This window comes from Hevea brasiliensis, chromosome 8 (genome assembly GCF_030052815.1).
Source record: "Hevea brasiliensis isolate MT/VB/25A 57/8 chromosome 8, ASM3005281v1, whole genome shotgun sequence".
Lineage (NCBI taxonomy): Eukaryota > Viridiplantae > Streptophyta > Magnoliopsida > Malpighiales > Euphorbiaceae > Hevea > Hevea brasiliensis.
The window spans coordinates 36,698,096-36,842,274 of record NC_079500.1 but is presented as its reverse complement, the minus strand read 5'-3'; positions in this window follow the sequence as shown (position 1 = coordinate 36,842,274).

The window sequence follows — 144,179 nt, the reverse complement described above, 5'->3', positions numbered from 1 at the left end:
ACAAAAGATAAGCACTTGAAAGAAAAAAAAAAAAGTTTCACTTTATGGCATTTTACTAATTACTTTGATGGTATTTTTGGGTCCATATCATAGCCTTCACGGGCTTCTTCTTGTTTACCTGTTCTCCATGATATTTTCCTATCGTCATTGCTTACTTTCTCGTTGCTTGTAATTTTGATGAACTGAGTTTTGTTATGGGATTAATAATACGAAAAAATATGAAACTTGAGTAGCTTGATGTAAACACTTATTTTGTAATGAGTATGTGCATTGAGGCTGTGGAAAATCTGATGATGAAAAATTATATGACTGTAAGATGTAATTGGAGGCATGGAGCTGAATTATTAATTCCGTATCATGATCTTGAAAAAAAAAATATTTTTTTTGAAGCGAATTTAATTAAATTTAAATAAAATTTTGTTTTGTTTAAATTTAATATGGGGAATTTTTAAATATACCTAATTAAATTTAATTGGGCCCATGGGCCTAAGAAACTTAGTTAGAAATTTTAAATATGACTCATTTAATTTATTTTTTGAAAATTAAAATAAGAAAATATTTTTTTTTCTATCACTCTCCCACACAAACTCTCTCTCCCCCTTTGGCCCCACTTTTTTCCTCACTCTTTATTGGTACCACCCCTTTTTCCTCTCTTCCTATTGGTTGGAACACCTCACCCATATTTCAGTCTCACCAAAATTTCTTAATCCCAATTGTTTAAGTTATCTAAACCTTATCATACTAGGACTTCAAACCCTACCACACCTCTTCCTCACTCCTTATTGATGCCTTCCCCTTTTCTTCTCTTCCCATTGGTTAAAACACCTCATCCATATTTCAATCTCACACAAATTCTGAAATCCTAGTTGTTTAAGTTATCTGAACTTTATCACGCTAGTACTCCAAACCCTATCACACCTCTCTCCCAAAACTCTATAAATACCGCACTGAAAAAAAAAAGAGGAAGGAGGAGAAGACAAAAAAATAAAAAAAAGGAAAAAAAATTTAAAGAGAGAAATAGTCAAAATTTCTTTGAGTTCTTCTTTCTTTCTTGCGATATTTCTTGAAGTTTAGTTCTTTTATTTTCCTTTCAAGATCTATGCCATATAATATTTAATTCTATGTTCCTTATTTCTAATTTATTTTGTATGTTCATATAGATCATGTAATCATATTTAATTAGAGGGGATACACAACTTTGCACATATTGAGTTTTCTGTCTCTCATATTTTTATTATTTTTCATTATTTTATGAATTTGCAAAAAATTTTAAAAAATTATATTCATATTCTAAACGAAATTCTATTAATTTTAGGCTCAAGAATTGCTAAAAAAGCTTTAATATTTTATAAGTTATAGCTGTTTGAAGTTAGGGTTCCTGTAAAATCTGATTTGTAGGATACCCGATTTGTGAAGCCCATATCTCCCTTGTTTCTTAATATTTTTGTGTAAATCTAGTGTCTAAAATTAAGTTTGGAATCTTGTGAATCTTTTCTAATTAGTTTCGCATTCATATCTGTTATAGTTGGTGAGTTATGAATTTTATAAAAAAATAGTGCGATTCTGTCATTAGGAAAATTTACGATTTGTGCAGATTATTTAGCTAGGGTTTTGTTTAATCTATGAATTTTATAATGTTTTCTAATGTTTTGGCTGTCTTTTGTAATTTTTTCAGGATTTTTAGGCTTGTTTAACTATTTTTCAAAAATCAAATTTCTCGCTACTGTCAATCTGCCAGAATTTGAAAATTGTATGTTTATACATGTTCTTGTATTTTCTTGAGTTTCAATTGATATTTGATCTATTTTTTATGCTTTTTTAATTTAAGAAGTGTTATGAAGTGTTTGGAATATGTTAGAAGATATGGACCCTTAGATAAGTACCAAAGAGGGCATGGGCATTTGCGTGGAGCTTACATGGAGCTGAACGGGAGTAAGCTAGGGATATCATTGCCATACTAGAAGAGAAGACCCTTTTTTAAGGGTAGCTTACCTCAATAACAAGTGCAATTACTAACAAGTAAGTAATATTAAATTCCTAGAATAAACATTGGCATGAAATTATAGTAATAATAGGATTTTTATTTGGTAAATTAAAATTAACTTTGTTTTTAATTTAACTGATGTTTGCATGTAATTAGTTTAAATAAATACTTTGTAAATTAAAATTAATCTTGTTTGTAAATTAAAATAAAATTGGCATGTAAAATAAATTTAATTTAATACTTGATAATTGCAAAATAAATTTACATGTTAGAAATCTTTATTAGGTTGTAATTGTTTGGGCCTTTTGTGATATTAGAATAAATTATGCATGTATATAATTAACTTAGTTCAATTATCTTTAGGCTAACTTGGTGAAAATTAATTAATTAGGTTAAATAGAAACGTAGGGTTATTTGAAATTGAATTTGTTTGTAAATTAAATTCTCAATAATAAATTAATTTTAGTCATCTGATAAATATCATTTAAATAATTAGCAACCCCATAGATATGAATTACTTGTGCATGAAAATTATTTGTAAATAACAACCATATTGTGAATTACTTGCGTGTGTAGAATTAGAATTGCATTTTTTAGGATAAAGTTTAATAAAAGAATAATAAACAAGACTTTTAGAAACATTAGTAGAGAACTGGCACTCGAATTAACGAGGTTAGACCAGGCATAAGGGATGCCTAACGCCTTCCCCTTACGTACCCACTATCCCGAACCTAGACATTGGGCTATGGTAATGACGGTTGTGAAAATTCTGCAAGGAGTAAATTGCCATTCATGACCCTTGAAAGAAACACTGAATATGTCCCGGTTATTACCCGGGTGGCGACTCCTGTTTATCTATGCCTTCATGGCAAAAATCCTTAGTACCGTAGTAGTGTTATGGGAAGATGGTACTTACCAGTGGTTTGATTCTATTAGGATTGTATGAAGTGCATGTCTAGGAAATGCTGTTTAAGGAGGTGGTACTTAAGTGAGACTATTGTGACTCCACCATCTTTCCTGGGCATTACCTGGTTCGTTTTATATAATTCTAATGGATGATATTTTGCCTCACGCCCCCCTCTCACAGTTTGGCGACTCCACTGGGGACTAAATGAATAGTTACTCCAACATATTTCTATTAGTATAATATTATTCCTCTGTTAAACTTTTTGCATTGCACTACACTATCACACGGATCACCCTTATCCTTTTTAGCCCTGTTAGTACTAGCCAAGGAGACCATAGTTCTACTCGAGCCATGACGAATTGGTGAATGCTAGCACCCTATGCCCATACTTTCGAGTATATAAAAGAGTCATAGCTCCGGCCGTTGTGCTTAATGGATAAGCTCTCGCATGGGCGACCCTTTTCCTACCCGATGAAACCCATGAGCTTCAGCCCTAGGTACCTCATAGATTTTTGTTGTGCTGGATATATAACCTTACTGTTCAAACCATAAGTTTTAGTGGTAGTTGAGATGAACCTAGGCCCATGCATAAACCCAATGTGTCTATAGGCTCGAGTCCATTTCAAAACCCGTGTTAAGCAAGAGGATGCTTACTTATGGTTAAACTTTAAGGATATAAATCCTTTGTTTGTGAGGGAAGGATTGTCTTGGACCACCCCCTGTTGGTGTGTCTAGTGTACCGTAGCCTAGGATAAAATTTTTTCCTACCCTACACATGAGAGTTGGAGGCATAAGGGGGCGAAGATTCAGTTATGGAGATGTTCTTTTCAATTTTGATTCAGTCTTTAGTTCGACTTTAGTTCAACTTATATGGTTTGGTTTTGGTTTAGTTTTGGTTCTATTAGTATAGTTTAGTTTTGGTTTAGTAAAGGCAAAGATAAAAAAAAAAAGTCCATTCATACATTGCATTCATGTACATAGCATGCTTAGGTTAACCCTTAAATCCTATTTTTTTTAAGCAAATCTAGCCTCAAAACACACCAAAGAGACTTCCAATCAAGTAACTTGGGTTAGGGAAGGGAAGAGACTAGTAAGGATTTCACCTGCACTACTTAAGATGGAAGAAACTGTGGCCGTGCTTGATGAGATATTGAACGCTAAGATGTTTGAGCTAGAAGAGAAAATTGTGGTCAACTTTAGAAAGAGGCCTTGAGGTAGGCCAGATAAGTGGCATTAAAGTTATTGAGGTTCAAATTGTGTCTCACACCCCAAGGAGATTTTTCCAATTCAGCCAACCCTTATCTGAAGTTTTGGAGCATCTCAAAGCTCAAGACCTCCTATAGCTCTTAGCACCCAGACCACTACTAAATCGACTCCCACTTAGCTATGATATCAACCAATATTGTTGGTTCTACTAAGCCCACAGTCATGACACCGACTGATGCTTTCAACTTAAGCATGATATCTAAGACCTGATTGATGCCAAAAGGATAATTAACCCAAAAAATCAACCAAAAAGCCCCATGCCTAACCAAAATTTTCACCTACACCAGGTCTCTATATGATCTCCATCACCCTAAATAACCCTAACAGAATTATTGACTTTATCCAACCCATCCAAAAGCCCAATGAACCTATCCAACCCATCCAAAAGCCCAATGAACCTCAATCTATAATGGTTGTTGACATTTATGATAATTCTAGCTATGATGAGGGTCCTTTGGATGTCTGAACTGATTTTGATGAGGAGATAGTTGCATTACAACTAGATGGTTCGGTTCCACTAGTATCTGATTTTCAAGTTGTTGGGATCTATGAAAACTAGATGGATCTAAAAGTGGCTACTATAAAGAAAGGGATGAATTTTTTTCTTAGCATTGGCCTAGGAGAAAGTATAGATGGTCTGGTGACTTTTCTTGAGATAAAGGGGCAGATCACGAGTCATGGTTTAGGCTATGAGCCAACAGAAGAGGAAGAAGAGCCAAAGCCTCCTAAGTTCTTGAAAGAGGGGGCAATTACCTTGACATATGATTAGGGGTTACCACATGTGAAAGAATTAGAGTAGAAAATCAGCACCATTGATCTAAAGACTGCATGAAAGCCAAACACCTATGATCTAAAGACTACATGAAAGCCAAACACCTAAAGCTACACCCCTAAGTTTGAGTCTGTCTTTTATAATGCTCATAGTAGTGATACTGATGTTTCCATTTTTGATACACTTGATGTTAATTTTAAGGTGAAGATCAACAACATGACCAGTCCTTCTGCTTGTTTGATGTTTATTCTAATGGACATATGCTTGGCACTCATAATCATTTAGAATCAGTTTCTATTAATGCATCAAAATCGATCTCTATTAATTTGGGTGCACCAAATAATCCTAAAGATATTAAGTTAGCTGAAGATTTAACCCAAGAAGAAAGAGATAAATTTATAGCCTTATTAACAAAGTACCAAGAAGCAAATACCTTAAGTGTAACACCCCTATGTTCGGTAGTGCGTTCTACTGTTCCGGTGACCAGTGTCTGTCCGGACAACTAGAATGCCTAGAACTATATTTAAATATTAGTGAGGAGACATAGAATAATGAAATACAAGAAAAGGAAAGACAAGAAAAACAAAGGAAAAATAATAGCAATGAAGTGTAACCAAGTTAAACGAGCCGAGAACCCTAGCGATGGGTGACTGCACTGGGAAGTTACGGCGTGGACCGTTGACTAGCCCTGGACCACAGGGAACCCTGAAAAATATTTTTAGGACTTAAATAAAGACCTATTGAAGTATAAATATCATTAGAAATATCAAAGAAAAATTAATTAATTAGTATAAAGAAAAGTGAGAAATTAAAAAACGGACAAAACTTATTGTTACCAAAAAATCGGGAATGCAACCTGAACAGGGGCATTGTGGTCATTTGATACCCTGAGTTGTCTTTTGACTTAAATGTCCATTAAAAATACATGATATTACACTTGAAAAATGTCATGAAAAATTAAATTGGTGGTATATAAATTAAATAGCAAAAATAATGAGTTAAATGTGAAAATTGAAAACTTGGATTATTATAATGTTAATGTTAATTAGTGGACATATAAAAGACAAGAGATCAGCCATTTCTCATCATCTTCTTCCCATTTCCTTCACTTTGCCGAATTGAACTCCTCCCTAAAATCACCATGGCCGCCCACCATGCATGAACTCCAATCCACCATTCCAAGCCATAATTTCTTCACTTGTTCTTCATTAAAGTTGCTCTACATAGCTTGGGCAGTAGATAGGCAGCAAGAAGATCAAGTTTTGGTGAAGTTTTGAAGAGTTTCTAAAGTGGTAAGTATGTGTTTTTTATTATTGCTTCATTAAAGTTTGTGAGGATGTTATGGGTACTTGAATTGTGGAAAGAATTTTGGAGTTTGATGTTTTAAGGGAGATGTTTATTTTTGGCAGCCATGGAAACTCCTTAAGGGCAGTTTATCCTTGCTTGTAAATGGTAAATTAAAGGGTTGATTATGTATTTATATGTGTAGAAATAAATTGGGTGATGTATACTAAGTATATGTGAATGTATACTTGAATTTGGAAGCTTGGAATTTTATTCAAAGTGAGGTACAAATCGGCAGCTTGAATTGTGAACCATAAAAATGTTGTTTCATGGTTTGGTTTATGGAATATTATTGTTGAATTGTGGTACTTGTTATGGCAGCTTGTGTATTTGTATGAGGGTTTGAGTTTGGACATGTAAATGAGCTTGGTTGTGTAGTTAAATTGTGTGTAAATTGAACTTGGTAAATTCTGGACTATAATGTGCATATTGAGTGTGGTTATAAGCTGCCAAAGTGACCAAAAATGTGTTGTGAAATATGTTCATGTTATGGTACAAAACAAAAATGGCATGAATGTGTAACTTGATAAGTGTTAAAAGTGTATTTGGTATGTGATGAAGAGTGTTGCAATAGGGCAGTGTGCATTTTGGCCTAGAACTTTAAGTGTGTGGCTCCAATTGGTATGAGACCAATTGGAGGTGAAACTAGGCACAAAATGTGCCAACTTTCATGAAGGAAGCTTACCAAAATTCTGCTTGTAAGGTAACTTTAAAAATGACCGAATCCGGATTAGTGCATTTAAGGCCTGAAAATTGACCATTTGGGCAGCAGTTAGTATTTTGTTCTATAACTCACTCAAAACAGGTCCAATTGACCTAAAAGTTTTATCATGAATAGTTGAGACATATATCTACAAGTCTTATGAAGACACCAAAGCCCAGAAATGACCATAAGCAAGTCAAATAGCTTGCACAAATTCGGATCCAAAAACTGGCCGAACCTAAAATGACCTAAAGTGGCCAATTTTGGTACATTCTGACCAGCAATAGTAAAATGACCATAACTTGGTCTACATAACTCAGAATGACCTAAAATTTTGCCCCGCGTGCAATAAGACATAGATCTACAAGTTTGTAGTTTTGACCAAAACCCGAAAACCAAGGAAACTAGGTCATCCGGTTAGGTCAAATTAGTATACCGGAATCCGATAAATTACAATAAAGTGCAATATACATGGAAATGAATTTGGTAACATGTACCAATACTAAAAGGCTACAAATGTGATATTTTGGTAACATTAAAACCTAATTCACCTAGATTGCATTGAGGGTCAACATCTTAGGTTGACTAAGGAAATAATAGTATTCAATAAATTAATTATTAAGCATTATCATTAGATATAGTTTAAATGAGTACTAAAACACTTCAAATTGTGTGTTTCAGTTAGCAAAGACCCAGGGAAGGGGAAGAAACCACTGAGTCAGAGCCAAGAGGCAAATATCAGAGGTTTGTGCACAATAGTTATTTCTTTTGAATTTTTCAATTGAAATAAATTATGATTATTTGTATGTTATTGTTTTAAATTGTGTTTGTGCACAATAGTTATTTCTTTTGAATTTTTCAATTGAAATAAATTATGATTATTTGTATGTTATTATTTTAAATTGTGTTTGTGCACAATAATTTTGATTCCTTATTTTCTACTTAAAAATTTATTTGAACATTATAATTTTAAATTGTGTCTGTGCATAATACTTTTTATATTCACTACTTTTACTAGAAAATTTATTTGGAGAAATGAGTTATGAATAATTTTTGATTGTTTTGGCTTTGAGAATCTTATTTGGAAATTATTGTGTTGCCTACTTTGCAAATGGAAATTTTGAGACAAAATGTGATTTGGGAATTGTATGAAATATTGTGATTTGGAATTGTTTTGATTCACAATTGGCATGACACTATTACTATATTCCTCCTCCATTTATGGGGTGAGTGTGATTATATTCCTCCCTCTTTGACTTATCAGTCTGGGGTGAGTGTGATTATGTTCCTCCCTCTTTGACTTGTCGGTCTGAGGTGAGTTTGGATGAGTACTCATTATTTAGCTAGCTTCCTCCCTCATTGATTTCGATTATTGGGGTGAGCGTGTCTTGTGGTGTACAACACGGCATGTGTGGAAAAATTGTGTCATGACCTAAATTGTGTTATTGATTGGCAACACTGTATTATTCAGTTATTTGATCAAATTGTGTTATTGATTTGCAAAACGGTATTATTTAGTTATTTGATCAAATTATGTTATTGATTGGCAAAACTGTATTATTCAGTTATTTGATCAAATGGTATTATTGATTGGAAAAACTGTATTATTCAGTTATTTGATCAAATTGTGTTATTGATTGGCAAAACTGTATTATTCAGTTATTTGATCAAATTTGTATTATATGAACTTTGTAAATTGTGAAATAAAATTGTGAACTATTTGATTTGTGAATTGTCAATAAAAGATTTATGTATCGCATTTCAAATTATTATTGTGCACCACTGAGTAAATTTTACTCAGCGATAGCTTTTCATTCTTTATCAGTAGACAGATCGACAGGCGTGCAGACTAGGCTGCTAGTACTACACTGAGAGATCATCGGGTATATTTAGTATACCACATTTTACATTTTATATTGTAATGTATGTTCACTGTATGTATATAGTGTTCTTGATTTTGAGTAGTTGTAAATTAAAGTTGTACATTAAAGTTGTAAAATAAATTGTGAATTATTTTGACTTGTAAAATTTGTACTATATTTCTTTTATCTCAGCCTTTGAAAATACTGAAAAATTACTGTGGATTTGAGTTGAGAAACATATTGAGTTGATCAAATATTGGAGTTGAGATTGAGAAACATATTTGAAGTGCTTTTCACAGGTTTTTGAAGAACTGTTTTATTCAAAATACAGATGGCGCTCAGCTAAAATTTTTACAGAAATTACTAATAATTCAAATGTGTTAGCTATTTCATTTAAGTTCAAAAAAGTTTTTAACACCTGTAAATAGTGCTCACCACTGTCAAAAGAAGTAAGAAAAGTTTTAAAATCCCTTGTAGTGTATTTAATGGGTTACCAGTAGATGAAGTTGGTAATTCATTAGGTATACTACGGGATCATGTTATGCCTTACAGAGGGGTAGGGTGTGACATTAAGCTTAGAATCAGATGGCTGATTCCCAAACCACATTGGTATCCCCATAGGAAAAGAGTGATCAAAAGTTAACTTAGCTAGTTATCCTAATGAGGACTAAAATTTCGTGCCATGAAGGATTAGTAATAGCACATGTGGATTTAGAGCGAGAAGGAAAATGGTATGAACATGAAGGATTAGTAATAGCACATGTGGATTTAGAGCGAGAAGGAAAATGGTATGAAGACGTAAGGAGGTCTCTGGAAGTGAGAGAATACTCAAAATAAGCCAACAAAAGAGATAGAGCAACAATTTATAAATTAGCCACTCAACTTACTTTAGCTGGGGGGTAATTCTATAAACTATTATGTGTGATAGAAAAATAGACTGAGCAAATAATGAAAGAAGTACATGCAGGAATGTGTGGTCCCCATATGAATGTAAATGTTCTAGTTAGGAAAAAAAAAATGTTCAAAACATATAAGGATTGGCCTGAAAAACTCCCTTATGTTCTTTAAGATTATCGTAGTACTGCAAGGACATCCATGGGGGAAACCCTATTCTCTTTAGTGTATGGGACTAAAGCAATGCTATCCATTAAGCATGAGGTCAGATCCTTAAGAGTGATGCTAAAAGCTAAGATCTTAAAAAATGAGTGGACCTAGAAGAGATATGAAGAACTATCTTTGATTAATGGAAAGAGAATGTGAGCCTTGTATCATATGCAGGCTTATCAGAGGAAGATAGCTAGGGACTTTAATAAGAAGGTGAATCCAAGAAAGATCAAAGAGGGAGACATGGTTTTGAAACAAGCTCGGCCCGTCCCTTTTGATTTAAGAGCAAAGTTTAACCCAAGTTAGGAAGGTCCAAAAGATCTTGATACTGTAAGAATATCAGACCTGGATGAGAATGAATTAAAAGAACCAGTCAATTTAGGTAGGCTTAAATGGTACTTTGTGTGAGACAGGCCCGCTAGGCTGAAAACCTGCAAAAGGCAGTTTAGGCAAAAGTAAGGGTCAAAGGAAAAAAAAAAGAAAAAAAAAATGCTAAATTGAAAACCTACAAAAGGTGATTTAGGAAAAAGGAGAGATGAGAGAAGATCTGGATGAAAAATCTGAAAAGGCCATTCAGTAGGTTATAAAACTTATTTCTAACTTTAGAATGTTGAAAATTTAGCAAAACTAAATGTAAGAGGGAGTAATGGTGTACCTGAATAAATAAAAAAGTTTTTATTATATTAACTAGGAATATGTTTTATTTAATTATGATTGTGAATGTTTGTGTCTTAAGGGATACATCAAATAATTAGGTAATTGAACGACATTTTTTTGATTTAATTTATGTCTTGTGAGCATGACAGAATGAGTGCTTGATATGAATGGCCTGGCAATTGTCCATTTTTTTTTTAAAAAAAAAAGAGAAAAAAAAGGAGCTCACTACGTGGAAAACCTAAAAGGGCCGCTTAGTCAAAAGTTAGAGCAAACCTGCTGAGATGAAAATCCAAAAGGATATTTTAGGCAAAAGTTAAGGCACAGAGAATGGAGTTCATAAAAGAGAAATAAGTCAAGGTAGAAACTACGGGAAGAGAGAAGAAAAAGAAAAATCAGAGGAAAATTATATTGTAACCCTAAGAAAGTCTTTTTGGTAAATAGTTCTTCTAAAAAATTTTGAGGTTATAAGAAAGTTTTTGCAAAAAGAGGTCCCTCAGAGGACTAAGTTTTTTTAGATTCTCTAGCAAAATCAGCATGCCCATGATAGGAAGTAGCATACAAGAAGCATAAAAATTACAAAAAGAGTTTTGAGACCCAGTCATCCCAACTTTTTTTTCAAATCATGAAATAGATATTTTTTGATAAGTCCTTAGACGTTGTTTAGGGCGCATGACATAGTTGTGTAAGGCGTAGAAGAACACGCATCAACATATCACCTGTAGATGTGTAAGGCGTAGAAGAACATGTATCACCACAGTTTCAAGTGTCGAACTATGAGGGGGTCTGATTCTTCCTCAGGATAGCGAGGGGGATACGTAGGTAATTTAGGACCACGGTCCTAAATACGAACCCACAACATTTCATGATAGATTTTTTTGGTAAGTTCTTAGATGTTGTTTAGGGAACACGAAATAGTTGTGTAAGGCGTAGAAGAACATGCATCAACATGTTACCTGTAGGTGTGTAAGGCATAGAAGAACATGCATCACCATAGTTTCAAGTGTCGAACTACTAGGAGGTCTGATTCTTCCTCAGGATAGCGAGGGGGATACGTAGGTAGTTTAGAATTGCGGTCCTAAATATGAAACCATAGCATTTCATGACAGATGTTTTTTGGTAAGTCCTTAGACGTTGTTTAGGGCACATGGCATAGTTGTGTAAGGCGTGGAAGAACACGCATCAACATGTCACCTGTAGGTGTGTAAGGCGTAGAAGAATATGCATCACCACAGTTTCAAGTGTCAAACTGCGAGTGGGTCTGATTCTTCCTCAAGATAGCGAGGAGGATACGTAGGTAGTTTAGGACTATGGCCCTAAATACGAATCCATAACATTTCAAATCACACAGTTGCCATTGTCATGATACTGTAGCTAGTCTTATGACACAGAGTGTATCGATAGAGCAAGATGCACTCAATTTTCACATGACACAGTTATCACTGCTATGAGACATAGCTAGTCTCATGACGCAGAGTGTATTGACAAAGGAAGATACACTCATTTTTCACATGACACAGTTATTACTGTTATGAGATCATAGCTAGTCTTATAACATAGAGTATGTCGATCGAGCAAGATATACTTGATCCTCATAGCCAATGTTTCATAGTTGTTAGAAATTTGAGTTTCACTTTGACGAAACTTGAGTTTCACTTTGACAAAACTTGAGCAATGCTTTCGCATTGATTTCAACTTTCGCCAAAGTGGGGGGCAAACTATAGACCCTTATTTTGTGATGAGTATGTGCATTGAGGCTGTGGGAAACCCGATAATAAAAAATTATATGACTGTAAGATGTAATTGGAGGCATAGAGCTGAATTATTAATTCTGTAGCATAATCTTGAAAAAAAAAATACTATGTTTTTTTTGGGAAGCGAATTTAATTAAATTTAAATAAAATTTATTTTTTTTAAAATTTAATATGGGTAATTTTTAAATGTACCTAATTAAGTTTAATTGGGCCCCATGGGTCTAAGAAAGCCTAGTTAGGAATTTTAAATAGGACCCATTTAATTTATTTTTTGAAAATTAAAATAAGAAATTATCTTTTTCTCTATCCCTCTCCCATACAAACTCTCTCTCCCCTATTGGCCCCACTTTTTTCCTCACTCTCTATTGGTACCATCCCTTTTCTCTCTCTTCCTATTGGTTGGAACACCTCACCCATATCCCAGTCTCACCCAAATTCCTCAATTTCAGTTATTTAAGTTATTTGAACCTTATCATACTAGGATTTCAAACCCTACCACACCTCTTTCTCACTCCCTATTGGTCCTTCCCCTTTCCTTCTCTTCTCATTGGTTGAAACACCTCATCCATATTTCAGTCTCACCCAAATTCTGCAATCCTAGTTGTTTAAGTTATCTGAACTTTATCACGTTAGGACTTTAAACCCTATCACACCTCTCTCCCAAAACCCTATAAATGCCCCACTAAAAAAATAAAAAAAAGAGGAAGGAGGAGAAGACAAAAAAATAAAAAAAAAGGAAAAAAAAATTTAAAGAGAGAAATAGTCAAAATTTCTTTGAGTTCTTCTTTCTTTCTTGCAATATTTCTTGAAGGTTAGTTCTTTTATTTTTCTTTCAAGATCTATGCCATGTAATGTTTAATTCTATATTCCTTGTTTCTAATTTATTTTATATGTTCATATAGATCATGTAATCATGTTTAATTTGACGGAATACACAACTTTGCACATGTTCAGTTTTTTGTCTCTCATATTTTTATTATTTTTCATTATTTTATGAATCTGTAAAAATTTTTAAAACATTATATTCATATTCTACACAAAATTCTATTAATTTTAGGCTCAAGAATTGCTAAAAAAGCTTTAATATTTTATAGGTTATAGCTGTTTGAATTTAGGCTCCCTGTAAAATCTGATTTGCAGGATACCCAACTTGTGAAGCTCATATCTCCCTTGTTTCTTAATATTTTTGTGAAAATCTGGTGTCTAAAATTAAGTTTGAAATCTTGTGAATCTTTTCCAATTAGTTTCGCATTCATATCTGTTATGGTTTGTGAGTTATGAATTTTACAAAAAAAAATAGTGCGATTCTGTCATCAGGAAAATTTACGATTTGTGTAGATTATTTGGCTAGGGCTTTGTTTAATCTATGAATTTTATAATATTTTCTAATGTTTTGGCTGTCTTCTGTAATTTGTTCATGATTTTTAGGCTTGTCTAACTATTTTTCAAAAATCAAATTTCTTGCTACTGTCAATCTGCCAGAATTTGGAAATTGTATGTTTATGCATGTTCTTGTATTTTCTTGGGTTCCAATTGATATTTGATCTATTATCTGTGCTTTTTTAATTTAAGAAGTGTTATGAAGTGTTTGGAATATGTTAGAAGATATGGACCCTTAGGTAGTTGTAACTAATTAGGAATCTTAACCTTTTAAGAGACTAGAGTTAGAATCCAATGTAAATTGTTATTAATATTTTCTTATTTTTTTTATTTCTTTTATTTTTCTTTAGTTTTTTTTTATTTTTTTATTACAAACAAAATTGGTAAGCAGCCCTAAAGTAAGTACCAAAGAGTGCATTTGCGTGGAGCTTACATGGAGCTAAACAGGAGTAAGCCAGGGATATCATTGCCATACTAGAAGAGAAGACCCTTTTTAAAGGGTAGCTTGCCTCAATGGCAACTGCAATTACTAACAAGTAAGTAATCCTAAATTTCTAGAATAACCATTGGCATGAAATTATACTAATAATAGGATTTTTATTTGATAAATTAAAATTAACTTTGTTTTTAATTTAACTGATGTTTGCATGTAATTAATTTAAATAAATACTTTGTAAATTACAATTAATCTTGTTTGTAAATTAAATTAATATTGGCATGTAAAATAAATTTAATTTAATACTTGGTAATTGTAAAATAAATTTACATGTTAGAAATCTTTATTAGGTTGTGATTGTTTGGGCCTTATGTGATATTAGAATAAATTATGCATGTATATAATTAACTTAGTTCAATTATCCTTAGGGTAACTTGGTAAACATTAATTAATTAGATTAAATAGAAACATATGGTTATTTGAAATTGAATTTATTTATAAATTAAATTCTCAATAATAAATTAATTTTAGTCATATGGTAAATATCATTTAAATAATTAGCAACCCCATAGATAGGAATTACTTGTGTATGAAAATTATTTATAAACAATAACCTTTTTGTGAATTACTTGCGTGTGTAGGATTAGAATTGCATTTTTTGGGATGAAATTTAATAAAGGAATAATAAACAAGACTTTTAGAAACATTAGTACAGGATTGACACTCGAATTAACGAGGTTAGACTAAACGTAAGGGGTGCCTAACACCTTCCCCTTACGTACCCACTATCCCAAACCTAAACATTAGGCTGGTAATGATGGTTGTGGTAACTCTGTAAGGAGTAAGTTGCCATCCATGACCCTCGAAAGAAACATTAATATGTCCCGGTTATTACCCGGGTGACGACTCCTATCTATCTATGTCTTTGTGGCATAAATCCTTAGTACCGTGGTAGTGTTATGGGAAGACGGTACTTACCAGTGGTTTGATTCTATTAGGATTGTATGAAGTGCATGTCTAGGAAATGCTGTCTAAGGAAATGGTACTTAAGTGAGACAATTGTGACTTCACCATCTTTCCTGGGCATTACCTGGTGTATTTTATATAATTCCAATGGACTAGACATATTAAGGGGCTCTCAAGAGTAGGCATATTAAGGGGCTCTCAAGAGGTTTATTGTACTTAGTGCCGAGCAGTTCACATTTTGGTTCAAGGATAGATTTGAGGGTGGAACACTTTTCTGATCTTTATCATGGATTTCAAACAAACATTATAAGGTTTCACTTTGTTGAACTTGCATTCCTCTTAGTAATTTATCCTTTATAATTGCTAATTAAATCTAGGGGCCATAGTCTGGATGTATTGTTAAAATTATTGTCTTGTTATCTAAGTGATGCAAATAACCTGGAGTTTTTGGGAAAAACAAGTTTATAAGAGGAGTAATCTAAAATAACAATATGCAATTCATACAAGGCTTATTTGGGATTTTTTTGATTAATTACTAGCCAGCAGCAAACAATATAGAAAGAACAATGAATCACAGTCATTTGAGTAAAATGAAATTACTTTCATATATATCTTAGAATAAGGTTTTCCACAATGGTATCTAGTGAAGGAGTGGAAGCGTGAATAAAGGGCATTAGAACCTTGAATTTCAAAATTATTTCTAAGGTTACATGCACCATACCAAGTGTCTTATGATCCTAATCAATTTCCAATGCCCAATTGCATACCAAAATATATTTTAACATATATTAAAATTTCATTTGCCATTAAAGATTGTGAATTAACATTTAATTCAATTAAACCCTAACTAAAAGAGGGATTTTTAGGTATTAACCTCTTGATGCACAACTGAAGCCTCTTAGGATGTACTTAGGACCCCAAATGTTGTCCCTCTAGTTTGTCCACCACAAGCACACACCAAAGTTGCAATGGCAGCCCCTAGATTGGCTTCTCAAGCCTTGTCAACCAATTTTGAGATGGGGTTTATGCTTTGTGAAGGTTGTATGAATGTATTGGGTGTTGTAAACACTTTCTAATAATTTAATTCAAGAGGAAATTTAAGTTTTTCCCTTTGAATCAATTGAGAAATTGAAGAGGAGAAGAAGAGACCAAGTTGCCATCCAACTTAGGAGAAAAGAGAGAGTGGTTGATTTTTCTTTATAACCTTTCTTTATATACTTAAGTCAAACCCTAACTCCCTTATCACATGTCATCACAAGATCCCATCTTGTTATTATTTGATTTAATCCTACGAAGCCAAGTGTCAAGCTCTGTTTAAATCATGACATGTGGTCTTCCATCATAGAAAGACAAGTGGCAAGATCATATGGTGCCATGTGTCACCATCTCATGGTGCCACATGTCACCATGTGAAAAGACCAATTTGCCCTTACTCTTTAAATTTGAGTTCTCAACCCAAAATTATAATTTCTCCTCTTTAAATCAATTTATATCAAATATAAATTAATTAATTAATTAATCTTCATTAATTAATTTCTCATAATTAAATTCATATTTAATAAAATTAAATATAAATTTGATTTATACTATACATCTAATAACCTAGATTTGGTTTTAAGTCATGCTAGGAACTTTGCAATCTTATTGCAAGCCAAACCTAATTAATTAATTAATTAAACTCTTTAATTAATCAATTAAATCACATTTTAAATGGTTATTAGCTTGTGTAGATGTGTGACTTACTAGGTTCATTACTTATTGGCAATAAGAAATGATATTAACTCTTTATATCATTAGAACTCTTTCTTACCGTAAATGATTTCTCTAAATCATTTCAGGCATCTCATAGACCATGATTGACAACTAACATAGTATGCCATGTCCACCCAATCAGTAATAAGGAATACCTTAAATGAACTTTTAATCATATGTTACCATGCACTAGAATCTCTCCGTTACAAAATCTCAATTCGAGCTGGAGTCATGGTTAATGTCAAACCCCATTTGCTATGAACATTATGTTCTCTTTTAATTCCAGTTCTTGATTAATTAGATTTTCTTGTCAGAAACTCTTTTCTGACAAAATTTGTCTGTCCTGGCCAGGAACTTGAAATATCAAGAACAATTAAATGAACATAGGATTTTATCCCTATTTACTTAGGGTAACGGATTTCATTTTGATCAACACCTATCTCCATATATAACTAGTAGGAGTCAACACATGCCCATATACCCATACACAGTACAAGTATAAAAGCAGCATCAAACTCAAACCACCTATATATAAGATAACTGTGTTATCTCAGGTCTAAAGATTATATGCACTAATATGATATATGACAAAGCATTGACAAGAGTAAACTCCATGTGCTTGTCATAAGCATTACTGGTTCTGCCTACTTATCATGTATAAGTACCTATCATGTTTGTTATGTGGCATAAGACTCACCACTCCATCCTAGTTATATCTCATATAAATACCTTGGGAACAAACATGATTACAATCTTTTTGGATAAGTCATGTTCTTTGTGAAGTATCCTATATTGTGAACCAATTTATGATATTTTGTGCTAGAAATACTGTCACACATATTCTTAACAACTTAAGAATAGAATTTCTAACAAAATATCAATAGACCTTTTCTATTACACATAAATATATTATGTAAACAGAAAAATAAAATTGCCTTTTATTAATAAAATATGTATAAGATATATATAAAATGATATGCTCTAGGGCATACTACTAACAATCTCCCACTAGCACTAGAGCCATTCATTACAATATCTTAGACCCATCTTCTCAAGATATTGGTCTAACTGAGTTTGTGACATAAGTTTCGTGAATGGATCAGCTGGATTTTCGGGTGATGCTATTTTCTGCAAGGCTACATCGCTTTGCCCAACTATCTCTCTGATAATATGGTAGCGCCTTTCTTCATGGCTACATCGCTACTTGAGTAATCCAGCCTAGTACACAACATTGCATACATTAAACTTCTAATAGCCAAAGCATATGGAATCCTGGCCATTTTATCTCTTTCTTCTGGTGTATTTGGAGACATCTCTTTAGAAAGGTGGATACCATATCTTATTGGTAATAATTCTCTCTTGGAATCAAGCATGTTAAACCTCTTTAATACCTTTTCCAAGTATAGACTTTGGGATAAACCAATTATTCTTTTTGCTCTATCTCTATAGATGCGAATTCCAAGAATATAGATTGCCTCCCCTAAGTCTTTCATGGAGAATGTATTTGACTACCATACCTTTACACTTGTCAACATACCTATGTCATTGCCTATCAATAAAATGTCATCTACATATAAAACAAGGAAAGTGATAGCACTCTCACTAACTTTCTTATATACACATGGCTCATCCATATTTTTAATAAAACCAATTGATTTAATGACTTCATCAAAGCGGATGTTCCAACTCCTTGAAGCTTATTTCAACTGATAAATGGATCGTTTTAGCTGGCATGCCTTGGAACCATCTTGGGATTCAAAACCCCTAGGTTGTTCCATGACCCATACACCTTCCTAAGTGAGAGAACTCCTCAAAATGAGACACTTCATGGAACAAAAGGAAAAACAAAAGAAAAAAATACAAGAAAAAAAAAGGAAAAAAAAAGAAAAAAAAAAAAAAGAAAAAAAAAAAAAAACAAGAAAAAAAAAAAATGAAAAAAAAGAAATGTGAGACCGAAACGACTGAAATCGCTGGATGAACCTCGAAGACATGGGAAATGGGGACCGCAGATCGGGGACAAATATAGAAGAAAATGAAACATAAAATAAAACAAAACAGAAAAAAAAATAAAAAAAAAAAAAAAAAAAAAAAAAAAAAAAAAAAAAAAAAAAAAAAAAAAAAAAAAAAAAAAAAAAAAAAAAAAAAAAAAAAAAAAAAATAACTTTTGGTCCTAAAATACTAAATTAATACTTAAAACTAAAAGTTAAAAAAAATAAAAAAAAAAAAAAAATGAAAAAAAAAATAAAAAAAAAAAAAAATAAAAAAAAAAAAAAAAATAAATAAATATAAAAAATAAAAAAATAAAAAAAATAATTATAAATTTATAAAAAAATAATTTAAGCACTAAATTGGGGTATATAAATATCTTCTTCTCAAGTCTTTCACCATTTTTTCTTCTTCATCTTTCTTTCTTTTTCGAATTCTACCACCTCCCAAATCCCATCATTCCACCTCCCCATCCCCTTCCAAGCCATCCACTTCCAACCCAAAACTTCCTTCTTTCCATCATCCTTCATCAAAGTTACATCACAAGGAAGATAGAAGATGATGATTTGAGAAGTTTAAGACAAAGTTTTTTTTTTTTTAGCAAAACATTCAAAGTTGTTTACATTTTTTTTTTGAATTTTTTTTGTTTTTGTTGTGTGTGGTTTTTGGAGTTATTGTTGTTTGAGTTTTTGAGTTATTGTTTGTTTTGTTTTTTTTTTTTTTGTTTGTTTCATTTGATGAATTATATAATTATTATAATGATGATTGATGAAATTGAATAATGATCATATTAATTTAGTGAATTATGGTGATTTATATATGGTGATGGATTGAATTATGGAATGGATTAAATGTATGTTGAGGTTGGTTGATTGATTTTTGGACACAAATTTACTTTTGGGACACTTAAAATGAATATATATCATGGAGGCATTGGGAGATTTGAATTGATGAAGGATAATATGTGTGTGTATTGAATTTGATGTGTGTGTGTATGTGTGAATGTGTGGTGTATGGTGTTGTAATGGTATTGAGATATTGTGTAATGTGAATTTTATATGGTTTGTTTGAAAAAAATGGTAATTGTAAAAAATAATGTTAATGTAAAGTAGATTATAATAATGTTAAATGTAAAAACCAAATTGCAAGGTATATGTGTGATTTGTGTATATGTGTGTGTGTGGGGTGGTAAGCATTATTGAAGTGGGTAAATACATTTTAGCCAATAACCTGAAATGTGTAACCTCAATTGGTATTGATTTGAGGTGAAGGTAGGTAAAAAAACAAAATGTGCCAACCAACATAAAAAAACCAAAAAATGGTGAAATGTGATGTGATGAAATTGAAAATGATGACCAGAACTGATACACTTACTGAGACCTAACCAACCATTTGGGCAGCAGTGAGTAATCACCACAACACTCACAAAAAACCTGAAATGAAATTTTGAAATTTTAAAGACCCAACCCATAAGACCAAGTATTATGAAGACACCAAAGCAAATAACCATAAATAAGAAAAAAAAAGTCACAAGTTCAAAAACAAACTGTCCAAAACCAAACTCTGACCAAAAAAGACCAAATTGACCAAAAAATGATGATTTGATGCCATTTGACCAGCAATAGTGTAAATACCATAACTTAACTTACTTAACTCGGAATTTTAATTTATTTTGCCATCCATAAGATCTAAGAGTTTAAGTCTGTAGTTGTAGAGACGAAAAAAGACCGAAACCTCCAGATCAGCCGCTAGTCAAACTAGTATCTAATATCCAGAATTTGCATTAAAGTGCACTAAAAGCAAAAGGAAATGACTTTGTAAAAAAACCCAAAAAAAAACCCCTATCGACATGACATATTTATAATAACTAAAACCTAATTTACCAAAAACGCATCGAGGGTCGTATATTAGGTGATTAAGTGAATAATTGAGTTCAAGGCATTATTTACCAAACACCATCGATACGCATAAACAATTTAATTTGGTATCAAACACTTGAATTGTGTTTCTCTTTTAACAAGGACTCAAGAAAAGGGAAAGAAATCGAAGTCGACCAGAGACAAATATCGAGGTTTGTGCACAACAAGCTGTTTCTTTTGAATTATTTTCAATTGAAATAAATATTGACTATTTGTATATTATTGTTTTAAATTGTGGAAATGTGTTTGATGGACACTTATTGATTGAAAAACATTGTGAATGGTTTGAAACTGTGAAAAATTGTTTGAATGATATTGATGGATACTTATTGATTGAAAAGCACTGTAAATGGTTTTTGTGGAAATTGAAGTGAGTTACGAATTGTGTTGCCATTTTGTGAATGAAATTATAACTTTGGAAATTTATTGGATTCTTACGGATCATTTGAATAAAATGTTTGGAATTGTTTTGACTCACAATTGGCATGACACTGATACTATGTTCCTCCTCCATTAATGGGGTGAGTGTGGTTATTCCTCCCTCTTTGACTTACCAGTCTGGGGTGAGTATGATTATGTTCCTCCCTCTTTGACTTATCAGTCAGAGGTGAGTGTGGATGAGTACTCATTATATAGCTAGCTTCCTCCCTCATTGATTTCGATTATTGGGGTGAGTATGTCTTGTCGTGGTGTACAACACAGCATATATGGAAAAATTTGTGTCATGACCTAAATTGTGTTATTGATTGGCAACATTATATTATTCAATTATTTGATCGAATTGTGTTATTGATTTGCAAAACGATATTATTCAATTATTTGATCGAATTGTGTTATTGATTTGCAAAACGATATTATTCAATTATTTGATCGAATTGTGTTATTGATTTGCAAAACGATATTATTCAGTTATTTGATCAATTGTGTTATCGATTTGCAAAAAGGTATTATTCAGTTATTTGATCAAATTGTGCATGAATTGACAATACGGTATTCTTAAACTATTTGACTAAATTGTGTTATTATGAATTTTGATCATTTGTGAATTGGAGTTTAAATTCCTTATGACATTCATTGTCTTGAATTTAACCATGGTTTTAAGTATCCACTATTGATATGATTTATGAATTGTGATTTAAAATTTGTATTTGGTTAATGTTGTGCACCACTGAGATATTGTCTCGTGATAGCTTTATTCTTTGTCGCAGTAGAGAGACAGACAGGCGTGAGACTAGGTCGCTAGTGAGAGATTTTGGGTATAGTGAGTATACCATATGTGGCATTTTGTCTTGTAATGTATATTCACTGTTTGTATATTTTGTTCTTGGTTTTGAGCATTTGTTAATTTAAGTTGTCTGAGAAAGTTGTAAAATAATTATGAGTTATTTGGCTTGTAAAAATTATGTTATATTTTTGTATCTTAGTCTTTGAAAATCACTGTGGATTTAACTTGAGAAATGTGTTGTGTTGATAAAAATGTTGGAGTTGAGATTTGAAAATATATTGAAGTGCTTTTTACAGGTTTTCTGAAGAACTGTTTTGTCCAAAATACAGATGGCACTCTGCCAAAATTTTTACAGATACTCCAAATAAATCAAATGAGTTAGTTGTTTCACTTCAGTTCACCAAAGTCTTTCACACCTGTAAATAGTGCTCACCACTATAAAAGAAGTAAGAAAAGTTTTTAAAATCCCTTGTAGTGTATTTAATGGATTATCAGTAGACGGAGTTGGTAATTCATTAGGTATACTACGGGATCATGTTATGCCTTACAGAGGGGTAGGGTGTGACAATGTTTCCATTGAGAAAAGCTGTTTTGACATCCATTTGACAAATCTCATAATCATAGTATGCAGTTATTGCTAATAAAATCCTAATTGATTTAAGCATGGCAACAGGCGGGAAAGTCACCTCATAATCAATTCCTTGCCTTTGGCGAAACCCTTTCATAACTAGCCTTGCTTTATAGGTCTTTACCTTTCCATCAGAACCAATTTTCTTCTTGAAAACCCATTTATTCCCTATAGGTGCAATACCTTCAGGTGGGTCAACAAGGTCTCAAACTTGGTTCTTATGCATTGAATCCATTTCGGATTTCATAGCTTTAATCCATTTTGAAGAGTCTATATTTGATATAGCTTCTTCATAGGTAAGAGATGTTAGTAGTATGCCCTAGAGTATATCATTTAGTATGTATCTTGTATATGTTTTATTAATAAAAAGACAATTTTATTTTTCCATTTACATAATATATTTATGTGTAATAGAAAAAGTCCATTGATATTTATTAGAAATTCTATTATTAAGTTGTTAAGAATATGAGTGACAGTATTTCTAGCACAAAATATCATAAATTGGTTCACAATCAAGGATACTTCACATAGGACATGACTTATCCAGAAAGATTGTATTCATGTTTGTTCCCAAGGTATTTATATGAGATATAAATAAGATAGAATGGTGAGTCTCATGCCATATAACAAATATGATAGGCACTTATACATGATAAGTAGGCTGAACCAGTGACACTTATGACAAGCTAGGGTTAGTGCACATATCCTTGTATCAATGTAGGGTTCTAATAAATTAATTTGTTAATTCTAAAATCTTAAATGGAAAATGTAGATCCTAATACATATTAAAAGTATTTTAATATGCAATTGAACATTGAAATCAATTAGGTACATAATGAATCTTGCATGATGCATGAGACCCTAGAAGAAAAATTTTGAATTCAATATTCTAATCTAATAATTTTTATACTTCCACTCCTTCAATTGGTATCAGAGCCACTATATTTGCCATTTAGATTGTTTAATATATGATTTAATTATGTGATTTGATCATAAGATGATTGATTCATTGCTGGTTGCAAAGAAGAGTGAGGCGGCATACTTGGTTGTGCACCTTGGTGTGCATGGTTTGAGCACTACTGTGGTGCGCATTGTATTGGACTTCAATTATGCAATTGTTGTATGCTTTGATGCCCATACTTATGCCTATGACTAATTAAATTGTTTGATTAGGAATTATAATCACACAATTAAATTTGTTTGAATGTAATTCAAATCTAAATTTTTAAATTTGTTTGAATGTGATTCAAATCTGAAATTTTTAAATTTGTTTGAATGTGATTCAAATCTGAATTTTTAAATTTGTTTGAATGTGATTCAAATCTGAATTTTTAAATTTGTTTGGATGTGATTCAAATCTGAATTTTTAAATTTGTTTGAATAAGACTCAAATCTGGATTTTTTAGTTGAATATGAGATATTCAGTTTAATTTTAGTATGTATGGTTTATTTAATTGTTAAATGGTAATATGCATGATGGATGATCATGGACAACAAAAGACCAATGTGATTGGATTTATTTCTTTTATTTTTCTTTGGGTTAATTAATTTATTTTGGTGGCATATATTATAAAGGTTACAATATTTTTGGGTTGTAATTTCATTTATTTGAGGACTTTAAAGTCCATGTTCTTGTAAATTCGCCTTAATATGCCAAGGATTACAATGTAATGGATTGCAAGAAGATCAAGGAGGTCAAGAGCATTGGTGGGACTAGTGAGAGGAATTCAAGATCAAGTGTTGATTATGTACTCCTTTAGTAACTCTTGTAAAATGAATGAATGAAATGCACCTAGGAATGCCCTAATTCAATTCTTTGTGGGTCAGAATTGAATCCCTTAGAAAGTGCATGGTCATACCATATTTATTGTTTATCCATGTATGCATGAGATGTATGAGAATGTATGCAAGTATATGATATATGCATGCTAATTGGATAACATGCAAAGTGAGACCATAATAGTAATTAAGCCGACCACAAAATCTTCCAAACAAATGATTAAGTTGGAAATGGTATAATTAAAGTAATTATATCATGGGCCCTCCATTGAGGCAATTATTTTAAGAAATTTTAAATACTTGCATAGGATGCAATTAATTTAAGAGATTTTCTTAAGAATAAGTGTTAAGCATGAGATGTTGTAAATATGTAAATGGTTTGGTGGCCAATAATGGATGTGCCTGAGGACATTAAAATTATTTGCATGCTTACTGGCTCAATGAGATCAACTTAACTAATGCAAGATAAGTCAATAATGGATGTGCCTGAGATTTTGAGCATTAGGGGCTAGGTAAATGATTGAACCTCACATGAGATGTGATGGGCAAGGAGTTGCTCACTTACAGTTTATTGTAATTCCAATAATGGATGTGCCTGAGGATGATCAAAAAGACTATAAGAATTCAATCACCCACTAGAAATCCATCCAACTAGGATTTCCATTTTCTAATTTGGAAGTGTAGGATTCACTAAGTTAGTGTGAGGACCAATTTGATTAAAAGACCATAATCATTTTGGTTAATTACATGATACATTTACTAATTAATCTAGTTATTTTCTGCAGTTATTCTTCTGATAATAATGAGCACACAACAACCACCACCATCTAATATCCTTGCGAGCATACTTGATCACAATAGGTTGATAGGACTTAATCTTTCTGATTGGCTTAGAAATTTGAAACTTGTCCTGAACCTTGAACATATAGGATATTTTCTAGACTCAAATGTTTCTAGTCCCTTACCTCCAGAGGCCACTCAATAGGAACATGATACTTTGGACAAGTAGAAGGAGCATGATATGAGAGCCAAGTGTTACATGCTTGCTTCTATGCGTAATGAGTTACAGAAGCAGTATGAGAACATGTAGAGTACAAGTGAGATCCTCCTTCACCTACAAGAGTTGTATGGTGAACATAGCAGGAATGCCAGGTATGAGATATCTAGGCAGCTATTTTGAATGAGGATGTCTGAGGGACAGAATGTTGGGGATCATGTCTACAAGATGATTTGGCTTATTGAGCAGCTGGAACATTTTGACTTTAACATGGATTTCCAACTGCAGACGGATTTGATCCTTCAGTCCCTACCTGAGTCATTTGGGAATTTTGTGACAAATTTCCATATGACTAAGCAAGAATACACCTTGGCTGGTTTACTTAACATGCTAGTTATTGCTCAAAAGAATATGCCGGGCAATAAAGGAAAAGAGGTAGCTTTGATTGCATCTTCTTATACTGGAAAGTCCAACAAGAAGAAGGGCAATAAGAAAAGGAAACCTCAAATTCCTGGTCCTTCTAAGAAGATAACTAAACAAAAAGGGAAGACCAAAGCTGATGGAGGCAAAGGAAAGTGTTTCCACTGCTAGAAGGATGGGCACAGGAATAGGAACTGCCCAGAGTATAGCAAGTAGTAGCAGCTTGCAGTAACGAGATATTAGACTCCGGGTTGGCAATGGCTTAACTGTTGAAGCCTTAGCCATAGGATCTAAATCTTTATACATGTGTGGACAGGTTTTGTATTTAAATAAGGTTTTGCATGTACCAGATGCTTTTAAGAACATCATTTCTATATCTAGTTTGACTAGAGATAGTTATGAATTTCAGTTCATAAATGATGTTTGCAATATTTATTTTAGAAATAAATATGTTGGTTTGGGTTATATGCATGATGGACTTTATTATTTAGATAATAATGTTAAATACAAATCTAATGCAAGCAATCTAAAAGAATGCAATGCCATGGTGAAAATCAACTCAAGTTCAAAATATATTTGGCACTTAAGATTAGGTTATGTTGTAGAAGATAGGATTGCAAAGCTGGAGAAAATGAGGATTTTATCCTCATTGGGTTCTAGACCTACTCCAACTTATGAATCCTGCCTTCAAGGCAAAATGACTAGATCACCCTTTGTTGGACAAGGACTAAGAGCTAAAAATATTTTGGATATGATACATAGTGATGTATGTGGTCCATTTAAAGAAATGACTAGAGATTGTTTTCATTACTTTATTACCTTTACTGATGATAAATCAAGGTTTGGGTATTTGTATTTGATGAAATACAAACATGAATCCTTTAAAAATTCAAAGAATTTAAATCTGAGATAGAAAATGAAATAGGAAAAGTATTAAAACTCTTCGATCAGATCGTAGAGGTAAATAGTTAAGTACTGAATTTGATGAATACTTGAAAGAACATGGCATTATTTCCTAGCTAATTCCTCCAGGAATGCCACAGCTGAATGGTGTATTTGAAAGGAGAAATCGTACCCTATTAGATATGATACGTTGTATGATGAGCTGTACTGATATGCCAATATCCCTTTTGGGGATTTGCATTAGAATCAGCTTTGCATATTCAAAATAGAATTTCATCAAAATCAGTATCCTTCACACCTTTTGAGATATGGCATGGAAGAAAACCAAGTCTTAAGCATGTTAAGATTTGGGATTGTCCAGCTTATATCAAAAAGTTGAACACTGATAAATTGGAAACTAGATCAGAAAAAGGTCAATTTTTTGGATATCCAAAAGAGAGTTTTGGATATTATTTTTATTTGCCTACATCACAAAAGGTTGTGGTAAGTAGAGATGCCACATTTCTTGAATAATAATTTATTCAAGAAGGAGACAAAGGAAGGCAAATAGAGTTAGAATTGGAGAATTCTGACCAACCAATAGATCAAATGGATGTAGATCCATCTAGTCAACCTACACATATTGATGAAACATCTACAGTTATTCCTTGCAGATCAACCAGGATATCTCACCCACCAGTAATATATGGTTTTCTTCATAAAGATGAACAAGAGTTGTTTACTCATGAAGAAGTAGATCATGGAGATGATCCACTTACCTATGAAGAAGTTATATCAGATATAGACTCTTCAAAATGGATTAATGCTATGAAATCCAAAATTGATTCCGTGTATAAGAATCAAGTTTGGAATATTGTTGACCCACTTGAAGGTATTGTACTTATAGGGAATAAATGGGTTTTCAAGAAGAAAATTGATTCTGATGGAAAGGTAGATACCTATAAAGCAAGGCTAGTAGCAAAAGGGTTTTGCCAAAGGCAAGGAATCGACTGTGAAGAGACTTTCTCGCCTGTTGCTATACTTAAATCAATTAGAATTTTATTAGCTATAGCGGCATACAATGATTATGAGATTTGGTAGATGGATGTCAAAACAGCTTTTCTCAATGGATACATTGAAGAAAACATTTTCATGGAACAACCTAGGGGTTTTGAATCCCAAGATGGTTCCAAGGTATGCAAGCTAAAGCGATCCATTTATGGGTTGAAATAAGCTTTGAGGAGTTGGAACATCCGTTTTGATGAAGCCATTAAGTCATTTGGTTTTATCAAAAATGAGGATGAGCAATGTGTATATAAGAAGGTTAGTGATAGTGTTGTCACTTTCCTTGTCTTATAAGTGGATGACATTTTGTTGATAGGTAATGACATAGGTATGTTGAAAGCTGTAAAGGTATGGTTGTCAAATACATTCTCCATGAAAGACTTAGGGGAGGCAACCTATATTCTTGGGATTCGCATCTATAGAGATAAAGCGAAAAAAATAATTGGTTTATCCCAAAGTCTATACTTGGAAAAGGTGTTAAAGAGGTTTAACATGCTTAATTCCAAGAGAGGATTGTTACTAGTGAGACATGGTATCCACCTTTCTAAAGAGATGTCTCCAAAGACACACAAAGAAAGAGATAAAATGGCCAGGATTCTATATGCTTCGGTTATTGGAAGTTTGATGTATGCAATGTTGTGTATTAGGCCAGATATCGCATATGCTATTAGTTTGATTACCAGGTTTCAATCCAATCTAGGTTTGAAACACTGGATAGCCGTCAAGAATATCCTTAAGTACTTGAGAAGAACTAAGGATTTATTCTTGATATATGGAGGTAGTAACTTGCAATTGAATGGTTATACTGATTTTGATTTCCAATCAGATATCGATGATAGAAAGTCTACCTCTGGGTATGTGTTCATTTGTAATGGAGGTACAGTCAGTTGGAAGAGTTTTGAACAGAGTACGATTGCAGATTTCATTACAGAGAATGAGTATATTGTTGCATCAGATGCTGCAAAGGAAGCTATTTGGATAAGAAACCCTGGTCTTACTAGAAATCCAAACACATAGAAAGGTGCTACCATATTATCAGAGAGATAGTTGGGCAAGGTGATGTAGACATGTAGAAAATAGCATCAGCTGAAAATCCAGCTGATCCATTCACTACTCCTATGTCACAAGCTCAGTTAGACCGACATCTTGAGAAGATGGCTCTAAGGTATTGTAATGAATGGCTCTAGTGCTAGTGGGAGATTGTTAGTAGTATGCCCTAGAGCATATCATTTAGTATGTATCTTGTACATGTTTTATTAATAAAAAAGTAATTTTACTTTTCCATTTACATAGTATATTTATGTGTAATAAAAAAGGTCCATTGATATATTGTTAGAAATTCTATTCTTAAGTTATTAAGAATATAAGTGACAGTATTTCTAGCAAAAAGTATCATAAATTGGTTCACAATCGAGGATACTTCACACAGGGCATGACCTATCCAGAAAGATTGTATTCATGTTTGTTCCCAAGGTATTTATATGAGATATAAATAAGATAGAATTGTGAGTCTCATGTCATATAACAAACATGATAGGCACTTATAAATGATAAGTAGGCCGAACCAGTGACACTTATGGCAAGCACGTGGAGTTCACTCTTGTCAATGCATTGTCATAAATATTATCAGTGCATATAATCTTTAGACCTGAGATAACACAGTTATCTTGTATATAGGTGGTTTGAGTTTGATACTACTTTCATACTTATACTGTGTATGGGCATATGGGTATGTGTTGGCTCCTACTAGTTATATATGGAGGTAGGTGTTGATCAAGATGGAATCTATTATCCTAAGTAAATAGGGATAAAATCTTATATTCATTTAATTGTTCTTGATATTTCAAGTTTCTGGCCAGGACAGACAGATTTAATCAGAAAAGAGTTTCTGATGAGAAAATCTTTTTAATAAAGAATTAGAATTAAAAGAGAACATAATATTCATAGCAAATTGGGTTTGACATAAACCATGACTCCAGCTTGAATTGGGATTTTGTAACAGAGAGATTTTAGTGCATGGTAACATATGATTATAGGTTCATTTAAGGTATTCCTTATTACTGATTGGGTGGCCATGGCATGCTATGCTAGGTGTTAACCTTGGTCTATGAGATGCCTAAAATGATTTAGAGAAATCATTTATGGTAAGAAAAAATTCTGATGATATTAAGAGTTGATATCATATTTTATTGCCAATCAATGATGAGCCTAGTGAGTCACTGTAACACCCCTATTTGCATAGCTTGGTATATTTCACTGTTCCGGTGATCGGAGTCGGTCCGGACAATTAAGGGGATTAGAACCACATCTAAGACAACTAGATAACCTATAAACACAAATAATTAGTAATGTCCAATTAGTTAAGTAAAAATAAGAAAAACAGAACATAAGAAGTTAAACGAGCCGAGAGTCACAGCGATGGGTGACCTTCTCGGGAACGACTGCGAAGTCATTTTAAACTCAAATTTCGAACCGTAAAATGTGACGTCGCGGTCCTTAGGACCCTTATAAACACAGTGGAAAAGAGAAAATCACAAAAAAGAACTGTTAAGCCAGTCAAATAATTAGGTCATAGAGCCAGAAGAAATATGGAATTAATTGCAAACTGGGATAAACCGGCGAGGGGCAATTTGGTCAATTGACCCCGAGAGTTGACTCCTGACCTAACTGTCAAATAAAATTGGAGAAAAGAAAATTTTGGAATCGAGAATTAAATTAAAGAACTAATAGAAAAATAAATAAATAAAAAAAAAGAAAATAGAAAAGTCAAAAGGTGATGACATCATGCATGACATCATGCATGATGCCATAAAGAATATAATTAATTTATTTTCTTATTTAGATTTTTGGGTCTTCCATAGGGATAAAAACAAAACAAAAGAAAAAAAAAAGAAAAAGACCTCATCCTCTAAAAAAAAAAACGTGAACCATTCTCTCTCCCTCTCCCTCACCAAAAACTCCCATGGAAGCTTGATACAAGCTTGATTCCACCCACTTAATCTTATTTTGTCCCCAAATTAATCCATAAAAGCTTGTTAACTTCACTTGGGGAATCATTTGAAGAAGAAAAGAAAAGGAAAAAGGGAGTGAAATTGAAGAATTAGAACTAAAAATTCTGCTCACTTAAGGTTGGTACTCTTCCTTTATTCTCTCTTTGAATTTATGTTTAAGTAGCTAAGTTACATTTGTAAGCAACAAATAAGTGAATAAAATCAAGCATGGTGGACCAAATAGAAATGTGGGCAGCTAGGGTTTAGGTTTGAGGATGGATAATTTTGATACAAATTATGAATTAGTTAAGTGTGAATGAGTGTATAACTTCTAAGTATGCAATTAAAATTCAACAAGTGAGTTAAACATGGAAGTTAGGGTTTTGGAACTAGGGTTTAGGAGACAAAATTTGGAGAAATAGTGAAATGATGTCTTTGACCTAATGTTAAGTGAAAAATGGTCATTTCTGACCTAATGAAGATTTTTAGAGGTGTTGGAATCAAAGCCAAATTCGGATTGGGTATGCACCATGACCAAAAGTCAACTTTGAGGGACCAAAAATGGAATTTTACAAGTCCAATGGATATGCGACCAATTGGGGATGAAAATAGGCACTAAATGACACAATTTTCATTTAGGAAGCATGCTCAAAAAGTGACTAAAACCTAGTGAACAAATTGACTAAAGTTGAAAAATTGCAGGCTGCCTTGCACAAACTGACCAAATGAACAGTGTTTGTTCATTTGGTCATAACTCGAGCTAGGCAGGTCAAAATAACCTGAAATTTTACCAGTGGTTAGATGAGATATAGATCTAAAACTTTCATGAAGAACACAAACCCAAATTATGCCATTAACCCAATCAAATTACTGAGCAAAATTGGATCACTGAACCTGCAAAACTGCACATTTACCATATGAACAGTAAAGTTTCAATGGCTATAACTCTCTCTAGAAAACTCCAATTTAGGTGATTCTTGAACCGATGGAAACCTAAGGCATAGTAGAACATTTCATATGAAGAAAATTAGACCAAATTATGGACCTAACTTGATCAAATTGCTGAACGAAGTTGGAATCAATAATCTGCCAAAACAAAATTCTGCAGCATGAACAGTAAATTTAATTTGCATATAACATGAGCTACAAAACTCCAATTGAAGTGATTCAAAAAGGAGAATAAACTTAAGACAATAAGGAATATTTTCTATGAAGGAAGTTTTACCAAATTCGAAGAGTAAAATGACCAATGGAACAGTGCAACCGAGACACCAAAAACTGAAAATTGACAATTTTGCCTAAAAGACTTAAGTGTTGAGAAAATGACCAAAACCAACAAGTTTGGTGACCAAAATGTGGTATGTGGGTGAAGTTGGAATTCCCATATCTATTAAGCCTTAGAAAGTCAACAATTTGACTTGAATAGTGTAGTGAATAGTAACCCAAAACACAAAAATTTCGAGAACGTCGAATTTAGCACGTTAGAGCTAGGTAAAAGTGAAGTTAAATTTATTTTTGGATTTATGCTAAGTTATGGAACTTAAATACTGTGAAACTGTGTGTTTCAGCTGAAAAAGACTTGGAAGTTCTGAGAGACTGAGTCGAGGCCTAGAGGCGACTTACGTCAGGTTTGTGCACAATAAACCTTATTTGAACCTTTTGTCATTGAAATATTGATTTAGTGTGATTTATGAAAATTTGAAGTTAATTATGAATTGTGTTGCCATCTTGTGAATGAAATTATGACTTTGGAAATTTATTGGATTTCTCACGAATCATTTGAATAAAATGTTTGAAATTGATTTTTGATTCACACTTAGCATGACAGTGCCTTATTATTCCTCCTCCATTTATGGGGTGAGATCGATTATTTTCCTCCCTCTCTGATTTACCAGTTGAGGTTGTAGATCGGATGAGTACTCATTAGCTAGCTAGCCACCTCCCTCATTAATTTCGATTAGTGAGGTTGTAGATTGCTTTATCGTGGTGTACAACGCGGCATTGATCGGAAATTTTGTGTCATGGCTTAAGTTGTGTATAAATTGGCAACGCTTTGTTTCTTAAATTAGTTGACTAAATTGTGTTATTATGAGCTTTAAAAATTTGTGAAATGTGATTGAGAAATATTTAAACTGTATTTTGATAATGAATGATTTATGTATTATATTTTAAATTTTTATTGTGCACCACTAAGTATTTTTATACTCAGCGATAGCTTGTTTTGCTGTCGCAGATAAGAGCAAAGAGAAAGCAGCAGAGTGAGTTGCGGGATTAACAAGAACTCTTAATCATTTTTGTACGGGTATTGTTTTATACCCTTGTTGTTATTTTGATGTAAATACTGTAATGTCATAAGTATCAATGTAAAGTGAGCATTTGTATAATAAATTGTAATAATATTATGTTTGGAACTTCTTTTTGTAAATTAATATTTGTAGTTGAGAATTTCATACTTTATACACTGTGAATGAAGTTATTAAATATTTTGTGATGTTAAATTTTGATTGGATTGTGAAATTATTTTTGAAGTGGATTAAATTGAGTTGACTTGAAATTATTTGGTGGTTAAGAGTTGTGAAAAATTTTTGGAAGTGCTTTTTACAGGTTTTTGAAGAACGGTTTTCTCCAAATATAAACGAAACTCTGTCAAAATTTTTATAAAATTTGCGATAAAATTTAAATGGACAAAATTTTTACTAGTTTATAAGCTTTTAATAAATGATTTTAATTCCTACCAAAATGCTCACCACTTCCAAAATGCAAGAAAATAGTTTTAAAATCCCTCGTAGTGTACTTAATGAATTATCGGTAGGTGAAGTTCGGTAGTTCATTAGGTATTCTACTGGATCAGGTTATGCCTTACAGAGGGGTAAGGTGTGACAGTCACACACATATACAAGTAATCACCAAATTAAATGTGATTTAATTAATTAATTAAAGAGTTTAATTGATTAATTAAATAGGTTTGGTTTGCAACAAGATTGCAAAGTTCCTAGCATGGCTTGAAACCAAATCTAGGTTATTGGATGTATAATATAACTTAAATTTATATTTAAAGTGTTTAAATATGAATTTAATTATGAGAAATTAATTAATAGAGATTAATTAAATAATTTATATTTGATATAAATTGATTAGAAGAGGAGATATAATTATTTTGGGTTGAGAACTCAAAATTACAACATAAGGGTAATTTGGTCATTTGACAGGGTAACATGTGGCACCATGAGATGGTGATACTTGGCACCATATAAGCTTGCCATTTGTCTTCCAATCATGCATGATGATCAAAGTCAAGATTAAATCTAGCTTTGACACTTGGCTTAATGTGATTAGGTCAATTAAACTAAGATGCAATCAGAAGATGACATGTGGCAAGGGTTTTGAGTAATGACCTAATTATAAAAGGGAAAGAACGAAAACTAAAATAATACATTCTAATTTTCTCTCAAAGGTGCCGCCACCCATAGAGCCTTCTTCCTCTCTTCTTCTTTTTCTCTCATCAATTAAAAAAGAATTGCCTATATTCTCTTGAATTAAAATTGCTAGAAATTGTTTCTAGTGTCCTATATACTTTTACAACCTCCCTAAAGGCAAATCCCTAATTTCTAATTAGTTAGCAAGGCTTGAGAAGCTGTTCAAGGGGCTGCCATTGGTGATCTTAGTGTGGACAAACTAGATGGACAACATTTGGGGTCGTAGGTGCTTCCCAAAGGTACCAATCACATCTACAGTGCATCAAAAGGTTAGTGCACATATTCTTGTGTCAATCTAGGGTTCTAATGAATTAATTTGTTGATTCTAAAATCTTAAATGATAAATGTAGATCCTAATACATATTAAAAGTGTTAATATGCAATTGAATATTGAAATCAATTAGGTACATAATGAATCTTGCATAATGCATGAGACCCTAGAAGAAAATTTTTGAAATCAATGTTCTAATCTAATAATTTTCATGCTTTCACTCCTTCAAGAGGATCATCTCCATGATCTATTTCTTAATGAGTAAACAACTTTTATTCATCTTCATAAAGAAAATCATATTTCAATGGTGGGTGAGATATCTTGGTCGATCTGCGAGGAATTACTATAGATGTTTCATCTATAAGTGTAGGTTGACTAGATGGATTTATATCCATTTAATCTATTGGTTGGTCAGAATTCTCTAATTCTAACTCTATTTGCCTTCCTTTGCCACCTTTTTTAATAAACTATTATTCAAGAAATTTGACATCTCTGCTTACTACAACCTTTTGTGATGTAGGAAAATAAAACTAATATCCAAAACATTCTTTTGGATATCTAACAAATCGAACTTTTTCTTATCTGGTTTCCAATTTATCAGTGTTCAACTTTTTAATATAAGCTGGACAACCCCAAATCTTAACATGCTTAAGACTCGATTTTCTTCCATGCCATATCTCATAAGGTGTGGGAGAGACTGATTTTGATGGAATCCTATTCAGAATATACAAAGCTGATTCTAATGCTAATCTCCAAAAGGAGATTGGCATATCAGTATAGCTAATCATACTGCATACCATATCTAATAGGGTACGATTTATCCTTTCAGATACACCATTCAGTTGTGGCGTTCCTGGAGGCGTCAGTTGGGAGACAATGCCATGCTCTTTCAAGTATTCATCAAATTCAGTACTTAAGTATTCACCTCCACGATCTGATCGAAGAGTTTTAATACTTTTTCCTTTTTGATTTTCTACTTCACATTTAAATTCTTTGAACTTTTCAAGGGATTCATGTTTGTATTTCATCAAATACAAATACTCAAACCTTGATTTATCATTAATAAAGGTAATAAAGTAATGAAAACAGCCTCTAGCCATTTCCTTAAATGGACCACATACATCACTATGTATCAATTCCAAAATATTTTCAGCTCTTAACCCTTGTCCAACAAAAGGTGATTTAGTCATTTTGCCTTGAAGGCAGGATTCACAAGTTGGAGTAGGTTCAGAACCCAATAAGGATAAAATCCTCATTTTCTCCAGCTTTGCAATCCTCTCTTCTGCAACATGACCTAATCTTAAGTGCCAAATATATTTTGAACTTAAGTATTTTTCATCATGGCATTACATTCATTTAGATTGCTTGCATTAGATTTGTATTTAACATTATTATCTAAATAATAAAGTCCATCATGCATATAACCAAAGCCAATATATTTATTTTCAAAATAAATATTGCAAACATCATTTGTGAACTGAAATTCATAGCCATTTCTATTCAAACTAGATATAAAAATGATGTTCTTAAAAGTATCAGGTACATACAAAACATTATTTAAATACAAAACATGTCCATACATGTATAAAGATTTAGATCCTATGGGTAAAGCTTCAACAGTTGAGCCATTGCCAACCCGAAGTCTAATATCTCGTGACTGCAAGCTGCTACTTACTAGTGCCTACATATCAAAAGTAATGTGAGAATTAGCGCCAGTATCTAAAACCCAAGCTGTAAATAAACTATGAATATCATCAGAATCTAAATAACAAGACACAGACATACCTTCTGAAGGTCTATCCTTCTTGTCCTTTAGAGAAGCAAGATACTCTGGGCAGTTCCTTTTTCAGTGCCTTTGTCAGCTTCGGTCTTGCCCTTATGTTTGGCTATCTTCTTGGAAGGTCCAGGAATTTGAGGTTTCTTATTCTTATTGCCCTTCTTCTTTTTGGACTTTATAGCAAAAGAAAAAGATGCAATCAAAGCCACCTCCTTTCCTTTATTACCCGACATATTCTTTTGGGCAATAACAAGCATGTTAAGCAACCCAGCCAAAGTACACTCTTACTTTGTCATACGAAAATTTGTCACAAAATTCCCAAATAACTCAGGCAAGGACTGAAAGATCAGATCCGTCTGCAGTTGGAAATCCATGTGAAAATCAAGATGTTCTAGCTGCTCAATAAGTCGAATAATCTTGTAGACATGATCTTCTATATTCTGTCCCTCAGACATCCTCATGCGGAATAGCTGTCTAGATATCCCATACCTAGCATTCCTGCTATGCTCACCATACAACTCTTGCAGGTGAAAGAGGATCTCACTTGAATTCTGCATGTTTTCATGCTGCTTTTGTAACTCATTAGTCATAGAAGCAAGCATGTAACATTTGGCTCTCATATCATGCTCCTTCCACTTGTCCAAAGTGTCTAATTCCTCTTGAGTGGCCTCTAGAGGTAAGGGACTAGGAACCTTTGATCTAAAACATATCCAATACGTTCTAGGTTCAGGACAAGTTTTAAATTTCTCAGCTAATCAGAAAGATTAGGTCCCGTCAACCTATTGTGATCAAGTATGCTCGTAAGGATATTAGATGGTGGTGGTTGTTGTGTGCTCATTATTATCAGAAAATTAACTACAGAAAATAACTAGATTAATTAGTAAATGTATCAAGTAATTAACCAAAATGATTATGGTCTTTTAATCAAATTGGTCCTCCTACTAACTTGGCGAATCCTACACTTCCAAAGTAGAAAACAGAAATCCTAGTTAGATGGATTTCTAGTGGATGATTGAATCCTTATAGTCTTATTGATCATCCTCAGGCACATCAATTATTGGAATTACAATAAACTATAAGTGAGCAATTCCTTGCCCATCACATCTCATGTGAGGTTCAATCATTTATTTAACCCCAAATGCTCAAAATCTTAGGCACATCCATTATTGATTTATCTTGCATTAGTTAAGTTAATCCCATTGAGCCAGTAAACATGCAAATAATTTTAATGTCCTCAGGCACATCCATTATTGGCCACCAACTATTTATATATTTAAAACATCTTATGCTTAACAATTATTCTTAAGAAAATCTCTTAAATAAATGCATCACATGCAAGTATTTAAAATTTCTTAAAATAATTACCTCAATGGAAGGCCATGATATAATTACTTTAATTATACTATTTCTAACTTAATCATTTGTTTGGAAGATTTTGTGGTTGACTTAATTATTATTATGGTCTCATTTTGCACATTATCCAATTGGCATGCATATATCATATACTTGCATACATTCACATACATCTCATGCATACATGGATAAACAAATAATATGGTATGATCATGGACTTTCTAAAGGATTCAATTATGAGCCACCAAGAATTGAATCAGGGCATTTCTAGGTGTATTTCATTCATTCATTTTACAAGAGTTGCTGAAGGAGTACATACTCAACACTTGATCTTGATTTCCTTCCACTGGTCCAACCAATGCTCTTGACCTCCTTGATCTTCTTGCAATCCAATTACATTATAATCCTTAGTATACCAAGGCGAGTTTACAAAAATATGGACTTTAAAGTCCTCAAATAAATGAAATTACGACCTAAAATATTACAACATTTATAATACATGCCACTAAAATAAAATTAATTATTTTACATCTTAAAGAAAAATAAAAGAAATAAATCTAATCACATTGGTCTTTTATTATCCATGATCATCCATCATACTATATTAAAATTTAACAATTAAATAAAATATACATACTAAAAATTAAATTGAATATCACATATTCAACCAAAATTAAATTTGAATCTCATTCAAATAATTTTAAATTTAGAAACCTTTTTCCAAATTTAATACCTTGAAAATAATTTTCAAAAATTAATTGTGTGATTAAAATTCCTAATTAAACAATTTAATTAGGTATGGGCTTAATTATGGGCCTTAAGATATACAACAATTGCGTAAAAGGCCCAAAAACCAAGCCCAAAATTCAAACACGCCCTTGAGGCGTGTTTCTCATTGAAGCTGCCCCTCTTGAGCACCCAACTAGCTTTAAATCAATCAAAATTTGATCCAATTACACAATTAATCCTCATAAATAATCTTAATGGCAAATATAGTGGCTCTAATACCAATTAAAGGAGTGGAAGCATGAATAAAGAGCATTAGAACCTTGAATTTTAAAATTATTTCTAAGGTTACATGCACCATACCAAGTGTGTAACACCCCTCACCCGTTTACAGTGTAGCCGAGCGAGGTGTGTCACACGGAGTGCCGGAGCACCTGATCTTATCTGATTTCATTACAGTTCTTGATTTATTTATTCAAAAACTTTATCTAAGGTTTAAGCTATTTTTACTGTTTATCAAAATTTGACTAATTTGGAAATTTCAAAAATTTTAACGACAATCCAGCAGAGTGTCAGCTGTAATTTGGACTAACAGTTCTTCTAAACCTACTAAAAATAATTTCAATATATACTCAAATTCATAACTCAGATTATCTCAAAACATCCTCAACAGTTTCTCAAACTCAGATTCAGTCTCAAAATTTCTCAAACTCAATCTCATTCAAAATCATTATGATTAGATAATAAACTCAAATATCAGAATTCTTATATTTCATTAACTTATATAATTTTCCAATTAAGTACATAAATTTATCAAGTACAAAATATATAATTGAAAATACAGTTACTAATTCACATTATAATATAAGCAGTAATTATAATGTACAGATTAGAAAACATGCTTAAAATGAGCCCTATCTATATACATTGTTGAGGAGGTGACAACCTTGAACTCTTCTGACACTTCTGCAGATCTGGACTCCAAAATCTCAGTCGAAGTACCTGCGCGAGGAAAACAATTCCATCGCGCTAAGCATTTCTGCTTAGTGGTGCAATAGTATAACAAGAAATAATATATACAAATAAAGAAAGAAATAAATCATAATTCGGATACTCAAGAATCAATTTAATTTTGGTATGGTATTTCTAGTATCAACTATCTTATATACTAGTTTGATATTCTTTGGAAGTACTAAGTTATAACCTTTCAGTAATAATGCTTAGTATACAAATTATTCTAATTGTATCGTATTTTAAGTCTCTACGGTTTTGCAAATTATATTTTGTTATGTTTCTATTGCTAATCTCTTTTACTCCTTTCATTCAATACTTAACTTAATTATACTGAAATTTTATTATACTTAACTTAACTTAACTACCTGAATTGAATAATGTTTTAATAGACTGCCCGTGTAGCCTATACACTGGCCAGACTGGATAAATGGATATACTAGCACTGGGTACCTAGTACCTTGGGCTGTCACACCATCGGTCACAAAGTATCTCCCAGTGTGCAAACAGTGTGACTAAAAAGCCATATAATAAATCAGGCATTAAGCCGAGTATAATAACACAATCTATGTAGCCATAGGCTATTAAAATCATAGTATGGCATAATAAGCTAGAAAACACAATATGGCATAAAGCCATTTACAGAACAGCTGTCAGAATCCTATTGGCATGCAAACCTATCCAAACTAGTTAACTAGGCAAACTAGGGCATATTACGAGGTTACATATTTAATTCTTTATTCTTAGGGTTTATACGTCTTTATGCCTTTCACTGGTCAACAAAATTGTTGACCTTTTTATGCATCATGGATAGGTTGATTCTAGTATCAGCATGTCACAATTATTCAGTAGATCATCAGACAGAGCACATTTCATATCAATTGTTCTAAAGTACCATTGTGCTCAAAGCATTTTTCCTGTCTCTGATAATAAGGACTAATGTCCCATTCACACATTCATGTGATTTATTAAATCATTATGTTTCTTATTCACATTACTAGTCAAACATAAACATTGACTTTCCACACTGAACAGATATGTTAGTTCTAGTTGCACTAGGATTCCTCATTTTGAGTTTATACTCGTTGGCATTGATTTCGAAACTTAATTCAAGGCTAATTATTTGTGATTCCAAATTTTCAGATTTCATGGCCAATGGTTGTTGTTCCATTGGGTTCGGCTATAGGGTGAAATTAGTAGAATTCTCTTCATCAAATTGTTTCTTATTGTGTCTTCTTTAATTCTTTTTTTGAATTACTCCATTTTGAGTTGTATAACTCAAGTTATGGTCAATTAACCATAACTAGGTCAAATCTAAATTTTGGTTCCCTTAGTAGTCATTTTGATTATGGACTTTACTAATTCATAGGATTTATTGCCCTATGTCTTATAGTCATTTAAAAATTTTACTTGTAATTTGTCAAGTTTTATAGAATTATTTATAGTCAAATAGTTGACTTGGACTCAAAGGTCCTATATTGGCATGGTCCTCAATTAGGTCAATGGATTTGACCTTAAATTCTGGCTTTATAAATTTATAATTTGAGCAAGTTGCCTGAAATAAAGTTTTAGGTCTCTTTCTTAGCTTTCTAGATTGGTATGGCTCATTACATTTGGAGAATTCTTGCGGGAGATATGCCTATTTGAATTTTTTGGACTTAATGGTCAGTTGTACCAATCCCAGATTTAGTGTGTCAATTTAATCAACTTAATTGGCTTAGTTCCTTTGATTTTTGGGTTCTGGTCAAAATTTCAATATTGTAGGTTTATGTCTTATTGAACTTTTGGCACTGATTTTAGGTCATTCTGAGTTGTATAGACCAAGATATGGTCAATTTACTAAAGCTAGACAGATTGCATTTTCAATACAACTTTAGGTCATTTTTTAGGTCAAGTTCAATTCTGGCAGATTTGGTACCCTAACTTGGGCAATCAATTTGAATTGGTTCTAGTCATTTTTGGGCTTTAGTGTCTTCATAAGAGTTATAGCTCTATGTCTAATCTTTCCATTGATATAAATTTCAGGTCATTTGGACATGTTTTGAGTGAGTTATGATCAATTGAGTGACTATTGTTCATATGGTCAAATTCTGGGTTGCAATGGTTCTGGACAGTTTTGATATCTCAACTTGTACAAGCAATTTGACTTAGAAAATGACATTTATGGGTTCTGTGATCTTCACCAAAGTTGTAGCTCTATGTCTAAGATTTCCAACGGTATAAATTTCAGGTAATTTGGAGTTGTGTAGACCAAGATATGGTCATTTTACTATGGCTAGTCAGGTTGTACTTATATTGCACTATTAGGTCATTTTTAAGTCAAAGTCAATTCGGCCAGTTTTTATAACCCAACTTGGGCAATCAATTTGACTTGCTTAATGGCATTTCTGGGCTTGGTGGCCTCTACCAAAGTTGTAGCCCTATGTCTAAGCTTTCCAATGATATAAATTGTAGGTCATTTAGACTTATTTTGAGTGAGTTATGGCCAAAATACTGGCTACTATTCATATGATCAAATTCTGGATTTGCCAAGTTACCTATTATGGATTAGGTCACTTTTTGAGTCACTTTCTGGACAGATTTTTTTATAAGGCTTCAACATGAAAGTCAGTTCATTCTATGTTTAATTTTACTTCCAATTGGCCTCATACCAATTGGGGCCACACAATTAGGGTTATAGCTCTACAAGCATACTATCCTCATAAAATTCTTCAAGTACACAAACCATACACATTCAATTCCCTAATCCTTTAATTCCCATACCTAAATTCTGGATTCTTCACATTACTTAATCATTCATCACATCGCATTATGGTCATTTTGGGCAGAATATACCAATCCTCAATACACCAAATACAATCCTAATTCACCAAGTCAAAGTTCACATAATTTACACATGAAATCACCTAACTAATACATGAAATTCCCACAATAATTTACATACACCTACATTAATCCCTTAGTACCATAATTCATCAAATAAATTCATGAAATCAAGCACTCTTCCATGAACCACAAGGATGCCCAATTGTACATATGCTTCCATCTTCCATATACACTTCACAACCTTACTTCAAAGTATCCATTTCAAGCATACACATAACACCAAACTACTAATACATGTAATAAGCCTAATCAACTTCATTACCCATTAATTACATGTAAAAACAAATTAAACTCCTTTAAAATCCATGGCTGCCAAATTCATGCTTCATCATTAATCATCAATTTCTCTCAAATTTCTTGTCAATTCAATTCATCACAACCTTAAAACAAAGTTTAATGAAGCAAGGGATGAAAAACTAGCACTAACCTCAACTTGAGCATGACAAATCCTTGGAATTTCTCTTCCTTTTTGCTGCCCATATACTGGCCATGGTGTGAGGACCACTTTTAATGAAGGGAGTTTGAAGAAATATGGCTTGAATCATGATAGATTTGAGCTCTTGCATGAATGGCCATGGAGGAAGCTTGGAACAAAACACATTCAGCCATGGAATTGAAATGAAGAAAATGAGGTTTTCCAAGTGATGAAATCTGTCCCATATGTACTTATATAGTGGTCCACTAACTTTAGGTTAATTGATATAATATACTCCACTAAGTATAGTTTAATGTTATAATAATTAAACTTATTAATATTTCAATTAATCCCCCATAATTCCTTTAATCACATTAAGTGTAAAATATCTTATTTTCATGGCATTTTCAAATTTTTAATATTACTTATTTTTAATGGACATTGAGGTCAAAAGGCAACTCTAGGTGTCAAATGACTAAAATGCCCTTCTTCGGGTTGCATTCCCGATTTTTCGGTAATACCGATTTTTATCGATTTCTTGATTTTTTATTTTTTCTTTATACTAATTCTTTTATTTTCTTTGACATTTCTAATATCAATTACACTTCAATAAACCTTTAATTATGTCCCGAAAATATTTCTTAGGGTTCCCCGTGGTCCAGGGCTAGTCAACGGTCCTCACCGTAACTTTCCGATGCGGTCACCCATCGCTAGGATTTCGGCTCGCTTAACTTAATCACATTTCATTTCTTTTATTTTTCCTTAATTTTTCTCATCACATATTTCATTATTTTATGCTTCCTCACTGCCAATTAAGTATTTTTCCAGACATTTTGACTTTCCGGGGCAGACATTAGTCGTCGAAATAGTTGAACATACGGACTACATAGAGTGAGGATGTTATAACTCTTCCCCTCTAAAAAGGAATTTTTTCCTCGAAATTCATCAAATTTAAACAATTGAGCTTAACGTTATCTCATAATTCTATTCACTTTCCCATCATTGTTTTCTTTTGCCTTTATTATCTCTACTCATGAAAGTCTATTACTCATTAGTTCTCTGATTTCTCATATTGGAATCCTTATTGGTCCTTCAGTCTCTTTTACTAATTCCAACTCTGTTAAATTACCCTTTGTCTAGGTATTCTGCATTTATCTCAAACAAGACCTTATACCTTGGTATCTTCATGCTTATTTAATAAATATCACAATACACAAACTCCATCAATGGAAGGTATCTATTCTTGCTTCTAGAGGTAATAGCACTACAACTTCTAAATATATTTTTAAATACCTAAATCATTCTTTTCTGACAAAAATATCAAAATAATTCTAAGACTCTATATCAATGTGTAGATATCTTTTCCCAACTCAATTCAACGTACTGGTGTTATGTACTTTTTCCCTTACAGTGTTTCATAAGGTGCCGTTTGTATGCTAGCTTGACACTTATTATTGTATACAAATTCTGTTAGTGGGAGGTATCTATCCCATCTCCCCTTGGATTCAATGACACAAGTTCTCAGTATATTCTTGAGGGCTTATCACATATTACAGGTTATTATTATCATTTCATTTCATTTCATTATTTACAGGAACTCAATGAGTTTCAGAATTTACCTGAATTACTCGTTTCGACTGTCCATCCGTCTGAGGATGATAAGTCGCACTGATATCTCAAAGCTTATAGCAAATACTGTGGTACATGTAGTTCGCATTAATGTAACCGAGTCACTGACTCTAGCTACCTTACAAGTGTAGTCTTTCGATAAGCTAGTTCTGAAGTTTTAAATTTTTGACTAGAATTTTCACATTTATTTCCCGTAAGAGTACTCTATTTGGGCATAACTGTATCAATTTATAGATTACTTACAAATATTCTTATTTTATTGTGCCACAAGGAAGCACGCAGCTCTACACAATAATCCCATGTCGGTACTGTAATATGCAGCTTACAATACAAACATCGAGAATATTACATAGTCACTATATTATAACCTCATGAACTAGGTTTTCTACTTCTTTTTCTAATGCCCTCTGCGACTCTGAGTCCATATCTTAACCTTGAATAATCAAAAGTAAACAGATCTGCATTAGTGTCACCTCGACTCTTATAAATGCAATGCATGTATGCACACTAGTTCTTTCTACTTATCTGTGCCTACGAACGCCTAAACCGTGCTCTGATACCACTAAATGTAACACCCCTCACCCGTCTACAGTGCACTCGAGCGAGGTGTGTCACATGGAGTGCCGGAGCACCTGATCTTATCTAATTTCATTACAGTTCTTGATTTATTTATTCAAAAACTTTATCTAAGGTTTAGGTTATTTTTACTGTTTATCAAAATCTGACTAATTTGGAAATTTCAAAAATTTTAACGACAATCCAGCAGAGTGTTGGTTGTAATTTGGACTAACCGTTCTTCTAAAACTGCCAAAAACAATTTCAATATATACTCAAATTCATAACTCAGATTATCTCAAAGCATCCTCAATAGTTTCTCAAACTCAGATTCAGTCTCAAAATTTCTCAAACTCAATCTCATTCAGAATCATGATGATTAGATAATCAACTCAAATATTAAAATTCTTATATTTCATTAACTTATATAATTTGCCAATTAAGTACATAAATTTATCAAATACAGGATATACAAATGAAATTACAGTTACTAATTCAAATTACAATATAAGCAGTAATTATAATGTACAGATTAGAAAACATGCTTAAAATGAGCCCTATCTACATGCATTGCTGAGGAGGTGACAACCTTGAACTCTTCTGACACTTTTGCAGATCTGGACTCCAAAATCTCAGTCGAAGTACCTGCGCGAGGAAAACAATTCCATCGCTAAGCATTTCTGCTTAGTGGTGCAATAGTATAACAAGAAATAATATATACAAATAAAGAATGAAATAAATCATAATTCGGATACTCAGGAATCAATTTAATTTTGATATAGTATTTCTAGTACGAACTATCTTATATACTAGTTTGATATTCTTTGGAAGTACTAAGTTATAACCATTCAGTAATAATGCTTAGTATATAAATTATTCTAATTGTATTGTATTTTAAGTCTCTACGGTTCTGCAAATTGTATTTTTGTTATGTTTCTATTGCTAATCTCTTTTACTCCTTTCATTCAATACTTAACTTAATTATACTGAAATTTCATTATACTTAACTTAACTTAACTGTCTGAATTGAATAATGTTTTAATAGACTACTCGTGTAGCCTATACATTAACCAGACTAGATAAATGGATATACTAGCACTGGGTACCTAGTACCTTAGGCCGTCACACCATCGGTCACAAAGTATCTCCCGGTGTGCAGACAGTATGGCTAAAAAGCCATATAATCAATCAGGCATTAAACCGAGTATAATAACACAATCCATGTAGCCATAGGCTATTAAAATCATAATATGGCATAATAAGCCAGAAAACACAATATGGAGTAAAGTTATTTACAGAACAGCTATCAGAATCCTATTGGCATGCCAACCTATCCAAACTAGTCAATTAGGCAAACTAGGGCATATTACAAGGTTACATATTTAATTCTTTATTCTTAAGGTTTATACATCTTTATGCCTTTCACTGGTCAACAAAATTGTTGACCTTTTTATGCATCGTAGATAGGTTGATTCTAGTATCAACATGTCATAATTATTCAGTAGATCATTAGACAGATCACATTTCATATCAATTATTCTGAAGTACCATTGTGCTCAAAGCATTTTTCCTGTCTCTGATAATAAGGACTAATGTCCCATTCACACATTCATGTGATTTATTAAGTCATTATGTTTCTTATTCACATTACTAGTCAAACATAAATGTTGACTTTTCCACACTGAACAGATATGTTAGTTCTAGTTGCTCTAGGATTCCTCATTTTGAGTTTATACTCGTTGGCATTGATTTTCAAACTTAATTCAAGGCTAATTATATGTGATTCCAAATTTTCAGATTTCATGGCCAATGGTTACTGTTCCATTGGGTCAGGCTATAGGGTGAAATTAGTAGAATTCTCTTCATCAAATTATTTCTTATTATGTCTTCTTTAATTCTCTTTTTGAATTACTCCATTTTGAGTTGTATAACTCAAGTTATGGTCAATTAACCAGAACTAGGTCAAATCTGAATTTTGGTTCCCTTAGTAGTCATTTTGATTTTGGACTTTACGAATTTATTTGGACTACTTATAATGACATTTAGGCCTAGTGTAGGATTTTTTGCCCTATGTCTTATAGTCATTTAGAAATTTTACTTGTAATTTGTTAAGTCTTATAGAATTATTTATAGTCAAATTGTTGACTTGGACTTAAAGGTCCTATATTGGCATGATCCTCAATTAGGTCAATGGCTTTGACCTTAAATTCTGGCCTTATAAATTTATAATTTGGGAAAGTTGCCTAAAATAAAGTTTTAGGTCTCTTTCTTAGCTTTCCAGATTGGTATGGCTCATTACATTTGGAGACTTCTTGCGGGAGATATGCCTATTTGAATTTTCTGGACTTAATGGTCAATTGTACCAATTCTAGATTTAGTGTGTCAATTTAATCAACTTAATTGGCCTAGTTCCCTTGATTTCTAGGTTCTGATCAAAATTTTAATATTGTAGGTTTATGTCTTATTGAACTTTTGACACTGATTTTAGGTCATTCTGAGTTGTATAAACCAAGATATGGTCAATTTACTAAAGCTGGACAGATTGCATTTTCTATGAAACTTTAGGTCATTTTTTAGGTTAAGTTCAATTCTAGCAGATTTGGTACCCTAACTTGGGCAATCAAATTGAATTGGTTCTAGTCCATTCTGGGCTTTGGTGTCTTCATAAGAGTTATAGCTCTATGTCTAATCTTTCTAATGATATAAAATTCAGGTCATCTGGACATCATTATGATGTCATTATTATGCTCCCACCCAATCACATTGTGACACATGTCTTTAAACTACTTAAAATGAGTAAATGGGCGGAAATGAAAGAAAAAAAAAAATCAGACTTCATCTTCTTTCTTCAGCTGGCCGAACCAGCTCCCTTCCATGCTCCACCATTAAAGCTCCACCAAGCTTTGGTTAACCCACCAAACCACCTCAAAAACCTAGCTTCCCTTCACAAAAACTCATCCTCACACCTAGAGCAAGCTTTGGACAGCAAAAAGAAAGGGAAAAAGTGAAGTTTTGAAGTCTTGGAAAGTGACTAAGTCAAGGTTAGTGCCAATTCCTTCTTAAAATTTTGTGTATACCTTATGTGGAGTAGGAATTGAGTGAGAAAATTAAGTGGAATTAAACAAAATTTGCATGATGAATTTCTACCAATTTCAGCAGCCTTATGATCTCTTAGGGTTTCATTAATTTGATTGCATAATAGTTGTGTATGGTGGCCATTAAACATGATTTTGGTGTTTTAATTCATGGCTGTACGTATATAGAGAATTGAGATTGTTGGAGTTAGGGTTTGGGCACCAAAATTAGGATTTTTTTTATGTATTGATGAAAAGAGGTTGTAACGGTCAATTAGTGACCATTTGTTCATGTTTGAGTAGGAAATTGAGTGAATTGTGCCAAGGGAATTGAGGTTAGGTATGCTGTCCAATGTGCCTTGCAGGTCTGGATGTGAGTCCAGCATGTTTTGGCAGGTATAACTTGGGTTGTATAGGTTCAATTGGTTCAAGACCAATTGGACATGAAATTAGACACATAATGGCACAACTTTGATGAAGGAAACCTGTCTAGAAAATAAACTTAGGATGCCCTAAAAAATTAACCAAATCAGGGTAGCACCAATTCTGCTTGGGCAAAATGACCAAATGAACAGTGTTCATTCATTTGGTCATAACTCAGTGTAGAAAGGTTCAATTGACCTAAAGTTTATATTAATGGAAAGCTGAGGCAATTTAGAACAACTTTCATGTAGAACACAAACTCAAATTCTGGACTTAACTAAATGAAATTGCTAGCCAAATTTGAACTATCAAATCTGGTAGAACCAAAAATTGCCCAGAAATTCTAGGTAAAAGCAATCCAACCAGTTATGGTGAAATAGCCATAATGTGAGCTAGAAAACTCCAAATGGGGTGATTCAAAAGTGAAATGTAACTAGACACAATAAAGAACAACTTTGATTGAGAACACTTGGCCAAATTCTCCCTGTAGAATGGCCTAATGGAACAGTGAACTCTAGCACCCAAAACTGAAATTTTTGATTTATTTTCCATTGGTTAGAAGTATGGATTGGCAACTAATGCCAACACTTTTGGGAACCAAAATGTGGTAAATCTATGTGATTAAAACTCATGTAACTATTATATATGAGAAAGTCAATATTTTGACTTAAATGACCAAATGAATAGTAACCTTACATGTTAAGTACAAATATTTAAGAAATAACTTTGTAATATGCCCTAATAGGCCTAGTGTGATTGGTTTGGATAGGTTGGCATGCCAATAGGGTTCTGATAGCAATACTGCGTATCGTTTCATGCCATTCTGTGATATAATAGCCTATGGCTATACTGATTATGATGTTATACTTGGCTTTATGCCTTATTGCTTTTATGGCCTATTCGCCATTCTGTCTGCACACCGGGAGACACATTGTGACCAATGGTGTGACGGCTCGAGGTACCTAATACCTAGTGCTAGTTTACCCATTTATCCAGTCCAGTCAATTTGTATAGGTTACTTGGGCATGGAAAAGTATAAATGTAATTGAATTGATTATTAAAGGAAGTAAGGAGATTAAATATCAAGATAAAGAACTAGAATGATTACAATAAAAAGAGACTCAAAATCATCAAGAAAACAATTAATAAAATACTAGAAAGAGTTAATATCATAAGATGTAATTAGCCTTCGACTAAACAATAAGTTATTAATTATTTATTTCTTATAAGCACAATAACTAGAAAATTTTTACTTTTATTTGCATATTATGTTTTCTTTTATTATTGGCACCACTAAGCTTTATGCTTAGCGGGTCGCTTTTGCAACGCGTAAGTACTGAAGATTTAGCCAGAGAGTCCAGCAGACCATAAACTGGATGAGACTTGTATACAGATCTACATAGTGTCCGTGTCACCTCACAGACTTCAGTGCATTGATAGGATACTAGGTCCTATTTTGGTATTTTGTATTGTTTATATTTTGTAATTAAACTTTTATTTTATCATGTATAGTTGAAACTCATGTAATATATTTTGGTATTAATACAAATATTTGTAATTTGTATTTATAAATGAAAATTTAGTATTTATTTATGATTTGTACATAATTATCATGTGAAATGAATAAATGATAAATAGAAGAATTTTTGAGAAATGGTTGAGAAATATTGAGATTATGTTGATATAATGGAGTTTGAGAATGATTAAAAACGTATTGGAAGTGTTTTTCACTAGTTCCAAAGAACTATTTTATTCATTTTTAGCCGGTACCCTGCCGGATTTTTTATAAAATTTTCAGAACCTCAAATGAATATATAATTTTAATAAATGACTTGAATGAGTTAAATTTCACAAATTACACTTCATAACCATGAAGAAATAAATTAAGGAAGGATAAAAATAATTGAGATAAAATATGGTGTTCCGGTACATTGTGTGGCATATCTTGCTCGGCTACACTGTAGAAGAGTAAGGGGTGTCACAAATGTACTCGGCCTCTGTAGTAGAATTAGCAGTCATACTCTGTTTGGAACTCTTCCAACTAACTGCACCTCTATTACAAATAAACACAAACCCAGAGGTAGACTTTCTATCATCGATATCTGATTAAAAATCAGAATCAGTATAACCATCCAATTGCAAGTCACCACCTCTATAAATCAAGAATAAATCCTTAGTTCTCTCAAGTACTTAAGGATATTCTTGTCAGCTATCCAGTGTTCCAAACCTGGATTGGATTGAAACCTGCTAGTTAAACTAACAGCAAATGCGATATCCAGCCTAATACATAACATTGCATACATTAAACTTCCAATAGCCAAAGCATATAGAATCCTGGCCTTTTTATCTCTTTCTTCTGGTGTATTTGGAGACATCTCTTTAGAAAGGTGGATACCATGTCTTACTGGTAACAATCCTCTCTTGGAATTAAACATGTTAAACCTCTTCAACACCTTTTCCAAGTATAGACTTTGGGATAAACTGTAACATCCTCCCGGTAGCAATTCCGCACAGTCTACTGTTCCGGTGACCGGTGTCAGTCCGGACAGCTAGAACGTCCGGAAAAATATTCAAATCAAAGTGAGGGACCATAATTAACTCAAATATTAATGAGAAAAATTTAGTAAAAATTTTAGAAATAAAATACAGTTAAGTCAAAAGAGCCGGTGCCCAAGCGATGGGTAACCAGAGGTAAGTTGCGGTTCTCGCAACGAGGAGCCCTAGACCCGGGGGAAAAATTATAAAATAATTTTTGGGACTCCAGAGAAGGGTCATTGAGGTTCCTATGGCATTAGAATGCCAAGAAAATATTTAGAAAAATTTTTCAATCAGATACCAATTTTGACCCGTTAAGCCAAACGGAGGGCATTTTGGTCATTTCGCCTTCAGAGGTGATTTTTGGCCGACTTGTCCAGTTGAGTAAATAATTATTATGATCTAAAATATGAATAAATATTGCTAAAAATTGAATTGAAAATGAGTAGTGATGAAAAGAAAAGAAAAATGAAATAAAAAGCAAATTATGACATCATATGATGTCATCCAACACTCTCCAACCAATCACCATTTGACAAACCAATAAAAAGAGATAAAAATGACTTAAAATGAGATAAAAAAACAAAGGAAACCAGCAGTTTCCTTCTTCATACGGGCTGGAATAAGAGAGAAAGAGAGAGAAAAGGAAAAGAAAGAAAGAAAGGAAGAAGGAGAAGGAGATGAACAAAGAGAAAAAGGGGTTCAGCAGGGCAGCATGTTTCTCTTCCGTCCAGGTGAGTTTGGCTCAACATCTATGGCTGATTTTTGGATATGTTTGAGGTATGTATGTGTGGAAGTTATGGTTAAAATTTGGTGATTGTTCAACAGTTGGATTTGGAGAAACATATTGTTGAACACAGGCTGTCTGTAGGTTGAATTCTGAATTTTGGCTACTAAAATTTGAGAAAAATAAATAGTTAGGATTCTTATAAAATTATGAAATTTGGTACAAATGATATTTGGGATGTTGAGGCTGCTGGGTTAAAATTTGGTGAATTTTAGACTTGTGGTTTATGAGATATAAATTGTTTTGCATGAGCTGTCTGAGTAAGACTGATTTATGCAACAATTCAGATTTTGAAGGGTTGAATGAATGTTTGATATCTCATGATATAGAGATGATTTGATGCTGAAATTTTTACTGATATTGTATAGGGATGTCTTGAATATATGGTATAAATTTGGGATTTATCTAACGGTTAGATCATTATATATAAATTTGAATGCACAAGCTGCCAGATTGGGTATTAATGGGTTGTGGATTTAAGATTTATGATAGGAGTTTAGTCCAATTTAAGGGGAAATGCTGTTGAATTTTTATTGGATATTTAATTTAGGAAAGTGAAGTTATAATTGATTATGATTATTATGATTCTAGGAGAAATCTTGAAGAATAACAAGCTCAAGGTTGGTTTCAAAAAGGTTAGTGCCTATTTATACAAAAATCTTTCTTATTCCATGTTAATGACTTAAAATAAGTATGAATTTGTGAACCAAATGAATAAAAGTAAAGTGTATGTAGCCCATGGATTTCGGTTGCCCCTAAGTAAGGAACAAGATTGAGTGTTTTGATGGACTTGGAGTGCACTAGGGATTATGTTTAAAGTATGTAAATATAAGTATAATGGATTAGTTAGTTAATTAAAGCATGTTGTGAAAACTCATATGGGAATTAGGGCTTTAAGAAGTGAAAATTTGACTTGGCTTAGGAAATTGTTAGAGAACATTTTAATGGTCAATTAGTGACCATTTTAGGTAAGTTGACCACAATTTGGACTGAAATATAGCATGGCAAAGTGAATGTGTAGGCTGCCTAGGGACAGCAGCAGGGTGACTGAAATTTCAGTCCAATTGGACTGCCATAACTTTGGCTGTGTAGGTTCAATTGGTGTTTGGCTAATTAGACATGAAACTAGGCTTATAATGGCACATTTTTGCTGAAGAAACCATGCCCAAAAGACCAAAGCAAAAGGACCAAAACTTGGCCCCAATCCGGACACCCTGCAACAGCACCTGCAGAAATGACCAAATGAATAGTAACTGTTCATTTGGCCATAACTCACTGTAGATTTGGTCAATTGACCTGAAATTTTTACAGCAATAAGTTAAGACATAGAAAAACAACTTTCATGAAGAAACCTACCCCAAATTATGACCAGAACCAAATCAAATCATTGAGCAAAGTGAAGTTTACTGTACTGAGATTTCCAGAATTTTCATTTGAGCAGCAATGTTTGGAGGACTATAACTCTCTCTAGAAAACTCGGATTTAGGCGATTCTTGAACCGATGGAAACCTAAGGCATAGTAGAACATTTCATATGAAGAAAGTTAGACCAAATTAGGAACTTAACTTGATCAAATTACTGACCAAAAATTGGATCAAAATCTGCCAGAACCCATGATAGCAGCATGAACAGTGCACGTGAATAGTAAACTTATTTTGGCCATAACTTGAGCTACAAAACTCCAAATGGAGTGATTCAAAAAAAGAAATTCAACTAGACAAAATAAGGAACATTTTCTATGAAGGAAGTTTTGTCAAATTCTAACAGTAAATTGACCAATGAAACAGTGCAACTTCGGAGCACCAAAATCGAAAATTGGCAATTTTGCCAAAATGACCTAAGCTTTGAGAAAGTGACCAAAACCAACAAGTTTTAAATGAAAAATGTAGTATGTTTGAAGTGCCAAAGTCAATGTACATATTTTCTATGCAAAAGTCAACATTTTAGTTGACTAATGAAGTGAATAGTGACATGAAAACTTGAAATAAGCTTGGAAATGGATTTGGTAATTGATTCCAACAAGTTTTAAATGCAAAATGTGGTACATCAGGAGTGTTAAAACCAATGTACCTATTGTCTATGCAAAAGTCAACATTTTTGTTGACCAATGAGGTGAATAGTGACACCAAAACTTGAAATTCAAAATTTGAAATTAGAAATGCATCTAGGGGACTTTAAATTGCAATTGGCAATTAATACTAGTAAATGTAAAACTCAAAATGTGGGATCTTGGTGTAATTAGAATTAATATATCCATTAAATATAAAAAGGTCAACATTTTGGTTGACTAGTATGGTGAATAGTAATCAAAATGATTAGTGAATTAAGATGAAGACCTAGAACCAATTCTAAGCTTAAATGCTTAGAATTGTATGACAAATATGGACTATGCATCCTAGTCAAAATTGTTAAAAAGAAATTTAGGCCATAAATTTGAAATCCATGAAATATTCATGGATTACTTGAAACATGAAAAATAAGTCACCTAATTGATGTGAATTGTGATCATATAAATGATTAAATGAATGTATGAATTATGATTGAAATTTATCATGAAATAATGAAGTCATAAAGCACAATATATTAATATTTTAAAGTATCAAATGCCCTAGTATACCTAACAAGATTGGTTTGGATAGTTTGGCATGCCAATAGGGTATTGTTTTAGCGATCGTGAAAGGCTTTATGCTGTATTCATGGCTTTATGCCCGTATTCATGGCTTTTATGCCCGTATTCATGGCTTTTATGCCCGATTATGTGATATCATGGCTTTTTAGCCATCTCGATGCATACATGGTTGGCGTTACCGTCCCATGGTATGACGCCCGAGGCAACTGCGGTGTCGGTGCCAACGACCCGTTATCGATCCGATCGTCTAGTATAGGTTACTTGGGCGATCAATTAAAGTATTATTCAATTCAGCAGCTAAGTTAAGTTAAGTATAATGAAAATCGATTACAATTAAATTAAGTATTGAATGAATAAGCAAAAGAGATTAGCAAAAGAAACATAACAAAAATATAAATTGCGAGCAAATGCGGACTTGAAATACAATACAGATAGAATGAATTATATACCGCTAGTATTACGAAAAGTTATAAACTAAGCACTTCCAAAGAGGAACAAACTAGTATATAAGATCGTTGATACTAGAAATACCATACCAAATTAAATTGACTCTGAGTATCTGAATTATCATTTATTTCTTTCTTTACTTGTATATATTATTTACGTTATATTATTGCACCACTAAGCGAGAAATGCTTAGCGCGATGGAATTGCTTCCTCGCGCAGTGATCAAGGTAAAACCGATGGTATCGTCGAGATTTTTGGAGTCCAGATCTGCAGAAGTGTCAGAAGAGTTCAAGATTGTCACCTCCTCAGCAATGCATGTAGATAGGGCTCATTTTATACATGTTATGTATATTGTTCATTCGTAGCACATTGTAAATTATTTGTATGTCTTGTACAAAATAAACTCATGTAATTAACCTATGAATTATGGAAGCTATTCAAAGTAAGTATTTTAGTATGTGAATTGAATTTGAGTTATAATGAGATTATACTTGTGAATATTGAGATATTGAAAATCTAATGAGATTTCTGAGAAATCTGGATACTGCATTGAGATACATTATGTTTGAAAATTGTTGAGACTATTAAGTTTGAGAAATTGAGTATATATTGAAATTGTCTTTGGCAGGTTTAGAAGAACTGTTAGTCCAAATTACAGCCGACACTTTGTCGGATTATCGTTAAAATTTTTGAAATTTCCAATTTAGTTAGATTTTGATAAAGTAAAAATAGCCTAAATCTTCAATAAAGTTTTTGAATAAATAAATCAAGGACTGTAATGAATTCAGATAAAATAGAGTGCTCCGGCACACTGAGTGGCATAACTTGCTCGGCTACACTGTAGTCGGGTAAGGGGTGTCACATAAACTAATTATTCTTTTCGCTCTATCTCTATAGATGCGAATTTCAAGAATATAGGTTGCCTCCCCTAAGTTTTTCATGGAGAATGTATTTGACAATCATACCTTGATAGTTGTCAACATACCTATGTCATTGCCTATCAATAAAATGTCATCTACATATAAAACAAGGAAAGTGGCAGCACTCTCACTAATCTTCTTATATACATATGGCTCATCCATAATTTTGATACAACCAAATGATTTAATGACTTCATCAAAATGGATGTTCCAACTCCTTGAAGCTCGTTTCAACCCATAAATGGATCATTTTAGCTTGCATACCTTGGAACCATCTTGGGATTCAAAACCCCTATGTTGTTCCATGAAAATGTTTTCATCAATGTTTCCATTGAGAAAAGCTATTTTGTCATCCATTTGCCAAATCTCATAATCATAGTATGCAGCTATTGTGAATAAAATCCTAATTGATTTAAGCATGGCAACAGGCGAGAAAGTCTCCTCATAGTCAATTCCTTACCTTTGGCAAAACCCTTTTGCAACTAGCCTTGCTTTATAGGTCTCTACCTTTCCATCAGAACCAATTTTCTTCTTGAAAACTCATTTATTCCCTATAGGTACAATACCTTCAGGTGGGTCAACAAGGTCCCAAACTTAGTTCTTATGCATTGAATCAATTTCGGATTTCATAGCTTTAATCTATTTTAAAGAGTCTATATCTGATATAGCTTCTTCATAGGTAAGAGGATCATCTCCATGATCTATTTCTTCATGAGTAAACAACTCTTGTTCATCTTCATGAAGAAAATCATATTTCACTAGTGGGTGATATGTCCTAGTCGATCTGCGAGGAATTACTATAGATGTTTCATCAATAGGTGTAGGTTGACTAGATGGATCTATATCCATTTGATCTATTGGTTGGTCTGAATTCTCCAATTCTAACTCTATTTGCCTTCATTTGCCACCTTTTTTAATAAACTGTTGTTCAAGAAATATGGCATCTCTGCTTACCACAACTTTTTGTGATGTAGGCAAATAAAAATAATATCCAAAACTTTCTTTTGGATATCCAACAAATCGACCTTTTTCTGATATGATTTTTAATTTATCAGTGTTCAGCTTTTTAATATAAGCTGGATAACCTCAAATCTTAACATGCTTAAGACTCGATTTTCTTCCATGCCATATCTCAAAAGGTGTGAGAGAGACTAATTTTGATGGAATCCTATTCAGAATTTGCAAAGATGATTCTAATGCAAATCCTCAAAAGGAGAATGGCATATCAGTATAGCTCATCCTGCGTACCATATCTAATAGGATACGATTTCTCCTTTTAGATACACCATTCAGTTGTGGCATTCCTAGAGGAGTCAGTTGGGAGACAATGCCATGCTCTTTCAAGTATTCATCAAATTCAGTACTTAAGTATTCACCTCCACGATCTGATCGAAGAGTTTTAATACTTTTTCCTGTTTAATTTTCTACTTCACATTTAAATTTTTTGAACTTTTCAAAGGATTCTTGTTTGTATTTCATCAAATACAAATACCCAAACCTTGATTTATCATCAATAAAGGTAATAAAGTAATGAAAACCGCCTCTAGCCATTTCCTTAAATGGACCACATACATCACTATGTATCAATTCCAAATTTATTTTTAGTTCTTAACCCTTGTCCAACAAAAGGTGATATAGTCATTTTGCCTTGAAGGCAGGATTCACAAGTTGGAGTAGGTTTAGAACCCAATGAGGATAAAATCATCATTTTCTCCAGCTTTGCAATCCTATCTTCTGCAGCATGACCTAATCTTAAGTGCCAAGTATATTTTAAACTTGAGTTGATTTTCATCATGTCATTACATTCATTTAGATTGCTTCCATTAGATTTGTATTTAACATTATTATCTAAATAATAAAGTCCATCATGCATATAACCTAAACCAATATATTTATTTTCAAAATAAATATTGCAAACATCATTTGTGAACTGAAATTCATAGCCATTTCTAGTCAAACTAAATATTGAAATGACGTTCTTAAAAGTATCAGGTACATACAAAATATTATTTAAATACAAAACATGTCTATACATGTATAAAGATTTAGATCCTATGGCTAAAGCTTCAACAGTTGAGCCATTACCAACTTGAAGTCTAATATCTCGTGACTACAAGTTGCTACTTACTAGTGCCTGCATATCAACAGTAATGTGAGAACTAGCACCAGTATCTAAAACCCAAGCTGTAGATAAACAATGAGTATCATCAGAATCTAAATAATAAGACACAGACATACCTTCTGAAGGTCTATCCTTCTTGTCCTTCAGAGAAGCAAGATACTCTGGGCAGTTCCTTTTTTAGTGCCCATCCTTCTGGTAGTAGAAACAATTTCCCTCCCCTTTGTTAGCTTCAGTCTTGCCCTTCTGTTTTGCTATCTTCTTGGAAGGTCCAGGAATTTGAGGTTTCTTATTCTTATTGCCCTTCTTCTTTTTGGACTTTCCAGCAGAAGAAGAAGATGCAATCAAAGCCAGCTCCTTTCCTTTATTGCCCGACATATTCTTTTGGGCAATAATAGGCATGTTAAGTAACCCAGCCAAAGTACATTCTTGCTTTGTCATATGGAAATTTGTCACAAAATTCCCAAATAACTCAGGTAGGGACTGAAGGATCATATCCGTCTGCGGTTGGAAATCCATGTGAAAATCAAGATGTTCCAGCTGCTCAATAAGTCGAATCATCTTGTAGACATGATCTTCTACATTCTGTCCCTCAGATATCCTCATGCGGAATAGCTACCTAGATATCTCATGCTATGCTCACCATACAGCTCTTGCAGGTGAAGGAGGATCTTACTTGCACTCTGCATGTTTTCATGCTTCTTTTGTAACTCATTAGTTATAGAAGCAAGCATGTAATATTTGGCTCTCATATCATGCTTCTTCCACTTGTCCAAAGTGTCTAGTTCCTCTTGAGTGGCCTCTGGAGGTAAGGGACTAGGAATCTTTGATCTAAAACATATCCAATATGTTCTAGGTTCAGGATTTAAATTTCTCAGCCAATCAGAAAGATTAGGTCCCATCAACCTTTGTGATCAAGTATGCTCGTAAGGATATTGGATAGTGGTGGCTGTTGCGTGCTCATTATTATCAGAAAATTAACTATAGAAAATAACAAGATTAATTAGTAAATATATCTAGTAATTAAACAAAATGATTATGGTCTTTTAATCAAATTGGTCATCCCACTAACTTGGCGAATCCTACACTTCCAAAGTAGGAAACGAAAATCCTAGTTGGATGGATTTCTAGTGGGTGATTGAATTCTTATAGTCTTATTGATCATCCTCAGGCACATCCATTATTGGAATTACAATAAACTATAAGTGAGCAACTCCTTGCCCATCACATCTCATGTGAGGTTCAATCATTTATTTAGCCCCTAATGCTCAAAATCTCAGGCACATCCATTATTGATTTATCTTGCATTAGTTAACTTGATACCATTGAGCCAGTAAACATGCAAATAATTTTAATGTCCTCAGGCACATCCATTATTGGCTACCAACTATTTATATTTTTACAACATCTTATGCTTAACAATTATTCTTAAGAAAATCTCTTAAATAAATGATCGCATACAAGTATTTAAAATTTCTTAAAATAATTGCCTCAATGGAGGGCCATGATATAATTACTTTAATTATACTATTTCTAACTTAATCATTTATTTGAAAGATTTTGTGTTCGACTTAATTACTATTATGGTCTCACTTTGCACATTTTCCAATTGGCATGCATATATCATATACTTGCATACATTCATATACATCTCATGCATACATGGATAAACAAATATTGGTATGATCATGGACTTTCTAAGGGATTCAATTCTGAGCCACCAGGAATTGAATCAGGGCATTCCTAACGGATTCAATTCCCACCAAGAATTGAATCAGGGCATTCCTAGGTGTATTTCATTCATTCATTTTACAAGAGTTGCTGAAGGAGTACATAATCAACACTTGATCTTGATTTCCTTCCACTGGTCCCACCAATGCTCTTGACCTTCTTGATCTTCTTGGAATCCAATTACAATATAATCCTTAGCATACCAAGGCGAGTTTACAAGAATATGGACTTTAAAGTCCTCAAATAAATGAAATTACAACCTAAATTATTACAACATTTATAATACATGCCACTAAAATAAAATTAATTATTTCATATCCTAAAGAAAAATAAAAGAAATAAATCCAATCACATTGGTCTTTTATTATCCATGATCATCCATCATACATATTAAAATTTAACAATTAAATAAAATATACATATTAAAAATTAAATTGAATATCACATATTCAACCAAAATTAAATTTGAATCTCATTCAAATAATTTTAAATTTAGAAACCTTTTTCCAAATTTAATACCTTGAAAATAATTTTCAAAAATTAATTGTGTAATTAAAATTCCTAATTAAATAATTTAATTAGGTATGGGCTTAATTATGGGCCTTAAGATATACAACAATTACATAAAAGGCCCAAAAAACAAGCCCAAAATTCAAACACACCCTTGAGGCGTGTTTATCATTCAAGCCGCCCCTCTTGAGCACCCAACTAGCTTTAAATCAATCCAAATTTGATCCAATTACACAATTAAACCTCATAAACAATGTTAATGGCAAATATAGTGGCTCGATACCAATTGAAGGAGTGAAAGCATGAATAAAGGGCATTAGAACCTTGAATTTTAAAATTATTTCTAAGGTTACATGCACCATACCAAGTGTCTTATGATCCTAATCAATTTCCAATGCCCAATTGCATACCAAAACATATTTTAGCATGTATTAAAATTTTATTTGCCATTAAAGATTGTGAATTAACATTTAAATCAATTAAATCCTAACTAAAAGAGAGATTTTTAGGTACTAACCTCTTGATGCGCAACTAGTGTAACACCCCTAAGTTCGGTAGTGCGTTCTACTGTTCCGGTGACCAGTGTTGTCCGGACAGCTAGGAAGCCTAGAACTACACTTCGTTATGAGTGAGGAGACATAAAATAATGAAATACAAGAAAAGAAAATATAAGAAAAACAAAGGAAAAATAATAGCAAAGAAATGTAACCAAGTTAAGCGAGCCGAGAACCCTAGCGATGGGTGACCGCACCGGGAAGTCACGGCGTGGACCGTTGACTAGCCCTGGACTGTGGGGAACCCTGGAAAATATTTTTAGGACATAAAGAGACATCAATTGAAGTATAAATATCATTAGAAATGTGACACCCCTTACCCGACTACAGTGTAGCCGAGCAAGTTATGCCACTCAGTGTGCCGAGCACTCTATTTTATCTTAATTCATTTTTATTCTTCCTTTTGAATATAACTTGTGAAATATAATTTATTTATAAGCCATTTATTGAAACTATTATTTATTTGAGGTTTCGAAAATTTTAAAGAAAATCCGGCGGAGTACCGGCTAAAAATGGAGAAAACAGTTCTTCGGAACCTGTTAAAAACACTTCCAATAAACAAATTCATTCATTCTCAACTCCAATATCAAGATCTCAACAATTTTTCAATTTCAGGTCTCAACAACCTTTTCATTTCTCAAACATCCCTTTCTCAGGGTTCTCATATATAAACAATAATTAAATACACAAATTACTTCCATACATACCCATAAATCTTTATTATTTACATGAACCTCAAAATACATTACATAAATCCCAAATACATATGAGAAAATAAAAATTTAATTACAAAATGACAAAATGACATCTAGTGTCCTACCAATGCACTGCAGGTGACGAGGTGACACGGACACTGTGCAGAACTGCAGGATGGACTCACCCAGTCTGCGGTCTACTGGGCTCACGATCTGTATCTCCAGTACCTACGCGTGGCAAAAGCAACGCGCTAAGCAATAATGCTTAGTGGTGCAATAATAAAATAAAAGAAAATAGCAAGAAAACAAATATATAGTGAATGTGTATGATTCATTTGTTTAGTATGGTTATATATACATTAATTCAGTAACTTTGTTCACTTTCATTCATTTAGTTGCCCAAGTAACCTACACTAGGCATCGGATGGATAACGGGTAACCGCCTTTGGGTATCTAGTACCTCGGGCGTCACACCATCGGTCACATATGCATCACCGGTGTGCAGAGCGACTACCAAGCTGTAAATGATCTCAGGCACAACGCCAAGTCTCAATGCAAAGTCAGAATGTCTAAAAGCCATGAAATCACAGAATGGAATTTTTGCCATGTGCGATCGCTAACTGAACCCTATTGGCATGCCAAACTATCCAAACCAATCATGTTAGGTATACTAGGGCATTTGAAACTTTTAAATTCTTCAATTTGTGCATTTCAAGTTTTGGGGTCACTATTCACGTCATTGGTCAACAAAAATATTGACTTTCGGATAGAAAATATGTGTATTAGTTTTAACACCCCAAACATACCACATTTTGTATTTAAAACTTGTTGGAATTGATTGTCATTTCCATTTCTCAACTTAAATCTAGGAGGGCAGAATTTTCAGTTTTGGAGACCCAACTTTACTGTTCCATTGGGCCCTGTTACAGTGGGAATTTGAAGAAACGGAAAACATGAAAGTTGTTCCTTATTTTGTCTAGTTGAATATCCTTTTTTGAATCACTCCATTTGGAGTTTTGTAACTCCAGATATGGTCCAAAAACCACAGCTGGCCGGATTACCATTCTGCATAAATTACCATATCTACAGTAACATGAACAGTGACTGTGAGTGCATGTTTGAATTGGTTCTGGCCATAATTTGGGGTAGGTTCCTTCATGAAATTTGTTTGTCTATGTCTTAAATTGTTTCTGTAAAAATTTTAGGTCAATTGACCAAATCTACAGTGAGTTATGGCCAAATGAACAGTTACTATTCATTTGGTCATTCTGCAGAATCAGTTGCAGGGTATCCGGATTGGGGCCAAGTTTTGGTCCTCTTGCTTTGGTCTTTCGGGCATGGTTTCTTCAGAAAAAATGTGCCATTATAAGCCTATTTTCATTTCAAATTGGCCAAACACCAATTGGACCAACACAACCCAAGTTATGGCAGTGCAAGTGGACTGAATTTTCAGTCTCTCTGCTGCTGTCCTAGGGCAGCCTGCAACTTCACTTTGCAATCCTATTTTTCAGTCCATTTTATGGTCAACATACCTAAAATGGTCACTAATTGACCATTAAAATGTGATCTAACAATTTCCTAAGCCAAGTCAATTTTTCACTCTTCAAAACCCTAGTTCCATTATAGGTTTTCACAACACCTTAAATACTAGCTCCTTTCAATAATCACATGCACACATGGTTTAAACTTGATCTATAGCCCACTTTAAGTCCATCAAAACAATCAAAATAATTCATTCACAAGGGCTGCCAAAAGTTCATAGTATGTATGCACATAATTCTTGTTCATTTTAGTTGCAATTCTCACTCAATACAAGTTACAATTCATGAAAATAAGAAGTTTTAAGTGTCTAATGCACTAACCTTGATTAGGGCAGATTTTCCAAAGCCCCAAACTTCACTTTCTTTCCTCTTGTGGGCTGCCAAAAGCTTGTTTAAGGTGTGGGGACAAGTTTTAGTGAAGAGTGTTTAAGGTTTAGTAGTGAAACAAAGAGAGAAAGGGAGCTTTGGTGGAGCTTTCATGGTGGAATGGTTATGGAAAATGGAGAGCTACGGGTGTGTTTTTGTGGGAGTGGTGGCTGCTGGAATTTTTGGTTATTTTGGTGTTTATTTAGTCTCTTTTATTGGTTAATCAAATAATGGCTTAATTGTGATTGGTTGGAAATTTTAAATGACATCACAATGATGTCATTAATAAGCTTTTTCCTCATTTTCTTTTCTTTCCTCCACTACTCATCTTCAATTTAATTTCTAGTAATATTTATTCATATTTTATGTCATATTAATTATTTACTCAACTGGACAAGTCGACCAAAAATCACCTCTGAAGGCGAAATGACCAAAATGCCCTCCGTTTGGCTTAACGGGTCAAAATTGTCTGTACCGATTGAAAAATTTTTCTAAATATTTTCTTGGCATTCTAATGCCATGGGAACCCCAATAACCCTTCTCTGGAGTCTCAAAAATTATTTTATAATTTTTCCCCCGGGTCTAGGGCTCCTCATTGCGAGAACCGCAACTTCCCTCCGGTTTACCCCTCGCTAGGGCACCGGCTCATTTAACTTGGTTGTATTTTATTTCTAAAATTTTTACTAAATTTTTCTTATCAATATTTGAGTTAATTATGGTTCCTCACTTTAGTTTAAATATTTTTCCGGACGTTCTAGCTGTCCGGACCGACACCGGTCACCGGAACAGTAGAATGTACGGAATTGCTATCGGGAGGGTGTTATAACTCTTCCCCTCTAATTTAAATTTCGTCCTCGAAATTTACCTGATGCAAACAGTTGAGGGAACTGTTGCCTCATCATCTCTTCACTTTCCCAAGTTGCCTCCTCGGTGTTGTGGTGCCTCCAAAGCACTTTCACCAGTGGAATCTGCTTGTTTCTCAACTCTTTTACTTCCCGAGCCAGGATCCGTAGAGGTTCTTCTTCATATGTCAAATCCGGTTGTATTTCAATTTCTTCCCTGGAGATGACATGTGAAGGGTCTGAGCGGTATCTTCTGAGCATGGACACATGGAACACATTGTGGATCTTGTCCACTGTGGTAAAGCTAGCCTATAGGCCACTGGACCCACACGTTCAATGACTTCATATGGGCCAATGAACCTAGGGCTCAACTTACCTTTTCTTCCAAACCTCAACACTTTCTTCCACGGTGACACCTTGAGGAACACTTTGTCGCCAACCACATATTCTATTTCTTTTCTCTTCAGGTCGGCATAAGATTTACATGCATGCGAGGCAATCTTTAGATTTGCTTTGATTTGTTTCACTTTCTCCTCGATCTGTTTCACTGTGTCCAGCCCCACCGATTTGTCTTCGCCCAATTCAGTCGGCCTGCTGAGTTCTACATTTTCTCCCATACAATGCTTCATATGGGGCCATTTGAATGCTAGCTTGATAGCTATTGTTGTATGCAAATTCTGCCAGTGGGAGATATCTATCCCAACTTCCCTCAAACTCAATGACACAACTCCTCAGCATATCCTCAAGGACCTGACAAATTTTTCATGTCATTACTATCATTTCAATTCAATATTTGTATCAACTTCATTGGTTTCAATTGTTTACCTGGATTACTCTTTCTGATTGCCCATCCGTCTGAGGATGGAAAGCTGTGCTGAAGTGGAGTTGTGTACCCAAGGACTCATGCAACTTCTTCCAGAATCTTGATGTAAACCTTGGGTCTCGATCAGATATGATGGAAAGTGGAATTCCATGCAGTCTAACTATCTCACTGATATACAATTCTGCTAACTTCTCCAGTGAGTAGTCAGTCCTAACTGGCAGAAAGTGTGCTGACTTGGTCAATCTATCCACTATTACCCATGCTGCATCATGCTTCTTCCGGGTGAGAGGTAGACCACTTACAAAATCCATGGTGACCCGATCCCATTTCCATTCAGGTATACGTATAGGCTGTAGCAAACCTGATGGAACTTGATGTTCTGCCTTGACTTGCTGACATGTCAAGCATTTAGTCACATAGTCAGCTATGTCTTTCTTCATACCAGGCCACCAATACTGAAGCTTCAGATCATGATACATCTTTGTACTTCCTGGGTGCATAGCATATACACTGGTGTGTGCCTCTTTTAGAATATTGGCCTTCAATTCCCCATCATCTGGTACACACATTCTTCCTTTGTAATACAGACACCCATTTACCTTCACCTCATAATCAGTTGCTTTTCCTTCTGGGATTTTGCTCTTAATGGCCGTTAATTTTCCATCCGCCATTTGCCCATCCAAAATCTGCTGTAGCAGGTTTGGCCTCACTTGCAACTCAGCCAAAATAGCTCCATCTCGAACCAAAGATAGACGGGCATTCAATGATCTCAAAGCTGTGATGGACTTTCTGCTCAAAGCATCAGCAACTACATTTGCCTTCCCAGGATGGTAGTCAATTACACAGTCATAATCCTTCAGGAACTCAATCCATCGCCTCTGTCTAAGGTTGAGCTCCTTCTGAGTTGGCAAATATTTTAGACTCTTGTGGTCTGTGTAAATGTAGCACTTTTCACCATACAAGTAATGCCTCCATATCTTCAGTGCGAAGATAATTGCTGCAAGCTCTAGATCATGGGTAGGGTATTTCTGTTCATGTGGCCTTAACTGCCTGGAAGCATAGGCGACCACCTTCCCCTCTTGCATCAATACACACCCTAACCCATTATGTGAGGCATCACTGTAGACCACGAAGTCCTTTCTTAACACCGGCTGTGTTAACACTGGTGCCTCTGTCAACATAGCCTTCAACTTCTCAAAACTGGTCTGACACTTGTCATTCCAGTCAAATCTGACATTCTTATGTAACAACTTGGTCATTGGAGCAGCTATTAGGGAAAATCCCTTCACAAATCTCCTGTAATACCCAGCTAGCCCCAAGAAGCTTCTGACCTCAGTTGTGTTTCTGGGAGGCTTCCATTCCATCACTGCTTCTATCTTCTTGGGATCCACCCTAATCCCATCAGCTGACACTATGTGTCCAAGGAATGCAATCTCATTCAACCAAAAGTCACACTTGGACAACTTAGCATACAGCTTCTTTTCTTTCAGGGTTTGCAGAACAATCCTCAAATGCTCATCATGTCCCTCCCTGGTCTTGGAATACACCAAAATATCATCAATAAAGACCACTACGAACCGATCTAGGTATGGATGGAAGATACGGTTCATAAGGTCCATAAATGCCGCTGGTGCATTTGTTAGGCTAAAGGGCATCACCAGAAACTCATAATGCCCGTATCAGGTCCTGAATGCAGTCTTGGGCACATCTACATCCTTCACCCTCAACTGATGATACCCTGATCTGAGATCAATCTTAGAAAATACTCCTGCTCCCTTCAACTGATCAAACAGATCATCAATTCTAGGCAACGGATATTTATTCTTCACAATCACTTTATTCAACTGCCGGTAATCGATGCATAGCCTCAAAGTCCCATCCTTCTTTTTCACAAACAGCACTGGAGCTCCCCATGGTGACACACTGGGGCATATGAACCCCTTTTCAAGCAACTCTTGCAACTGAGTTTTCAACTCTCTCAATTCAGTGGGTGCCATCGTATAAGGAGCAATGGAAATGGTTGCTGTACCCGGCAGTGTCTCAATAGCAAATTCGACTTCCCTTTCTAGTGGCAAACCAGGCAATTCTTTAGGAAATACCTCTGGGAAGTCCTTTACTATGGGTATGTCACTCAGATTTGGCTTAGCCTGCCTAGTATCCACTACATGTGCTAGGTAGGCTTCACAGCCTTTTCTCATCATTCTTCTTGCAACTGTGGCTGAGATGACATTGGACAAGAAGTCTGTCCTTTCCCCCACAACTGTAATCTCATTACCCTCAAGAGTTTTCAAAGAAATTCTCTTCAATTTGCAATCAACCATTGCCTGATGACGTGACAACCAGTCCATTCCCAAAATCACGTCAAACTCATGGAAGGGAAACTCAATCAAGTCTGCTAAGAATTCATACCCCTGAATCCTTAACGGGCAACCCTTGTATACTTTGTTCACTACCACACTGTGGCCCAATGGATTAGTGACCAGAATGTCTTGGTCACTCTCCCCTACCAATATCCCCCTTTCTACGGGTAGGTTGATGCAAATGTAGGAATGAGTGGATCCTGGATCCACCAATGCATACACAGGTGTAGTGTAGAGGGAGAACGTACCCCTGATGACGTCCGGGGCATCTTGCTCCTCCTGAGCTCTCAGGGCATAATTTCTTGCAGGTGGTCTGTTATCTGGCCTCTCTGCTGGCTCAAATGCAGGCCTCTGAGATGGTCCCACAGCTTCGGATTTACCAGACCTTTTACCCCTTGGTGGTGCAGGAGCAGTGCATGCGCTTGTGTTGGAGCAGCTGTAGTAGTTCTGCGTGGACAGTTCTTCAACTGATGCTCTGTTGACCCACACCTCAAGCAGGCACCAGTTACTCTCCAACATTCCCCCTTGTGCCATTTCAGGCAATGCGGACATGCAGAAGATGTTGGGGCTGGTCCCCTGAACCCCATCTACGGAGGCGCCCCGATGGTGTGGGTGACCTCTCCTAGGGGTGAATCGTGGCACAGGCCTGAGACCGACCACGACCACGTGGTTGACCCGAACTCTGTGCAGGAGGACCCTTGAACTTCTTCCCAAATGCAGGGGCTGAACTAGACTGACCCGGTCCCCTCTTCTGCTGTCTTTCCCTTCTGGTTTGCTCACTGATTCTTACTTTTTCCACCTTTATTGCCGCTTCCACTAACTTGGTAAATTCTGTGATTCCCAAGGCAGTGAGCTGGATCTTGATGTTGTCATTTAGTCCCTCTTCAAATCTCTTGCACCTTTCAGCTTCATTAGGGACTATCTCCCTTCCACAACGGCTTAATCGAACAAACTCCTTCTCATATTCGGCCACTGACAGCTGTCTCTGCCTCAGGTTAATAAAGTCTCTTCTTCTCTCTTCCAGATATACAGTACCCACATATTTCTTCTTAAATTCTAAAAGAAAGAAGTCCCAAGTTACAGCTTCTGGCTGCACATCACTGGACACGGTGTCCCACCACTCATATGCATCATCTTGCAGTAAAGAGATGGCAGCTTCCAGGTTTTGCTCTGGAGTGCAGTGAAGTTGTTTTAGTACTCTGCCTGTTCTATTCAACCAATTCTCGGCTGCAACAGAGTCATCTTCTCTCTTGCCATAGAAGTCCACAGCTCCAAACTTCCTTAGCCTTTCAGTGTGATTTACTGTGTGGAGCTGGTGGTGGTGGTGGTCTGGCATTACTCGGCCATTTGTCTAAAGAAGTCGGCCATTTGTTGGAACATGGCCTGTGGAGGTGGCAGGCTCTGCTGGAGCCGTGAGCAGATTCTCTCATGCCCCCAGTCTCAGCTGCTGCAGGTGGAGCATGACTCTCCACTTCCTCCTCAACTGCCCTCTGAGATGAAAGGTCCATATCCTATTCAAAATAAGAAAGATAAGCAGATCTGCGTTAGTGTCACCTCGACTCTTACAAATGCAATGCATGGTATGGACTCAATCTAGGCCCAGAAATGCCTAAACCGCGCTCTGATACCACTAAATGTGACACCCCTTACCCGACTACAGTGTAGCTGAGCAAGTTATGCCACTCAGTGTGCCGAGCACTCTATTTTATCTTAATTCATTTTTATTCTTCCTTTTGAATATAACTTGTGAAATATAATTTATTTATAAGCCATTTATCGAAACTATTATTTATTTGAGGTTTCGAAAATTGTAAAGAAAATCCGGCGGAGTACCAGCTAAAAATGGAGAAAACAGTTCTTCGGAACCTGTTAAAAACACTTCCAATAAAAAAAATTCATTCATTCTCAACTCCAATATCAAGATCTCAACAATTTTTCAATTTCAGGTCTCAACAACCTTTTCATTTCTCAAACATCCCTTTCTCAGGGTTCTCATATATAAACAATAATTAAATACACAAATTACTTCCATACATACCCATAAATCTTTATTATTTACATGAACCTCAAAATACATATGAGAAAATAAAAATTTAATTACAAAATGACAAAATGACATCTAGTGTCCTACCAATGCACTGCAGGTGACGAGGTGACACGGACACTGTGCAGAACTGCAGGATGGACTCACCTAGTCTGCGGTCTACTGGGCTCACGATCTGTATCTCCAGTACCTACGCGTGGTAAAAGCAACGCGCTAAGCAATAATGCTTAGTGGTGCAATAATAAAATAAAAGAAAATAGCAAGAAAACAAATATATAGTGAATGTGTATGATTCATTTGTTTAGTATGGTTATATATACATTAATTCGATGCGTGCTCACTTTCATTCATTTAGTTGCCCAAGTAACCTACACTAGGCATCGGATGGATAACGGGTAACCGCACTTTGGGTATCTAGTACCTCGGGCCGTCACACCATCGGTCGCATATGCATCACCCGGTGTGCAACAGAACAGCTACCAAGCTGTAAATGATCTCAGGCACAAGGCCAAGTCTCAATGCAAAGTCAGAATGGCTAAAAGCCATGAAATCACAGAATGACATTTTTTCCATGTGCAGTACTGCTAACTGAACCCTATTGGCATGCCAAACTATCCAAACCAATCATGTTAGGTATACTAGGGCATTTGAAACTTTTAAATTCTTCAATTTGTGCATTTCAAGTTTTGGGGTCACTATTCACGTCATTGGTCAACAAAAATGTTGAATTTTGGATAGAAAATATGTGTATTAGTTTTAACACCCCAAACATACCACATTTTGTATTTAAAACTTGTTGGAATTGATTGTCATTTCCATTTCTCAACTTAAATCTAGGAGGGCAGAATTTTCAGTTTTGGAGACCCAACTTTACTGTTCCATTGGGCTCTGTTACAGTGGGAATTTGAAGAAATGGAAAACATGAAAGTTGTTCCTTATTTTGTCTAGTTGAATTTCCTTTTTTGAATCACTCCATTTGGAGTTTTGTAGCTCCAGATATGGTCCAAAAACCACAGCTGGCCGGATTACCATTCTGCAGAAATTACCATATCTACAGTAACATGAACAGTGATTGTGAGTGCATGTTTGAATTGATTCTGGCCATAATTTGGGGTAGGTTCCTTCATGAAAGTTGTTTTTCTATGTCTTAACTTGTTTCTGTAAAAATTTTAGGTCAATTGACCAAATCTACAGTGAGTTATGGCCAAATGAACAGTTACTGTTCATTTGGTCATTCTGCAGAATCAGTTGCAGGGTATCCGGATTGGGGCCAAGTTTTGGTCCTCTTGCTTTGGTCTTTTGGGCATGGTTTCTTCAGCAAAAATGTGCCATTATAAGCCTATTTTCATGTCCAATTGGCCAAACACCAATTGGACCAACACAGCCCAAGTTATGGCAGTGCAAGTGGACTGAATTTTCAGTCCCTCTGCTGCTGTCCTAGGGCAGCCTGCAACTTCACTTTGCAATCCTATTTTTCAGTCCATTTTATGGTCAACATACCTAAAATGGTCACTAATTGACCATTAAAATGTGCTCTAACAATTTCCTAAGCCAAGTCAATTTTTCACTCTTCAAAACCCTAGTTCCATTATAGGTTTTCACAACACCTTAAATACTAGCTCCTTTCAATAATCACATGCACACATGGTTTAAACTTGATCTATAGCCCACTTTAAGTCCATAAAAACAATCAAAATAATTCCTTCGCAAGGGCTGCCAAAAGTTCATAGTATGTATACACATAATTCTTGTTCATTTTAGTTGCAATTCTCACTCAATACAAGTTACAATTCATGAAAATAAGAAGTGTTAAGTGTCTAATGCACTAACCTTGATTAGGGCAGATTTTCCAAAGCCCCAAACTTCACTTTCTTTCCTCTTGTGGGCTGCCAAAAGCTTGTTTAAGGTGTGGGGACAAGTTTTAGTGAAGAGTGTTTAAGGTTTAGTAGTGAAACAAAGAGAGAAAGGGAGCTTTGGTGGAGCTTTCATGGTGGAATGGTTATGGAAAATGGAGAGCTACGGGTGTGTTTTTGTGGGAGTGGTGGCTGCTGGAATTTTTGGTTATTTTGGTGTTTATTTAGTCTCTTTTATTGGTTAATCAAATAATGGCTTAATTGTGATTGGTTGGAAATTTTAAATGACATCACAATGATGTCATTAATAAGCTTTTTCCTCATTTTCTTTTCTTTCCTCCACTACTCATCTTCAATTTAATTTCTAGTAATGTTTATTCATATTTTATGTCATATTAATTATTTACTCAACTGGACAAGTCGACCAAAAATCACCTCTGAAGGCGAAATGACCAAAATGCCCTCCGTTTGGCTTAACGGGTCAAAATTGTCTGTACCGATTGAAAAAATTTTCTAAATATTTTCTTGGCATTCTAATGCCATGGGAACCCCAATAACCCTTCTCTGGAGTCTCAAAAATTATTTTATAATTTTTCCCCCGGGTCTAGGGCTCCTCGTTGCGAGAACCGCAACTTCCCTCCAGTTTACCCCTCGCTAGGGCACCGGCTCGTTTAACTTGGTTGTATTTTATTTCTAAAATTTTTACTACATTTTTCTTATCAATATTTGAGTTAATTATGGTTCCTCACTTTAGTTTAAATATTTTTCCGGACGTTCTAGCTGTCCGGACCAACACCGGTCACCGGAACAGTAGAATGTACGGAATTGCTATCGGGAGGGTGTTACAAGAAATATCAAAGAAAAATTAAATAATTAGTACAAAGAAAAGTGAGAAATCGAAAAACAGACAAAACCCGGTGTTACCGAAAAATCGGGAATGCAACCCGAACAGGGGCATTGTGGTCATTTGACACTCTAAGTTGTCTTTTGACCTAAATGTCCATTAAAAATAAATAACATTACTCTTGGAAAATGTCTTGAAAAATTAAATTGTGGTATATTATATAAAAAGTGAAAGAATGAGGGCATAATTGTAATTAAAGGAACCTTGGATTAATTTAATTTTTAATCAACATTAGTGGAGCACTAAGTGGACATAGGTGGACATATATAAACCCAATATGGACAGATTCAACTTCATCTTCCTCATTCTTCCTCATTGCCGAATTCATTTCTAAAGAAACCTCCATGGCCGACCACTTTTCAAGCTCTTTCTCCACATGATCAAGCCTTGATTCCACATAAGTTCCTTCAACAATTCTTGTCTACACACATTGGGCAGCATATAGCAAGCAAGAAAGAAGAGTTTTGGTGAGGTTTTGAAGAATTTACAAAGTGGTAAGTTTGAGTTTTTGAACTTTGCTTTGTTAAAGTTTGTATACTTGTTATGGGTGTTTGAATTATGAAGAAAATTTTCAAGTTTGAGGAGTTCTTGATATATCAATTTTGGGCAGCCATGGAGTTGTATATTTGATGATTTATTTTACATATGTTTGATGGGAATTCATGTTGAATAAGGTGAATTGATGTCCTAGTAGTTAATTCCACATGTAAATGGTGATTATGCACTTGGAATGGAAATTGATGAATTATGGACACTTTGGCATGTTGAAGCTTTTCGGCAACCTTGAGGCTTCTTTGATAAATGTATGTGTTCATGAAGATATGGGCAGAATTGTGACATTGAGGATTGATGAGTGTGTATGTAAATTGGTTGTGTAAAGTATGTGTAAGAATTAGAAATGTCCATGTGTATGTATTGTTTTATTTGGACCTTATGAATTGGAGTTTTATTTGGTGTATTGAGGATGTTTGTAATATTCCCAAAATGACTTTAAGGTAAGGTGGTATATGGTTTTGGCAATGTACCAAAACAGAATTGGTAAGGGAAGTGGACATATAGTAAGGTAAATGTGTCATTGATGTATGTTTAAGCAAGGTAATTAAGGGCAGTATGCATTTTAGCCTATAACTTTAAATGTGTAACTTCAATTGGTATGAGACCAATTGGAGGTAAAACTAGGTACAAAATGTGCCAACTTTCATTAAGAAAGCATACCAAAATTCTGCTTGCAAGGTGACATGAAAAATGACCAATTCGGATTAAGTGCAAGTGAAACCTGAAAACTGACCAATTGGGCAGTAGTTAGTGTTTAGGCCATAACTCACTCAAAACAGGTCCAATTGACCTGAAATTTTAACCATGAATATAAGACCCATACCTACAAGTCTTGTGAAGACACCAAAGCCCAGAAATGACCATAAGCAAGTCAAACAGCTTGCACAAGTTCGGGTCCAAAAACTGGCCGAACCAAAGTTGAGCAAATTGACCTAAAATTGACCTAATTTGATGCTATTTGACCAGCAATAGTATAATGACCATAACTTGGTCTACTTAACTCAGAATGACCTAAAATTTTGTCCCGCGTTCCATAAGACATGGATCTACAAGTTTGTAGTTTTAACCAAAACCCGAAAACCGAGGGAACTAGGTCGTCCGGCTAGGTCAAACTAGTATACCGAAATCCAGCAAGTTGCATTAAAATGCACTAAACAAGGAAATGAGTTTGGGAAAACGTACCAACCCTAAAACCCTATCGAATGTGACATATTAATGACACTAAAACCTAAATTACCTAGAACGCATCGAGGGTCGGTATATTAGGTGATTGAGCAAATAATAGCCTTCAGTGAATTACTTATCGAACATTATCGTTAGAGACAGTTTAATTTAGTACTGAAACACTTCAAATTGTGTTTCTCAGTTAGTAAAGACTCAGGAAAAGGGAAGGAAATACTGAGTCCAGACCAGGAGACAGTCATCAGAGGTTTGTGCAACTAGTTTTTAACTGATTTTGTTTTGAATATTTCATATGATTAAATGGCATATTTTTCTTATGTATTATGTTTAACAAGCATTAGATTTAATTTAATGATTATTGAATTTGTTATAGTACGTATGAATTTAGCTTTGTGAAATGGTATTTCCACAAGTATTAAGCATTGTTATGGATTGAATAAATTATGTTTTGAAAAATTGTGATAGAACATGTTTTGAATTGTGATGGTAATTTTCATGGAAAAATGCAAATTTATGATTTGAATTGTGATGAGCATAAAAATTATTGGATATTGAAATTGACTTTGAATCAAATTATATTGTGATTTATGCTCACTAAAAGGATTGTGATATTGTTTTATATCTCACTATAGATGCTTGACTAGGTTATTACCCGTCTCTCTCATTTGTTGAGAAGACAATGGAGTTAGTTGTGTTTTGATTACCATGGTACGTGCACAGGCTTAGATTTTCCTCTGATTTGAGGTTAGATCTAAGTTTATTTTATCGTTATGGCCCTTGCGGAAGATTCATTACTGTGATGGTACTGTGCACGATGATTCGACCTCCCCGACCATAGGGAGTTAGAATCTGATTCGACCTCCCCGACCATAGGGAGTTAGAATCACATCGAAGATGGCCCTATCGGATTAGTCTTGCATAGTTAGTGAGATAAAGAATGATTTGTGAGATACAAAGATGGTTTTGAGCTACAAGATGGTTTTTGAGATACAACATGGTTTTCGAGATAAAGAATAATTTTTGAGATACAAAATGGCTTTTGAATGGTAAAGAATTGTGATTTCAATTATGGTTTATGTATAATTGATTTTGTTGGAATTACTTAAATGGTTAGTCATGATTTGATAAATTGAATTTTGTGATCAAAGTCATTTATACAAATGATTTACATTATTGGCAATGAATATTTTGAGTTTTGGAATTTGATGAGTATTCAGATTTCCAAATTATTTACTGTAAATTTTGTCAATGTATATTGTACTATGTTTTAAATTATAGTTGTGCACCACTGAGTTCACCACTCGTGACGACTTTGCATCTTTATCGCAGGTAAGAACAGCATAGAGCAGTGAGTAAGTTTCTTTGAAGACACTTTCAGACCAGCTCCAGGTATATTATAGGTATACCCATGTACATAGGTCTGATTTATGCATGTAATAATATGTATGTAAATTATTTGAGCAGCTGTAATTAAAATTGTATATTGAAGTTGTAAAATAAATTATGGGTTATTTTGACTTGTAAAATTCGTATTATATTTCTTTTATCTCATCCTTTGAAAATACTGAAAAATTGTTGTGGATTGAGTTGAGAAAAATATTGTGTTGAATTTTGTTGGAGTTGAGATTTGGAAATATATATTGAAGTGCTTTTTACAGGTTTTCTGAAGAACTGTTTTATCCAAAATACAGATGGCACTCTGCCAAAATTTTTACAGAAATTCTAAATAAGTCAAATGTGTTAGTTCTATCACTTCAGTTCACAAAAGTTTTTAACACCTGTAAATAGTGCTCACCACTGTGAAAGAATTAAAATCCCTTGTAGTGTATTTAGTGGATTATCAGTAGATGGAGTTGATAATTCATTAGGTATTGTCGCAAGGTGTTTTGCGGTCGCCTGAACGAACCCTCACCGAAGTGGGAAAGAGTGAGGAGTCGCCACCTTAGTTTTGAGGGAAACTAAAGAAAACCATTCATGAAAACAGATTGAAATGAAACCACTTCTGTCACACCCTACCCCTCTGTAAGGCATAACATGATCCCGTAGTATACCTAATGAATTACCAACTCCGTCTACTGATAACCCATTAAATACACTACAAGGGATTTTAAAAACTTTTCTTACTTCTTTTACAGTGGTGAGCACTATTTACAGGTATTAAAAACTTTGGTGGACTGAAGTGAAACCACTAACTCATTTGGTTTATTTGGAATTTCTGTAAAAATTTTGGCAGAGTGCCATCTGTATTTTGGACAAAACAGTTCTTCAGAAAACCTGTAAAAAGCACTTCAATAATTTTCCCAAATCTCAACTCCAATACATTTCTCAACACAACAATTTATCAACTCAATTCCATAGAAACTTTTCAAAGTCTGAGATAAGGAAATATAATACAACTTTTACAATCCAAAATACTCATAATTAATTTACAACTTCAAGGTACAATTTAATTTACAACTGCTCAAAACCAAAAAGAAAATATACATACAGTGTCATACATTACAGTACAAAAAGCAAAAGCGGTATACTCAATATACCAGGTAATCCCTCGCTGGATGTATATGTAGCCTAGTCTGCTGCCCTGTCTATCTCTCTACCTGCGACAGCAATAAAAAGCTATCGCTGAGACAATGTCTCAGTGGTGCACAACATTAACCAAATCCAATTTAAATCACAATTCATAAGTCATGTAAATAGTGGATACTTAAAATCATAATTAAATTCAAGACAATAATTGTCAACAAGAATTTAAACTCCATTTCTCAATATCACAATAATTTTCCATAAGTCAGATCAGGTTTGAATTCAAAAGACAGTATATGTCAATGAGAGTTTAAATCCATTTCACAATCTCACAATACACATCAATAAATCACACACAGCTTAATCATGATCCATAGTTCAATTCGTCCCAAAAGCCGATGGCTAATGAGGTATTCAATTCGTCCCAAAAGTCGATGACTAATGAGGAATAACATGGCTAGCTAGCAAAAATATGAGTACTCATCCAATTCGTCCTCAACAGGCACACACCTCAACACTTCAGCCAGAGAGGGAATTCAATTCGTCCCACTAGACAAGCTAATGAGGAATACAATCAATATACATGATAGCTGTGGTTTCAAACCATTTCCAATGCTTTTAAATCAATAAGTATCCATCAATGTCATTCAAACAATTTTTCACAGTTTCAAACCATTCACAATATTTTTCAATCAATAAGTGTCCATCAAACACATTTCCACAATTTAAAACAATAATATACAAATAGTCAATATTTATTTCAATTGAAAATAATTCAAAAGAAACAGTTGTTGTGCACAAACCTCTGATATTTGTCTCCTGGTCTTGACTCAGTATTTCTTTCCCTTTTGCTGAGTCCTTGTTAACTGAGAAACACAATTTGAAGTGTTTCAGTACCAAATTAAACTATCTCTATCGATGGGGTTTGGTAAATAATGCACTGAACTCAATTATTTGCTTAATCACCTAATATACCGACCCTCGATGCGTTTTAGGTAAATTAGGTTTTAGTGTCGTTAATATGTCACACTCGATAGGGTTTTAGGTTTGGTATGTTTTACCAAAGTCATTTCCTCGCTTAGTGCATTTTAATGCAAATTCTTTGGATTCGGAACACTGGTTTGACCTAACCGGACGATCTAGTTCCTCGGTTTTCGGTCTCGGTCAAAACTACAAACTTGTAGATCTAGGTCTTATTGCACGCGGTGCAAAATTTCAGGTCAATCCGAGTTAAGTAGACCAAGTTATGGTCATTACACTATTGCTGGTCAAATGGTACCATTTTAGGTCAATTTTAGGTCAAAGTGGTCAATTCTGGTTCGGCCAGTTTTTGGACCCGAACTTGTGTAAGTTGTTTGACTTGCTTATGGTCATTTCTGGGCTTTGGTGTCTTCATAAGACTTGTAGGTATGGGTCTTAACTATTCTTGGTCAAAATTTCAGGTCAATTGGACCTGGTTTGAGTGAGTTATGGCCTAAACACTCACTGCTGCCCAATTGGTCATTTTTCAGGTCCTAATTGCATCTAATCCGAATTGGTCAAATTTTTAGGTCACCTTGCAAGCAGAATTTTGGCATGGTTTCTCAATGAAAGTTGGCACATTTTGTGCCTAGTTTCACCTCAAATTGGTCTCATACTAATTAAGGTTACACATTCAAGGTTATAGGCCAAAATATACACTGCCCTTAATATGCATTACACACCCCAACTTCAAACACACACTTACCTTTGCAAGGTTTACTTCCATACCCTACCAAACTGTTTTGGCACATTACCAACAACATTTTCTACATAACATTAGCATTATTTTGGGCAGATTCCAATCACCCTCAACACACCAAATATCATTCACAATTACAATTTCTAAGTACCATTACAAACACACCTAAACATTTCAAACTTTACATACACTTTACAATGTAAATTGACATACATATCATCAATCCTTCTAGGTCAATATGCTGCCCACACTCCCTTCAATATACACCATTATTCAAGTGTCCACAAGCTGCCACAATTCATTCATCAACATCACATTGCCGTACCATATGCCAATTCCCATCAAAGTGCATCATTCACCATATATACATGCATTAAATCACTAGGTTACTAAATCACCATGATTAACATTATTTCTCATCAATTATATACACAAATACCTCATCAAAAACGTGACCCATGGCTGTCCAAAATGGCAACAACAATAACCCTTCAAACTCAAAATTTTCCTTCACCAAACCAATACCCATAACATAAACATAAACTTTAACAAAGAACTTCTCAAAAATGCAAACTTACCTTTAATTGTAAATTGCTAAACCTTCACCAAACTTCCCAAAATTGGTATCAATATCTTCCTTGTGATGTGTAGACAAATTTTAGTGAAGAACACTAAGTGAATGGAGTTGAAATGGAAGGAGGGATCAAGCTTGCATGAAAATGTCCATGGAGTTTTCTCTCCCTTCATTCACGGCTTGGATGGTAAATGAAGAAGATGAAGTGGCTGCTGGACATAGTGGACTTACATCAGCCCCATAATGTGTTTATTTTATTCCCTTAGTGGTCCACTTACTCTAATTAATTCATATTATAAGTTACTTTCACTTAATCCCACATTAAACCCTTAATTCTCACTATTTACTTTAGGTACCATCAAATTAATTTTTCATTTCATTTTCTAAGTGTAATACTATTTATTTTTAATGGACATTTAGGTCAAAAGACAATTCGGGATGTCAAATGACCATAATGCCCCTGTTCGGGTGGCTTTCCCGATTTTTGATAACAAGTATTTTGTGCTTTTTCGATTTCTCACTTTTCTTTGTACTAAATATTTAATTTTTCTTTTATCTTACTAAAGATATTTATACTTAAATAAGGGTCTATTAATGTCCAAAAATATTTTCCGTGGTTCCCATGATCCGTGGTTAGTCAACGGTCCACGCCGTGACTTCCCGGTGCGGTCACCCATCGCTAGGTTTCCCGGCTCGTTTAACTTGATCACATTTCTTTACTATGATTTTTCCTTTGTTTTTCTTTTCTTGTATTTTATTATTTTATGTCTCCTCACTCATATTGAAGTACGGTTCTAGGCATCCTAGCTGTCCAGGACAACACCGGTCACCGGAGCGAGAAGAGCACTCACGAACTTAGGGTGTTACAATTCTCCCCCTTAAATAAATTTCGTCTCAAATTTTACAGCATTAGTCTCGAACAGTTGTGGTCTGTCTCCTCATATCCTCTTCACGTTCCCAAGTTGCTTCCTGGCCTGAATGATGGTTCCACAGCACTTTAACCAGGTGTATCTGTTTGTTCCTCAGCTGTTTCACCTCATAAGCCAGAATTTTTATGGGTTCTTCCTCATATGAGAGGTCTGGATTTACTTCAATCTCTTCAACTGATAGTACATGAGATGGGTCTGATCTGTACCTCCTTAACATGGACACATGGAAGACACTGTGTATCCTTGCTAGCTCTGGAGGTAATGCCAACCGGTATGCTAAAGGACCCACTCTTTCCAGAACTTCATATGGTCCGATGAAACGAGGACTTAGTTTCCCCTTTCTGCCAAATCTCATAATCCTCTTCCAAGGAGAAACTTTGAGGAATACCTTATCACCCACTGCATACTCAATATCTCTTCTCTTCAGATCAACATAGGACTTCTGGCGGTCTGATGCAGCCTTGAGTCTATCTCTGATCAATCTGATCTTTTCCTCTGTCTGCTGGACAATTTCTGGTCCAATCATCTTCCTCTCACCTACTTCATCCCAACATAAGGGAGTTCTACACTTTCTGCCATACAAAGCTTCATATGGAGGCATCCCTATGCTTGATTGGTAGCTGTTGTTATAAGCAAACTCAATCAAAGGCAAGTGTGTATCCCAACTACCTTCAAATTCAATCACACAAGCCCGTAGCATATCCTCCAATATCTGAATAACCCTCTCAGACTGGCCATCTGTCTGTGGGTGGAATGCTGTGCTGAAGTTCAATCTAGTTCCTAGGGCTCTCTGAAGACTACCCCAGAATCTAGAAGTGAACCTAGGATCTCTGTCAGACACAATTGATACTGGCACTCCATGCAATTTTACAATCTCATATACGTACAATCTGGCCAACCTTTCCAGGCTATAGTCCATCCGAACTGGCAAAAAGTGAGCAGACTTGGTCAATCTGTCAACTATAACCCATACTGCATCATGACTACTCTGTGTCCTTGGAAGTCCTGTAACAAAATCCATAGTTATTCGTTCCCATTTCCACTCTGGTACTGACAAAGGATGTAATAAACCAGCTGGAACTTGATGTTCTGCCTTTACTTGCTGACAAGTTAGGCATTTGGAAACGAATTCAGCTATATCTCTTTTCATGCCCATCCACCAGTAATGCTCTTTCAGCCCTCTGTACATTTTAGTTCCACCAGGGTGCATAGCAAATGGAGACTCATGTGCTTCCTTCAAAATGGTTTGTCTCAATTCCACATCACTAGGAATGCACACTGCTTACGATGTAGCAATAAACCATCATCTCTCACAGAGAATTCGGGTTTCTTGCCTGCTTGAACTTCCTTGACTTCGATATTTTTCATCACTCTGTGCGACCATTACGATCGATCAATCAACACCGCTGTACATGCCATGCAACTCTTGCATCCCTCATCATCAACCTCTAAACTGGCATGATGTGCTTTCAATTCATATACCATGGACAAAGGAGAAACTCTGAGACTTGCCATAGTCTTGCGACTTAAGGCGTCAGCCACCACATTTGCTTTCCCTGGCTGATAGTCTATTAAGTAATCATAGTCTTTAATGAGTTCTAACCATCTCCTCTGCCTCAAATTCAATTCCTTCTGGGTACCTAAGTACTTCAAGCTCTTGTGATCTGTGAAAATGTAGCATTTCTCCCCATACAAATAGTGTCTCGGATCTTCAGAGCAAAAACAATAGTGCTAACTCCGGATCATGTGTTGGGTAATTCCTCACATGCGGTTTCATTTGGTGAGATGCATAAGCAATGACATTCCGATCTTGCATCAGTACACAGCCTAACCCATTGTGAGAAGCATCACTATAAACTGTGTATTCTTTACCCGGAGTAGGTAAAGTGAGAACTGGAGCTTCAGTTAAGCACTTCTTCAACTCATTAAAACTCTGCTGACATTTATCAGTCCACTGAAATTTTACATCCTTAAAGCGGCAGTCGGTGGAGAAGATAACATAGAAAACCCCTTCACAAACCGGCGGTAATATCCAGCTAAACCTAAGCTGCGAATTTCTATGATGTTCTGGCGGCTTCCAATTAAGGATAGCTTCTACCTTCTGGAATCTACCTTGATCCCTTGGTGACACAACATGTCCCAAAAAGGAGATTTCCTTCAGCCAAAATTCACATTTCGACAATTTGGCGTACAACTGTTTCTCCCTTAAAGTCTGCAGTACAATCTGCAGATGTCTATCATGCTCCTCTGCACTCCTCGAGTATATCAAAATGTCATCAATAAACACCACCACAAATTGATCAAGATATGGTCTGAAGATAGTGTTCATCAGATCCATAAAAGCGGTGGAGCATTTGTCAACCGAATGGCATTACTAGGAACTCATAATGGCCATATCGAGTTCTGAAAGCAGATTTTGGAATACTCTGCTCTTGCACCTTCAACTGATGATAACCAGATCGCAAATCAATTTTGGAGAATACTGCTGCACCCTTCAACTGATCGAACAGATCATCAATGCGAGGCAATGGATATCTGTTCTTTATTGTCACCCTATTCAACTGCCTGTAGTCTATACATAAGCGGAGAGTACCATCCTTTTTCTTAACAAACAACACTGGTGCTCCCCAAGGTGACACACTAGGGCGGATGAAGCCCTTTTCAAGTAGTTCTTGCAATTGTATCTTCAGCTCCTTCAACTCTGCTGGTGCCATTCTGTATGGCGTTATGGAAATTGGATCCACACCAAGCATAACATTAATTTCAAGCTGCACTTCTCTTTCCGGAGGTAATCCTGGCAATTCATCAGGAAACACATCTGGAAAGTCATATACTGTAGGGATGTCCTTCAATGCTGGACTCCCTACTTGGGTGTCTACCACATGTGCCAAGTAGGCTTCACACCCCTTTCTGATCATTTTTCTGGCTAGTGCAGCCGAAATGATGTTTGATGGCAATAACTGCCTCTCCTTGTATCACCACATCAGCATCGAGGAGACCAAAAGTGATCTTGATCTCTGATCAATCATGGCATGATGCCTAGCTAACCAATCCATGCCCAAGATGATATCATAATCTCTGAAGGGCATTTCAATGAGATCAGACAGGAAAGTGTGTCCTTGGATCACCAAAGGGCAATCTCTATACATCCTATTAACCCTGACCTCCTGTCCTAGCGGACTTGTTACTAGCACCTCAAAGTCCATTTTTGTACATGGAACAGCAATGCAATCAATGATGCTAGCACTCACATAAGAATGGGTAGAACCCGGATCAAATAGCACAAATACATTCTGGTTAAAAGTTGAGAAGGTACCAGCCACAACATCAGATGTCTCTGCCTCTTCTCTCTGTCTCATGGCATAGACTCGATGGAGCCTTTGTCTTGCTCTGTTTTTCTTGTGCCTTGGCTGCTCTTTGGGTTACCTCTACCCCTGCCTCTACCTGCGCTAGGTGGTTGTGAGCTTCGGTGACAGGGCTCAGGCCCGACCTTCTGCAGTAGTAGGAGGTGGACCAACTCAGCGACTACACGTGCAGTCCTTGGCAAAGAGACAGGTGCCTCCACAGTTATAACACGCTCAAATAGCATTGTAAAAGATTACACCATCATTCTATCCACAAGTTTCACATTGGCGGGGAGGGTAGGAACTTCTGGTACTCTGCGACTGGATGGGGAGGTCTGCATCTGAATATCTTCCCTTCCGGACTTCTTGCCACCTCTGCCATGTCCCCATAGTTCTTCCTCTTTCCAAGATGACCACTTTGAAACTACATTCTCTGATTTTCCCTCTTTCTCTGTCTTCTCTGATCTCTTCTTCTCAGGAGCAGTCTCAAACTCAAGTCTTTCCAACTCTAGGGCTTGAGAAACAAGTTCAGAGAAGTTAGTGTGTTTGAAGCCGATACCTTGTACTCTAATACTGGGCTTCAAGCCAGTTTCAAACCTCTTGCATCTCTCCCTGCTGGTAGAGAGTAGACTCACTGCATAATGGCTAAGGCGGGAAAATTCTCTTTCATACTCACCACCGATCCGCCCCTCTGTTTCAAACTTAAGAATTCTTGTAGCTTCGGTCTACATAAGCATCGAGGATGTATTTACATGCGAATTCCCGAGGAAGTCATTCAGTCAAGATCTGCAGGTTCTACTGATCGTGGGAATGGTTTTCCACGATCATAAGCATCTCCTGTAGTAAGGATCCGAGTATTCAAGTCCGAGCTCCTCTGTACAATGAAGTTTCTTGAACACCCTATCCATCCTCTCTAACCACTGCTCGACTTCTAGAGGATCTATCGTCCCTTGAACTCTGTAGCCCCATACTTCATCAATTTATCATCTTGTCTCGTAAGAGAGGCTGTGGTTGTACCACGGTGTCCGAATTGGGACTTGAGTAGGTGCATTACCGACCATTTGTTGGAATATTGCGACCATCTGTGGCGAGCGAGAAGCTGATGCTGCGCAGTGGTCTTTCTTGAACCACTAACATTTTGTAGGCACAGGGCATCCCCTTGCACCTCGACCTCAATGGTGATCGATGAGCGATCACCCTCTTCCATATTCAATGCGAGGATCTTAGCTTTCCAGGATAATAACACAAGGATATTTACTCTCGTTAGTGCATATTTATACTGTAATGTACTGTATGTATCAAACAATGATATTGAGCAGTTGTACTATGAAGAAAGGACATTCAATTAACAGGTGAAAACAGAATTTAAAAACTTTGCTCTGATACCACCAAAACATGTCACACCCTACCCCTCTGTAAGGCATAACATGATCCCGTAGTATACCTAATGAATTACCAACTCTGTCTACTGATAACCCATTAAATACACTACAAGGGATTTTAAAAACTTTTCTTACTTCTTTTACAGTGGTGAGCACTATTTACAGGTATTAAAAACTTTGGTGGACTGAAGTGAAACCACTAACTCATTTGGTTTATTTGGAATTTCTGTAAAAATTTTGGCAGAGTGCCATCTGTATTTTGGACAAAACAGTTCTTCAGAAAACATGTAAAAAGCACTTCAATAATTTTCCCAAATCTCAACTCCAATACATTTCTCAACACAACAATTTATCAACTCAATTCCATAGAAACTTTTCAAAGTCTGAGATAAGGAAATATAATACAACTTTTACAATCCAAAACACTCATAATTAATTTACAACTTCAAGGTACAATTTAATTTACAACTGCTCAAAACCAAAAAGAAAATATACATACGATGTCATACATTCTGATTACAAAAAGCAAAAGCGGTATACTCAATATACTGGGTAATCCCTCATTTGGATGTATATGTAGCCTAGTCTGGCCACTGTCTATCTCTCTACTGCGGCGGCAATAAAAGCTATCATTTGAGAAAATGTCTCATTGGTGCACAACATTAACCAAATCCAATTTAAATCACAATTCATAAGTCATGTAAATAGTGGATACTTAAAATCATAATTAAATTCAAGACAATAATTGTCAACAAGAATTTAAACTCCATTTCTCAATATCACAATAATTTTCCATAAGTCAGATCAGGTTTGAATTCAAAAGACAGTATATGTCAATGAGAGTTTAAATCCATTTCACAATCTCACAATACACATCAATAAATCACACACAGCTTAATCATGATCCATAGTTCAATTCGTCCCAAAAGCCGATGGCTAATGAGGTATTCAATTCGTCCCAAAAGTCGATGACTAATGAGGAATAACATGGCTAGCTAGCAAAAATATGAGTACTCATCCAATTCGTCCTCAACAGGCACACACCTCAACACTTGACGGAGAGAATTCAATTCGTCCCACTAGACAAGCTAATGAGGAATACAATCAATATACATGATAGTTGTGGTTTCAAACCATTTCAATGCTTTTAAATCAATAAGTATCCATCAATGTCATTCAAACAATTTTTCACAGTTTCAAACCATTCACAATATTTTTCAATCAATAAGTGTCCATCAAACACATTTCCACAATTTAAAACAATAATATACAAATAGTCAATATTTATTTCAATTGAAAATAATTCAAAAGAAATAGTTGTTGTGCACAAACCTCTGATATTTGTCTCCTGGTCTTGACTCGATATTTCTTTCCCTTTTCTTTGAGTCCTTGTTAATCGAGAAACACAATTTGAAGTGTTTCAGTACCAAATTAAACTATCTCTATCGATGGGGTTTGGTAAATAATGCACTGAACTCAATTATTCGCTTAATCACCTAATATACCGACCCTCGATGCGTTTTAGGTAAATTAGGTTTTAGTGTCGTTAATATGTCACACTCGATAGGGTTTTAGGTTTGGTATGTTTTACCAAAGTCATTTCCTCGCTTAGTGCATTTTAATGCAAATTCTTTGGATTCGGAACACTGGTTTGACCTAACCGGACGATCTAGTTTCCTCGGTTTTCGGGTCTCGGTCGAAACTACAAACTTGTAGATCTAGGTCTTATTGCACGCGGTGCAAAATTTCAGGTCAATCCGAGTTAAGTAGACCAAGTTATGGTCATTACACTATTGCTGGTCAAATGGTACCATTTTAGGTCAATTTTAGGTCAAAGTGGTCAATTCTGGTTCGGCCAGTTTTTGGACCCGAACTTGTGCAAGTTGTTTGACTTGCTTATGGTCATTTCTGGGCTTTGGTGTCTTCATAAGACTTGTAGGTATGGGTCTTAACTATTCTTGGTCAAAATTTCAGGTCAATTGGACCTGGTTTGAGTGAGTTATGGCCTAAACACTCACTGCTGCCCAATTGGTCATTTTTCAGGTCCTAATTGCATCTAATCCGAATTGGTCAAATTTTTAGGTCACCTTGCAAGCAGAATTTTGGCATGGTTTCTCAATGAAAGTTGGCACATTTTGTGCCTAGTTTCACCTCAAATTGGTCTCATACTAATTAAGGTTACACATTCAAGGTTATAGGCCAAAATATACACTGCCCTTAATATGCATTACACACCCCAACTTCAAACACACACTTACCTTTGCAAGGTTTACTTCCATACCCTACCAAACTGTTTTGGCACATTACCAACAACATTTTCTACATAACATTAGCATTATTTTGGGCAGATTCCAATCACCCTCAACACACCAAATATCATTCACAATTACAATTTCTAAGTACCATTACAAACACACCTAAACATTTCAAACTTTACATACACTTTACAATGTAAATTGACATACATATCATCAATCCTTCTAGGTCAATATGCTTCCCACTCCCTTCAATATACACCATTATTCAAGTGTCCACAAGCTGCCACAATTCATTCATCAACATCACATTGCCGTACCATATGCCAATTCCCATCAAAGTGCATCATTCACCATATATACATGCATTAAATCACTAGGTTACTAAATCACCATGATTAACATTATTTCTCATCAATTATATACACAAATACCTCATCAAAAATGTGACCCATGGCTGTCCAAAATGGCAACAACAATAACCCTTCAAACTCAAAATTTTCCTTCACCAAACCAATACCCATAACATAAACATAAACTTTAACAAAGAACTTCTCAAAAATGCAAACTTACCTTTAATTGTAAATTGCTAAACCTTCACCAAACTTCCCAAAATTGGTATCAATATCTTCCTTGTGATGTGTAGACAAATTTTAGTGAAGAACACTAAGTGAATGGAGTTGAAATGGAAGGAGGGATCAAGCTTGCATGAAAATGTCCATGGAGTTTTCTCTCCTTCATTCACGGCTTGGATGGTAAATGAAGAAGATGAAGTGGCTGCTGGACATAGTGGACTTACATCAGCCCCATAATGTGTTTATTTTATTCCCTTAGTGGTCCACTTACTCTAATTAATTCATATTATAAGTTACTTTCACTTAATCCCACATTAAACCCTTAATTCTCACTATTTACTTTAGGTACCATCAAATTAATTTTTCATTTCATTTTCTAAGTGTAATACTATTTATTTTTAATGGACATTTAGGTCAAAAGACAATTCGGGATGTCAAATGACCATAATGCCCCTGTTCGGGTGGCTTTCCCGATTTTTCGGTAACACCGTATTTTGTCTGTTTTTCGATTTCTCACTTTTCTTTGTACTAATTATTTAATTTTTCTTTGATCTTTCTAATGATATTTATACTTCAATAAGGGTCTATTTATGTCCAAAAAATATTTTCCGTGGTTTCCATGATCCGTGGTTAGTCAACGGTCCACGCCGTGACTTCCTCTGATCACCCATCGCTAGGTTTCCCGGCTCGTTTAACTTGATCACATTTCTTTACTATGATTTTTCCTTTGTTTTTCTTTTCTTGTATTTTATTATTTTATGTCTCCTCACTCATATTGAAGTACGGTTCTAGGCATCCTAGCTGTCCGGACAACACTGGTCACCGGAGCAGTAGAACGCACTACCGAACTTAGGGGTGTTACAACTTCTAGGCAAAGATTCTAGGTTCGGGGTCCGTAAACGGGTGAGGAAGGTGTTAGGCAACCCACCTCGTCCCTTAATAAGGGTAAGTAGATTTAATTTTGCATTAGTTAGGAGGGCTTGAATGGACATGTTAATCCTTTTGACTAAAGGAACATTTGATTTTTCACTAAATTTGGATCACCCAGATACATAAGTAAATGGGACAACCTTAGTGAGTTACTGTTGTATGTTAATTTTATTTGAAAGGAATATTTTATTAAGATTTAATTTAAGAATTGGATAAGAACTCTTCTCCGAACTCTTTAATATTTATTAAAATTCTGAGTTGAGACCGGATAAGAACTCTCCTCCGATCTCTATTCAATATTTATTAAAATTTTGAGTTGAGATTGGATAAGAACTCTCCTCCTATCTCTATTCAATATTTATTAAAATTTTGAGTTGAGATCGGATAAGAACTCTCCTCCGATCTCTATTTAATATTTATTAAAATTTTGAGTTGAGACCGGATAAGAACTCTCCTCCGATCTCTATTTAATATTTATTAAAATTCTGAGTTGAGACCGGATAAGAACTCTCCTCCGATCTTTATTTAATATTTGTTAAAATTTTGAGTTGAGACTGGATAAGAACTCTCCTCTGATCTCTATTAAACTATTTGTTAAAAATTTTAGATTGAGAACCGGATAAGAACTCTCCTCCGATCTCTATTTAATATTTATTAAAATTTTGATTGAGAACCGGATAAGAACTCTCCTCCGATTTCTTTTAAACTATTTGTTAAAAATTTTGTTTGAGGAACGGATAAAGACACTCTTCCGACCTCTTCGAAATTTGGACACAGCCATATATCATAGAAGTCTAAGTTTAAGAGTTCTAGTATTTAAAGGTACCAAAGGTCGAAATAAGACTTCTTTTAATTCGTTGGTACTTTGAGACTAAATAAGGGACGCCAGACTGAATTTTGCTGACCTCCCCTAAGGTCACTTTACCAGTATCCTATCTGTACCGCTTTACTTATCTGAGTTTTGATTTTTTATTCCGCTTTACGGCATTATGCCAGATCGCCTTCCATGTCAGCCTAGTGATTCAATTTTGCTATTTCCCTGACGTGTTATTTAGACCCTCTTCTTTTAAAAGGGACACTTTAAACACAGTTACCTACATTTTGCCTAGCTACTTCTACGTAACTCGGGGCTAGATGACTTGCGTTCAAAAATAATAAAGATTAACAAAAGTGTGGGTTAGTCAGCACGGGGGTATACTAGAGCATATCTTTCCTTTGTATTTTTTAGCGTGACATGAACTTAAAGAAAACAACAGGCATAAGAAAAAGAACAAAGGAAATACATGAAATGAGAGCTAGACTTAATAAAATGACAATATTAACACTGACCTGTAGGGAGTCGAGTCTATTGAACTAACTACAGAATCGCAAAAAGTAGCAAGATTGCAGGTTGGCAGCTAGAGGACTATGGTTTGCCTCGAAATGAAGATATTCTTTGTTAAAATGTAAACAGGTCAAAATAACCAAGCTTGAGTGGAGTTGAGCTTAGACAATATGAATGGAAATAGAGGATAACAAAGACAGAAAGTGAGAGTGCCACAGGATAATGAACGAACTGAAAAATGAAAAATTTCAGCATTCAAGAATCCCTTTTGCAAGAAAACACTTCAGAAAACTAGTTTCAAAAGTTTTTTCTACGAAAACTCCAAAAAAAATAGCAGAGTAACAAACTGAATTAAGTTTCAGAGTTATTCCATTATAGCCACTGCCTCTTGTCTATATTTTTTTTCCGTCCCTTTGAACAGTTTTCAGGCAGGTATTTATAGGAATCGGGTGCTCTCCATGAAGGGTCAGGATTTATTTTGAGGGAGATGGAGAGTCTGGATTTTGAAGGACATGATCGGATGCTTGAGAATTAAAGAGAACCAAAATGAACGGCTGAGATTATTCTTCAGAATATTCATCCTTTTCTTCTTGCAATCGGACGGTTCTCAAATCTTCGTGTCAGGAGTGATCTGAGGGCTAAGAGCGAAAGACACTGGTCTTGTCGTCTTGTCTCTTGATCCAAGGGTCCCGGGTTTGTCCTTACAAGTGAGATCAACGGTGGAGATTGGGATGTACAGGATTGTCATGACATACCCTGGCACCTGTCAGCATTGCGGGCGATTCTTAGGCGTGCGGTGGAGATTTCATCTGCCATGCTTTAACTACCTCGGCTCTGATTCTGACGACGGTTATTTGGGATTTGTCTAATTCTTTTTGCCTTCCGATCCCTCCCACGCTCCTATTCTGATCTCTCATGCTGATCTCCCATCTTCCGATCTCTATTATTCCGATCCCTAGAGATCGCCCAAATGATGTAATCCGATCTCTTGGAAATAAAAGTCAATTATCATCTTATTATTATTGCATTGATTATTTTCCGATCTCTGATGTGTTTATCCGATCTGGTTCCCAACTGAACAACCCTTAAGCGATCCGCACCAAACATTTATCTTAATATGCCGATCTCTAATTAGCCGTTCTCTTTATGGAATTTGAGAGACGTGTCAGAACAGCTGGCGAATCCCGTTAACCAATGCATTGCCTGGGATATCGTGAGTATTAAATGCTCGGACGAGTATAAATAGGGGTAGGGGTTAGCCAGTTTCTTACTTATGCCATTTTCTGTTTCTCGCAAGCAATTCCAAAACTCTCCCGATTTTCAAGCTCTTCCGACTCCGTTCAAGCTCCGGTAAGGGTTTTAATCCTTCTTTTAGCTTTAAGTTCTTTGTTTTCCTTAAAAATGAGCAGCGCCGAAGGTCAGAGAGCAGCAAGCCCACCTTCCATCCATGTTTCATGGTCGTCTAATGAAGAAGAGGTGGTCGGGCCGAGCGCACAACCAGAACCTCTTAGGGTCTCCGTTCCAGCTCGGGGGCGGATCGCACCATCAAGGCATGCACCTCCTTCGGGGAGGGAGAATCTTCCTATGGACGAGCTGCTGTCGATCTTGCAAGAATCCGATCTGCAATCGTTTAGCCAGGAGTACAACATTGAGCCCGATTCATATGAACTTATCCGGTGTCACGGCGATCACCGAGCCGATTACTCCTTTGAAGAGAATGACATGGTTATGGTGTACGAGGAACAGTTAAAGGCCGATCTTCGGTTTCCTCTGGGCGACTTCTTCAAGGAGGTCCTAAAATTTCACCGAGTGTGCATCGCCCAAATTCACCCTAACTCGTGGCGGATCTTGGTAGCCTTCCGAGGCCTGTGCCGAGCTAAGGGAATCAGACCTACGGCTAAGGTGTTCGCCGAACTGCACAGGCTAACTCGCCGAAAAGATGACGAGCACTGGTTCTTTCAGGCAAAGCCTCATTATGGGCTCTTCACCGATCTGCCCTCCTCCCTTAAGAATTGGAAGAACCGCTTCTTCATTCTGAGGAGCAAAAATCCGACCTGCTTCGAGGACTTCCCCTGTAGCTGGTGGCACCAGGGGTCCTTGATTTCGAAGCGCATTACCCTGAATAAGGAGGAAAGCCTAATAGTGATGGAACTGAAGAATCAAGCTGCCACTCAAAAGTACTCCTGTTTAGATGCGGTGACTGCCGAGCTGCATCATTGGACAATGGAGTTGATCAAGGGCGAAAGTCGCGGGCTTCTGCTCTCTGATCTTGGCATCGGTATTTTTCTATTTCTCAGATCTTTAGACCTTAGCGATCTCACTGACCTCTTTTTTGTGCAGGTATGGCAGGTGGTGAAGGTTCCAGGAAGCGGAAGAAAGAAAGAGAGATTTCCCGGAAAATAAAGGAGATGAAGCGTTTGGCACTACTTCAAACACCCGGCCATGAACCTGGGGAGATACAAGGGGACCCGTCCCGACCTTCTGGGCCGCCGATCACAGAAGCTGTCCGATCTCTTCCTCAATGGGAAGAGCCGCCTCCACCTCCTCCAGTTGCTCCAAGCACAGAAGGGGGTCGTTCTCGACCTCCTACGAGGCCCCCTTCTCGTGGCGCTCAAGTGCTGATTGCCTCCCTAGAGAACAACTGGACTGTTCGGGAGAACCCCGATTTTGCCAAAGTTTTGGGGTCTTCCATCTGCCTTCGAGAGGATCGGGACAGACTGTCTCCGGACAACCTTGACGACATCCTAACCCGATCCATGAGTCTGAACGTAGAGTGCTTGGTGAACCAGCACATAGTCCGGGAAAAGGCGCACCGCCTGGGTAAGGAAGTCGAGAAGAAGAGTCAAGAGGTGGCATCCCTCCGATCCCAACTCTCATCCGCTCAGGATTACATATCCCAAATTGAGGGGCGGATGAAGTACTATGAGGATAAGGTGGCCGAACAGACTCATGTTCTGGCTGAAAGGGATCATGTTCTTAGAGAAGTCCAGGCACTCCGGGCCAACGAAGCTGCTCAAGTCGCTCATCTTGCTGAGGAGCTTAAGGCAAAAGATGAAGAGATGGTGACTGGAATAGCCGGTGCCTATGTGAACGCTCACAAGGATCTCTTGGCCGAGCTGCAGAAGCGTTACCCAGAGGAGGACTTCTCTTGGATGGCCGACCTGGCTCCCGAAGGCGAGGAGGAAAGTGAAGAGGAGGCCGAGGGTGAGAGAGAAAATGAGCAAAATGTAGATCAGGCTGGGGGATCACCCCCAGCCGAATGACTTGTACAAATTTTTGAAATGAAATGAAGTGGAATGCCCTTTTTTGTTCGATGAATGGTTATGATTGAAAAATTTCTCATTTATTAAACACTTGATTGTCTGAGTATGTTGAAATAACTGAAGATGATTATTAACCTAAGTGTGAGAGATCGGAAAACACAATGAGCATGAGATCGGTAAGGAAGAAATGCTGAACGGGACTTGATTAAAATTGGAAATTAGACTTGAACACTTAAGATCGGAATCCTCATTAAACCGGACCAAAACCTTAGCTCTTAAACTTTTGAAAGGGAGATCGGCAATAAAACTGGTAAGAAAAGATCTAGTTCACTTCGTTTATACTACAATGGGTCGGAGAGATCGGTGAGCGATTTAATAGACTGGTAAGGCTTTGACTGATGTGAGGACTTAGCATTGATTTAATTCTTTGTGAGGAGAGATCGGAAATGTGACTGTCTATCAAAGAGAGATCGAAAATGTGATTAGCTGTCAAAAGGAGATCGAAAATGTGACTGTTTATCAAAGAGAGATCGAAAATGTGATTAGCTGTCAAAAGGAGACTTAGTACTGAGGTCAGTTCCAAAGTTTTATTGATTTTGGGGATCGGCCAAAATATGGTGTCGACAGCTGCCCCTCTTTACATAATTTCTATTAAAGGGAAAATTTCCCGTGTAGGAATTATGTAAAGATTCAGACTCATATTTTGGACGATTAGGTGTTCGAAGTTAGGGAGCTAAAGCACACTTAAGTTGGTGACCTAGAAATCGACAACATAAGTTAAATTAAAATCAACTTGGATCAAGGAACCAGAGGTTGATAACAGGAAATTTAAATTGCAGGAAATTAAAATCAACTTAGATCAAGGAACCAGAGGTTGATAACTGGAAATTTAAATTGCAGGAAATTAAAATCAACTTAGATCAAGGAACCAGAGGTTGATAACAGGAAATTTAAATTACAGGAAATTAAAATCAACTTAGATCAAGGAACCAGAGGTTGATAACAGGAAATTTAAATTGCAGGAAATTAAAATCAACTTAGATCAAGGAACCAGAGGTTGATAACAGGAAATTTAAATTGCAGGAAATTAAAATCAACTTAGATCAAGGAACCAGAGGTTGATGACAGGAAATGTAAATTGCAGGAAATTAAAATCAACTTAGATCAAGGAACCAGAGGTTGATAACAGGAAATTTAAATTGCAGGAAATTAAAATCAACTTAGATCAAGGAACCAGAGGTTGATAACAGGAAATTTAAATTGCAGGAAATTAAAATCAACTTAGATCAAGGAACCAGAGGTTGATAACAAGAAATTTAAATTACAGGAAATTAAAATCAACTTAGATCAAGGAACCAGAGGTTGATGACAGGAAATGTAAATTGCAGGAAATTAAAAATTGCAGGAAATTAAAATCAACTTAGATCAAGGAACCAGAGGTTGATGACAGGAAATTTAAATTGCAGGAAATTAAAAATTGCAGAAAATTAAAATCAACTTAGATCAAGGAACCAGAGGTTGATGATAGGAAATTTAAATTGCAGGAAATTAAAATCAACTTAGATCAAGGAACCAGAGGTTAATGACAGGAAATTTAAATTGCACTTACAAAGCAAGCCTAATTCGGACACAAGAAGTTCTTCCCCAATGAAGTGTACTTAACAGAATCCCGAAGGCCAATGATGAATGGAGGACGAGTTGCAAGACTTGACCTATGGCCTCATTTCTTCAAATGCCCCATTTCTGTATTTTGACTTTCTCTCGAAAAGCACCCTTGCGGGTTTTCACTTCCCCTTCGTCTATATGACTAGAAGCGCCCTTCCAGGTTTTCACCTCTAGTTTTTTTTTTTTTTTTTTAGGTCATTCCCTGCAAATCTCATAGTAAAGTACGTGAGGTTATCAATTGTCAAATCTTAATTTTATGGCAAAAATATTAACTGATCTAAATAGCGCATTAAATAATGAGATTGCAGAAATATAAGGGAAAGATAGAAACATGGAGAATGAAGTGTGATTTTATTACGGTTTAATATAAACAAAGAAGAAGTTTCAAAGAAGAAGGGTACAAGATAGATCTCACATATTCCCTGTGGCTGATTTTGAAATTCCTTAACTGCCATTATTTCGAGTTCTCTGAAGCCTTATGCCGTGACAGTTTCCTCTTCATCCTGATTTCATGCCCCCATTCCTTATTTCTCCCTTTTTGTTCTCGGGATGCCCTTTCGGGTTTTCACCCCTAGTTTTTTTTTTTATTTTTTTTTTTTTTATTTTTTTAGGAGAACTTACTTTTTCAGGATGCCCTTTCGGGTTTTCATCCTTCACTCATTTTGCAGAAGGCGCCCTCTCGGGTTTTCACCCTCTTTCTCACATTTTGCTAGGAGTGCCCTTTCGGGTTTTCGCTCCTACCCCCCCCCCCCTTTTTTTTTTTTTTTTTTTTTAGGCATAGTATTTCCTGACGGTGTCAGCATTCACAGGTCTCGGAAACTCTTTACCGTCCATGTGGGTCAAGATCAAGGCTCCTCCAGAAAATGCCTTTTTAACCACATAGGGTCCCTCGTAGGTTGGTGACCATTTGCCCCGTGGATCGTTTTGATTTGGCAGCACTTTCTTCAGAACTAGGTCCCCCGGTTGGAATTCGCATGGGCGAACTCTTTTATCAAATGCTCTAGCCATCCTCATCTGGTATAACTGCCCATGACATGCTGCTGCTAACCTTTTCTCAACTAGCAAGTTTAACTGATCCAACCTTGACTGGATCCATTCTGACTCATCAATCCCTGATTCCTTCAGAATCCTTAGGGAAGGGATTTCAACTTCAATAGGTGATACCGCTTCCATCCCGAAAACCAGTGAGTATGGAGTTGCCCCGGTTGAGGTTCTTACAGAAGTCCGGTATGCGTGGAGAGCGTAAGGAAGCATATCATGCCAATCCCTATACGTGACTGTCATTTTCCGGATTATCCTCTTTAGGTTTTTGTTTGCAGCTTCCACCGCTCCATTCATCTGGGGACGGTATGGGGAGGAATTGAGGTATCGAATTTTGTATTGATCACACAATTTCTGAATCCTTGGACCATTCAGATTCTTAGCGTTATCGCGATTTATTTCATTAGGGAGGCCATGCCAGCAGATGATATTGTTTCTGAGGAATTTGAGAAACGTGTTCTGTGTGATGTGCGCATAGGATGTCGCCTCGACCCACTTGGAGAAATAGTCGATGGCCACAAGGATGAATCTGTGCCCATTGGATGCCTTGGGATTGATGGGACCAATCACATCGATGCCCCACATTGCGAAAGGCCATGGTGAGACGAGGTTGAACAACTTGTGAGGTGGCACATTTATCGAATCGGCATAGATCTGACACTTATGGCACTTCCGGAAATACTCGATGCAATCTTTTTCCATTGTAGTCCAAAAATATCCCCGTCGCATGATTTGCTTAGCCATCATGTGCCCATTGGCATGGGTTGCACAATTTCCCTCATGAGTCTCAAAAAAGATTTTCTTTGCCTCTTTTGCATCCACACATCTCAATAGTTCACCGTTGGACCCTCTCTTGTATAGGGTTTCACCACTGGGGAAGTATCCCAATGCTAATCTCCGAAGCATCCTCTTTTCGTTTCGATTTGCCCCTGAGGGGAATTCTCTAGTTCTGCAATAGACCAGGATATCATGATACCAAGGTTTACCGTCGGGCTCTTCTTCAATCATGAAGCAGTAAGCTGGCTCATCCCTTGCCTTAATCTTCAATATCTGAGCCATCTGCCCTTCTTCGATTTGAGCCATAACGGCTAGAGTAGCTAAAGCATTAGCAAATTGATTCTTGTCTCTACTAAGGTGAGTGAAAGAGATCTCTTCGAATTTTTTAATCAGCTCCAGTAAGTACTTCTGATATGGGATTAGCTTGGGATCCTTGGGATCCTTGGTTTGCCATTCTCCCTTGACTTGGTATATAATCAGGGCTGAGTCTCCATATACTTCCAACTTCCTGATCTTCATTTTGATTGCAGCCTGTAGACCCCTCACACAAGCTTCATATTCTGCGACGTTGTTGGTGCAGTCAAATCTCAACTTAATGGCTATCGGGAAGTGCTTTCCATCTGGGGATATCAATACAGCTCCAATTCCATTCCCGGACAAATTGACAGCTCCGTCGAAATACATTTCCCATACATCGGCTGGCCCCTCTTCTTCGCAGTCTACTTCATTAATATGCTCATCAGGGAACTCAAAATCCAGAGCTTCATAATCCTGGATAGGATTTTCTGCTAGGAGGTCAGCGATCACGCTACCTTTCACTGCCTTCCGGGTCATATAGACTATGTCATATTGGGAGAGTATGACCTGGCACTTGGCTATCCTACCTGGCACGAATGGGCTTTCGAATACATATTTGATAGGATCCATCTTGGAGATGAGCCATGTCTTGATTCAGCATGTAGTGCTTGAGGCAATTTGCTGTCCAGGCTAATGCGCAGCAAGTCTTTTCTAAGGAAGAGTATCTTGACTCACAATCATTGAACTTTTTACTCAGGCAATAAATAGCCCTCTCCTTTCGGCCGGTATCATCATGTTGTCCCAAAACACATCCCATCGAGTTCTGTTGGATTTCCATATACAGGATCAGAGGCCTCCCCGCCATGGGAGGAACCAACACTGGTGGGTTTGACAGATACTGCTTGATTGTCTCAAAAGCCTCTTGACAAACTAAATCCCATTGGGTGGTGTTGTTCTTTCGGAGCAGTTTAAAAATAGGCTCGACTTTAGCGGTGAGATTGGAAATAAACCTCGAGATGTAGTTCAACTTTCCCAGGAAACTACGCACCTCCCTTTCTGTTCTTGGGGATGGCATTTCTTGAATGGCTCGAACCTTGTCTGGGTCTACTTCTATTCCCTTCTCACTTACTATGAATCCCAATAATTTCCCAGATCTAGCTCCGAATATGCATTTGGCAGGGTTCAATTTCAGCTGATATCTTCTGAGTCTCTCGAATACCCTCTTCATTACCTGTACGTGGCTTTCTTTTCCTCTGGATTTAATGATCATATCATCCACATACACTTCCACCTCTTTATGCATCATATCGTGGAATAATGTGACCATTGCGCGCTGGTAGGTAGCACCAGCATTCTTCAACCTGAAAGGCATGACCCGATAGCAAAACACTCCCCATTGAGTAATGAAAGCAGTCTTATCCTTGTCTTCCTCGTCCATCGGGATCTGATTGTATCCTGATGCCCCATCAATACATGAACACCTGCCTAATCCCGCGGCATTGTCTACTAACACGTCAATGTGGGGGAGAGGGAAATCATCTTTTAGACTTGCTTTATTAAGATCCCTGTAGTCAACGCACGCCGTGACTCTCCCGTCCTTCTTCATTACCGGGACGACGTTAGCCACCCATTGGGGATATTTGACCACTTCCAGGAACCCAGCGTCATACTGTTTCTTGACTTCATCCCTAACTTTGAGCAGTGTGTCGGGATTCATTCTCCTTAATTTCTGCTTTACCGGGACTGTCCCCGGAATTAGGGGAATTTTGTGTGTCACTATCTGAGGGTCCAAACCCACCATATCATCATAGCTCCAGGAAAATACGTCGAGGAATTCTTTAAGCAGACTGATCATATCTCCCAATTCTTCACTCTCCACTACCTTAAGTTCCCTTTTTACTTCTTCTGTGCCTAAATTTATGGTGTGCGTTTCGTCTCCACAAGGCACTAGGGAGGGTTCATCCTTTTCATTGCTTTCTTCTGTAAGGTCTTCCTCAGAATCACTTGAAGTAATGGCAGTTATGGGGATTTCAAAATTAACTAGAGGAATTTCTGAGTCTATTGGATTATTAGGTGTTAATTGATGAATGGTCCTGAATAAAAATGGAACATATTATAAGGATGAAATTCAAAAGGAAAGAATTGGATTTAAAATGCGCTATTAATTCATTAATATTTATGCCATAAGAAAAAGGTCCATTTACAGTATTACACTTGTCACCATGGACAAAATGATCAAGTGTAGATAACCAAAGGTACTTTACTCGAAATTGAGTACAGGGATGTCCTCTGCCGTCCAGTTGTCTAGTTCTTGCCCCTCAGCTATCGGTGAGACTAGAGCTTCATACAAGGGATCCAGGTAGATGACATCGATGGATGGTTCATCAGGTGATTCTTCCACCTCTGCCGGATTTTCAATGACCGGTTTAGTGAAGACTTCTGTGATTCTTGGGACTACTTTCATCTTTCCCATTTTCTGATCGAATCTCTGATCCCGAAGTGTTTTCCTCATCCAGAATCGTCCATCCATAAGGGCATCTTCCTCATAACCCAAACCACAGCGACCTATCTTCTGAATAGCCGGTATAGGTTCAACGATCCCTTGCAATGCGGTGCCCAAGCCTTTGCCCTCCTGATATCCATTCTTTGACATCACTTTGGCCACCATAGCCATAGCCTTATCATTTCCGGTGTCTTGTAACTCAAGGGCCTGGAAAGAACTTTCCAACGACTCCTCGGCCGCTTCCACATAAGGGAGTGATTGTGGCTTGGTGACTAGCAAGGCCTCCTCTCCTTTTACTGTGATGATTTTGCCGTCCATAATATATTTGATCTTTTGGTGTAAAGTGTGACACCCCTTACCCGTGTCTGATATACAGAGTAAGTAATGCCACAGTGTCTGGCACACTCTAATATTCCTCAATTAATTTAGACAATGCTTTTGCATATAATTTATGAAATACAATTTATTTAAACCATTCATCAAAAGTATCATTCATTTAAGGTTCCAAAAATTTTAAAGAAAATCCGGCGGAGTACCGGCTAAAAATGGAGAAAACCGTTCTTCGGAACCTGTTAAAAACACTTCCAATAAACAAATTCATTCATTCTCAACTTCAATATCATCACAAAACTCAATATCAAGATTTGAACAATTTTTGATTTGAGTTTCAACAACCTTTTCATTTCTCAACATCCATTTCTCATATACAAGCAATAAATACATGCTCAAATCTTGCATTCATAGTCATAACTTTCATTATTTACATAAACATCAAAATATATTACATGAGTTCAAGTACATATGAGAAAATACAAATCTGCTACAAAATATCAAAATGACAAAATGACACCTAGTGCCCTACCGATGCACTGCAGGTAGTGAGGTGACACGGACACTGAGCGAAGCATCGGATGGACTCACCCGATCTGTGGTCTCTCGGGCTCACGGTCGGAATCTCCGGTACCTACGTGTGGCAAAGCAGCGCTAAGCAATAATGCTTAGTGGTGCAATAATATAATAGAAGAAATTGGCAAGAAAATAAATGTGTATGCAAAGTGTATGCTTTCTTTGTTTGATTTTGGTATATTCATTAATTCATTAACTTTGTTCACTTTTATTCATTTGGTTGCCCCAAGTAACCTACACTAGACGACTGGACTGGATAACGGGTAAACTGGCACTGGGTACCTAGTACCTCGGGCCGTCACACCATCGGTCACATACGTATCTCCCGGTGTGCAACAGAACAGCTAACAAGCTGTAAATAATATCCGGCACAAGGCCAAGTCTCAATACAAAGTCAGAATGGCTAAAAGCCATGAAATCACAGAATGGCATTTTTGCCATGTGCAGTACTGCTAACTGAACCCTATTGGCATGCCAAACTATCCAAACCAATCTTGTTAGGTATACTAGGGCATTTGAAACTCTTAAATTTGTCAATTGTGAATTTCAATTTTTTTGGTGTTACTATTCATCATTGGTCAACAAAAATGTTGACTTTTAGAATAAAAATGTGTACATCAACTTTGGCACTCCCAACATACCACATTTGGTGTTTAAAACTTGTTGGCATTAAGTGTTTTTTCCATTTCTAAGCATTAAACCAAAGGAGCAGATTTTTCAGATTTTGTACCATAACTTCACTGTTCCATTGGACACTGTTACTGTTGGAATTTGAAGAAATGTAAAACATAAAAGTTGTTCCTTATTTTGTCTAGTTGAATTTCCTTTTTTGAATCACTCCATTTGGAGTTTTGTAGCTCCAGATATGGCTCAAAAACCCAGGCTGTCCGGATATGCAGTCTGCAGAATTTTACCATATCTACAGTGCATGAACAGTGACTTGAGTCACTTGGTTGACTGGGTTCTGGCCATAATTTGGGGTAGGTTCCTTCATGAAAGTTGTTTGTCTATGTCTTAACTTGTTGCTGTAAAAATTTCAGACCAATTGACCAAATATACAGTGACTTATGGCCAAATGAACAGTTACTGTTCATTTGGTCAAATTCTGCAGAGGCAGTTTCAGGGTTCCGGATTGTGGCTGAGTTTTGACCCTTTTGCTTTGGTCTTTCGGGCATGGTTTCTTCAGCAAAAATGTGCCATTATAAGCCTAGTTTCATGTCCAATTGGCCAAACATCAATTGGACAAGCACAGCCCAAGTTATGGCAGTGCAAAGGGACTGAAATTTCAGTCCCTATGCTGCTGTCCATAGGGCAGATTTCACCTCACTTTGCCATAGCATTTTTCAGTCCCATTTATGGTCAACATATCTAAAATGGTCACTAATTGACCATTACAATGTGCCCTAACAATTTCCTAAGCCAATTCACACTTTCACCTTTCCAAACCCTAATTTCCATATGAATTTTTCACAACATGCTTTAATTAACTATCTCTTTCAATAATCACATGCATACATGGTTTAATCTTGATATCTAGTCCACTTTAAGTCCATCAAAACACTCATACCTTTTCATTCAATAGGGCTGCCAAAACTTAGGGCATGGATAGACATAGATTTCATTCATTTTAGTTATAAATTCCTACTTATTCCAAGTCTCTAACATAGAATTTAAAAGCTTTAATTGTATATATGCACTAACCTTGTTTGGGCAGAATTTTCCCAAGCAATTCCTTCACTTTCTTGGCTTTTCTTGGCTGCCAAAGGCTTTAGCAAGGTGCTAGGGCAAGTTTTAGTGAAGCTAGGTTAGGATTTTATGGTGAGACAAGGTAGGAAATCAAGCTTGCTTGATTGAGCTCCAATGGAGGGTGGAAGGAAGGGTTCACGTTTTTTGTGGAGAAGAAGGAGAAGAAGAGCAGCTGATTTTTGGTCCTCATTAGTCTTCATTTATCTCTTTAACTTGTTAGTCAAAGGATGGCTTATTTGTGATTGGTCCACATTTCCTTAATGACATCACTTTGAGGTCATAATTTGCATTTGTTGCATTATTCTTTTCTTTCCTCCACTACTCATTTTCAATTTAATTTCTAGCAATATTTCTTCATATTTTATGTCATATTAATTATTTACTCAACTGGACAAGTCGGCTAAAAATCACCTCGGAAGGCGAAATGACCAAAATGCCCTCCGTTTGGCTTAACGGGTCAAAATCGTCTGTACCGATTGAAAAATTTTTCTAGGTATTTTCTTGGCATTCTAATGCCATGGGAACCTCAATTACCCTTCTCTGAGTCCCAAAAATTATTTTATAATTTTTCCCAGTCTAGGGCTCCTCGTTGTGAGAACGCAACTTCCCTCCGGTAACCCATCGGCAGGCTTGGGCTCGTTTGACTTCGATTGTATTTTATTTCTAAAATTTTTACTAAATTTTTCTTATTAATATTTGAGTTAATTAGGGTTCTGACTTTAGTTTAAATATTTTTGGACGTTCTAGCTGTGGGACCGACCTGATCACGGAGCGATGGGATGTGCGGAGTGGTTATCGGGAGGGTGTTACAACTCTTCCTCTAATTTAAATTTCGTCCTCGAAATTTACGATCTAAACAGTTGAGAGGCTGTTGCCTCATCTACTCTTCACTTTCCCAAGTTGCATCCTCGGTGTTGTGGTGCCTCCAAACCACTTTCACCAATGGAATTTGCTTGTTTCTCAACTCTTTCACTTCCAGAGCCAAGATCCGTAGAGGTTCTTCTTCATATGTCAAATCCGGCCGTATTTCAATTTCTTCTCTGGAGATGACATGTGAAGGATCTGAGCGATATCTTCTGAGCATAGACACGTGGAACACATTGTGGATCTTGTCACTACGGTGGTAAAGCTAGCCTATAGGCCACTGAACCCACCCGTTCAATAACTTCATATGGGCCAATAAACCTAGGGCTCAACTTACCTTTTCTTCCAAACCTCAACACTTTCTTCCATGGTGACACCTTGAGGAACACTTTGTCGCCAACCGCATATTCTATTTCTTTTCTCTTCAGGTCGGCATAAGATTTTTATGCATGCGAGGCAACCTTCAAGTTGGCTTTGATTAATTTCACTTTTTCCTCGGCTGTTTCACAGTGCGGTCCTACTGATTTGTCTTCTCCCAATTCAGTCCAGCACACTGGAGTTCTACATTTTCTCCCATACAGCACTTCATATGGGGCCATTTGAATGCTAGCTTGGTAGCTATTGTTGTATGCAAATTCTGCCAGTGGGAGGTATCTATCCCAACTTCCCTCAAACTCAATGACACAACTCCTCAGCATATCCTCAAGGACCTGACATATATTTCATGTTATTATTATCATTTCAGTTCAACATTTGTATCAATTTCATGGGTTTCAATTGCTTACCTGGATTACTCTTTCTGATTGCCCATCCATCTGAGGATGGAAAGCTGTGCTGAAATGGAGTTGTGTACCCAAGGATTCATGCAACTTCTTCCAGAATCTCGATGTAAACCTTGGGTCTCGGTCAGATATGATGGAAAGTGGAATTCCATGCAGTCTAACTATCTCACTGATATACAATTCTGCTAACTTCTCCAGTGAGTAGTCAGTCCTAACTGGCAGAAAGTGTGTTGACTTCGTCAATCTATCAACTATCACCCATGCTGCATCATGTTTCTTAGGGTGAGAGGTAGCCCACTTACAAAATCCATGGTGACCGATCCCATTTCCATTCGGTATGCGTATAGGTGTAGCAAACTGATGGAACTTGTGTTCTGCCTTGACTTGCCGACATGTCAAACATTTAGTCACATAGTCACCTATATCCCTCTTCATACCAGGCCACCAATACCGGAGTTTGGATCATGGTACATCTTTGTACTTCACAGGTGCATAGCATATACACCTGGTGTGTGCCTCTTTTAGAATCTCGGCCTTCAATTCCCCATCATCTGGTACACACAGTCTTCCTTTATAATACAGACACCCATCTGCTTTCACCTCATAATCAGTTGCTTTTCCCTCTGAAATCTTGCTCACAATAGCCATTAGCTTCTCATCTACCTTTTGCCCATCTAATATCTGCTGTGAGTTTGGCCTCACTTGCCTTTCGGCCAAAATAGCTCCATCTCGAACCAAGGATAGACGGGCATTCAATGATCTCAAAGCTGTGATGGACTTTCTGCTCAAAGCATCAGCAACTACATTTGCCTTCCCAGGATGGTAGTCAATTACACAGTCATAATCCTTCAGGAACTCAATCCATCGCCTCTGTCTAAGGTTGAGCTCCTTCTGGGTTGGCAAATATTTGAGCTCTTGTGGTGCGTAAATGTAGCACTTTTCACCATACAAGTAATGCCTCCATATCTTGATGCGAAGATAATTCTTGCAAGCTCTAGATCATGGGTAGGGTAGTTACATTCGGTGTGGCCTCAATCGCACGGAGGCATAGGCGACCACCTTCCCCTCTTGTATCAATACACACCTAACCCATTATGTGAGGCATCACTATAGACCACAAAGTCCTTTCCGGACACTGGCTGTGTTAACACTGGTGCCTCTGTCAACATAGCCTTCAATTTCTCAAAACTGGTCTGACACTTGTCATTCCAGTCAAATCTGACATTCTTGTGTAACAACTTGGTCATTGGAGCGGCTATTAGGAAAATCCTTCACAAATCTCTGTAATACCCGGCTAGCCCCAAGAAACTTACGACCTCGGTTGTATTTACGGGAGGCTTCCATTCCATCATCGCTTCTATTTTCTTGGGATCCACCTAATCCCATCGGTGACACTATGTGTCCAAGGAATGCAATCTCATTCACCAAAAGTCACACTTGGACAACTTAGCATACGACTTCTTCTCCATGAGTTTGCAGTACAATCCTCAAATGTTCATGATGTTCTTCAGTGTTATTGTATTACACCAGAATTTGATCATTAAAAACCTCTACTAAACGTTCTAGGTATGGATGTAAGATACGATTGATAAGGTCCATGAACGCATTTGGTGCATTTGTTAGGCCAAAGGGCATCACGAAACTCATAATGCCCATACCGGGTCTGAATGCGATCTTGGGCACATCTACATCTTTCACCCTCGGTGATGATACACGATGCGAGATCAATCTTAGAAAATACTCCTACTCCCTTCAGCTGATCAAACAGATCATCAATTCTAGGCAACGGATACTTGTTCTTCACAGTCACTTTATTCAACTGCCGGTAATCAATACATAGCCTCAAAGTCCCATCCTTCTTCTTTACAAGCGACCTTTGGAGCTCCCCATGGTGACACATTTGGGCGTATGAACCCCTTATCCGGCAACTCTTGCAATGAGTTTTCAACTCCCTCAATTCGATGGGTGCCATCCTATAAGGAGCAATGGAAATGGGTCTTTGTGCCGGCGGTGTCTCAATAGCAAACTCGACTTCCCTTTCTAGTGGCAAACTGGGCAACTCTTCAGGAAATACTTCTGGGAAGTCTCTCACTGTGGGTATGTCACTCAAGTTTGGCTTAGCCTGCCTAGTATCCACCACATGTGCTAGGTAGGCTTCACAGCCTTTTCTCATCATTCTTCTTGCAACTGTGGCTGAGATGACATTGGATAAGAAATCTGTCCTTTCACCCACAACAGTGATCTCATTACCCTCCGGAGTTTTTAGAGAAATCCTCTTCAATTTGCAATCAACTATTGCCTGATGACGTGACAACCAGTCCATTCCCAAAATCACGTCAAACTCATGGAAGGGCAACTCAATCAAGTCTGCCAAGAATTCATACCCCTGAATCCTCAACGGGCAACCTTTGTATACTTTGTTCACCACTACACTGTGGCCTAATGGGTTAGTGACCAGAATGTCTTGGTCACTTTCCCCTACCAGTATCCCCCTTTCTACGGGTAGATTGATGCAGATGTATGAATGAGTGGATCCTGGATCCACCAATGCATGCACAGGAGTATTGTAGAGGGAGAAGCACCCACGATGACGTCAGGGCATCTTGCTCCTCTGAGCTCTCAAGGCATAATTTCGGCGGTGGCACATTATCCGCCTCTCTGGCTCGGATCTGAGCCTCTGTGATGGTCCCACCGCCGGATTTACGGACCTTCTACCCTTGGTGGCGGGGCAGTGCATGCGCTTGTGTAGGAGTAGGCGTAGTAGTTCTGCGTGGCGGTTCCTCAACGATGCTCTGTTGACCCACACCTCAGCGAGCACGTCACTCTCCAACACTCCCCCTTATGCCATCTTTGGCGGTGTGGGACGAGTAAGATGCCGGGGCTGGTCCCCTGAACCCCATCCCTGGAGAGCTGCCCATTGATGGTGTGGACTGACCTCTCCTAGGGGTGAGCGTGGCACAGGCCCGAGGTGACCACGGCCCTGTGGCTGAGCTGAACTTTGTGCAGGAGGACCCTTGAACTTCTTCCCTGATGCAGGAGCTGAACTAGACTGACCCGGTCCCCTCTTCTGCTGTCTCTCTCTTCTAGTCCACTCACTAATTCTCACTTTTTCAACCTTTATGGCAGCTTCCACTAACTTGGTAAATTCGGTGATTCCCAAGGCAGTGAGCTGGATCTTGATGTTATCATTTAGTCCCTCTTCAAATCTCTTGCATCTTTCAGCTTCATTTGGGACTATCTCCCTTCCGTAGCGGCTTAATCGGACGAATTCTTTCTCATATTCGGCCACTGACATTTGTCTCTGCCTCAGGTTAATAAATTCCCTTCTTCTCTCTTCTAGGTATACAGTGCCCACATACTTCTTCTTGAATTAGAGAAAGAAATCCCAAGTTCTGACTTATTTGCACTTCATCGACACTGTGTCCCACCACTCATAAGCATCATCTTGCAGTAAAGAGATGGCAGCTTCCAGGTTTTGCTCTGGAGTGCAGTGAAGTTGTTTCAAGACTCTGCCCGTTCTGTTCAACCAATTCTCGGCTGCAACAGAGTCATCTTCTCTCTTGCCATAGAAATCCACTGCCCCAAATTTTCTTAACCTTTCCAGGTGTGACTTCTGCTGTGCAGCTGGTGGTGGTGGTGGTGGTGCTGGCATTACCCCAGCCATCTGTCTAAAGAAGTCGGCCATTTGTTGGAACATGGCACAGGGAGGTGGCGAGGCTCGCTTGAGTGGCGGAGCGATTCTCTCATGCCCCCAGTCTCAGCTGCTGCAGGTGGAGCATGACTCTCCACTTCCTCCTCAACGGCTCTCTGAGATGAAGGATCCATATCCTATTCAAAATAAGAAAGATAAACAGATCTGCGTTAGTGTCACCTCGACTCTTACATATGCAATGCATGGTATGGACTCAATCTAGGCCCAGAAACGCCTAAACTATGCTCTGATACCACTAAATGTCACACCCCTTACCCGTGTACAGTATACCCGAGTAAGTAATGCCACCTGGTGTACCGGCACACTCTAATATTCCTCAATTAATTTAGACAATGCTTTTGCATATAATTTATGAAATACAATTTATTTAAACCATTCATCAAAAGTATCATTCATTTAAGGTTCTGAAAATTTTAAAGAAAATCAAGTGAGTCTGGCTAAAAATGGAGAAAATCGTTCTTCGGAACCTGTTAAAAACACTTCCAATAAACAAATTCATTCATTCTCAACTTCAATATCATCACAAAACTCAATATCAAGATTTGAACAATTTTTCAGTTTCAGGTTTCAACAACCTTTTCATTTCTCAACATCCATTTCTCATATGCAAGCAATAAATACATGCTCAAATCTTGCATTCATAGTCATAACTTTCATTATTTACATAAACATCAAAATATATTACATGAGTTCAAGTACATATGAGAAAATACAAATATGCAACAAAATATCAAAATGACAAAAAGACAACTAGGTCACTACCGATGCACTGCAGTTAGGGAGGTGACACGGACATCGAGCGAAGCGTCGGATGGACTCACCCGATCAGTGGTCTCATGGGCTCACGGTCGGAATCTCCGATTACCTACGCGTGGCAAAGCAACGCGCTAAGCAATAATGCTTAGTGGTGCAATAATATAATAGAAGAAATTGGCAAGAAAATAAATGTGTATGCAAAGTGTATGCTTTCTTTGTTTGATTTTGGTATATTCATTAATTCATTAACTTTTTTCACTTTTATTAATTTGGTTGACCCAAGTAACCTACACTAGGCATCGGATGGATAACGGGTAACCGCATTGGGTACCTAGTACCTCGGGCGTCACACCATCGGTCACATACGTATCTCGGTGTGCATGAGCGGCTAACAAGCTGTAAATAATATCCGCACAAGGCCAAGTCTCAATACAAAGTCGAATGGCTAAAAGCCATGAAATCACAGAATGGCATTTTTGCCATGTGCGATCGCTAATCGAACCCTATTGGCATGCCAAACTATCCAAACCAATCTTGTTAGGTATACTAGGGCATTTGAAACTCTTAAATTTGTCAATTGTGAATTTCAATTTTTTTGGTGTTACTATTCATCATTGGTCAACAAAAATGTTGACTTTTAGAATAAAAATGTGTACATCAACTTTGGCACTCCCAACATACCACATTTGGTGTTTAAAACTTGTTGGCATTAAGTGTTTTTACCATTTCTAAGCATTAAACCAAAGGAGCAGATTTTTCAGATTTTGTACCATAACTTCACTGTTCCATTGGACACTGTTACTGTTGGAATTTGAAGAAATGTAAAACATAAAAGTTGTTCCTTATTTTGTCTAGTTGAATTTCCTTTTTTGAATCACTCCATTTGGAGTTTTGTAGCTCCAGATATGGCTCAAAAACCCAGGCTGTCCGGATATGCAGTCTGCAGAATTTTACCATATCTACAGTGCATGAACAGTGACTTGAGTCACTTGGTTGACTGGGTTCTGGCCATAATTTGGGGTAGGTTCCTTCATGAAAGTTGTTTGTCTATGTCTTAACTTGTTGCTGTAAAAATTTCAGACCAATTGACCAAATATACAGTGACTTATGGCCAAATGAACAGTTACTGTTCATTTGGTCAAATTCTGCAGAGGCAGTTTCAGGGTTCCGGATTGTGGCTGAGTTTTGACCTTTTGCTTTGGTCTTTCGGGCATGGTTTCTTCAGCAAAAATGTGCCATTATAAGCCTAGTTTCATGTCCAATTGGCCAAACATCAATTGGACAAGCACAGCCCAAGTTATGGCAGTGCAAAGGGACTGAAATTTCAGTCCCTATGCTGCTGTCCATAGGGCAGATTTCACCTCACTTTGCCATAGCATTTTTCAGTCCCATTTATGGTCAACATATCTAAAATGGTCACTAATTGACCATTACAATGTGCCCTAACAATTTCCTAAGCCAATTCACACTTTCACCTTTCCAAACCCTAATTTCCATATGAATTTTTCACAACATGCTTTAATTAACTATCTCTTTCAATAATCACATGCATACATGGTTTAATCTTGATATCTAGTCCACTTTAAGTCCATCAAAACACTCATACCTTTTCATTCAATAGGGCTGCCAAAACTTAGGGCATGGATAGACATAGATTTCATTCATTTTAGTTATAAATTCCTACTTATTCCAAGTCTCTAACATAGAATTTAAAAAGCTTTAATTGTATATATGCACTAACCTTGTTTGGGCAGAATTTTCCCAAGCAATTCCTTCACTTTCTTGGCTTTTCTTGGCTGCCAAAGGCTTTAGCAAGGTGCTAGGGCAAGTTTTAGTGAAGCTAGGTTAGGATTTTATGGTGAGACAAGGTAGGAAATCAAGCTTGCTTGATTGAGCTCCAATGGAGGGTGGAAGGAAGGGTTCACGTTTTTGGTGGAGAAGAAGGAGAAGAAGAGCAGCTGATTTTTGGTCCTCATTAGTCTTCATTTATCTCTTTAACTTGTTAGTCAAAGGATGGCTTATTTGTGATTGGTCCACATTTCCTTAATGACATCACTTTGAGGTCATAATTTGCATTTGTTGCATTTTTCTTTTCTTTCCTCCACTACTCATTTTCAATTTAATTTCTAGCAATATTTCTTCATATTTTATGTCATATTAATTATTTACTCAACTGGACAAGTCGGCTAAAAATCACCTCGGAAGGCGAAATGACCAAAATGCCCTCCGTTTGGCTTAACGGGTCAAAATCGTCTGTACCGATTGAAAAATTTTTCTAGGTATTTTCTTGGCATTCTAATGCCATGGGAACCTCAATTACCCTTCTCTGGAGTCCCAAAAATTATTTTATAATTTTTCCCCCGGGTCTAGGGCTCCTCGTTGTGAGAACCGCAACTTCCCTCCGGTAACCCATCGCTTGGGCACCGGCTCGTTTGACTCAGTTGTATTTTATTTCTAAAATTTTTACTAAATTTTTCTTATTAATATTTGAGTTAATTAGGGTTCCTGACTTTAGTTTAAATATTTTTTCGGACGTTCTAGCTGTCCGGACCGACACCGGTCACCAGAACAGTAGGATGTACGGAGTGGTTTTCGGGAGGGTGTTACATAAAGTTGAAGGAACGGCATTCTTAGAATGGATCCAAGGCCTCCCCAACAACATAGTGTAGGCCAGCTCAATGTTCATCACCTGAAATGTGACGTTGAAAGTACATGCACCGACTTGGATTGGCAAGTCAATATCTCCCAGCACTTCTCTCCTTGTACCGTCGAAGGCTCTGTAACACCCCTAAGTTCGGTAGTGCGTTCTGCTGTTCCGGTGACCAGTGCCGACCGGACAGCTAGGATGCCTAGAACCACACTTCAATGAGAGTGAGGAGACATAAAATAATGAAATAAAAGAAAAGAAAGTACAAGAAAAACAAAGGAAAAATGATTGCAAAGAAATGTGATCAAGTTAAGCAGTAGGAAACCTAACGATGGGTGATCAGACTTGGGAAGTCACGGCGTGGACCGTTGGTCGCCTCGATGCGGGGAACCCTGGAAAACATTTTTGGGACATAAATAGACCCTTGTTGAAGAATAAATATCATTAAAAATATAAAAAAATAATTAAATAATTAGTACAAAGAAAAGTGAGAAATCGAAAAACAGACAAAACCGGTATCTGAAAAAATCAGAATGCCACGAACAGGGGCATTATGGTCATTTGACATCCCGAAGTGTCTTTTGACCTAAATGTCCATTAAAAATAAATAGTATTACACTTAGAAAATAAAATGAAAAATTAAATTGGTGGTACCTAAAATAAATAGTGGAAATTATGGGTTAAATGTGGAATAAATGAATAATTACTTTATTATATGATTAAGTGACTAAGTGGACCACTAGGGGATTAATTAAATACATAGTGGGACATGTGTACACTTAAAATGCAGCTGAATAAGTCATCTTCCTCATTTGCATTCAAATTGCCGAATTGAAGAGTGAAGGAAACTCCATAGCCATTTTTCATGCAAGCTTTCTTAACTCTCCATTTTCAACTCCAACCTCTTAGTGTTCTTCATTAAACTTTGTCTACACATCACAAGGAAGATATTGATACTAATTTTGAGAAGTTTGATGAAGGTTTAGTAAGTTACAATTAAAGGTAAGTTTGCATTTTTGAGAATTTCTTTGTTAAAGTTTATGTTCATGTTATGGGTGTTAGTTTGGTGAAAGAAAATTTTGAGTTTGAAGGGTTATTGTTGTTGCCATTTTGGACAGCCATGGGTCACGTTTTTGATGAGGTATTTGTGTATATAATTGATGAGAAATAATGTTAATCATGGTGATTTAGTAACCTAGTGATTTAATGCATGTATATATGGTGAATGATGCACTTTGATGGGAATTGGCATATGGTACGGCAATGTGATGTTGATGAATGAATTGTGGCAGCTTGTGGACACTTGAATAATGGTGTATATTGAAGGGAGTGTGGGCAGCATATTGACCTAGAAGGATTGATGATATGTATGTCAATTTACATTGTAAAGTGTATGTAAAGTTTGTAATGTTTAGGTGTGTTTGTAATGGTACTTAGAAATTGTAATTGTGAATGATATTTGGTGTGTTGAGGGTGATTGGAATCTGCCCAAAATAATGCTAATGTTATGTAGAAAATGTTGTTGGTAATGTGCCAAAACAGTTTGGTAGGGTATGGAAGTAAACCTTGCAAAGGTAAGTGTGTGTTTGAAGTTGGGGTGTGTAATGCATATTAAGGGCAGTGTATATTTTGGCCTATAACCTTGAATGTGTAACCTCAATTGGTATGAGACCAATTTGAGGTGAAACTAGGCACAAAATGTGCCAACTTTCATTGAGAAACCATGCCAAAATTCTGCTTGCAAGGTGACCAAAAAAAATGACCAATTCGGATTAGGTGCAATTAGGACCTGAAAAATGACCAATTGGGCAGCAGTGAGTGTTTAGGCCATAACTCACTCAAACCAGGTCCAATTGACCTGAAATTTTAACCAAGAATAGTTAAGACCCATACCTACAAGTCTTATGAAGACACCAAAGCCCAGAAATGACCATAAGCAAGTCAAACAACTTGCACAAGTTCGGGTCCAAAAACTGGCCGAACCAGAATTGACCAATTTGACCTAAAATTGACCTAAAATGGTACCATTTGACCAGTAAGAGTGTAATGACCATAACTCGGTCTACTTAACTCGGATTGACCTGAAATTTTGCACCGCGGTCCATAAGACCTAAATCTACAAGTTTGTAGTTTCGACCGAGACCGAAAACCGAGGAACTAGATCGTCGGTTAGGTCAAACCAGTGTCCGGAATCCAAAGAATTTGCATTAAAATGCACTAAGCAAGGAAATGACTTTGGTAAAACATACCAAACCTAAAACCCTATCAAATGTGACATATTAACGACGCTAAAACCTAATTTACCTAAAACGCAACGAGGGTCGGTATATTAGGTGATTAAGTGAATAATTGAGTTCAGTGCATTATTTACCAAACACCATCGATAGAGACAGTTTAAATTAGTACTGAAACACTTCAAATTGTGTTTCTCAGTTACCAAAGACTCAGGAAAGAGAAGGAAACACGAGTCGGACAGGAAGCGATCATCGAGGTTTGTGCACAACAAGCTGTTTCTTTTGAATTATTTTCAATGGAAATAAATATTGACTATTTGCATATCATTGTTTTAAATTGTGGAAATGTGTTTGGTGGACACTTATTGATTGAAAAACATTGTGAATGGTTTGAAACTGTGAAAAATTGTTTGGAATTGTTTTGACTCACAATTGGCATGACACTGATAATATGTTCCTCCTCCATTAATGGGGTGAGTGTGATTATTCCTCCCTCTTTGACTTATTAGTCTGGGGTGAGTATGATTATGTTCCTCCCTCTTTGACTTCCCACCGAGGTGAGTATGGATGAGTTCTCATTATATAGCTAGCTTCCTCCCTCATTGATTTCGATTTTTGGGGTGAGCATGTCTTGTCGTGGTGTACAACACGGCATATATGGAAAAATTGTGTCATGGCCTAAATTGTGTTATAGATTGGCAACACTGTATTCTTCAGTTATTTGATCGAATTGTGTTATTATGTATTGTGAGATTGTGAAATTGATTTAAACTCTTATTGACATATACTGTCTATTGAATTCAACCATGATCTGACTTATTGAAAATTATTGTGATATTAACAAATGGAGTTTAAATTCTTGTTGACATTTATTGTCTTGAATTTAACTATGGTTTTAAGTATCCACTATTGATATAATTTATGAATTGTGATTTAAAATTTGTATTTGGTAAATGTTGTGCACCACTGAGACATTGTCTCAGCGATAGCTTTATTCTTTGCCGCGGTAGAGAGGCAGACAGTTAGGGCGCTAGTATCGCCAATGAGAGATTTTTGGGTATAGTGAGTATACCACATGTGGCATTTTATCAGAATGTATATTCACTGTATGTATATTTTGTTCTTGGTTTTGAGCAGTTGTAAATTTAAGTTGTACAGTAAAGTTGTAAAATAATTATGAGTTATTTGGCTTGTAAAAATTGTGTTATATCTTTGTATCTTAGTCTTTGAAAATCACTGTAGATTTGACTTGAGAAATGTGTTGTGTTGATAAAAATGTTGGAGTTGAGATTTGAAAATATATTGAAGTGCTTTTCTGAGTTTTCAAGAAGCTGTTTTGTCCAAAATACAAATGGCACCTTGCCAAAATTTTCAGAATATTCCAAATAAATCAAATGAGTTAGTTGTTTCACTTGATTCACCAAAGTCTTTCACACTTGTAAATAGTGCTCACCACTGTAAAAGAAGTAAGAAAAGTTTTAAAATCCCTTGTAGTGTATTTAATGGATTATCGATGAAGCGGAGTTGGTAATTCATTAGGTATACTACTGGGATCATGTTATGCCTTACAGAGGGTAGGGTGTGACATGTTTTAATGGTATCGAGCAAAGTTTTTAAATTACATTTTCTGTCATTTGAATATTCTTTCTTCACAGTACAACTGCTCAATATCATTGTTTGATACATACAGTACATTACATTATAAATATGCACTAACGGGAGGAAATCTCCTTGTGTTATTGGTTTAGGAGATCTAAAATCCTCGCATTGACTATGGAAGAGGGTGATCGTTCAGTCGATCAATCTATTGAGGCTGAGGTGCAAGGGGATGCCCCATGCCTACATAATGTCAGTGGTTCAGTAGCACCAGCCCCTGCAATACCGCAGTTCTCTGCTCGCTCAGCAGACGGCTGCAATGTTCCAACAAATGGATGGTAATGTGCCTACTCAAGTCCCAATACAGACAGGTGGTACAACCAGTCTTACGCTAGACAATATGACAAATTGATGAAGTATGGGGCTCAGAGTTCAAGGGGATAGATCCTCTAGAGGCGAACAATGGTTAGAGAGGATGGATAGGGTATTCAAGAAACTGCATTGCACAGAGGAGCTTAGATTTGAGTACTCAGTATCTTTGCTACAGGGGGATGCTTATGACTGGTGGAAAACCATCCCCACGATCGATAGAACTGCGGTGCTAACATGGAATGACTTCCTCGGGAATTCAGGCAAAAATATGTCCCCGATGCTTATGTAGACCGAAGTCGCAAGAATTCCTAAGTCCAAAGCAGGGCGGTCGGTGGTCGAGTATGAAAGGGAATTCTCCCTTTAAGCCATTATGCAAGAAGTCTACTTTCTACCAGCAGGAGAGATGTAAGAGGTTTGAAACCGGCTTGAAGCCTAGTATCGATTACAAGTGGTGGATTCAAACATAACAACTTCTCTGAACTTATTTCTCAAGCACTAGAATTAGAAAGAATTGAATCAAGCGGCTCTTGAGAAAAAGAAATCGAGAAGGCGAGAAAAAGAGGAAAGTCGAGAAACGAGTTCTAGTGGTCCTCTTGGAAAGAGGAAAAACTTTGGGGATCTGACGGAGATAGTAAGAAGTCGGTAGAGATAGATCTTTTGAATGAAACCACCTCGATCCGATCACCAACTCAACGTAAACCCGTAAATGCGCTGTCGGATCGACTTTGTGAAACTTGTGGTAAACCACATAGTGGGGTATGTTATAGAGCCGTAGGAGCATGCTTTAATTGTGGAGAGACGGTCATTTTGCTAAGGATTGTGTAAATCCAGTCGTTCGGATCATTTACTACACCAAAGGGATCAACCCAAGTTTCTACCCCAAAGAGTTCACCATCGGTTAGTAGAGGCAATGGTAGAGGTAGGGTAGTACACCTAGAAGTCGGACTCATGTGAATCAGCCAAAGCAGGTGATGCTTCAACTAGAGTATACGCTATCTGACAGAAAAGAGATGAGACTTTTGACATCATTCTGGTACTTTCTCAATTAGCAAGAGATATATATATGTATTGTTTGACTGGAATTTTCATATTTTTACATTAGTGTTAGAACTATATGTTCGTTGTTATTCGTTCTGAGAGGAATAAATTTTGACGCATTAGTGATTAGCCCTTAAGATAAGGATTGTGATAATAAGTGAAATTAGTTTTGAAAGAGTTTATCGGCGAAAAGTATTTTCTAACACACCATAAATTATAAAGCTAATTAGTGAGCCTACTTAATGTAAGGCAAGAGGACGTAAAAGTAAGATGCAGTAATGGAATTGCTCTTGATAAGGGCAAGGAGGTTACTGTTAGAAATTGCTAATGGATATTGTAATCATAATAATATTCGAATATCAGTGAATTACAAAAGAATAAAAAATAACAAATATTGAAATATTGTGATGTATCGTAGTAACTATGCAATGTTCTTGATGTTTATCTTGTAGTGCAGATTACAGTACTAACTTGAGATTATTGTGTAGAGCTACGTACTAACCGATAGTACACCTAGATGAGAATAGTTGCCAACGGCATCTGTTTTGGCATAGTTATGCCAGGACAGAATTTAATTGTTAGAAATAAGTTTGAAAATCCTACTTAGGGATCTAAAACTCAAAAGTTAAAATATCGAAAGGTTATAGTTCAGTAAAAAAGGAAGTAAGTTATAGAATATTGACAGATAAAAAGAGTTATGAAAGTAGAGAATTGAACAGTTGATTCATGTGTAACAAAGAAATATTACAAATGTGAGGAAGACTATGGACTAGAATGGTCAGAGGACCAATGACTGATGAATGATTCTAACATGATCTCAAGGGTCATTCAAGGAGCAACGTGAACTAAAATATTAGACAGCATAATAGTAAGAGGATATTGGTTTTATCCAAACAAATTAAACATTGTATTAGATTGTTAAAAGTCTTACGATCATATAGAAAGGAGAAATAAACGTATGACTATTGTAAGATGGCTACTGGGTAAAAATTTCGTGGACGAAATTTATTTAAGGGGGGGAGAATTGTAACACCCCTAAGTTCGGTAGTGCGTTCTGCTGTTCCGGTGACCAGTGCCGACCGGACAGCTAGGATGCCTAGAACCACACTTCAATGAGAGTGAGGAGACATAAAATAATGAAATAAAAGAAAAGAAAGTACAAGAAAAACAAAGGAAAAATGATAGCAAAGAAATGTGATCAAGTTAAGCAGTAGGAAACCTAACGATGGGTGATCAGACTGGAAGTCACGGCGTGGACCGTTGATCGCCTGGATGCGGGAACCACGGAAAACATTTTTGGGACATAAATAGACCCTTGTTGAAGAATAAATATCATTAAAAATATCAAAAAAAAATTAAATAATTAGTACAAAGAAAAGTGAGAAATCGAAAAACAGACAAAACCCGGTAATACCGAAAAAATCAGGAATGCCACCCGAACAGGGGCATTATGGTCATTTGACATCCCGAAGTGTCTTTTGACCTAAATGTCCATTAAAAATAAATAGTATTACACTTAGAAAATAAAATGAAAAATTAAATTGGTGGTACCTAAAATAAATAGTGGAAATTATGGGTTAAATGTGGAATAAATGAATAATTACTTTATTATATGATTAAGTGACTAAGTGGACCACTAAGGGGATTAATTAAATACATAGTGGGACATGTGTACACTTAAAATGCAGCTGAATAAGTCATCTTCCTCATTTGCATTCAAATTGCCGAATTGAAGAGTGAAGGAAACTCCATAGCCATTTTTCATGCAAGCTTTCTTAACTCTCCATTTTCAACTCCAACCTCTTAGTGTTCTTCATTAAACTTTGTCTACACATCACAAGGAAGATATTGATACTAATTTTGAGAAGTTTGATGAAGGTTTAGTAAGTTACAATTAAAGGTAAGTTTGCATTTTTGAGAATTTCTTTGTTAAAGTTTATGTTCATGTTATGGGTGTTAGTTTGGTGAAAGAAAATTTTGAGTTTGAAGGGTTATTGTTGTTGCCATTTTGGACAGCCATGGGTCACGTTTTTGATGAGGTATTTGTGTATATAATTGATGAGAAATAATGTTAATCATGGTGATTTAGTAACCTAGTGATTTAATGCATGTATATATGGTGAATGATGCACTTTGATGGGAATTGGCATATGGTACGGCAATGTGATGTTGATGAATGAATTGTGGCAGCTTGTGGACACTTGAATAATGGTGTATATTGAAGGGAGTGTGGGCAGCATATTGACCTAGAAGGATTGATGATATGTATGTCAATTTACATTGTAAAGTGTATGTAAAGTTTGTAATGTTTAGGTGTGTTTGTAATGGTACTTAGAAATTGTAATTGTGAATGATATTTGGTGTGTTGAGGGTGATTGGAATCTGCCCAAAATAATGCTAATGTTATGTAGAAAATGTTGTTGGTAATGTGCCAAAACAGTTTGGTAGGGTATGGAAGTAAACCTTGCAAAGGTAAGTGTGTGTTTGAAGTTGGGGTGTGTAATGCATATTAAGGGCAGTGTATATTTTGGCCTATAACCTTGAATGTGTAACCTCAATTGGTATGAGACCAATTTGAGGTGAAACTAGGCACAAAATGTGCCAACTTTCATTGAGAAACCATGCCAAAATTCTGCTTGCAAGGTGACCTAAAAAAATGACCAATTCGGATTAGGTGCAATTAGGACCTGAAAAATGACCAATTGGGCAGCAGTGAGTGTTTAGGCCATAACTCACTCAAACCATGTCCAATTGACCTGAAATTTTAACCAAGAATAGTTAAGACCCATACCTACAAGTCTTATGAAGACACCAAAGCCCAGAAATGACCATAAGCAATTCAAACAACTTGCACACGTTCGTGTCCAAAACTGGCCGAACCAGAATTGACCAATTTGACCTAAAATTGACCTAAAATGGTACCATTTGACCAGCAAGAGTGTAATGACCATAACTCGGTCTACTTAACTCGGATTGACCTGAAATTTTGCACCGCGGTCCATAAGACCTAAATCTACAAGTTTGTAGTTTCGACCGAGACCCGAAAACCGAGGGAACTAGATCGTCCGGTTAGGTCAAACCAGTGTCCTGAATCCACAATTTGCATTAAAATGCACTAAGCAAGGAAATGACTTTGGTAAAACATACCAAACCTAAAACCCTATCAAATGTGACATATTAACGACGCTAAAACCTAATTTACCTAAAAGCATAGCGAGGGTCGGTATATTAGGTGATTAAGTGAATAATTGAGTTCAGTGCATTATTTACCAAACACCATCGATAGAGACAGTTTAAATTAGTACTGAAACACTTCAAATTGTGTTTCTCAGTTACTAAAGACTCAGGAAAAGAGAAGGAAACACTGAGTCCAGACCAGGGAGACAGTCATCAGAGGTTTGTGCACAACAACTGTTTCTTTTGAATTATTTTCAATGGAAATAAATATTGACTATTTGCATATCATTGTTTTAAATTGTGGAAATGTGTTTGGTGGACACTTATTGATTGAAAAACATTGTGAATGGTTTGAAACTGTGAAAAATTGTTTGGAATTGTTTTGACTCACAATTGGCATGACACTGATAATATGTTCCTCCTCCATTAATGGGGTGAGTGTGATTATTCCTCCCTCTTTGACTTATTAGTCTGGGGTGAGTATGATTATGTTCCTCCCTCTTTGACTTCCCAGTCTGAGGTGAGTATGGATGAGTTCTCATTATATAGCTAGCTTCCTCCCTCATTGATTTCGATTATTGGGGTGAGCATGTCTTGTCGTGGTGTACAACACGGCATATATGGAAAAATTGTGTCATGGCCTAAATTGTGTTATAGATTGGCAACCTTGTATTCTTGATTATTTGATCGAATTGTGTTATTATGTATTGTGAGATTGTGAAATTGATTTAAACTCTTATTGACATATACTGTCTATTGAATTCAACCATGATCTGACTTATTGAAAATTATTGTGATATTAACAAATGGAGTTTAAATTCTTGTTGACATTTATTGTCTTGAATTTAACTATGGTTTTAAGTATCCACTATTGATATGATTTATGAATTGTGATTTAAAATTTGTATTTGGTAAATGTTGTGCACCACTGAGACATTGTCTCGTGATAGCTTTATTCTTTGTCGCAGTAGAGAGACAGAGGCGAGGCTAGGTCGCTAGTATCGCCAATGAGATTTTTTGGGTATAGTGAGTATACCACATGTGGCATTTTGTCTTGTAATGTATATTCACTGTATGTATATTTTGTTCTTGGTTTTGAGCGATTTGTAAATTTAAGTTGTCTGATAAAGTTGTAAAATAATTATGAGTTATTTGGCTTGTAAAAAGTGTGTTATATCTTTGTATCTTAGTCTTTGAAAATCACTGTGGATTTGACTTGAGAAATGTGGTGTGTTGATAAAAATGTTGGAGTTGAGATTTGAAAATATATTGAAGTGCTTTTCTGAGTTTTCAAGAAGCTGTTTTGTCCAAAATACAAATGGCACCTTGCCAAAATTTTTACAGATATTCCAAATAAATCAAATGAGTTAGTTGTTTCACTTCAGTTCACCAAAGTCTTTCACACTTGTAAATAGTGCTCACCACTGTAAAAGAAGTAAGAAAAGTTTTTAAAATCCCTTGTAGTGTATTTAATGGATTATCAGTAAACGGAGTTGGTAATTCATTAGGTATACTACGGGATCATGTTATGCCTTACAGAGGGGTAGGGTGTGACAGGCTCTCACCACCATAGCACTCTAACGTATATCAGATTGGTCAACCGGCAGCCTGGCCAAGGTGGTATTAGGCAGTACATTAAGAGCTGACCCGTTATCAATAAGTACCTTGGCTACTATACAACCCTTACACTTCACTGTTACATGCAGAGCTTTAGTGTGCCTTAAACCCGCAGGGTCTATCTCGTCCTCCGAGAAAGTAACAAAATTAGATGCCTGGATTTGTCCCACTATCTTCTCAAACTGCCCCGGAGTAATGTCGGGGTTTACAAAGGCCTGATCCAGGATTCTCTGCAAGGCTTGTCGGTGCACTTCCGAACTCAAGATCAGTGATAATAGCGAAATTTGGGCAGGTGTCTTTCTCAACTGCTCCACCACATCATACTCGCTCTGTTTCATTATTTGGAGCAGCAGTTCCTCCTCTGCTTTATGCTCAGCAGGCTCTACTTCCTCTGTCTTCTCAATATCTTCTTCTGCATTCTTCAATGACTCTCCCATCTTTACTTTCCCTTTTCTCTTTTCTCTTTCTTCATTCCCGTAACACCTCCCACTTCGAGTTATAAACTCGACTTCTTGCTCAGGTGGAGAGGGCTTTGTGGTGATAACGGGCTGAGGACTGGTTTGGGGAGTAATGTTGCTGGTAGGTTCAGCATAAGTCATCTGAAAGTGTTCATGAGGAGTGAAACACGGCTTAGGAGGTGCCGGGGGTGAAGCAAGGCTAGGAGCCAGTGTACTGCTTGACGCACCCTGAGTGAAAACTTGGAAATTATAGTTCTAAGGGACAGCGTGAGTATTGGTGACAGGGAGCTGGGGCGGAGTTCGGATAACCGTTACTGGCGGTGAGGCTACTGGGGGTGAGAAGGTGATTCTGGGTTTGGAGGTAGAAGCAGTTTGGCTGAATCTAATGGTGTTCACTCCCCCTTCCGTCTTTGACTTTGTCTGGCATCTCAGAACTTTGAGGGATAACAAGTTCTGAACCTCTTGCCTGAATCCCTCACAGCCCCGCAGCTCATGATCGGTTGCCCCTCCATGATAAGGACACCCCGTACCTTCTTCTACTCCCGTTACCTGAGGGCAAAGGTAGCCTTCCCTCATTGCCACAGCAAAAATTTCTTTGAAGTAAGGAACCAGCTTGTCTACTTCCGGTGTTGATCCTTCTCCATCAGACTCTATCATATTTACACCACTGCCCGCATTATGGTTAGGCAGTGGGTTTGAGGTAACGTTGGGGAGGGAACCATTTCCCTCAATTTTCAGCCACCCGTTTCGGATTAAAGCGTGCACCCTCCCCCTGAGTGCACCGCAGTTGTCAGTTGAATGCCCTTGTGCCCCCTCCATGGTACTCACAACGGGCAGTGGCACCATACCACCTGGGGTATGGCGGCTGGATCGGGTCTAGCAGAACTGGTACGATTTGGTTTATACCGACAAGGTATCGGTATATTTCACTGAGTGGGAGGGGAAGAGGTGGATCAGGGTTTCTTGGGGGTCTTGGGTTGTTTTGTGGTGGTCTTGGTTGAGTAGGAGGAGGAGGTGGTCTTGGTTGGTAATTTGTAGGTGAAGGGTATTGTGGGCGTGGGTGTGGATAATTAGGGAAAGGAGGTGGAATGTTGGCGACTGTTTGGCCATGAGGGGGAGGATATCGCCGATAATCGTTTTGAGAGAATGGGGAATAATTGTTTTGACGGGTGACGGAATGCACATCACCCTCCTTCTTCTTGCCAAAGCTGGCAGTCTTCTTCGTAGGGTTCTCAGCCAACTCCTGCAACCGTCCCATTCTTAGATTGGCCTCTATTCTTTCACCAGCCTGTATGATGTCAGAGAAGCTGTTGGAAGTGTTCCCAATCATCAAATTGAAATAGGGGGCTTTCAACGTCTCAATGAACAGAGAGCATAGCTCATTGTCGGTCACCGGAGGGTGGACTTCTGCCGCCTTTTCTCTCCATCTCTGGGCATACTCCTTGAAGCTTTCCCTGTCCCTCTGCACCAAGTTTTGAAGATCCCTCCTTGTAGAGGCCACATCGCAGTTAAATTTGTACTGCTTTAGGAAGGCATCAGCTAAATCCTTCCAGGAGCGCAGTTTGCTCCTGTCTAACTGAATACACCACCTCAAAGCTGCCTCTGAGAGGCTCTCATGAAAGAAGTGGACCAGCAGTCTGTCATCCTCTGTCAGAGCAGACATCTTGGCGATATAGGTGGCCAAGTGAATGCGAGGATCTGAATTCCCCGTGTACTTGTCAAAATCGGGGACCTTGAACTTGGGTGGCACCACCACATCCGGTACTAATCTTAGTGATGCTACGTCGACCGAACCATACATGTTCAGCCCCTCTATTGCTCTCAGTCTCTCTTCTTGAGCAGATAGTTTCTCGTTTTCTTTCATCTTATTTTCCCCTCCCACTGCATGATATGCTCCCCCGGCCGGGAGCTGATGGGCGGAGTAAACTGGAGGGATTAGGATTGAAGGGTGAGACTCGGCATTTGAGACAGCCGGGTAATAAGAGAAAGGCAGGTCATTATTCATGGCGACCGGATTGACAGTGACTGTTGGGTCCGGGATAGGTGATTGAAAGGTGAAAGAAGTTGTAGCTTGATGGGGATCATTTGTTGGAGGTGGTGGAGGAGGTAACGGTAGGCTAGGCTCTGCTGTGGGTTTATTCTGGGACATTTCCCTCATTAGTCTCATAAGTTCTGAGACCTGATCTTTCAATTCGGAAACCTGCCCCTGTAGGTTCTGTACTTGTTCCTGATCTTCCATTATCTTCTTTGTTCGAGATCTTGTTAAGTACACTCGCTTGGGTTGAGTCGTGTGTTTGGTCAGACTTGCCTTGTTTGAAGCAATGTTGATTTCTTGTAGGAAGTCGAAAAAAAAGATTTTTAATGAATTTTGAATTTTGTAAAGAAACTAAAAGTCCTGGTCTGGACGAAGGATACAGTGGCATTTGGGAGCCAGAATGAAATCTGCGAAAGGATAATTGCATCAACTTTATCATGGCATCGTTCGATAGTCTGACTGTGAAAGACTGGATTGAATGCGCGTTTATGGTACCTGTCCATATAGCGCATTCAATTTTTCATATAACCCTAGCGAGGGAGTTCCTACGGGAGTCATATTATTCATTCACAAATTTGCTAAACAATGGTCCAAAAATCATTTCATTAACTGAATAATTTGTACACCGTATTCTTTACATCGGCCTAGGCTCTGGGAGGTTTTTTATAATGAGATGACATTTTTTGAGATACTCATATAACCTTTCTTCTTGTTTGGCAGGGTCGAATGCTTTCAGAGCATACTCGGATTCAGGTAAGAGCTCTTGCTTTCCTTGTGCTATCATTCTCTCCAGCTAGTCAACATTCTCTTTCAGCTCTTGATAGAGAGCAACTTGTCTTTCTTTCTCCTTCCTTTCCTTAGCACATTCCTTCAAGATATCGTTGATGAGTAGTGCCTGTTCTTTTAATTCGAGCTTCTTCTTTTTGTTTTCCTGTTTATACTCTTCAACGAGTATCTCTTGGTATTTCGTTTTTTCCTGAAGCTTATTATTCTGTGCTTCTACTTCTTTCATTACAGCGTGGAGAGAGTTTTTTTCCTTTTCCCACCGTATCTCTTGCTCTTCAAAACCCATCTTTTCGGCCCTTGCCTCTTCCCTGAGCCTTCTTACTTTCCTCTTGAGAATTTGTTGTTTGTCCTCCAACTGTTTTATTTGTTCTTGCAGTTGCGAGTTCTTGGTATTTGCCTTTTGTAGCGAGTCAACTAGGCGATCATCAGCTTCTTCTAATAGGACATTTCGGCGTGGATCGCTGTCTTCAAATTCTATAGTTGAGTATTCTCAGTCCCTGTCAGCTCTCCATTTAAGATAATCGCCCGAGGCGTTTGGGCCTTTAGGCGATCTCTCCATCAGAGTGATGTTCTCCCAAGACTTGCTAGCCATTTTCAACCCTTCCTCTTCCTTGAGCTCATGGTAGAAATGACCTTGGTGATATTCTTCAATGTCGATTCTGGTCTGTGTTGAGCCAAACTGCCTCATTACCAAGGCCGGAGTGTAACTTGTGTATTCGGTTACTCCGATCAGGGACACTGACTGATTACCTCCCGTGTTGATCAAAACGAATTGGCCTGACGCCCATAGCTTCCTCCAACAATAATCATGGCTATTGAAACTCAAAATCTGTTCCCGCCACTGCTGTTCGCTCTTCGGACTGATTATTAACCGGGTCATCTTCTCGATGGGAGGCTGGTCAAGGTACCAAGTTAATCCCTTTGTCTCCACAGGGCATATGTGACTGATAATCCAGAGATATAGCAATTGAGAACAACACTTGATGGACCCTTTACCTGTATGCTGAGGTAGGTAAGGGTTAATAAGGTCTCCGCAAGAATTGCCGGTATCGGATTGACCTCCTGCCTTTCTACCGCCCAGAATACTTCCATCGTGCTACAGGTTATGATTCCTAATGGTCCCGGGAACAAAATTAGGCCATAGATTCCCAATGCGAGTGCTACTGAAGCTTGATCCCACTGTTTCTCTTGGAGGAATTGATCTAACCGCTTCTCGAGGTAGGTCCAATACCATCCATGCGTGTTCCCTTTGACTGTTTCTTTTGACTTTGCCTCCTCCGAAGGAATACCCAACAAATGTGTTAATCGTTTCCAGGTCTGCCTATGCTCAAGGTGCAGGTAGATCCGATTCTGTGTTGAGTAAGGAATCTCCAGTAATGCCTGATATTCTTCCATAGTGGGAACTGTATCAATGTCATTGAAAGAGAATACCCCGTACTTAGGATTCCAAACTGACAGCATGGCCTTTAATGCCGGGATTTGGACCTTGACTCGCATTAGGGTTGCAATTTTCCCGTATTTCCTTTCAAATCGTGCCTTGACCTGATCGGGAAGCGACCTCCATCCATTAGACAGACCCTCGAGGCTGTTCATTCTGACCTCAATTTTATTCTGATCCCATGAGGGTAGTAAGCTAGCATGTGCCTTGGAAACATTATTTTGCGAGGGTACTGGAGTATGAGTTGATTTGGACCAAAGTTTAGCATTCTGAACTTCTTCTGCCGACTGACTCGAGGATGCCATGATAAAAATGATGCCTTATCCTTTTTACAGACTCTTGGTTTGATGATGCCTGCGGAAAAACTCGTTAGCAAGATAAATTTGGGTAATTTTGAATCATACTGTTGGCAGGGTGACACATACACATTTATCAAAGTAGGAAAATGTGTAGGTGTTTCAGTAGAATTCAAGATTACCCTCACAAAAACGAACAAAAGGAAATTAAAGCAGAACAGGGTAAGAGTAAGTATGCCCCTTTTGTCCTAGCATAGGGAGACTCCTGATACCGGATGAGTGCTACCTAATTGGATAGTTCTATCTTATAAGGTAGCTTACTACGGCTTTCAGCTATTGTGATAGTTTAGCTCAAGGTCTAATTTTCTAAAAGCCACAGGTTCCCAAATTGCCCCTACTGTAACAGTAGAGCCCCGTTCTATAACCATGATATTATCGGGAAAATTCCACGAGTATCACAGTGGATAGAACGAGTTTCAATCTGAGCAGAAGCCTTCACGGATACTAACGGGGTAAAACCCACGGGTACCGCTACATGACCCCCTCCTACTTTCCTAAAAGGGTAAGAAAGCCCGGGTATAGGACCGAAGTGTGTGAGGACACCGTGTAAGTGTTCAGTGTGTGAAGGGACACCTTTACCTCTTCCCAATTCAGGGGGATTTTATTCTTTCCATTTTTCCTTTTTCCTTTTTTTTTTTTTTGAAATCTTGTAGGAGGATAAAACAAGCAAAACAAGCAGAACAGTTAGTAGGAATAAACAAAAATTAACATGTAAACTATCGCCGGGTGAGCCCACCTAACTATAATTTGATTGGAAAATTAAATCTACTTTTTATACCTCTAGACCGGGGTTAAATTCGGATATGATGTCCCCAGTGGAGTCGCCAAGCTGTCGCAAGGTGTTTTGCGGTCGCCTGAACGAACCCTCACCGAAGTGGGAAAGAGTGAGGAGTCGCCACCTTAGTTTTGAGGGAAACTAAAGAAAACCATTCATGAAAACAGATTGAAATGAAACCACTTCTAGGCAGAGATTCTAGGTTCGGGGTCCGTAAACGGGTGGGGAAGGTGTTAGGCACCCCACCTCGTCCCTTAATAAGGGTAAGTAGATTTAATTTTGCATTAGTTAGGAGGGCTTGAATGGACATGTTAATCCTTTTGACTAAAGGAACATTTGATTTTTCACTAAATTTGGATCACCCAGATACATAAGTAAATGGGACAACCTTAGTGAGTTACTGTTGTATGTTAATTTTATTTGAAAGGAATATTTTATTAAGATTTAATTTAAGAATTGGATAAGAACTCTTCTCCGAACTCTTTAATATTTATTAAAATTCTGAGTTGAGACCGGATAAGAACTCTCCTCCGATCTCTATTCAATATTTATTAAAATTTTGAGTTGAGATCGGATAAGAACTCTCCTCCGATCTCTATTCAATATTTATTAAAATTTTGAGTTGAGATCGGATAAGAACTCTCCTCCGATCTCTATTCAATATTTATTAAAATTTTGAGTTGAGACCGGATAAGAACTCTCCTCCGATCTCTATTTAATATTTATTAAAATTCTGAGTTGAGACCGGATAAGAACTCTCCTCCGATCTTTATTTAATATTTGTTAAAATTTTGAGTTGAGACCGGATAAGAACTCTCCTCCGATCTCTATTAAACTATTTGTTAAAAATTTTAGATTGAGAACCGGATAAGAACTCTCCTCCGATCTCTATTTAATATTTATTAAAATTTTGATTGAGAACCGGATAAGAACTCTCCTCCGATCTCTTTTAAACTATTTGTTAAAAATTTTGTTTGAGGAATGGATAAAGACTCTCTTCCGACCTCTTTGAAATTTGGACACAGCCATATATCATCGGAGTCTAAGTTTAAGAGTTCTAGTATTTAAAGGTGCCAAAGGTCGAAATAAGACTTCTTTTAATTCGTTGGTACTTTGAGACTAAATAAGGGACGCCGGACTGAATTTTGCTGACCTCCCCTAAGGTCACTTTACCAGTATCCTATCTGTACCGCTTTACTTATTTGAGTTTTGATTTTTTATTCCGCTTTACGGCATTATGCCGGATCGCCGTCCATGTCAGCATAGTGATTCAATTTTGCTATTTCCCTGACGTGTTATTTAGACCCTCTTCTTTTAAAAGGGACACTTTAAACACAGTTACTTACATTTTGCCTAGCTACTTCTACGTAACTCGGGGCTAGATGACTTGCGTTCAAAAATAATAAAGATTAACAAAAGTGTGGGTTAGTCAGCACGGGGGTATACTAGAGCATATCTTTCCTTTGTATTTTTTAGCGTGACATGAACTTAAAGAAAACAACAGGCATAAGAAAAAGAACAAAGGAAATACATGAAATGAGAGCTAGACTTAATAAAATGACAATATTAACACTGACCTGTAGGGAGTCGAGTCTATTGAACTAACTACAGAATCGCAAAAAGTAGCAAGATTGCAGGTTGGCAACCGGAGGACTATGGTTTGCCTCGAAATGAAGATATTCTTTGTTAAAATGTAAACAGGTCAAAATAACCAAGCTTGAGTGGAGTTGAGCTTAGACAATATGAATGGAAATAGAGGATAACAAAGACAGAAAGTGAGAGTGCCACAGGATAATGAACGAACTGAAAAATGAAAAATTTCAGCATTCAAGAATCCCTTTTGCAAGAAAACACTTCAGAAAACTAGTTTCAAAAGTTTTTTCTACGAAAACTCCAAAAAAAATAGCAGAGTAACAAACTAAATTAAGTTTCAGAGTTATTCCACTATAGCCACTACCTCTTGTCTATATTTTTTTTCCGTCCCTTTGAACAGTTTTCAGGCAGGTATTTATAGGAATCGGGTGCTCTCCATGAAGGGTCAGGATTTATTTTGAGGGAGATGGAGGGTCTGGATTTTGAAGGACATGATCGGATGCTTGAGAATTAAAGAGAACCAAAATGAATGGCTGAGATTATTTTTCAGAATATTCGTCCTTTTCTTCTTTCAATCGAACGGTTCTCAAATCTTCGTGTCAGGAGTGATCTGAGGGCTAAGAGCGAAAGACGCTGGTCTTGTCGTCTTGTCTCTTGATCCAAGGGTCCCGGGTTTGTCCTTACAAGTGAGATCAACGGTGGAGATTGGGATGTACAGGACTGTCATGACATACCCTGGCACCTGTCAGCATTGCGGGCGATTCTTAGGCGTGCGGTGGAGATTTTGTCTGCCACGCTTTAACTACCTCGGCTCTGATTCTGACGACGGTTATTTGGGATTTGTCTTATTCTTTTTGCCTTCCGATCCCTCCCACGCTCCTATTTCGATCTCTCATGCTGATCTCCAATCTTCCGATCTCTATTATTCCGATCCCTAGAGATCGCCCAAATGATGTAATCCGATCTCTTGGAAATAAAAGTCAATTATCATCTTATTATTATTGCATTGATTATTTTCCGATCTCTGATGTGTTTATCCTATCTGGTTCCCAACTAAACAACCCTTAACTGATCCGCAATTCGAAACATTTATCTTAATATGCCGATCTCTAATTAGCCGTTCTCTTTATGGAATTTGTGAGACGTGTCAGAACAGTTGGCGAATCCCGTTAACCGATGCATTGCCTGGGATATCGTGAGCATTAAATGCTCGGACGAGTATAAATAGGGGTAGGGGTTAGCCAGTTTCTTACTTATGCCATTTTCATTTCTATAAGCAATTCCAAAACTCTCCCGATTTTCAAGCTCTTTCGACTCCGTTCAAGCTCCGGTAAGGGTTTTAATCCTTCTTTTAGCTTTAAGTTCTTTGTTTTCCTTAAAAATGAGCGGCGCCGAAGGTCAGAGAGCGGCAAGCCCACCTTCCGTCCATGTTTCATGGTCGTCTGATGAAGAAGAGGTGGTCGGGCCAAGCGCACAACCAGAACCTCTTAGGGTCTCCGTTCCAGCTCGGGGGCGGATCGCACCATCAAGGCATGCACCTCCTTCGGGGAGGGAGAATCTTCCTATGGACGAGCCTCCGTTGATCTTGCAAGAATCCGATCTGCAATCGTTTAGCCAGGAGTACAACATTGAGCCCAATTCATATGTACTTATCCGGTGTCACGGCGATCACTGAGCCGATCACTCCTTTGAAGAGAATGACATGGTTATGGTGTACGAGGAACAGTTAAAGGCCGGTCTTCGGTTCCCTCTGGGCGACTTCTTCAAGGAGGTCCTAAAATTTCACCGAGTGTGCATCGCCCAAATTCACCCTAACTCGTAGCGGATCTTGGTAGCCTTCCGAGGCCTGTGCCGAGCTAAGGGAATCAGACCTATGGCTAAGGTGTTCGCCGAACTGCACAGGCTAACTCGCCGAAAAGATGATGAGCACTGGTTCTTTCAGGCGAAGCCTCATTGTGGGCTCTTCATCGATCTGCCCTCCTCCCTTAAGAATTGGAAGAACCGCTTCTTCATTCTGAGGAGCAAAAATCTGACCTGCTTCGAGGACTTCCCCCGTAGCTGGTGGCACCAGAGGCCCTTGATTCCGAAGCGCATTACCCTGAACAAGGAGGAAAGCCTAATAGTGATGGAACTGAAGAATCAACCTGCCACTCAAAAGTACTCCTGTTTAGATGCGGTGACTGCCGAGCTGCATCATTGGACGATGGAGTTGATCACGGGCAAAAGTCGCGGGCTTTCGCTCTCTGATCTTGGCATCGGTATTTTTCTATTTCTCAGATCTTTGGACCTTAGCGATCTCACTGACCTCTTTTTTGTGCAGGTATGGCGGGTGGTGAAGGTTCGAGGAAGCGGAAGAAAGAAAGAGAGATTTCCCGGAAAATAATGGAGATGAAGCGTTCGGCACTACTTCAAACACCCGGCCATGAACCTGAGGAGATACAAGGGGACCCGCCTCGACCTTCGGGGCCGCCGATCACAGAAGCTGTCCGATCTCCTCCTCAACGGGAAGAGCCGCCTCCACCTCCTCCAGTTGCTCCAAGCACAGAAGGGGGTCGTTCTCGACCTCCTACGAGGCCCCCTTCTCGTGGCGCTCAAGTGCTGATTGCCTCCCTGGGGAACAATCGGACTGTTCGGGAGAACCCCGATTTTGCCAAAGTTTTGGGGTCTTCCATCTGCCTTTGAGAGGATCGGGACAAACTGTCTCCGGACAACCTTGACGACATCCTAACCCGATCCATGAGTCTGAATGTAGAGTGCTTGGTGAACCAGCACATAGTCCGGGAAAAGGCGCACCGCCTGGGAAAGGAAGTCGAAAAGAAGAGTCAAGAGGTGGCATCCCTCCGATCCCAACTCTCATCCGCTCAGGATTACATATCTCAAATTGAGGGGCAAATGAAGTACTATGAGGATAAGGTGGCCGAACAGACTCATGTTCTGGCTGAAAGGGATCATGCTCTTAGAGAAGTCCAGGCACTCCGGGCCAACGAAGCTGCTCAAGTCGCTCATCTTGCTGAGGAGCTTAAGACAAAAGATGAAGAGATGGTGACTGGAATAGTCGGTGCCTATGTGAACGCTCACAAGGATCTCTTGGCCGAGCTGCAGAAGCGTTACCCAGAGGAGGACTTCTCTTGGATGGCCGACCTGGCTCCCGAAGGCGAGGAGGAAAGCGAAGAGGAGGCCGAGGGTGAGAGAGAAAATGAGCAAAATGTAGATCAGGCTGGGGGCGATCCCCCAGCCGAAATGACTTGTACAAATTTTTGAAATGAAATGAAGTGGAATGCCCTTTTTTGTTCGATGAATGGTTATGATCGGAAAATTTCTCATTTATTAAACACTTGATTGTCTGAGTATGTTGAAATAACTGAAGATGATTATTAACCTAAGTGTGAGAGATCGGAAAACACAATGAGCATGAGATCGGTAAGGAAGAAATGCTGAACGGGACTTGATTAAAATTGGAAATTAGACTTGAACACTTAAGATCGGAATCCTCATTAAACCGGACCAAAACCTTAGCTCTTAAACTTTTGAAAGGGAGATCGGCAATAAAACTGGTAAGAAAAGATCTAGTTCACTTCGTTTATACTACAACGGGTCGGAGAGATCGGTGAGCGATTTAATAGACTGGTAAGGCTTTGACTGATGTGAGGACTTAGCATTGATTTAATTCTTTGTGAGGAGAGATCGGAAATGTGACTGTCTATCAAAGAGAGATCGGAAATGTGATTAGCTGTCAAAAGGAGATCGAAAATGTGACTGTTTATCAAAGAGAGATCGGAAATGTGATTAGCTGTCAAAAGGAGACTTAGTACTGAGGTCAGTTCCAAAGTTTTATTGATTTTGGGGATCGGCCAAAATATGGTGTCGACAGGTATACTACGGGATCATGTCATGCCTTACTGAGGGGTAGGGTGTGACAACTAGCACTAGGGCCATTCATTACAATATCTTAGACCGATCTTCTCAAGATGTTGGTCTAACTGAGTTTGTGACATAGGCTTTGTGAATAGATCAGCTGGATTTTTGGCTGATGTTATTTTCTGCATGGCTGCATCGCCTCCCCCAACTATCTCTCTGATAATATGGTAGCGCCTTTCTATGTGTTTGGATTTCTGGTGAGACCGGGGTTCCTTAGCCTGTATGACCACTCCATTGTTGTCACAGTAGAGAGGAATTGTTGACTCAATGGAAGGAACTACTGTAAGTTCTGTCATGAACTTCTTTATCCAAACATCCTCTTTTGTAGCATCTGATGCAGCAATGTTGTAACACCCTCACTGTAGCAATTCCGTACATTCTACTATTCTAGTGACCGGTGTCGGTCCAGATAGCTAGAACGCCTGAAAAAATATTTAGACTAGAGTGAGGAGTCATAAATAACTCAAATAATAATAAGAAAAATTTAGGAAAAATTTTAGAAATAAAATACAACCAAGTTAAATGAGCTGGTGCCCTAGTGATGGGTAACCCAGTGGGAAGTTACGATCTTCGCAGCTAGAAGCCCTAACCTCAGGAGAAAATTCATGAAATAATTTTTGGGATACTAGAGAAGAGTCCTTGAGGTTTCGATGGCATTAGAATACCAAGAAAATACTTAGAAAAATTTTTAGATCGGTACAGATTATTTTGGCATAATAAGCCAAACGGAGGGCATTTTGGTCATTTCGTCTTCAGAGATAATTTTTGGCCGACTTGTCCAATTAACTAAATAATTATTATGACATAAAATGTGAATAAATATTGTTAAAAAATTTAATTGAAAATGAGTAGAAAGAAAAGGAAAGAAAATAAAGGAAATTTGGAATTTTGACATCATTATGATGTCATTATTATGCTCTCACCCAATCACATTGTGACACATGTCTTTAAACTACTTAAAATGAGTAAATGGGCAGAAATGAAAGAAAAAAAAATCATACTTCATCTTCTTTCTTCAGCTGGTCAAACTAGCTCCCTTCCATGCTCCACCATTAAAGCTCCACCAAGCTTTGGTTAACCCACCAAACCACCTCAAAACCCTAGCTTCCCTTCACAAAAACTCATCCTCACATCTAGAGAAAGCTTTGGACAGCAAAAAGAAAGGAAGAAAGTGAAGTTTTGAAGTCTTGGAAAGTGACTAAGTCAAGGTTAGTGCCAATTCCTTCTTAAAATTTTGTGTATACCTTATGTGGAGTAGGAATTGAGTGAGAAAATTAAGTGGAATTAAACAAAATTTGCATGATGAATTTTTACCAATTTCGGTAGCCTTATGGTCTCTTAGGATTTCATTAATTTGATTGCATAATAGTTGTGTATGGCTGCCATTGAACATGATTTTGGTGTTTTAATTCATGGATTGTATGTATATAGAGAATTGAGATTGTTGGAGTTAGGGTTTGGGCACCAAAATTAGGATTTTGTTTACGTATTGATGAAAAGATGTTGTAATGGTCAATTAGTGACCATTTGGTCATGTTTGAGTAGGAAATTGAGTGAATTGTGCTAAGGGAATTGAGGTTAGGTATGTTGTCCAATGTGCCCTGCAAGTCTAGATGTGAATCCAGCATATTTGGGTAGCTATAACTTAGGCTGTGTAGGTTCAATTAGTGCAAGGCCAATTGGACATGAAATTAGACACATAATGTCACAACTTTAATGAAGGAAACCTGTCCAGAAAACAAACTTAGGATGCCTTAAAAAATTGACCAAATCCGGGTAGCACCAATTCTGCCTAGGCAAAATGACCAAATGAATAGTATTCATTCATTTGGTCATAACTCAGTGTAGAAAGGTCCAATTGACCTGAAATCTATATCAATGGAAAGCTAAGGCAATTTAGAACAACTTTCATGTAGAACACAAACTCAAATTCTGGACTTAACTAAATGAAATTGCTAGCCAAAGTTGAACTATCAAATCTGGCAGAACCAAAAATTGCCCAGAAATTCTGGGTAAAGGCAATCTGACCAGTTATGATGAAATAGCCATAACTTGAGCTAGAAAACTCCAAATGGCGTGATTCAAAAAGTGAAATGTAACTAGACACAATAAAGAACAACTTTGATTGAGAACACTTGGTCAAATTCTCTCTTTGGAATAACCTAATGGAATAGTGAACTCTAGCACCCAAAACTGAAATTTTTGATTTATTTTCCATTGGTTAGAAGTATGGATTGGCAACTAATGCCAACACTTTTGGGAACCAAAATGTGGTAAATCTATGTGATTAAAACTTATGTAACTATTATATACGAGAAAGTCAATATTTTGACTTAAATGACTAAATGAATAGTAACCTTACATGTTAAGTATAAATATTCAAGAAATAACTTTGTAATATGCCTTTGTAGGCCTAGTGTGATTGGTTTGGATAGGTTAGCATGCCAATAAGGTTCTGATAGCAGTACTGTGTATGGCTTCATGCCATTCTGTGATATGATAGCCTATGGCTATACTGATTATGATGTTATACTTGGCTTTATGCCTTATTGCTTTTATGGCCTATTAGCCATTCTGTCTGCACACCGGGAGACACATTGTGACCGATGGTGTGACGGCTCGAGGTACCTAATACCTAGTGCTAGTTTACCCATTTATCCAGTCCAGTCAATTTGTATAGGTTACTTGGGCATGGAAAAGTATAAATGTATTTGAATTGATTATTAAAGGAAGTAAGGAGATTAAACATCAAGATAAAGAACAAGAATGATTACAATAAAAAGAGGCTCAAAATCATCAAGAAAACGATTAATAAAATGCTAGAAAGAGTTAATATCATAAGATGTAATTAGCCTTCGACTAAATAATAAGTTATTAATTATTTATTTCTTATAAGCACAATAACTAGGAAATTTTTACTTTTATTTGCATATCATATTTTCTTTTATTATTGGCACCACTAACTGGGTGAGACTTGTATACAGATCTACATAGTGTCCGTGTTACCTCACAGACTTCAGTGCATTGGTAGGATACTAGGTCCCATTTTGGTATTTTATACTATTTGTATTTTGTAATTAAACTTTTATTTTATCATGTATAGTTGAAACTCATGTAATATATTTTGATATTAATACAAATATTTGTAATTTTTGTTTATAAATGAAAATTTAGTATTTATTTATGATTTGTACATGATTATCATGTGAAATGAATGAATGATAAATAGAAGAATTTTTGAGAAATGATTGAGAAATATTGAGATTATGTTGATATAATGGATTTTGAGAATGATTGAAAATGTATTGGAAGTGTTTTTCACAGGTTCCAAAGAACTGTTTTATTGATTTTTAGCTAGTATTCTGCCGGATTTTCTATAAAATTTTTGAAACCTCAAATGAATTTATAATTTTAATAAATGACTTAAATGAGTTAAATTTCACAAATTACACTTCATAACCATGAAGAAATAAATTAAGGAAGGATAAAAATAATTAAGACAAAATATGGTGTTTCGGTATACTGTGTAGTATATCTTGCTCGGCTACACTATAGACGGGTGAGGGATGTCACAAATATACTCGGCCTCTGTAGTGGAATCAGCAGTTGCACACTGTTTGGAACTCTTCCAACTGACTGTATGTCACACCTTACCCCTCTGTAAGGCATAATATGATCCCGTAGTATACCTAATGAATTACCAACTCCATCTACCGATAACCCATTAAGTACCCTATAAGGGATTTTAAAAACCATTTTCTTACTTTTTGGAAGTGGTGAGCATTTTCTTACTTTTAATAGAGTTTAAAAGCTAGTTAAAATTTTTGTCCATTTTTATTTGACCATAAATTTTGGAAAAATTTCGGCAGAGTGCCGTCTGTATTTTAAGAAAACAATTCTTCAAAAACCTGTAAAAACAGTTCCTATAATTCTTTTCATCAAAATCTATAACACCCATATTTGCATAACTTGGTATATGTTACTGTTTCGGTGACCGGTGTCGGTCCGGACAATTAAGAGAATTAAAACCATATCTAAGACACCTAGTTAAGCCCTGAACACAAATAATTAGTAATTATCAAATAGTTAAATATAAAGAAGAAAATCATAATACAAGAAGTTAAATGAGCCGGGAGTCACAACAATGGGTGACCTTCTCGGAAATGACTGCGAGGTTAGTATAAACTCAAATTTCGAACCATAAAATGTGACACTGCGGTCCTTAGGACTATTGCGAACATAGTGGAAAAGAGAAAATCATAGAAAAGAATTGTTAAACAGGTCAAATAATTAGGTCAGGGATCCAAAAGAAATATCGAATAACTTGCAAACCAGATTGAACCAGCGAGGGACGATTTAGTCAATTCACCCCTAGAGCTGACTCCTAACCTAACTGTCCAATAAAATCGGAGAAAAGGGAATTTCGGGATTAAGAATTAAATTAAAGAACTAATGAAAAAATAAATACAAAAGAAAAAGAAAATTAAAAAAGTTTATTACCTCATGCTTACCTCATTGGATGACATCATCATGATGTCAAAATATAATTTTAATTTGCCTACCTAAATTAACCAAGTCAAAAGCATTTTTAAAGACTTAAAAATACATAAAATTGAAAAATTAAACCATTCTTCTTCTTCTTTTTTCAAGTGTGCCGGCTCCCATTCTCTTCTCTCTCTTTTTTCTCTCATCTCTTCCATCTTTCCACCATGAAAGCTTATTTTAAAGCTTTCTAAACCAAAAATTCAGCCATCGATTTTGATGTTTCCTTGGTTAAAACTTGTCCTTGAGTCTTGATTTGAAGATTGAAAGTGAAAAAGAAAGGAAAATTGGAGAGTTTGAGAAGATAGAAAAAGCTTCATTTGAGGTAAACTTTCTTTTAAGTTAATTTAGTTATGTATGCAAGGAAGTGAACTTGAAGATGAGGATTTAAATTTAGGAATTACAAAAATTATGCATGTCTTGGTAAACTATGGAATTTTGGCCAGCCATGGTATTTAGGGTTTTGATGGTGTTTATTTAAATTAAACATGAATTGTGATGTGTTAAGAGGTGTTGAGCATGGTTAGTGAAGTGAATTTGAATGAATGGTGTTAATTGGAAAATTAGGGTTCTTGACTTAGGGTTTGAGAGAAAAATTGTAGAAAATGGTCAATGGATGTAAATGACCTTATTTGAGTTGAGAAATGGTCAATTGTAACCATTTGTAGTGTGTATGAATTGTTGGAACCAAGTTCCAATTCGGATTGAAGAGGGTCAATCTGCAGGCAGCATGACCTAGGTCCCTTTCAGGGACTAAAACTGAAAATCTACCAACCCTATTGGTGTGAGGCCAATTGGGAATGAAACTAGACACAAAATGGCACATTTTTCATTTAGGAATCATGCCTAGAAAAGTGACCATAACTTAGTGAACAATTAGGCCAAATCCGAAATTGGCAAACTGACCTGTACAAAAATGACTAAATGAATAGTAGTTACGTAAATGACCATAACTTGGTCTAGGAAGGTCCAAATGACCTGTAATTTTACTGGTAGAAAGCTGAGATATAGCCCTACAACTTTCATGAAGAAAACAAACCCAAATTTTGACTATAACCTATTTGAAAAGCCACCTACATTCAATCTACAAAAACTGCCATTATCCAATGAATGCCCAGAATTCTGGGTAAAACCAAATTCGGCCAGCCATGTTCAAATGGCTATAACTTAGGCTACAAAACTCCAAATGGAGTGATTCAAAAAGAAAAATAAAGTTAAGACAATAAGAAACAACTTATATGAAGAAAACTTAGCCAAATTTTCACAGCAACATGACCAATGGAACAGTGCAAAATAGGACATCAAAACTGAAAATTTAAAATTTGTGCCTAAAAGACTTAAGATTTCAGAAAACAATCAAAACCAACAAAATTGGTAACCAAAATGTAGTATATGAGTATAGTTGGATTTCCCATACCTTTTAAGCATAAGAAAGTCAATATTTTGACTTGAATAGTACTATAAATAGTAACCTCGGCATGAAAATTTCCAAGAACGTAAGTTTAAGCATATTGGGGCTAGAATTGAACGTATATGAATTTAATTATTGGATTTATTGTGAGATAAGATACTGAAACACTATCAATTGTGTGTTTTAGCTGAAAAAGACTTGAAAAATCTAAGGGACTGAGTCAAGGCTTAGAGGCGACTCACGTCAGGTTTGTGCACAATAAATCTATGTAATTGTTTTCCAATTAAAAATTTGAATTGCTATTCTTTATGAAATCACTGTATTATTTATGAATTGTGTTGCCACTTTGTGACTGCAAAAATGACTTTGGAAATTGTTTGGGATCTCTCATAAATTATTGAAAATAATTATTTTGAATTGATTTTGGATTCACACTTAGCATGACAGTATCACATTATTCCTCCTCCATTTATGGGGCTGAGATCGTTTATTTTCCTCCCTCTCTGGCTTACCAGTTGAGGTTGTAGATCGGATGAGTACTCATTAGCTAGCTAGCCACCTCCCTCATTGATTTCGATTAGTGGGGTTGTAAATTGCTTTGTCGTGGTGTACAACACGGCATTGATTGAAAATTTAGTGTCATAGCTTAAGTTGTGTATGAATTGGCAACATTGTGTTCATTAAATTATTTGACTAAAATTGTGATTTATCAATAAATATTTTATGTAATGCATTTCGAGTTTTATTGTGCACCACTAAGTATTTTTATACTCAGCGATAGCTTATTTTACTGTCATAGATAAAGGCAAAGAGAAAGCAGCAGAGTGAGCTGCTATTGAGATAGAGGACTTCATTGACCTTTTTGGTACGGGTATTTATTTATACCCTTGTAGTTATTTTGATGTAAATATTGTATTGTCATATATATTAATGTAAAGTTGAGCTATTGTACAGTAAATTGTAATAATATTATTTTGGATTTTCTTTTTTGTAAATTAAGACCTGTATATGTAAATTAAATTTTAAATGCAATGTAAATGAAATTATGAAATATTGTGACATGTCAAACTTTAATTGAATTGTGGAATTGATTTGAATTATGTTGAACGGAGTAATTTTGGTGGTTGGGAGTTGTGGAAACAATTATTGGAAGTGTTTTTATAGGTTTTTCAAGAACTGTTTTCTTAAAATACAGATGACACTCTGCCGAAATTTTTTCAAAATTTGCGAACAAATAAAAATGGTTTTAAAATCCCTTGTAGGGTATTTAATGAGTTATCAGTAGGTGAAGTTCGGTAGTTCATTAGGTATTCTACGGGATCATGTTATGCCTTGCAGAGGGATAAGGTGTGACAAAATCCATCCCTACAACAACACAAATTTTCCCAAACTCCAAAATTCAAAACAATTTTCAATTCAATTGTCATAAAAAATAATACTCAATAATTCCATTCATTTTTCATTAAAGTAAAATCAATTTATATTCATCAATTCAAAATTTACATTAGAAAATCTAAAATAATATTATTACAAACTCTATACAACTGCTCATGATCAGTTTATACGTGTATATACATTTACATATACCAAAATAAATATTACAATTAGGATATAAATTATACCCGACAAATTTTCAGGGATGCGGCTCTAAGATCCTCAACAGCTCACTTTGTTGCTCCCCTAGTCTCCATAGCTGTGATAGCTGTCACACCTTACCCCTCTGTAAGGCATAATATGATCTCGTAGAATACCTAATGAACTACCGAACTTCACCTACTGATAACTCATTAAGTACCCTACAAGGGATTTTAAAACAATTTTCTTACTTTTATAAGTGGTGAGCATTTTCTAATAGATATTAAAATCATTTATTCAAACTTCTAAAACTAGAAAAAAAATTTGTTCCATTTTATTTTTCTGCAAATTTTATAAAAATTTCGGTAGAGTGCTGTCTGTATTTTGAGAAAACAGTTCTTCAAATACCTGTAAAAAGCACTTCCAATAATTTGTCTCAACAACTTCATCAATTTCAAAACCATCCCAATCAATTTCAACATCATTTATCAATTTCCAAAATTCAACAATCATCAAAATACTATTAATCAGTTTTATTCAAATTAAAACAAAATACTTCCATTCATATTTCATTAAAGATAAAACAATTTATATACATCATTACAAAAATTTACATTAAGAGAAATTCAAATCAAAATTTATCACAAGCTTTATACCACTCTATACAACTTTATACAACTACTCATAACCAATTTTACATGTCCATACAATTACATACATTTACATATATCAAAATAGTTTTTACATTCAGAGTATAAACTATACCCGATAACTTCAAAGTAGGTAGCTCCTCAATCCTCAGCAGCTCACTCTGCTGCTCCTCTAGTCTCTATATCTCATGACAAAGAATAATAGTATCGCTGAGTACTAAGACTCAGTGGTGCACAACATACTAAAATAATCTTTATATGGAATTTAAAACATATTTATTCAAAAATTAAACTAAGCATGCTATATCAATACAAAACATGATTTACAAGATTTTAGTTCAAACAATTTTATTTCAAAAGTCTCAAAACCATTTACATAAAAACACACAGTTATATCATGCCATTCGAAACAAATATAATCTCAATAGGCAGAGGCTAAGAAGAAGTCACATTACAAGGCTAGCTAGCTCAAATATATGGGAACCCATTCTTTTTCTTCTTCTACTGGCACACACCTCAACACTTCAGCCAGAGAAGGAATCAAAATTCGAAACTGATTTCCCCCACTAGTCATGCTAGTGAGGTGTTTCAAATATATGGTCATGACACTGTGGTTTCAAAACTTATCTTAACAATTTACTAAACATTTATTGCCATTTCAAACATACACAAATAAACTTTCAACAATTCAAAGTAAAAGCATACTACCAATTTCATGCACTTTGTAAATGAATTTTAAAGCATATTGATGTTGTGCATAAACCTTATACGAGTCGCCTCTTGGCCTTGACTCGATCTCTCCGGTTCTTTCCTGGTATTCTTTTCCACTGAAATACACAGTTTCACAGTGTTTCAGTATCTTAACTTATCATAAATCCAAAATAAATTCAAATTCACTTATACCTAGCTTTAATATGCTAAAATTGACATTTTTTAAAATTTGTGTTTCAAGATTACTATTCACTATACTATTCAAGTTAATTTATTGACTTTCTAAGGCTTAATAGTTATGGAAATTCTAACTTCACTCACATACCACATTTTCGTTACCTAATTTGTTGGTTTTGGTTGTTTTCTCAAAACTTAAGTCTTTTAGGCAAAATTTCAAATTTTCAATTTTGGTGTCGTATGTTGCACTATTCCATTGGTCATGTTGCTGTTAGAATTTTGCTAAGTTTTCTTCATAGAAATTGTTCCTTATTGTCTTAAATTTATTCTCCTTTTTGAATCACTGCATTTGGAGTTTTGTAGCTCAAGTTATAGCCATTTGAATCATGGCTGCCGAATTGGACTTACCCAGATTTCTGGGCACCAAAACTGGTTCTGGCAGTTTTAAGTCACCAACTTTGGGTGGCTAAATGACTTGGTTAAGGGCATAATTTGGGTTTGTGTTCTCCATAAAAGTTTTAGGTTTATACCGCAGCTTTCCACTGGTAAAATTTCAGGTCATTTAGACCTACTAGCCTAAGTTATTGTAACACCCCTATATTCGGTAGTGCGTTCTACTGTTCCAATGACCAGTGTTGTCCGGACAGCTAGAATGCCTAGAACTACACTTCGATATGAGTGAGGAGACATAAAATAATGAAATACAAGAAAAGAAAATACAAGAAAAACAAAGGAAAAATAATAGCAAAGAAATGTAACCAAGTTAAGCGAGCCGAGAACCCTAGCGATGGGTGATCGCAACGGGAAGTCGCGGCGTGGACCGTTGACTAGCCCTGGACTACGGGAAATCCTGGAAAATATTTTTAGGACTTAAATAGACCCCTATTGAGGTATAAATACCATAAGAAATATTAAATAAAAATTAAATAATAAGTACAAAGAAAAGTGAGAAATCGAAAAACTGACAAAACCCGGTGTTACCGAAAAATTGGGAATGCAACCCGAACAGGGGCATTGTGGTCATTTGACATCCCGAGTTGTCTTTTGACCTTAATGTCCATTAAAAACACATGATATTACACTTGGAAAATATCATGAAAAATTAATTTAGTGGTACCTAATGTAAATAGCAAAAATGGAGTGTAAATGGAGTAATTAACACATTTAAACATATAATATAGTTTATAATTTGTGAGTGGAGCACTATGGATTAAATTTAATCATAAGTGGGCAGATTACTCCCACTCACACTTCATCTTCAACCTTCCTTCCATCCATGCCGAAAGAACACTCACCAAAACCTCCATTGCCGCATTTGATTCAAGCTTCATCATCTCCTCCATTTCACCTCCAAACACCAAAGCTTCTTCATTAATTTTGATCCCCACCTCACAAGGAAGAACTAGAAACCAAAATCAAGGGAGTTTAGTGAAGATTTAACAAGTGCCAACAATAGGTAAGTTTGAGTTTTTTATTATTGCTTTGTTAAAGTTTGTAAGGATGTTATGGGTGTTTGATTTATGGAGAAATTTTTGAGGTTTGATGTTGAATGGGGAAGTGTACTTTTGGCAGCCATGGAGACACCTTGAAGGCAGTTTATTTTTGCTTGTAAATGGTGAATTAAATGATTGATTAAATGTATATTGTGTAGGAAATTGTTTGGGTGATGTATACTTAGTATATGTAAATGTAAAATGAAATTTAAAGCTTGGAAAGTAATGGAATGTAAGTGTACCATTGTGGCAGTTTGCTAACTCTTGAGGAATGCTGGAATTCATGCTTGGTTTATGGAATAATGATGTTAAAATGTGTTAGTTGTTATGGCAGTTTGAGTGCATGTATGATGGTGTGAAGTTGGATATGTAAATGAGCATGAATTGGTGATTGAATTGTTGTAAATTGAGTTGGACAAATTCTGCACTTATTGGTGCACATTGAATGTAATTGTAAGCTGCCAAAATGTCCTATAATATGTTGTAAATTATGTTTAGGTTGTGGTACAACTAGAATTGGTTTGAATGTTGAGTTTGGTAAGTGTTAAAAGTGATCCTTAATGTGTATGCAAAAAATGCAATAAGGCAATTTGAGTTTTAGGCCTATAACTTTAAGTGTGTGGCTCCAATTGGTATGAGACTAATTGGAGGTGAAACTAGGCACAAAATGTGCCAACTTTCATGAAGAAAGCTTGCCAAAATTCTGCTTGCAAGGTAGCTTGAAAAATGACCAAATCCGGATTAAGTGCAAATAAGGCCTGAAAATTGACCATTTGGGCAGCAGTTAGTGTTTAGGCCATAACTCACTCAAAACAGGTCCAATTGACCTGAAATTTTAACCATGAATATTTGAGACCCATATCTACAAGTCTTACGAAGACACCAAAGCCCAAAAATGACCATAAGCAAGTCAAACAGCTTACACAAGTTCGGGTCCAAAAACTGGCCGAACCTAAAATGACCTAAAATGACCTAAAGTGACCAATTTTGGCGCAATTTGACCAGCAATAGTAAAATGACCATAACTTGGTCTACATAACTCAGAATGACCTGAAATTTTGCCCCGCGTTCCATAATACATAGATCTACAAGTTTTTAGTTTTGACCAAAAATCGAGGAAACTAGGTCGTCCGGCTAGGTCAAACTAGTATCCCGGAATCCAGCAAATTGCAAGAAAATGCAGTATACACGGAAATGAACTTGGTAACATGTACCAACCCTAAAAGACTATCGAATGTGACATGTTAGTAACATTAAAACCTAATTTACCTAGAATGCATCGAGGATCGATATATTAGGTTGATTAAGCAAATAATAGCATTCAGTGAATTACTTATCAAGCATTATCGTTAGAAACAGTTTAATTTAGTACTGAAACACTTCAAATTGTGTTTCTCAGTTAGCAAAGACTCAGAAAAAGGGAAGGAAACACTGAGTCAAGACCAGGAGACAGTTATCAGAGGTTTTTTCACAACAACTATTTCTTTTGAATTTTTCAATTGAAATGAATTATGACTATTTATACATTATTGTTTTAAATTGTGGAAATATGTTTGAATGGATATTTATCGCTTGAAAAGCACTGTAAATGGTTTGAAATTGTGAGAAATTGTTTGAATGATATTGATGGATACTTATTGATTGAAAAGCATTGGAAATGGTTTGAAACCACAGCTATCATGTATATTGATTGTATTCCTCGCTAGCTTGTCTAGTGGGACGAATTGAATTCCCTCTCTGGCTGAAGTGTTGAGGTGTGTGCCTGTTGAGGACGAATTGGATGAGTACTCATAATTTTGCTAGCTAGCTATGTTATTCCTCATTAGTCATCGACTTCTGGGACGAATTGAATACCTCATTAGCCATCGGCTTTTGGGACGAATTGAACTTTGGAACATGATTAAACTGTGTGTGATTTATTGATATGTATTGTGAGATTGTGAA